At 41.3% G+C, this 106,566-nt stretch overlaps 4 protein-coding genes across 4 annotated transcripts; 3 read left to right on the top strand and 1 right to left on the bottom strand.

Annotated features, from left to right (window-relative positions):
- Window positions 1-3,059: 3,059 nt before the first annotated feature.
- Window positions 3,060-38,931, top strand: LANCL3 (LanC like 3). The gene is made up of 5 exons (XM_015639025.1): window positions 3,060-3,657; window positions 29,015-29,138; window positions 30,211-30,408; window positions 31,346-31,553; window positions 32,603-38,931. The coding sequence occupies exons 1-5, from the start codon at window positions 3,109-3,111 to the stop codon at window positions 32,760-32,762; spliced, it is 1,239 nt and encodes a 412-aa protein (XP_015494511.1). The 5' UTR covers window positions 3,060-3,108; the 3' UTR covers window positions 32,763-38,931.
- Window positions 38,932-40,860: 1,929 nt separating this feature from the next.
- On the top strand, window positions 40,861-59,209 carry XK (X-linked Kx blood group). The gene is made up of 3 exons (XM_015639016.1): window positions 40,861-41,144; window positions 48,682-48,944; window positions 54,014-59,209. Exons 1-3 carry the CDS (start codon window positions 40,900-40,902, stop codon window positions 54,838-54,840), a joined length of 1,335 nt encoding a protein of 444 aa, XP_015494502.1. The 5' UTR covers window positions 40,861-40,899; the 3' UTR covers window positions 54,841-59,209.
- A 5,315-nt stretch (window positions 59,210-64,524) lies between these two features.
- On the top strand, window positions 64,525-87,635 carry LOC107210624 (cytochrome b-245 heavy chain). Its single transcript, XM_015641618.3, has 13 exons — window positions 64,525-66,327; window positions 68,712-68,807; window positions 70,210-70,320; window positions 73,602-73,686; window positions 74,651-74,796; window positions 75,550-75,740; window positions 79,378-79,507; window positions 80,416-80,508; window positions 81,836-82,089; window positions 82,390-82,552; window positions 83,374-83,520; window positions 84,681-84,805; window positions 85,522-87,635. Exons 1-13 carry the CDS (start codon window positions 66,283-66,285, stop codon window positions 85,646-85,648), a joined length of 1,713 nt encoding a protein of 570 aa, XP_015497104.1. The 5' UTR covers window positions 64,525-66,282; the 3' UTR covers window positions 85,649-87,635.
- Window positions 87,636-97,509: 9,874 nt separating this feature from the next.
- DYNLT3 (dynein light chain Tctex-type 3) lies at window positions 97,510-104,881 on the bottom strand. The gene is made up of 5 exons (XM_015646357.2): window positions 104,758-104,881; window positions 103,757-103,798; window positions 101,800-101,923; window positions 100,796-100,873; window positions 97,510-99,718 (listed from the first exon to the last, which is right to left on the bottom strand). The coding sequence occupies exons 1-5, from the start codon at window positions 104,785-104,787 to the stop codon at window positions 99,642-99,644; spliced, it is 351 nt and encodes a 116-aa protein (XP_015501843.1). The 5' UTR covers window positions 104,788-104,881; the 3' UTR covers window positions 97,510-99,641.
- Between the last annotated feature and the right edge of the window lie 1,685 nt (window positions 104,882-106,566).

Below are 106,566 nucleotides of genomic sequence, written 5' to 3'. Positions count from 1 at the left end.
TGCAGGGATTGTTGTGGCCAAAATATGGCAGCCTGTGTATGGAGCTCAGTGGTCACCTTCAGCTCAGGAGAGATGTGGAATACTGGGTGAGAACAAAACTGCAGCCACATGGTTATCCCAAAATCCTGAAGGCATATAAAACTGGTACATCACTAAAACGTATAAAAGACAAATGACAGATCAATCCATGAGATATTTGTTCGGAGATGCCTCCAGTCCCTACACAACAACTGCAGACAGACTATTTTGTTCTCTTGGAAATACCAGGCACCTGGATTCCCTGAATCCTGAAGTAGAAGTGAACCAGCATACATGAACAAGTAGACCAACAGGAGTCACTTTGAGCATGGGTTGAACTAGATCCTGAAGTTTCCTCAGGCTAGAACCCAAGCCTAAGGGAATCCTATTTATTCTATGATTAGACATTTTATCAATATGTACAACAAACAAATCTCCAGAATATGTGTTCTAGAATGGTGGATTCTGAAGAATCTACCTGAATTCTGAACAATTCTAGAACACATATAGGCTTCAGCTCCTTCCTCCATACATCACACCAGGATCATATCCCTTCCTTGTACAATCCATACTCTTTTCCTGGTCCTTGGCTTATGGCATCAGATTTATAGTGCAAAGACGAGGCACAGCATGCCCAAAGCAAACCAACCAAGGAGTTACAGAAGTGTAGAGGAGTGAGAGGGGGAAATTCACATTTTTTGTCTAGCTGAAGAGCCACATTTGAGGCCCACTTTTACTCTGGGACTGAAGAGGAGGGCAAATTTCAAATGATCTGGTGAGAAACACATGAACTACACCTGACACTCGGCCCTGCTTCTCCTCCAGTTGTATTAGGACAGGATTTTTTCTTGTTTGAGAGAAAAAGTTACAGAGCACAACCTGAAAGCACAAACCTTTTGTACATGAACACATAAGCAGTTTAAGACTCGGTGGGTTTGCAGCTACGAGAAGCATGTGTTTTTTCAATGTATCTCTCCCTTTGGCTTTGGTGGTTTAATACTCATAAAAAAGAAGTATAGCAGAAACTGACATCCTCATTTCTTGCCTGATTGCTGTGTGTCAATTGCTAAGCTCTTTATTTCAACAGAAGACTCCCCAGAGCACAGAAGGTGTTCCTTCTTGGCATGTCATTACTGACTTCCTTTTGACACTCAGGCAGAAATGTTGCTAACTCCACTCATTTTCTTATAAAGTCTGTATTTTTCTTAAATTCTTTGCCGCTGCAACTGGCAGAGATCCAGTTCCCTTTGCTGAGGTCCTCAAAATGAGACAGCCTTTTTAATTTGAAAAGAAGACTGAATAGATGAAGCAAGCACCCCAAAAAATGTAAAACAAATTATGTCAGAATGAAAAATAAAACTACCAAATTTTAACTTAAAAAAGCATTTAGGGAATACACTTTTCTAGAACCAACATAAATTATGCTGGAAAATCTTTAGCTACACTGTCAACCCTATCAATGGGCACCAACAGAAGCTAGTTTATGACAGAAAATAACATTAATGAGATGTCCTAGCCATTTGCAGGGCATTTTCACATTTTCAATGCTCTAGACTGCCAAGGTCTGTGTGCAAGAAGCCACATATGGTACAATTGTGAATAAGTCAGCAAACAAGGCTCTAAGGAACACAGTACCAACACAGACTAGTATGTGGGTATCTGGAACGTAAAATGGCAAAATGGCACTGAAGAGAAGTGAAGAAACCAAAATCAGAGGATGGAAGCAAATATCTCTCTGAGCAGATCATAAGCCCCATAAAAAAGAAGGAAAGAGAAAGAACAGATCAGTTGAATCAAAAAGAGGGTGTAAAAATGCAAGTGAGGAACTGCACAGGGTTGAAGGTACTTGGATGAAACAAGTAGCCAGCACGAAGCTGAGAGAAGCCAACCACAACTTCAGAAAGGTCTTTCAGTGTCCAAAGAACAGTGCTCTGGTATTTGCTACTGCTGTGCCAGCTGCTGGTTACTGCCTGGAGCCTCCAGCAAGCTGTACCTTCCACCTCTCCTTGGGAAGGCCCTCAATTACTGTGTCTGCATGTCCAGAGAAAGTACCAGAGATTACCAGGCACCCATAAACCACAGATCTTTGATGAGAAATTCACTTATAGTGCAGAAGTTCACTCCATCAGGGGCAGAAGTGACAACTGTGTATTTGTATAATGAAAGAGTTACTCTTAATCTGTACTTCAAGATTTTCCTTTTTTTTTTTTTTTAGCTTTTTCTTTTAAGTGGAATCTATTCAGTGACCTAAATTTTCTGTTCCTCATAAGCTCTGCTTGGCTTATGCATGAAGGAAAGGGGCCAAAAATGGCCTTGTGCCACCGCTGGTCTGCTGGGGACTTGAGTAGCTTCCCATGTAAATTGGCTTCGGGCTGCCCTTGTTTGGATTTGGCTCCATCCTTCAGCTTTGGCTGCAGCAGCCCCCGAGGGGCCTTTCCTCAGCCAGGAATAACTCAGCAGCTCTCCGGCCACCCTTCCAGCCCCTGGATCTCTCCAGCAGACCCAGCATTCATCCCTGAGCCAAATGGCAGCATCCCTGATAGCAGCGGAGCGGGGGAGGATGGAAAACCCAATTAACCCTTTTTCCTCAGGGATGCACAGACGGGTCGGGCAAAGGCGGTGCACCGGCTTCCCTGTGTGAAGGAAAAGCTCCCACGGCAGGACGAGCCGGACACCAGAACCGGGTCGGTCCCTCGCGTGTCTTAGCTCGGCGGTCCGGAGATCCGGGTCCGCCACAGCCACCCCGGGCGGCCACCGAGGAGCGCTCGCCGAGCGCAGGTGGGGCGGCGGCGGCGGGCGAGGAGCGCTGGGCGGGCACTGAGCGCCTTGTGCTGGACCCGGACCGGCTCCGCCGGGGCTCCCGGCCGGCATCGCCCATCGCCCAGGCATCGCCCATCGCCCAGGCATCGCCCATCGCCCTCGCCCCCGCCTCGGCAGCAGCGCCTCGCCCGCCCCGTCCGGCAGCGGGAGCGCCCCTTTCCCGCCTCTCCGCTGCCTCCCCGCCCGCCTTCCCCGCGCTCCCTCCGCCCCCTCGGCCGGCAGCTCCCGCCCGCCGCTCCCCGCTGCGCAGAGCGGCCGCGCCGGCGGGGGATGGAGAGCCAGCGCTGCTTCGCCAACCGCTTCGATGACTACCCGGGCAGCCCCGCGGCGGCGCCGGACAGGGACCGGGACGCGGTGCCGCTGGTGACGGCCACCATCGAGCGCATCCTGCGGGAGCTGCCGCCCCTGGGCGGCCCCCGCGGCTGCCCGGGCGGGCTGTACGGCGGCGTGGCCGGCGTGGCCTACATGCTGTACCACGTCGCGCAGTGCCCGCTGTTCGCGCCGTCGCGGGACTCGTACCTGCGGGCCGCCCGCCGCGTCGTGGACGCCTGCCTGCGCTACCAGGAGGGATGCGGCGAGGCCGACGCCGACACCCGCGCCGCCTTCCTGCTGGGCGGCGCCGGGGTGTACGCGGTGGCCGCGCTGGTCTACCGCGCCCTGGGGCTGCCCGACTACGCGCGGCCGCTGGGCAAGTTCAGGGAGCTGAGCGAGGTGTGCGCCCCGCTCTCCTTCCTCGAGTGCGGCTCCGACGAGCTGTTCGTGGGCCGCGCCGGGTACCTGTGCGCCGCGCTGGTGCTGAAGCAGCGGCTGGGCATGGAGGTAAGGGCGGGCCGGGGGCAGCGGGGGCGGTCACTGGGGCGGCTTTCCCCCGGGCCGGGACAGTGCCCCCGGTGCTAGAGGGGCACGCAGCCGTGCCGCGGCTGTCTGCAGCTCGCACTTTCGGGGACCAGCTTCAGAGCCCCCTGGGAGCGAATTCCCTGGTAGCTGTTCCTCCTCAGCGGTCCTCCCCTCAATGAAAAGATGCGGCTTTGGCCAGAGGGAACGGGATGGGGTCCCGGCTGTGGAGCGGAGCCCTGCATCCCGGGACACACCGAAAGCATCAGTTGTTGGTTGCCGGGTGGTGAACTACTTGAGAAGCCACCCCGGGCTTTTCAAGAGTATTTCCGTAAAATGAAGTGGGTGAGAAAAGAAATAGCATGAATAAAACAGAGTGAGGAACCCTGTAATACTAAGCGGTGCTGTGCTATAATTTCTAAGCAAGGAACCAGATTTTCAGAGGCATTTGGTCTTGCTAACCCCAGCATACAGACTTTTGGAATTCTGGCCGTGTATTTTGGTGCTTTTCATGAATGAGAGCAGGGATTTCTTGCTGTAAGCATGAGATGTGGTTATGGTTCAATACAGTGTTTGATTCAGTAGTCGGGACTTTACCCCAGGACATTGTCATTGTCAGTACAGTTCAGCTGACAATTCAGAGCTTCCACTGATTATGGCATAGTAACTATTGCAACTGATTGTGTTTGCTGTGGTGATTGTTACCAAGTGGTCAGTGTGGTATCTGAGCAGGCAGTTGGTAGATTTTTTTTGCCCTGTCCTCTTGTCAAGTCCAATCTGTGTTTCCTCGGTTAATCACTGATTTGCAAGTTCATATGCTTCTGGCTTTCTTCCCTCCCAGGAGAGGAAGCAAGATGTATTTATAAGTAAATAAATGATGTAAAAACCAGTGGCTCTGCCCCATCCAATACCAGTCATTGCAATTGGAGTCTGAGGAAATTCACTTAATGGAGGTCTCAGGAGGCTTGAGGGTATCCAGAGAAGCCAGGAAGAATGTTAAGTCAGTTAAATACTGTGATTGCCTTGAGCTAGAATCTGTAACCACACTAAGCATTTCAAGTAGTGTACCAAGCCTGCTATTACTTTGTACAGGATTGTCTGACAGTCATAACCATAAACATGGTTCTGTTATTTGCAACCATAACATAACCAAACTCTTCATTTTGATGGCCTTTTCCATGGCAGGAAAGTTTTGTAGACACATCACAATCCATTGTGCAGCAGCACCTGCCTGAAGGGATGGTTTCTCATGAAGAAGCCATCCCTGTTGGTTCCATTTGCACTGGGCAAGTGTGTTCAGCACACAAGTGTGTCAGTGCTTGTGATGGTGTTGTGACATTCCAGCAGGAGGAGGTGGTATTCTGCACTCTACTGCTTTATTTAATGCTTTTTCCATTTGGCTGACATCCCTGAGAGCAATTGCTAAACAGTCGGGAGAGTGGGTGCAGTCACCTCTCACAGGCAGCATGAGCAATGGGAGAGCTCTCCTTTATTTGCTTGCTTGGTGAAAAATTGTGCTAAACACAGCTGTAAAGAGTTAAACATCCCTACAGATAAGCACAGGTATGCACTTACTGTGGAATCTATTTAGCAGATGGGTTAATTGCTATTTTGCCAAAAAAATGTATCCTGTGACCCCTTGCTGATGTTTTAATTGATTACCTAACGTCCTTCTATAGTATTATTTCTTCTGTCAAATACATCATAATTTTAAATCCATAGTGCAAGAAACAAAGCACACCATTAATCATTAATAAAATCAAATTAAACTTTTTAATTTTAATAAAGATTTTAAAGAACTTGCAACTGAAATATTTTGCTTCTTTGTGAGGAGAATTATGATTTCTAGTCTGTATGTACTCAAGCTTGAGCAAAATTTGTGTCCTTTGATAAATATTCCCAGCCTACTACAGAATTATTTTAATTAGTACATTGCCAGACCAAACGCTGCATCTTTTTACAAATGAAGAAAGGGATGCCCAGAGAGAGTTCATGTCATTTATTACTCAAGGTCAAACTGTAAGCCAGGTACATCCCAGAATAGAAGCAATATCTTGTGATTCGAACCGCTGGAAAATGCTACCTCCTGTAATTTGATTGTGCACAGCCTCACATGGCTCATTGCAGCATGTTTTCTTGTTACCCACGTTCTTTTTTTTTTTTTGTGCTTTTTTTTTTGTGCTTTTTTTTTTTTGAGGACACTGAGCGAATATTTCCAGCACAAACTGAAATCCATTCCTTACACTGAAACACAGCCGCTGCAGCCCGCATGGATTTTTCCTCTGAAGGAGTCAAATGGTGACCTATATATGAGAAATCACTTGTCCTTGAAAAAAACCTTTTGAGGGAATTCTATAATTTATGTCTTGGGTTTGTTTTTTGTTTAATCCAGGTAGGGACAGAAGGAGACAGCTTTATTTCAGCAAACTCAAGTTTAGCTCGGATGTTTTGCCTCAATACTTCAATTTCTTGCTAAAGATTCCTGGTGTCTTTAAGCTCCACATGTTCTTCGTGAAGTTAATGGACTGTCCTGATGGATCCAGTCTGTTGGATAACACCGACCTCATGTGAAAAAAGCATTTGCATCCAGCTGGTTTTCAGATTTTTAGGCTAATACAGCATTTTTCCCTGATTAATTAATTGGGACTTTTTGCATGAGTAAGGATTACTTCAGCAGTCAAGGCTTAACAGGATTTGACTTTCATGATGCACTGTGCATTAGGAAAGATGTTTATTTTCATCCCTTCTTTAATTTCCAGTATATTGCAGTCAGTGCATCCCAGACACAGAGGGATAAAATATTGTTTTGGCAGAAGAAATGTGTCATTTGTATAAGGTGAATGTACTTTAGCTGTCCTTTACTGCTGTGTTTTCACCATTCAGAGGGAAAAATTTTCTTTTATTCTCTCTTAAGTACGTCTTTTTCTAATGCTTGTAGTTGGTTCATTGTGTGTCCTTGGGGAAATCTGTCAGTCCTGCTTTTAATTACCTTCACTCACTCTCTGCTTGGGCAAACAGCAGTAAGACAGTTAAAATGGTGGTCCCATCCCTCTGTTTGGATGATATTTTATCCTCTCCTCGATTTTTCTCTGTGGTGCTTCTGTCCCATTTCGTGGTTGATGGAGCATGGTGTGCCATGGTCGTTGCACTCCCTTCTGGCAATGTAACTGTCAGATGACAGAGGAAAAGGTACGGAAGTTCAAGTGGCTCCTTGTATTACCATCTGCTAAAGATGTTGCTGCCTTTTAGCACAGCTTGGGTTATCTTTTAATAACTGACTGTATGGATGGGCTCAACTGATTTCCACTGTAGGAGACAGGGCAGCATTTTGCACAGCCTGTGCTGTGATTCCATTGGAGACCCTGGTTCCAAAAGACTTTGGGGACCCTGTGAGAGACCCTTGCTGCAGCTGCAGGGGTGACAGGGTGAAACAGCACACTGTGGCAGCAACGTGGCCAAACCTGTTTCCTCCAGGACTGAGGCACTGGGGTGTCTCAAGAGCCTGTAGAGGCTCTCATAGCACAGTGGTTAAGCTTCCTGTCTCTGTGGCAGAGGGACATCTCAGTTTCCTTTTCCAGATAGTGCTAGGTCGTGAGCTGGTGTGCGTTTCCAGGGGTGTTATCCTGTCAGAGTGTGCACAATTCTGATATTCTGATATTCTGTCATATGGCCCAGAAAGGGCCATGGTCTTTCTAGCAGGACCTCATTGAGTGTAGGGCCCTGCTGAAAACCATTCTTATCCTGGCTGCCATTTGTCACCAGAGCCTCTTTAGTCTTGGACCTCAGGAGGTTGCAAATCAAGCTCAACGAGTACACCAGTTCTGTACAAAAGCAGGAGCAGAACTGCTGTGGGATGTCTGGAATCTGGGTGCCAGAGCAAGGGAAGGGTCAGGTGTTATTTTAAAAGGCAGTGGAATGGATGGATGTTGCAGTGTGTGGAACTGGGTCCAACCAGTGTGTATTTTGTAATATTCTGGATACAAATGAATGAAAACTGTTTTCTTTCAGCTCCTCAGACAGTTCTAGATGATGTTATTGGTTCCTTAGAGCCTTCCCTTCAGATAGTCAGTGAGTGTTTAAAGACCATTATTGTAGACTGCTTTGCTCCACTTTTTCCTTTTCTTTCAATCTCTTAGGAGAAAACTGGAAACTGTGAGAGGAAGAATCTTTCTGAGTCTTGCCTAGAACATGTTCATTTGCAACTCTTTAACGTGGAATGTAGATGTATTAATGCTGAACATAGTGTTTCTGAAAGGTATACAAATTGAAGATCTTCGAAGGGAGAGCAGCAAAATACCCACAAAACTGATGCTCCTCCAAGTGCCTAGTGCAGAATCCCTGTGTCAGGCTTTTAATCTCACCTGCACCTGAAAGGGGAGGGTTGGCCTTTGAGGTGAGATTTCATTCTTTCACTGTGGCCATTAAAGTCCTTTCTCTCTGTGGAACAATTTGCCAGTTTATATGAAACGTTGTGGTGTTTGAAATGTCTGATATTGTGGTGCTAGCTGGGACTGTGCTGATTTCATTATTTCATTTCACACAGGCCACTACACAGCCAGGATGTCTTTTTTTGCCAGAGAATTAAAATGAGTTAGCAGTAAAGATAAAATCTTTTTATTCTAGCCTGCCTCTTTTAAATGTACAGTCTCCTAGCCATGGTTTCCAAAATTACACACAGGGGATAAATTTTGCATTGGTTTGCTTAAATTGATGAATTTAAACCAGCCATTGAAAACCATGTTTTTCTAAAGTAAACTGTAAAACAAAGGGAATTATTAGAATCTGGATTTTTTTTTTTAAGGAACCTGAAATAATTCAGGTGTACATTTCAGCATTTTTCTGTTTCTCTTCAGCAAGCCAGTGCGCGTCTTTTTTATTTTAACAGCCTTCAGATTGGGAGATGGGAACATCTTGATAATGGCTGGATTCAGTTCAATGCAGTGGACCCTGAATATTCAGCTGTAGACTAAAAGTAGAAAACCAGAGCTTGAAAATGTTGAATTTCAAGTGCACTGTTTACCAGCCAGCAAAAAAACCACTGTAATACGGACTGGATCCTGCTGAAATTGGAGGTTTGATTGACATAAGTTAAGTGACATAAGTTATGTATTCTGCTGCAGAAATACGGATTTCAACCACTTATAGCTGAAGAGCGGTATTAAAAAGACAGTTCTGTACAAAAGCAGTGCTGTGTCTCTGTACCTCTTTGTGCTGTTGGAGAACTTTTGCCTATGCAGCAGCATCTTTCTGCTGAAAAAGCAGCCCAGGTGGTAATACTGATGTTATAGTAAGAGACATTTTTTTTAAGAAAATGGAAATATATTTATGCAGAGGCATCTCTTGTATCTGGAATAGATCTCTACTTCCCCATCCTTCTCCTGACTCCTTTAAATTTCATATGCCAGCATTTAACTATTAAACTTTGTTAGTTCGGTCACCTTCCTCATTTTCCCCATGGAGATCTTTGAGGTCACTCTTTGGAGCTGGTCGGTGCAGAGGTGTTGAAGGCAGGGTCCCTGCCCTCTGCAGCGCTGCCTCTGGCTTGAAGGTGAGAGCTGCAGAACAAAGCAGAGGAACTGAAATGAGGGCGTGTTTGTGGAAAGGTGCTGGGCAGTTACTTGGACCTGTGGAGTGTGTCTGGTGCCTGAATCTCTGGAAGCATCTGGAGCCATCATTGTTTGAAGAAGGGCATCTCTCTGGCAGGGAGGTGCAGGGCAGGGCTGGGAGCCGCTGTTTTTCACAGCATTCGTTACTTGGGCTCACTTTGGTGGCACACTTTATTGCCTTGGGTTTTCAGATTTTTGTGTGTTGTATTTTATGCGTACACCAAAGAACTTTATTACATTACTGTGTTTCTACAGGTAGCAATATTTGACACTGATGTTTTCCCCTCATGGTTTTTTTGCCTGGTTCTTACACAGGACCAAAAGCCACAGTTAGCTGTGTTAACTCACAGGTAGCACTGGATGACACAGCAGAAAGGAAGAGTGTGCATATCAAACATGCTTATGAGGTGGAGTGTGTGGAGGCAGAGACAGGCAGACATGGGGAAAAAAGATGTTTGACAGAGGCTGAACAGAGAGGCAAAGAAAGAGATAATTTAAAAATTATTTAAAAAGCAAAAGAACTAGTTGCTGGCAAAAACAGAAAAATGGAAAGGTGCAGGGGGTAGCAGAACTCAAGGCTGAAGGGAAAAAAGCAAGAAACAATGTAGTCCCCAGAGTAGGGGTGATTTGAAACTAAAATCAAGTTCTTTGACAGACTGGTGGAAATCTGATGGCCAATGTACTCAATTTAGAAGAAGGTAAAAGTTCAACAGAACAGTAAACACAGGGAGAAGAGGACAAGCAGAGGAGTAAGCTACATTTTGTTAAGGAAAATTACTATTTTTGTCTGCTTGTTTTTTGTTTGTCACTCTTCTGTCCCCATATTCTCTTAGCATACGCTCATACATTTACAAAAATAGCTGTCATCACATTCAGTGCTTACAAATCAGAGCACAGCCTTATGTGTTATATTCCATATTTTCTTTAAGGAATGACTGAGAAAACTGCTGATGTCTGGAAGCAAATACAGGCTTTTTCACAAACACTGCTGTACTTCTGACACTGATATTTTCCTGTTACGTGCATATAATACTATAAATCAATGTGTAACCTAAACAGTAACGCTGTTAGTAAACTTTACTTTGGTACCAAGCTAAAGAAGCAGGAATATGAAGGACTGAGCTGCACGAGGGAGGAAGAAAAGAGCACCAGACTGACAACAGTTACTTTGTAATAACATTCTCAGTACTTCACAACACTGAGATAGAGGAATAAAAGTAAATCTGTAAGTTCCTCTGTGGCCATTTAATACACCTTGTTAGAACATTAGATTTTTATGTAAAGGTGTAGCACAGTGATGCACCACAACTGGCAGGGTGCAGATGTAAAAAAGATCCACTCCTTTTGTCTTGTCTTCATTAAATCAGTAGATCCCACTTTTCTCTGTTAATTCAGCTGGACAGGTTTAAAATCAGCCTACAGCCCCTTTGGCAGGCTGTGTAAAGATTGCAGAGCAGGTTCTCAGCCTTGCCTCGGAGCAGTATTGAAGCTCTGTTGAGAGGCTCAGGGAGCCAATCAAGATGGGCAAGTCCCATGGTCCTGCTGTCACCCAACTTCTCTATTCTACCCCTTTTTTAAAAAATGGAATTCAATATATGCAATTAGGTCACTATTTTTGATAAGATGATCTGTCAAAATATGTCTTTGTCTGTGTCTGTCATGGCAGGGAATTCTTTGACTATTGACAAGCATGAGATTAAGCACCGAGTGATGTTGTGTAACCTTCTGTCCAGTCCATTACAGCAGAGCTCAGGGATGATATCTTGTCAAAAACAGTTATTTCTTATCTATGTTGTAGGCTTATTTTCAATTGATAGTTAGTGAGCTGGAGTACCACGGCAAAATAATTAAAATAGCTGTTTCATTTTAGGCAAACATGATCAAAAAGTATTTTAATAGCAGTCCAAGCTGTGGTTGAGTCATTTGGTGTTTCTCAGCTCAGTATATTTTGATGTCTGAGAGAACCATAAATCTATTTTTGCAGTAGATCAGCATTCCTGAATTCTTCATTTTAATGGCTTGGTATCTCTTGTTGAAGAACAGTGGATCATGAGTGAGATGGAATGGATGTCTGATAGCATTGAATTATCTGGGAGGATAAAAAATGAGGCAGATAAATACACCTTCTGTCTGTCCAAGGCATTTAGTTATTTTGTGTGGCTAATCTTTTTTCTTCACAGGATGCTTCCAGTCCCTCATTGGCACAATGTTAACATGGTTGAGGATTATAGATTGGGAATGTGCTGGTCATATCTAGATTTCAGCATCAAGGAAATGAAAGCTGCTGTTAAAAGTGTGTAGTCTGGGTCTAGAAGAAGCACAGGACAAAGCAGCTCTGTGCTGGTGGGTCAGTGCAGAATTGGAAGATGGTAATTATTGTATATTTCATACTGGTGGCGTTCTGCAGTTTGTCTGCTCTGTCCTGACAACCAAATAATATCCCTACCACAAAGTTGACAGGGACCTTGAGAGGTAATTTAGGCTGCCATCTAGCCCACAGGAAGGTGTACCTGTGCCTGTCATTCCTGGCAGCCCCTCCCTGACCTGCTCTTCATACCCCAGGCAGTGATGAGGGATCCGCAGTCTGCCCTGGATGTCTGACACACTGCTTTGTTAGAAAGTCCAGCCTAATGACTAATCTGAATCTTGCTGTAATTTAAGCCTGGTTTTCCTTGTCCTCTCCATGGAGAAACAGCAAGAAACTGTTCCTCTCTGCAGAAGCTCTTTTTATTATAATTCAAGACTATTACAATTTTTGCCCTTATTTTTTTCCTACCCTAAACAATCCTAATCCTTCCAATTTTCCCATGTGTGTCACGTTTTCTACATCTCTGGTCATTCCCATTGCACTCTGCCAGTCTCCCTCCAGCCTTTCCTGAAGAGTGCCAGAAATTGGACACATGGTTCTGGCAAAGGTCTTTCTAGTTCAGCAAAGAGATAACTCTGTTTCTTCCAGGTCTTTTTTCCATATACAGAGCTGAGTGAGGTGTTTGTATCTCACACCAGCGTGACACTGACTCACCTCCAGCTCATGACCTGCTATTATCCAGCAGCCTTTTGAGGGCTGCAGCTCATGGACAGGTATTCTTTAGGAAAAGTGTCTGAACAAGTGAAGTAGGTAGGGGTCATGTGGAGACAGGGAATCATTGAACACTGTGCTGTGATATGCAAGATGAGAAGCTTCTTCAGCTGAAGGAGCTTTGTGTCATTAATGCCAACTAGAGAATCTCTTTTCCTTTGTTCCCTGAATAAAACTGGGAATATGTTATTCTGCATTGTAGGTTGAGGTGTGCCATTACATCTCCAGGGGACATCTGTGAAGTGATAAGAGTTCTTTTGTGGAAGTACACTTGGAACAATACATTTGAGAGGGCTGTATTAAGTAAATTATTTTGTCTGCATTAGAAATCAAGGACTAAGTGAAATCTGAAGTGTCTTGAGGTTAAATTTAGTCTGTTCTTGTGATTTACTTTAGTTGCTAATGTATAGATAAGGCTCAGTGTTGTCTTTTCTTTTTGCCATCTGTGAAATGGCTAATGCAATACTTGCTTTAGTTTTCAAAGACTAAGCCAGTGATAAAATAGTCAAAATTCCAGTTACAATAGCAATGGACTGCAAGATACACATTCCAAGTGGAGCTGTTTAAATTTGATCTAAGTTGGTCAAATATGAACTCAGGGAAAATTCTTAGCAGTAGAACAGAAAAAGAAACTTGTTCAGGCTCTTTAAATAAATATTGATTTGTCTGTTTTTGGCCTTGCAGAGCTGAATCAATCATGAACTTTCTTATGCCAAACTGCCATTTTCATCCATACATGTTTTTTATTACACCATCAAAAACGCCTGGAAATAATGCTAATTTAACTGCTACACATCCAGAAGACAAAACACAGAGTTGTAGTGTGGATGCACTTGTCCTGCTTCAATTTTGTTCTCTAAGCACTGTGGAACTGCTATCTTATTTTTATAAAGCAAATATTTTAAATAAACACAAAACACAACTCAGCTGAGTCAAACTTGGACTTGAATCTAAGGGTCTCTAAATGAATAAAATCGACACCATCTATCTGAACAGTGGATGAGCATACTCAGGTTTGGATTTGGCTCAGTTGTAGGGTTAAAACATGGCCACAGCTGGAAGGCACCTCTGGACATGTTCTGGTCCAGCCTCTTGCTCAGAGCAGGGTCCACAAGAGCAGATTGCCCACGGCTGTGACCACTTGGTTTTGAATTGCTCTGCTCAGTGCCTTTCCTTGGCAACCTGGTCATGCCCTTGGCCACCCTTACAGTAAAAGGCTTTCTTTTTATATTTAAGTAGAGTTTAGCTTAGTAGAGTATAGTTCACATTTTTGTATTTAAGTAGAATTTTCTGTCAGTGGGCACTGCTAGGAAGTGGCTCTGGCACCTCTGCTCTCCCCTGTCAGGTGTTTATACACATTGATGAAATCTCCAGAGCCTTCTCTTCTCCAGGCTGAGCAATCCCTCAGTTAGTACATGGAAAAAACACACTCATTCCTGCTCTGTTTGCCTCTTTCCCCCAAAGGCTGGCTCACAATGTCATTCCAACTCCTCTGACTTCCTCTAGTACTTTGAATGGGTGAAGGATTGCAGTTTTTTTCTCTTGTAGTTGCAAGTAGGGAAATCCAGAAGTGTCAAAAGGACCCACTCAGCACCACAGTCCTTCTTGTCAGTCTTTATCATTATCAAGGAAGGGCAGAATCTTCTCTTAGTAGCTAAATATTAAGGTTTGACAAAATCATTCCTGGTTCTGACAGGTAATTGGGAAGTTTGTGGATCTGAAAAGTTTTGGTATAAAGATTTATTTTTTCCTCTGGTTTAGTGGATGCTGCAAAACAAAGGCTTCTCAAGGGCCTCACAGCCCTGCAGCTCAGAGTGTCTGTCAGTGAAAATGCCAGGATGATTGTAGGAGCTAGACCATTTCCCACCATTGAAAGAAGACAGGAAATACCCTGGAAGTGCCTGTGCCCCTGCACTGCAGGAACATTATCTCCTGACTGTCAATCGAACACCTCAGGCTGCTGTTGGCCAGTGGAGGAGGAGAGTTCCCTGTCCCATGTGGTGTGTGGGCAGCCAAGGATGCATCTGGGGAAAAAGACAAAACCTTTTTCTGAAAGCTGAATTACAGGCCAGGGGATGATAAAACATTCTTCAAACAGTGTCTGCAGATGGCCAGAACACCCCTCAAGCACGGGGGCTGTGAGGGAGGTTCTTTTCTGTCGTTATTTTTGTGGAATCTTTCAGATTCTGCATGACAGACATCAGACAACTTCAGCGTCCTTCTGGGCCCTTGAAGTGAAGCTGTTTTATTCCAAGGGCATCAGAATATTAAGCACACAAAATAGGGTATGAAAGGCATCTGGTAAAGAGTTCTAGATACATGTATTTTGACTTAAAAAGCTTGCCTTGGAAAACACACTTTGTGATTTGTAGGTCCAGAAATAGCTGTGTGGGGCCCTCCTGTCTCACGTTGCTCAGTTCCTCCTGTGGGGCTGCAGAGAACAGTCATGTAAAATGACAAATCCTGCACTGAGTGCTCCCAGGGCAATGTGTGTCATCTGTAACATGAGGTAATAATAATTCCTGTTATTTAATTACATGCAAGCTAATGGCCAAGTGCTGTGAATATTTCTTCATTACTGTTGGCAGTGGTGTGATTTGTCTCATGGCTCTTATTCTTCCTTCTTGCTGTGTGAGGTTTGAACTCTTAGAGTAATCTGAACTGTTCCTTCTGACACAGCAGTCTCTTTTTCCCATAGTCTGCTTGGTTTACTGAGAACTGAGAAAAAGTAGCACAAAGGGAAGACTGATAAAATTTTCCTAATTCTATTATAGTAGCAAATGGCAATCTTTCAACTAGGAGAAAAGTACAGATAATAATCCCATTACTTACCAAGTAAGCTACGTTTTAAAGAGCACAGTATTCCACATTTCCTCAAATAAATTCCATGACTCTTACTCTGCCCTTGAAATGTGGCAGTGTTGAATTATAAGTGACTGTCTGTATCTGAAATACAACTTGGATTGTATTTGGAGTTATGGGCATATTTCCAGGCAATGCTAATGGCACTGTATGCCACTGGAAACTCTTTTGTTACTCTCTTTTGCTTCAGAGCCATCTTGTCAATGTGCCCTGGATTTTCTGGGAGCCACATACAGAACATCAGGTTTTTTACTACATCAGGCTGCTCCCACAGTCTAAGGATAGAGTAAAATTCAGATGACTCAGAGGACTTGATCACCTTCATCTGGTTTTCCTGCATTATGTTGTCAGCATTCTTCCTGTAGCTTTAGTTGATATTTCTATTCAGGGGCTTATTGGCATGGCACAAATTGCAGATCATCACACAAAGTAAAATTGGCATGATGCCAGCATGGAGTTCTCTAGAATTCCCCCTGCTTGAAGGCAGTGCTGGTGCTACTTCAGAGTGGCTGATTTATGCCTTAGTTAGCCTGTGAGTGATGCTGTTGTGTCATTTACCCCATTTAACTAATTTCACAGGTAGCCACATTGTTCCTCAGCAGCAAATATTTAGACACACTTCCAGGTGCCACATGCCTCACAAAGATCTACATAGTAGAACTGTGCATATAAAGTAGCATGACATAGAATAAAGAAGTCTTTTGAGACAAGCAAGATCACTTGTTGTAAACAACAGAATCATAAAATTAGTGGCTGATGAAAGTAGCCAATGTCTTGTTTACATATGAATAGGTCTTTTGATGCATTGTCAAAGATAATCTTCTTTGAAAACTTAATTCATGCTGGCTTGGACGGGGACATGGTGGATTTGGAATTGGCTGAAAGACCACAAGCAAAGCTAATCATAAGTACTAATAAAGGACTGATGTAGCAACCAGCCTTATTTATTATCTTCATTAATGATCCAGAAGAGGCTGATATCTGGATAAGAGTTGCTTTGGCATTTAAACTGAAGCAAGTGCCAGACATTATGCACAGGCAGAGGGAGATTATGAAAACAGCTCAAGAGATCAAAAAGTAAGATAAAACAAGGTTTATTTTTATTTTTTAATGTAAGCACTTGTATCTGCAAAGAAATATCTATAATACTTATCCTGTATGCTAGGAACAAACTAAGATCCAAGTAAGGTGGACATGACAGGGCCTGAGTACATAGAGTTCAACACTTTAATATAAAATTCTCCTTGTGTTCCTTTGCATTTATTCTCCATGGGAATGAACAGCTGATGTCAGTGAAAAGCCATAACCAGTTCTCGTTATCACATCGTAGCATCCACAAGGTCAATGCCATTTTGGACTCCCTGCACAGCTGTACCATCCAACAGAGATATTATGTATTGACTCTCTGTGATTCCTCAGACCTTTCCATTGCCTAAAACTCACCTGGGATGCCAAGACATCAAAAATTTTGTAGTCAGAATTTCCCGGGCTTGTGAATGAGGTTGGATACGCTTAAATGTCCAAGGCACCTGGTTTATGCCCTGGAAATCTTTCTGGGCATCTTTTGATAGGCATGCAAATCCCAAGAGTGCTGTGTTGAGGGTCACATAAGCAATGCCAAAATTCATAAGCCAACAGGTACATCACTCACCATCGCTGGAGCTCAGATTTATAGTCCTGTCTTTTCTGCATGGTATTTATGCAACTCCCTCCAGTCTTCCCACAGGTAGTGGCAGTTTGCACTCCATCTCACCGTCCATAACTCTTCTCTACATCCTCCAAATGAGGCTGTAAAGCTGTGGCTGGGGAGCACATCCCACCTAGCTCATCCCTCCCAGTTTGCTGGAAGTGCTCTTCTCACAGAGCCCCGGGGGTCTGACCTGTTGCAGAGTAAAAGCAAATTTGGCATCGCAGTCTTTTCCCACTAGCAAGGGCAGAATGTGTTCACCTCTTGTCACCCATACAGGTTTTAAAACCAAATGGGCTGAGAAAATTACAGTACAAGTGAGGGTCTTCCTTTTTATATGCAATAACCTTGAGATTTCATCAGAGATCTGGTAATTCAAATTCACCTCCCTTCTTTTTGTGACACAGTGCAGTGATTTAAGCTGATGCCTCTAAGTGGAGTGTGCTGATGGCTGGAGCATCTTATTGTGCCTCTGATTAAAATTACTCCCGTTTAATACTCGAACATTCTTCAGAGCACGGCCTGGAGGGAAGTGCCCCAAGCTCTGTCTTTATCACCTGAAGTGACAGCATGGGAAGAAACAGTTTCAGCATGGCAGAGGCACAGTAGCTGCACAGCAGGTTCAAATGACAGTTTTCAAACTGTTTCACACACAGCACAGCATGGACAGTTGGATGCTTCCACTTGATTGCAGTGAGGAGCACTACAGTGTATAAACAAATCTTTCTCCTTCAAGATTTGTTTCCAGTGCTCCATCTGGTTTAATGTCTTGTACCAGTGCTAGATGACTCAGCTACACAAATGTCTGTGGAAAGTGATTCTGAAATGTGTTTGTAACATGCCTAACCTGCTTTTTTTAAGGACTGGTTTTATGCTCTGAAACACAAGGGTTTATTTTCCTTCCAGAATGGATGGGCTCAGTTCTGGGAGTTGATTCTATGACTTGGCCTTGCAACATCTGGCAGTGTTGTGACCCATCCCTGAAGGCAAGAGTAACCCAGGTTCTTGTTAATAGATCCCTTGGGGCAGATCAGAACCAAACAACATTGAATGATTGGTGTTTGTAAATGTATATATACATAGGGCTTATTTTGGAACGGTTTGGTTGCAAAGGAGAGCAGGTATGTGGCCATAAAATAATAATTTTGGTTATTATTATCTATAGTAAATTTAGAAACAAAAAACAGAATATAAATAAAATAGAATAAATATATAATAATAAAATATAAAATAAAAATATAAAAATAGAAATAAAATAGAAATAAAAGCATAAAAATAACACTTAAGTAAATGTATGAGGGGAAAAAAAAAAAGCATAAGAGTGGAAAAATATCCCACCAATGGGTCCTTCAATGAGACTTGATTGTTGCAATTTTGATGCTCATTGGTTGAAGTGATGGTCACAGTCTTGATGCATTGGGGGTGGGGGAAGCCCCCAAAACACAAAGTTCAATGGGTTAATGTGTGCTTGGGCTTGGTGAGAATGCCCAGGTGCCTTCCCTGCTGGGGGAACTGTCAGTCCTTGGGGGGAAAGCCTCAGAAATGAACCTGGGGGTGCTTTGGGGGTCTTTGATGTTATATGACCCCTTCTTTCTTTCTTCTCAGGTCAACCTAGGTGAGCCAGTTATGTCCCCTCAGAGGGGATGAACACCCTCAGGACATTTCCTGGGTTAGCAGGTGGAGTTTTACAACTGAGGGAGAACAACTGGCAGGATAAAAAACACTATCCCACTTTGCAGGACTTGCCTCTTACCTGGCTCAAAGCCTGGCTTGTAGCCCTCAGTGGTGGGTGCTCACACCCTCTGTCTTAGGGGGACCAGAGGCTTCACCACCACACACCCAAAATTTCACTGCCTGCCCTCAGAGGCTGCAAACCCAGCCCCAGCAAAGCACAAGTGGGAAATTGTTTGAGTCATTAACCATTAACATTCCAGTCTCTCACTGTCAGGAATAAATGTTCTTACACTGTAATACTGGATGAGTTGAAAGGTGATAAATTATTTATTTACACAATGTGGGCTCTGAAGAATTCAAATTTAATTCAGTCGAGGTGGTGGAGCACTTCTGGCAGCTAAGTCAAAGATCTTTCTAAAAATTCTCAATTATAGAAGAGTTCAGTTGGTTTGTTAAAATTGCACAGTGTAAGTGGACTCAGCTAAATTTTGCAGAAATAATTTTTCTAGTTTATTGAAGTCTTGGGGGAGCAGAGACATTATGCCTTTAAACCTGCAGCTTTTCATAAACTATCATTTTGTTCGTGCATTGCGAGATAAAATAATTTTTTGTGCTCTCTAACACATTATCTCCTTTAAAACATCATCTGCTGTCCAGAAAACAGATGTTGGCTTCACTTAGAAGAATTTCTTAATTACCTCTAAAGTACTTGTTTCTGCCTGACTTCTCATTTTGTTTATTTTGATAACGGGAGAACAGACCCAGAGAATTATCCAAAGAAAGAACAATCACTGCTAAAGTGGCTGTAAAATAATCATTTCAGACTTACTCTCATGCATCCTAACACTCTCTTTGCTTTCTGCAGTGCTGCAGTACACGGAGCAGAGACAGCAGACCTGTTCACAGCACTGAACACATTGTCACACACAGTTTAGGTCCTTCTGCTCCGTGAGTGTCAGATTTGGAGGGGCTCAGGGACTCCTGAGCTGGTACCTGTATTTCACAGCCCCTGTCATTCCATGCATCCTTAGCTAGCATGTTATGATGGAAGCCCAAGCTTTTATTCATTATAAATGTGGAAGAAAACCACATTGCATTGAAGGCACTGTATTTGGGAGCCTCTGATGCTGACAGCAACTGCGTTCTCTTTCTGAACCTTAATTTGAAACAGAGAAAGGAATGAGTAGTAGTTAATTTCGGCAAGTTTAACAGTATCAAGCTATACAGTCTTATATGGATAGTTTTCCAAATGCTACTTTCTGCAGCCTCTCTTCCTCCTCCTCCTCCATCATTTTTTTTTGTTCCAACACTTCTGCCACGAGGCTTTGAGGCGATGTATCTGTTTTCTTATTTGGTTTGGTAAGCCTGTGAATGACGCACGTTCACTTGTACAGAAGGAGGAGGTCTGAACACTCACAAAACAAGCCTGCAGGCACTGGAATTAGACTGGGAATTCTTGCATGAGGAGGATAAAAGGACTGGATGATGGTGACAGATAAGGAATGCAGTATTTTTAATATAAAGAGGGGAAAAAAATATAAGGCTGCCTAATAATGTATAGAATTAAGTGCCTTTTTTCTGAGTTTAAAATGTCCCTGGCATATTTTGTGAGTTGCAGCCATGTAAACAATGCTCAACAAAACAGTGAGGAAGCCAAAAACAGAAGAAAGAAATAAGTTATGATACCCAGCAACACACTTCATATGTAAAATTAAATGGATGTACAATTGCTTACATTGTAATATTTGATTAATTGAAAAGGGGTAAAATGTTTTTGTCAGGTGTAGTCCAGGCCAAATCCTGTAGTCCTGATGGAAAAAAAAAAATTCCCCACAGAAAACTGTAAATTTCTGACAGTCTCAGCTGCATCTGTGAACCATGACTTAGGATATTAGTTTGAAAGGCAAGTGAATTCCTGTTAAACTGACTATCAAGCAAGATGAGAGATAATTTGATCCAATACAATTTTCTAGTGTGTATATAAACTGCAATCCTTTATTTTAGTTTTTCAAACTTCTTAATTTTATTTTAAAATAAATATCCTGAAACAATGTAATTGCAGTAGCAAAGATCTACAGCATGAGGGCAAAGCCCTGTCTCCACAGAAAATACAGACTATTATTTGGAATTCTGCCTTCAGGGGAGTGGTGCCTCATACCTCAACTGGAATTTTTAGTCTCTTCCATTTAGAGTCAGAAGATGTGTTGCCTGTCTCATCACAGGAGACAGTCTTCTTGAGAATATTTGTGGACAGTTCTTTAAGAGTTTAAGGGAGAACTTCTGCACTTATATGCAGGTTTTTTTGGTTTTTTTCAATAGGCATAATGCAAAAGGCAAAAGTGATTAAAAAAACACAGATATTTTTTATGTCTCTAAGTCATGCACTCCACATTGGTTTAGAGCAATGAATGACAGTGCATGTGCTGGTCAGTTCCCTCCAAACTGACTGAAATGAGAGTAGGATCAATGTTTGAAGAGCTGGATATTTGCTCAGCTGTATGTTAGTTGTCTCTACTCAGCTTCTGTAAGTGAGGTCAGCATTTTACTCTGTCAAGTAATTCATGTTCCTGAAGTCTCAGTCTTTAAGGGCTAACTTGGACAGAATTATCAGTCCCAAAAAGCCATGAGCCAGCCCTATGGTTACTAGCAAGACAAAGAAACCTAACAAACTTGTAAAATTGTCAGCATTTCTTACATGATACTTACCAACAGTCTCCCCATGGGTCAAGACCCATGCAGGTCAATGAGGACTTTGATATTAAATGCCATAGAATGATATAATAGTTGAAGTGACTTTGACAAATTGAAAAAATAAAGTGCTGCATGAGGCTGAGAAAGCTTTCCCATTACTGTGAGTGATTAAGGTATGGTGTTACTTAAGATGAATTAAATGATGAGCATCCTTAGAGATGTTCTCAAGGAACTAGCAATCAGTCTTTCTCTGTTCTCATCCTGTACTTTTAATTTGTTGTATTACATAGTTGCTTTCTCTGTTAAATAGTTGCTCTTAAGTGTAATCTCTTCCTTTTATTTGTTTTTTGGTTTTTTTTGAGATCTCACATCTCTCACCGATGAAATAAAAGAATGAAGAAATAGAAGTGTTCAGTTATTTCTGGAGACCTTTACTTCATCTTCGAATATGGCTCATCAACTTTCTTTGGTCTCTAGATACAGTTCTCATTTTCATTTGTAGAATTCTAGCCTAGGTCGGTTTCCCTTTGACTAAAGTTAGCCTTTACTGACTGACTCAAATCGAGTTCTGATTGTCTTGTGCTGACCTGCAGATGTGTACAAACACCAATGAATTCCTTTTCCCAAGAAGCAACTGCCTAAGTTACTGGTAGCAAATGGTGGTGCCCAAATGAACTGGACTTACATAGTTTTTAAATTCAGACTAAAGCTACAGATTAATGCAAGTATTTGGGGAGGGTCTCATTCCTGTTTACAAATATTTTGTCTCTTGCAAAGACTGTTTCATGATTCCCATTTCCTGCTGCTCTGGAGCTGCAAGAATGGATAGTACTTCTTATGCCTCTGCATAGATTGCATTCATGAAGCAGTCCAAGCACCAGCACAGCTCTGCTACCACAAGGAATGTCTGTGGAACAGATGAAGGCATGGAATCACTTCCAGAGAATTAGCAGACCCGCTGTTAAGGGGAAGTAAGCTGATCCAATATACACAGGCAGAGCAGATGTTCCTTGCTTGGTAGTGTTATAAATGGGATGGGATCCTGGGGCAGCACAGCTACAGCACGCTGGGCTGCTTGTTACCCCAACAAGAGTGCAAGGGGCCCAGCTTGGAAGGTGTTTGTCTTCATAATGCAGCACTGTCAGGGATACCTCTCTGGAGTGCAGAAGGATAAATCTCCCATCAGGAATTGACAACTTGTGCTGTGTTTTTGGCATGTGCTAATTACACAATTCATGCACTGATTTACTTTCTGACGGAGAATAAACAGAGTCAAAGGATTTCCGATTAAACTGATGAAGTTTATACATGAATAATCCTCTTCTTACCTGTGAGGGGAGAATGGGAAGGAAAGCAGTATCCATGAAGCAGTAATCTTCTTATTTGCAGCTCTCATAAACAGCTCCTGTGTCTGGTGAAGGAGTGGTTGATATGCAGGAGCTCCAAACAGGGATCTGGGTTGCAGAAAGGTGATCTCTGATACATCCATTTTAGCATATCCCAGGGTCTGTGTCCCTGTAATTGCTCAGCCATGTGTTATGTGGCTAGTCAATAATAACAATGAAAAAGGAAAAAATGAAAGGATTTTACATGCCTGTTGAAAAACATTGGGGTAAAATTCTGTAATGTAAGAAAAAGCCTCTCCAAGCAGTGCTGGGTTTGTTTCTCACTTAATTTGCAAATCTTTTTAATGTTTTTAAACACGCTTTTCAATTCACGCTCTTGAATTTGGGTGCAATTCTAGGGAGAGATGCTTGAAATTAAATTGTTGGCTCTCTGTGCTCTGTGGTAACTCTAACCCTCGACTAGGCAGCAGAGAACATGCAGCTGGGGTGCAGACAGCTGCTGTTCAAAAGCCTCAGCACAGGAGTGCATCCCAGGATATCTCACTACTCTGATCAGACTTGTTCTCCTGAGAAGTGGCAAAGTTGTCTTTGCTGCTGGCCAGGACCTCAGCTCTCAGTGGGCAGACTGGTGCCTCCTCAATCATGGTGATTATCTGAACTGTTCTGATCTAGAATCTGTTCCTTGGCATCCTCTCTGCTTTATTTCCCCAGCAGCAGAGAGAAGGGGGATGGTGCTTCCCTACTTTCTTCAAGTAATGATGGCGATGGAGACCTGTTTTTTCCTTCCCAAGACCTGGGAGAGCCTCTGATTATAACAGGATAGGTGTATCCAGCCACACCAGAGCAGAGTAAGAGATGCTGGGAAGCCTGAGTGTAACTCAGAGTTACTCATGTTTCTCTGTCTCTTCATTGACCCAGCCCAGGGGGAGCTTGAAGAAAAGTACAACAGCAACAAAAGATAGTCAGGTCGTCTCCTGGTTCCTCCCCTGCCACACACACCCTCTCCCTTCCCATTGTTTCTGCTGGGCATTGTGATTTGACCTAAGCTGAGAACACCTAGGGAGAAATGTCCTAAGAAAAGAATACCTTGCACAAATTGTAGTAGGAACTATGTGGTTGCTTGCATAATTACAGAATCCTAGAAACAATTAGGTTAAAAAAGAGATCTGGGATCATTTGATCCAGCCTGTTCTGAGTCTGAGCACACTGCATAGCTGTGTTAGTATGAGAAATGCAGGGAAGTACACTCTCAAGACAATGCATGGTGATATTTCAGCATCAAACAGACTGTGTTAGGTACAGTACTTCTGGAACTAATCTAATTTACTGACCAAAGTTTTCAGGAGCTTTAAAACCATATATTTTTATCTTTAAAAGAAGGGTGTACTTGACAGTGCTCACGAGGAAGAAAACTCATGAGCTTCTGTGTCTGTGTACTCAGAGCTGGGTTTCCCACTGTGCTGCAGGAGAGGTACATCAATCACACTGGAATTACACTAAGGGCAGGCAGACCCTACTGTTGTACCTGCTAAAAAGGCAAAAACCCAGCTGTGACATTGCATGGAAAGGTTCCTGAACAATGCCAGTCCCTGTCTTTATCATGAAAAGATCAAGCTTAAGGAATGAGCTTAAATACCATGTGCTGCAGTAAGTATCATGAAATTACTGAGCTGACTCCAGCATCTGCTGTCCTGCTGAACAAAATTATGTATATCTTTTTTTGCAGTATTTTGGATTATTATAACTAATTCACAAGCTCCCTCTGCTGGGCTACCAGCATAGGAGAGAAGTGCAGAGCTCCTGTTATGTTTTTTGCAGACTGACCCATTTTCTTCAGCTATTTTGACACTTTACAGCATCAGAAGAAGTGTACAATCAAATTCATGTAAATGGCTTTTTAGAAATGTAACAGAGAGAGATTTGATGTGTTAGGTGCATAATAAAATGTTTTTATGTGCATAGAAGGTTTTTTTCACAATAATGTAACTGTAGCTGTTACCTCCTGAAAGTGCTTATGCATCTATCAAAAGATAATGATACTTGGCTTCAGTATGCCTTCTGTCACAGGAAAGAGCTCTAAGGAAATAAATACAGACCTGTTAAAAGAATTAAAAGCTTACAGTCATCAAATACACTCCATACACTATGCAGTTTGATGTAGCAGTGGTTTTCAAAATGAGCCAAGGGGTTTGTACAAACATTCAGAGGAATAAAAAAGTGCTGAAAACGTTACTCTAATCAGAAGAGCTCATCCTGCTGCTTTCTGCCTAATCCTCAAGGTCAAGATTTTTGTCTGCAGTTTTCAAAATATATACATGGGGCTTAGCACTGTCATAACCAATAATTGCAAAATCTCTTTAAGTAGATTAAAAAGAGTTGTGAAATTATTGGCTTCCAACTAAACAATCTCAGGTGAGAGACTGCTAACAAAAAGCCAGAATGATGCTCTTTGATTGCTGTAGACAAAGCATTTCCTGGCTGGCTTTTAACAGGGATTTACTGAATTAAGGACCTGCCTTAAATAATTCACAAAATTGTGGAGTGCCTTTATGGGAAAAGGCATTGTCTGCAGTGGCACCAGAGAAAAATGGAGAGACTTTATGAACAATCACAGTGGCTTTTTTACTGCAAGTCAGGCTCCTAGACACAGACAGTGGTACAAATAAAAGGTATTACAGTGCTGCCTGTGTTGTTTAAAGTAACAGGTACATGGGAATGTAGCCATCACCACTGTGAGTGGAGCAGTTATTTGGCAGCACTCAGCATCACTGGACAATGATGTAGAATAGAAAACAACTGCAGCAACCAATTGATACAAAAAATGCAGGGAGAATGCAGAATGCATGCATTCCAAACTTCAGTCTCATGAGGAGACTAAAGGGATCATTTCTAACATCAACTGAGACACAATCACCTCTTTTGACTAAAGTGGGAAGGCCACCTCTACTTATCCAGGAAAAGGAACAGGTATGATGTGTGTGATAAATAGGTGAAAGCTTGAGAGGGGCTTTTTACATGGACATGCAGTGATAGGACAAGGGGGAATGGCTTTAAACTGAAAGAATGCAAGTTTGGTCTAAATATTAGGAAGAAATTCCTTGCTCTGAGGGTGGTGAGACACTGGAACATGTTGCTGTGGAGAAGCTGTTCAAAGCCAGGTTGGATGGGGCTTTGAGCAGCCTGGTCTAGTAGAAGGTGTCCCTACCCATGGTGGGAGACTTGGAATTAATTGGCCTTTAAGGTGCCCTCCAACTCAAACCATTCTTTTATTCTGTGGTAGAACAGCTTGTGGTGTCTTTAAGAATACAAGAAGGAATTAGGTGAAATTTTAAAGCACTAGCAATATATCTCTTAGTGTCATTAGTCTTCCATTCAAGTATTGACATGATAAAGAGTAATTTTACCTATGCTTATATTCTCAAAATATGTATCTTATCTCAAGCATGAAATTTTTTTCTAGGTAGCATATTCTCATATTGGTTTTATTCTGCATCAAAGCACCTGATGGCTCCAGAGGATGTGATATCAATATACAATTTATCCTTTCAAAGCCTGAGGATGGTCAGTCTGTTTCTTTTCTGCCCCTAATTAAACATTACTTCAATAATTTCCAGGGGCAAGGAGGCATTGCAGCTCCACTGAAAGGAAAATGAAGTTTGTAGGACCACAGCTGCACTGTCTGTGGTTATGATTAATGTATTTTATGATTCTTGTTTTGGTCATAAGATTCAGCTGTTTTGTTAAAGATACTGTGAGGGAGTATACAGAGACAAGCCACTGGTTTGAGGGGTTTTTTTTATAAGGTGACAGAAATCTAAGGAGTTTTTAACACAAAATTCGTTAAAGTAAAAATGTCAAACCAATGGAGATCTTAAATGTGATTGCTGATTATTCAGCCTTTGGCAGGCCACTGATAGTGATGGTGAGAGTTTCTGTTCAACCTTTTCCCAGAATAAGGAGCAATAATGCAAATCCTTCATACTTAAATGTTTTGGGAAGCAGGCAAAAACCCTACAATGACTGTGGATTGGGTGACTTGGTAAGAGGTTATTTGTAGTCAACATAAGGATCAATTTATTTAGCTGTTAGTTAGGACACACCTATCTGGTGTAAGCCCACAGATCAGTCCAAGAGGTCAGAAATAAGGTCGTTTTCAAGATACACGGGTCATTTTCTTTCCCATTTTCTTTGGTCATGTGGAAGTGGATTAGGTGGGTTGATCTCTACCATTCATTCATGCTTTTAAATACCATTTTTCATCTGTCTTTGCATATGGGCTGCTTTTGCATTCTGAAAAAGAGTGACATTCATTAGCATATTTCATTAAGCCAGCCAAAAGGATATACTATGTATAGACTGAGGTATTCATAGTGCTCAAGTGTTTTGACTTTTTACACTTACTTTATATTAAAAAACAGTGAACAGTGCATTCTTATCTAGCTGATACATCTTTATGCAGCACTGTGAAAGGCTGGATTTGGGTAGAAGTTTACATTTAAAAACACAATCAGCATTCTAAAACAGTCATTAGTTCAATTTAAAAATTAAATGTGCTGAACATAAAAATAAACTTCGCAAAACATGGTTTGTATTGAAAGCTAGTTGATAATACTTAGTGAAGGAATAATTACATAGAGAAAATGAACTGATTAAGCGTTTTCTAACACACATGCTTTTGCCTTTCAGAATTACAATTAGTAGAACTTATCCTTCACATTTATTTTTAAAGGATGACCTTATTAATGCTTTTACAAGGTATGGAATTCAGAGGAGTAGGTCCTAAATTCCAAGACAGTAAAACGACAGCTCTGGAGAAAATTCAGTCTTTCTCACCATGTCTTTGCTCTCATTTGTTTAAGATTCAATCCATCTCTCTAAATTCTGTGCAGCTAAAACAATTAATTTAAAAATGACTGGAAATGAGTGAAGTCTCCAGATGTTAATGGCTTATTTAATTCTACTGCAGTAACATTAAAGAACACTAATCAAGATGAGAACTAGGTTGTTCTCCAGGTTGTACAAATACCAGTGTCATTTGGAGCAGCTGTAATAAATCCCTTGTTATCATGAAGCAAGGTGAGACACACAAACAAAGTCTTTCAGCCATTAGTTTTCAGTCAAGTTTTAATGACATTAATTATCTGTAGCATCTTTTACAGTCCAAATGAGAAAATACAGTTTATAACAGATGTTGTCTCCATATTAAAGCTATCAGTACTTTATAAACTTGAAGAAGTAATTGTAAATCCTATGATAATAAAAATTATAGCAAACCCAAATGTGTTCAGAAACATTTCAAAGACATTATTCTGATATTCCAGTTAATTTTAGGATTTCTGTTTATCTTGTCAAGACTATTTGTACAGCCTTTTTTTTTTTATTTTTTCCTGTGTAATTTTTCCTTTTTTGCTTTCTCACTTCTCTTTTCACTAGTTGAAATATATTTCTTCAAAGTACTGCTGCCATATGGCCTTCCCCTAAAGCTGAAACCATACTTTGGTTAAATAATTTAATTGGCCTAGATATTATTCAGTAATGTCCAAGTGTTGTTGACACAAGACATTGCTGGTGATTGCAGGGAATTGCATGTAATTAGAGTTGTAGTTAAAATCTGTAAAAATGATTTCTCACTGAATGCTTTAGATCATTAACATGGAAAAGTTCATGTCTGGTGAAATACATGATTTGTCCATCTTACTTCTGACACCTGTAGGAGCCAAGTCATTTTTAGGGACTGCATTAACCTGTTTGTGATGCTAAAGTCCCACAAGCATAGCTGGCCTATATTCATAGAAGCCTGTCTTGCACTTCATTTTTCTTAGCATTTTCTTGTATTAAGAAAGGCTGGTTCTTTTACAAGAGGTTTCTGTACCCTCATACATAGTAGTGATTTTCAGTAATTTAAGAATAATTTAATAACTCTTCCTTGCTTCCTTTTTTTTAAAAGCTTGTCTATAGAAATATCTGTCTAGTGTGTCCCAATAAAGCCTGTAACATTTACTTCTTTAATATTTTCCTTTGTCTTCCTCTAATTCCTCTTCCCCCAGTCTGGAGGCTGCTGTTCTGCAGCTTGCCTGCTGCTTGTTGTCAGCTTCCATCAGACTGAAGGATCTCTGGGAAGGAAAGACTCTGAGAGGGCCTCTTTTCACCTCATCTGTGCAGATAAAGATTTGACATTCACTTCCTGAGACAGGATGAAACTCTGGTTTGGAGAAACATTATGCAAATCAACTGTGTTATGTAAGGAACTCCTAATAATGATGTACATTACAGCATATTTATAAGATTAAAGGCAGTATTGCATCCTGTGCACTGGCAAAAAAACAGAGTCCTGAAAAATGTCTTAAAAATGAAATCATTATAATAGACTTGATGTTTGTTTGATGTTTCTGTTTAGGTGCTGACTGCAGCACAAATTAAATCGATTTGCCTGGCCATACTAGAATCAGGAAAACAGTATGCAGTGAAGAAGAGGAAACCAGTCCCACTGATGTATTCCTACTATGGAACAGAGTATCTTGGTGAGTAAAACACACCAACACTCCAGAGAGTGTGCTGTGTGGAGATGCTCAGCTAGTAGGCAATTCAGAAATAAAATACATAAAATCTACAGTGTGGGATTTTTCCTGAACCCATTGGGACCATCCAACCTCCTAAAACTGTGCAGTGGGACTGAGGAGCTGGAGGGAAGGGCTGGTGCTGCCGAGCATTGGGGAATGCAAGAGGTGCCTGTGCTACAGCAGGGGAGCAGCTTCGTTCCCTCTTCTTTCTGCCCTGGTAAATAAATCTGCCTTGCCAGCAGAGGCAGGGAGGGGTGTGGTGTCCGTGCCTGTGTGGAGCAGGTTCCTCAGGGCACTGCCAGGGATGTTCTCTGGGAGCTGCTGCTGCCCTGCCAGACCTGGCAGGGTGGTTTTGGCCATAGCAGTGCGACTCAGGCACATGGTGAGCTGCTCCCCTCACAGGCAGCTTGGTTGGAGCTCACCTGAAGCTCTGGTGAAAGGCCACTGAGGAGGGCTCTCATGGATCAGTATCACTGCAGAAAGTGTGCATTGGTTTGCAGTTCCCTGGCAGGAGAGCAGAGAGAGCAGTCGCTGAGTGGTGTGTTCCACAGACCCTGGCAGGTACAGACAGTTCTTACACTGAAATGTAGGTGTTAGCTCACTGATACTGTCAGTCAGTAACTGGGGAATACCCATTTATGGCCCAGTTTCAATTTGCATTCAGCAAATGCAAATATATGGCCCAGATTCAGCAGTGTGTCAAGAAGAGTAACACCTTGAAACACTATTCAGTTCAGGTTCAGTTTAACTTCATACAGTGAGTTTCAGTCATATCAGAGTGAGAGCAGAAGGAATTCATACATATTTTTTGCAAAGACAGAGGAACTGGAAATGACAGAAGTAGTAAAATATGGTAGTAAAACATGGTGTTATGCACCTAGAAATCTTTTAATCCAAACACTATTCCAGTGTGCATGAAGAAGACGAAGGAGCCATGCTCTTGACAAGGAAATCTGTCCCAAGGGAAAGTTGCAATTAGGTGCATACAGAACCTAAATCCACACTCTAATTCAATTGTTTCTGTTCTTTGCAGGTGCAGCACATGGGCTTTCCTCAATCCTGCAGATGTTGCTCTCCTATTATGAGTACCTGCAGCCAGCAGATCAGGAGCTTGTGTGGCAGAGTGTGGATTTCCTGATGGACCAGGAGCAGAACAGCAACTGGCCCCCCGAGCTGGGGGAGACAATCGAGCGGGAGAACGAGCTGGTGCACTGGTGCCATGGAGCTCCAGGTTCTTTTCCCATTGATGCTATGCATAGCCAGATGCTGATCACATTGCTTTTTCACATTAGGTGATTCCATCTAGAAGATAATCTCAGATTAAATTCCACCAAAGTGAAAACCCTGATGGACAGAAAGAAGTTACACTTAGAGATGCGGAAATTCATTAATTGCTATTGTTCTTCCCCAGAAAAACCTGTATCCCATCACTGTTCTTGGGTAATAACACATATAGCTTACAAGAACACTTCAGCTACTCCAGTGTTTGTTAAATTCAGACCACAAGTCAGCTAAACACTTCCTTAGGCACTTGAGTTGGTTATGTGTCCTGTGCATTCTCATAAGGTTACTGTGAACTGAGCTGTGAGTTCTCTAGTGAAGATTATGATTCATTTATTTCAATTCCCTCTAAAAATATGCCAATAGTTTTTTTTTAGGAGAAGTTAATATGTTTAACTGTGTATAACTAGAATAAAGCAGTGTAGGCCTCATTGGGGAAAAAAAAAAGTGAATTTTTTTCTCATTTAGTGAAAGTTTGCATCTGTTTCCAGTGTTAGAAATTATCTTGCCCATCCTTGTGTTTCTGTCAGTAAGCAGGTGAGATCAATGGTGATTTGGAGCCAATAGAAGACAGTGCTAAGAGTTTACTCTTCAAAGGCAAAAATGTGACTGCTCTTTTAAAATGACAAAGGTCTGGGAATGTTAGAGTAAACCCTGGAATTCAGTAATGACTTGGAAAAATTGTAAGTGTCACAGGGTACACCTTACTGTGTGATTTTGGCATAGCAGATACTCCCCTGTCCACATGGAATGTTTAGAGGCTACGCTGACATGTGTAGAGCACGAGAATGCAGTTTTTTAGTGTAGAAGTCTTTATTTTCTTATGTGTTCTGTGAAACCCTTGGTGTGCTTAATACAAAAGACACTCTCACTGCTCTTTTACCTAGGCATTGCATATCTGTTTGCCAAAGCTTACCTGGTTTCCAAGAAGCCTCAATATCTGGACACTTGTATCCGCTGTGGAGAGCTCACCTGGCAGAAAGGCCTGCTGAAGAAGGGCCCTGGAATATGCCACGGGGTGGCTGGTAGTGCTTACGTGTTCCTGCTGCTGTACAGGCTCACTGGGAACTCCAAATACATATACAGGGCACAAAGGTGAGCATTCCTGTCTTCTGGATTTAGGCTAATACCAGAAAGTTTTGGGAACATTTATAAAGCAGAGTTTGTGATCACCACCCTTGGATGTAAGCTGAGTGTTTAAGCTTCAGGGTCAATTCTAGCCCTAAGTTCTGGGGTGAGTGCACTCTCTGGGAGCTCTGCAGTCTCGTTCAGGCTGCCTGGGCTCTCCCAGGCTCCCTCCCTGCCCGAGAGCCTCTGTTTCTTCAAAGGGAACTGGGATGTGGGGGAATCACGTGTGTCGAGGTTTCATCCTGATGTGATGGCAGAGCTCAGACAAACTGTGTAGCCAAGTCCAGGAGTAGAGTAAAACATGATTTGTTACGATTTTTTTTCAGAGCATTTAACATACTCCATACTATTAAAAGTGGAAAGTAAGTATAGGATGTGGTGTGCAGTTATTTTATATTTTTTAAATTTATCATTCCCACCTTTAGCTTAGGTAGTGGGGTTAATTCTGTTTTGTCTGGACACAAGCACTTGTGGTCCAGTGAAAATTCTGTCACAGTGCTGCAGTCATCTTTAACTATGTATCTCTAGTTTACTGTACCTGTTTAAAAACATACTTTGCCATGTTTGTTATTGTTAACTTTACAGCACAGAATAAAAGGTGAAGTAGTATAGTAATAAGATGACTGATTTTCAGCCCTTTGCTTATTTTTTAAATTTGTGTAGTTATTTCAGAATTAGAGAATTTGTTGCGTTGATGTGAAACATTGCTTGCATCTTAAAAGTTATCCAAAAGTATTTGTTTAATGATACATCTTACAGAAATCAGAAAATGTTTATAGCTCTTAAACAAGCATAATGCATGCACAGATTGTAAAGGTTTGTCTCTTCTGGATCTAATGAAGCTCAGTTTCTTGTGGAAACTGGATAGTGTCAAATTTGCAGAAAAGGTTAAATACTGATTGTTTTTTGTTTTTTTTTTTTTAATTGCTGAATGTTACTAAAATGATGCTTCCAAACAACAAATAGACACAGAGGGACATAAAGTAATAACAAACTCTTTTTTTTCTCTGTCTTAGGTTTGCAGAGTTCTTATTTACAGAAGAATTTAAGTCTGGTTCCCGGGCACTAGAAAGCATATATAGTCTGTATGAAGGTTTTTCAGGAACTGTGTGTTTCCTGACTGACTTGCTGCAACCCAACCAAGCCGAGTTTCCTCTCTTCAGTGTCTTTGTCTAAAGACTGGTGTTCTCCAGTGCCACATCCCAGAGGTAGTGGGAGAGGGCACCTGCAGTTCCACTTACTTTTCAAGACAGGCTATTTACAAAACGAGACGGGGTACCACTAATGCTAGCCTTAATGCAGCTGGGAGGCAGATCAAAAACAACACACACTGGGGCTTGGGGGTGGGAAAGTGTGTGGTCAAAATAAATGGGTCAGGGGGGAAAAAAATTGGGGGAGCTGATTGAATCTGGTGTTGTAGATATTTATCTAAGGATTCAAATGAGAGAGAAAGGGGCATTATCAAACTTTTAATTTGGTGAAAAAAAGGCAAGCTAGAATTGCAGGGATGTGCAAAGAAGAAACAGTGATGCACCCAGTAGGTTTTAAAAAGGGTCCTGCAAAAACCATTCATGGAGCAATGCACTAATTGGGGAGGGTGTTGTAGACATGTCACTGCACTTGCCAAAGCCAAAATCTGGGATTTTTTATTTAAACTTTGTCTGCTAGTTTTATTAACATATATTAGGAAAATTTCTATCTTTGAGCTCTTTGGTCCTCATATAATGCATATAAAGGCAGTTTCATAGATAGTTGTGTGTTCAGGCTGCAGTTTCACAGTTCCTTTCAGTGGGGTCTCACGTGGGTAAATGAGCACTGAATTGGACCCTTCCTTTTAGAGCTCAGTCTGTGGCAGGGAGCTGGTCTCCTTTCTGATCTACTGTAACTGTGTCATGTCTTGTCAGTACTTTCCCAGCCACATGGAAGCCATAGAGAAGACTTGGATTAAAAAATTCTGTAGTAAGGATACAGCAGGCAGATGCTTTCTTCATGGTACAGCATGGCTAGATAAGTATCATTCAGTGATACAAAAGCTTCCTTTAAAAATTAATTACTTTTAGCAGCATTTCTGAACAGTACCCTGAGTGTTTTAGACTATGGAAAACCTATTTTCCTTGATGAATTCTTCACTATGAACCCTGCAAAGTGATTACAATCCTGGGATGGCATATTAATCCTCAGAAAAAAACAGATAACAAAACTCAAAATTGCTTTTTTTCCTAGTTAGCAAAATAATGTATATGCCCAAATGATTTTTAGCTAGAAAATAATTTAGATATAAATAAATGGGTTGCTCAATACTAGTTGCACTAGCACATAGAGTTGCAATTATATGCTGTTTTCTATGTATTATAGATACAATGACATGGTACTTGAAAGCTAAAGAAAACACTAACATAGATTTGTACCTAAAATAGAAAATTAATATCTGTATTTAAAATCTATTTACTACTTATTTATTTTTATTTATATGGGAATAATGTCTGTAAAGACAGATTGGGAAAACCAGTATGTTAAAAACTGAAGTTAGAGAGAAAAAGCTGCTGTACATGCACTGCCAAACAATGCAGTCCCTCTTCCTGCATTCTCAGCTGGAGGAGATTACAATTTCTTTATTTTTAATGCCTAATGGATTAAAGTTCCCATTTCATTTCAGTGGGCTTTGATCAGGCTATAAGTTGGAGCTTGCAGTCCTTCCCACATTTTAATATAATAATCCCTTCCTGCTCTTGCCACTGTTATTTTAATGAGATGGCTTGCATTATTATGAGCTGCAGATAAGGATTTCTGTTACTCTGTCTTGCACTGTGCGGCTCTAATTAATTACTTAATCATAGAAATAACCATATTTCACTGATGAATAAAGCAATGCAGTTCTGTATCAGTTTGTCAAGAATTTAGGCATCTTTTAGTGAATGGAAATGTTAAAACTCTATACATTTATGTGTTTATTAAAACACATTAGTTAAAAGGTTAAATGGTCTTTTAAGAAAGCCACTAAAGTCACTTGGTTACTCTGAGCAGTGAGATGTGTGCACACAGGGGGATGAATTCCATAGGGAGGGTGTACACATGAGACTGAATCAAAAAGTCAATGGATATGGGAGTGTGCTCTGCCCAGCCCTGTGGAAATGCTCCTGTTAGACCAGAGCAAAGTCAATTGTCACTAGCAAAGATCCCAAATCCATTAGGATTTTTTATCTAGTTGGTTCCTGTAACACATTTGGCTCCTATATTTCATAGCTTCTTAACCTTCTTAAAGAAAAGTTTAAGGAAGGTAGAACTTGGCCTATCCACTTATTTTAAATGGGATTCTTCACAAATGCCAGGATATAAACATTGAGCTCAGTGTTTTTCCTGTGTGTCTGTCTCTCTTTGTAGAATTTTTTCCAATTCACATTCAGAGGAGACTCTGATCTTCTCTGTGTTGTGATCAACCGCACACGCAAAACAGATCTCCTGTCCCCACACAACCATTCTTTGTATAGTAAGCCACATGTTTTGGAGAGAGAAAGAAAACAGTTATTTGAGTAAGAGTTAGTCCATTCAACAATGAGAAAACTCATAGAACCACCCAGTTTTTGAAATCTAGATCCCAAATATCTCTTCAGGTTATGTGAGTTCAGCACTGACTCTGGCAAGGGCAGCACACAAACATCCAGTCTCCTGGGATGCATCTGGTAAAATTCTTGGAACATATTTGTTCATCTCTTTCATCAGACGTGGCAGTTTGAGCTCACTCTCAGAGATTTGGGGCTTTTCTTCCCTGACCTGGCTGGGTTAAGGTGGTTTCTAGATGTGCTGCAGTCACAGCTTCTGAACACAGCGCAAATACACCCCAGGGCTCTTTGGAAAATGGTGCTCCTTAAATGAGCAGGGTTTTTTTCATCTTTCCCCTCTATATTGTCTTACCTGATTTTCTCTCTGTACTATATATGCTATTACAAAGGTGCTGTTGCAATCTTTATTTGTTGCTTTTAAAACATTGACAGAACAGCAACCTGAGTAGAGCTGTCAGCACTTTCCAGTGTAATAAGAAGTAAGGTCCTTTGTGTACCCTTCTTCCTGCTTTGAAAAATCAATCTTGCAACCTTTGCTAGACATTCTCCATGGGATGCTCTCTCCTCCTGCTCCTGAATTGGGCCCTTATGGACTGAAAAAGGTATTCCTGAACAGATTCTGCCCTGGTGCTGTGACAAAAGACTGTTGTGGGAAACTCAAGAAGCCTCTTTCAGGGTGTAAAACAGTAACTACGTCATGTTGGCACATTAGTTTCTTGGCTGTGTTTAGTTTCTAAAGTGTAGGCAATAGGAATTTAAGTGATATAATAGTATTTCTGATTATGCTGTTAAAGCAAAGAGGATGCATTATGTGGGTATTGGTGCTTATTTGTGATGTAGCTGTGTTTGTGTGGTGCTATTTGTGAGTAAAGCTGTAGATTACACATCTGTTTAAGGAGCTATATACTGTTCATGACTTTTAGCCTGCCATCCATAGATTACCTTCAGGGAATAATTTTGAGGGAAACTAGGTCTGTAGTGAAATCTAATCTGTAGATTAATTAATTTCAGGATTCATAGAACCAGATGCAATAGGTTTTATCAACAGTATAGTCTAGCAAATATATCTTTATTTCTACCTGCTATTCACAACTTTTTTGTGCCACTGCTTTCAATATCTGCTTTGTTTGCATCATTGTTGCCTTCAGTTTCCCTGCCTTTGTTTCCCAACCAATGAATAACTTGAGGAGGCTGAAGAAGCAGCCCAGGTCTTTTGTTCTTGAAAATATGATTGACTGATTTTGCTTAAGCAGGGTGTTCCACTAACTTGCATTACATTATTTTATGCTCCCAGATGGTCTCTTCTCACTGGTTGTGCCATATCCCACCTGCTAAGGAAAAATCATTATCATGTGTAACAACTGTAACTGTTTTACTTCATTAAATAAAAGAGAGACTTTCTAGGGAGCACGGTCACTTCTGGTGTTTCAGTTCTGTTAGGACAATTGAAACCAAGTGAAATGGCTAAACATTCCAAAATACACTTTGAAATAGTTCTGGGAAATATACATAAGGGAATGCAAGTAAAGGGATCACCTTTATTGCTACTCTGTTAAATTAAGTAATGCCACTTTGATGTTCTAATACTGATTATATACGGACATGGAAAGAACATGACAAGAATACTGATCGGGTTTTTTAATACTGTGGAAAAAACTGAACCACAGGTATCTGCTGTATTCAGAAATGTAGAGGGGCAATATGTGCAAATGGAAACTTTGATAAGCAATCAAGTTTTTGTACTCACAGTTTTCTGCATACACAGTTACAGCATCTGCCAACATATTGCATGTTTTATGCCAACAGTGACCTATTTTAGTGTATGCATGCATTTTGAGAATATATCCTTGTTCTTTGGATCTCTGAGGTCTGCCAAGTAAATCTCAGGTGCAGTAATCTTCCACATACCTTGAATATTCACTGGCATGAGTGCATATTCTAATCTGTAGGAAGATTAGTATATCAGGACTAAAATTGCCCTATAGATTTTCAAAGAGTAATCTTGCTCTGAAGAACTGACAATTGCTGGCTGGCAGCACAGCCTGAACTGCTCTGAGAAGACATTTCAGTTTATATAAATATGTCTTAGACTAAGCAGTAGCAGCAGAAAGCTAAATTGAAAAGAAATACAAAAATGACCAAAAATCCCACTCTGAGGGGAACAACATACTTCAAAGCCATAAGCCAAAAATGCTCAGGGCCCCCAAAACAATACAGCAATTTAGGGGTGTGAGTAGGCATTTTCCAAGGGAATAGCACAGTGTTTCATGGCACAGGTAGTGGTAAAGCAAGCACTGTGCAGGTTTCAGCTGCCTTGAACAGCACTCCATTGCCATTATAGCAAAGTCATCAAATGTTAAAAAACATTAGCCTGTGAAGGAGTTGCCTGTAGCTGAACCTACTGCCTACTCCTATCTTTTAATGGAACAGAAGTGATGTGCACTCTCCATGATGAGGCAGTTTAAAAATTACATTCAAGAAGCCAGTAACACCAACTTTTCAATCTGCCTTTGAATTATTAAACTTGACTAACTTTTACTGTCACCGTTGGTCCTACACCCTGTATATTTGAAATTCTACATCATTCTCTGAAAAAAAATAATTTATAATTAGCAATCTGCTTGAAAATACATAAGGCCATATTTATTTTTAATGCATAGAAGGGAGTTCCTTGGCTTTGTTCATTGCATGACTCAAAGACAATATTGGAGGCATTTAGGTCAAGTACAGCAATACCAACTAGAATGGCAGAAAGTTAATTAAAAATTCATTTTGCCCAGTGGTATAATGATATTTGAATACAAGAGATTTTAGTGTACTGATATTTAGCAACAGCATTATATGACTATATAGAAGTCCTTAAGTCATTTATATCCTATAGGGAATAGAAAACAGATTCTAGTCCAACATATATTTTTACATCATATAGAAGAAAAAGGCTGTTGGACCAGAAATTTAACTCTGCTTCCATCTTCATTACCATGACCACACAAGAGAGAAGGACTTCCTTTAACAATGGTCTGGTTTTGCTACTGAATTTACCTCCTCCACTCGTTTTAAGGGCCTGATAGGCCACCTGTTGATGTCAGTGGGGAACCTCCACTTGATTCTAGGCATGTAAGTTAGCTCCTTCCACATGTGTGAAACAGGGGTAAAACTATGTCATTCCAGACCCCTACAAACTTTCCTTTACACAAGAGTCCCACGGAATTAGTAAGTCTTGTTTGCATAGTGTGAGGAAAACAAAGATGTTTGCATATGCAGGGCCCTATTTGATAACAATTTATATACATTTTATCTCAATATCTCTGCAATATACGTGAATACCAATACAAATAAAAAGTACAGGGAACTTAAATGGCATTATTTCATGTCTAGTTTGTGTTGGTGAAACTTGATTATTCAGCATATTCCAGTGTGTGATGTTCATTCCTTGAGTACGTGCCACACCCTAGATTGGTTTCTCAGTTTTACAGCCATTCACAGCCATGATGTGGTAACAGGCCTGTAGAATCAAGGTTGATTTGATTCTTTAGAGATGCACCTTATTGTTTAAAAGCAGGACCCCTGCTTTTCTAATATTTTAAACACTGTGATCTTTCAGAATGTGTTTATTGTATTAGTTTTGTATTGTAGATTATGATAGAAACTAGATTTTATAGCTTTTTAAAAGCAGTGATAATACAAAGCTTCATAGTGGCAGAACAAACTGTGTATATCCATATTATGAATATTAAAGCTGTGATTATATTTTGCCTTAAATAAAAGTCCAACCTTGAACAGTATGATTTTGCATTGGATTGTTTATTTCTGTACTTACCTTTCATAGTGCTGGCAACTCTTCCTTACAGAATAGTCATGACTCAGTGCTTCAAAAGCTTTTCAGTGGTTATCAAAAGTAAAATAAATCATTTTAGAATGAGATAAATCATCCAAGCTGTACACAATGCTTAGCTAAAACACCTCATGGTAGTTTCCCACAAGGCAAGACAGATTGCTTTTGGCCTGTAGATCAAAGTTTCCCACCCCAGGTATTTGTTGTTAGTCTGCTTAAATCTCAGTTTTCACAGCCTCTTGCCTTTCCAGAAACACCCCTCCATTCCCAGTGAAGGACATAAGCATTAAATTCATCTAGGCCTGCCCACAACAATGTTTCCATCTTTGTCATCATGATCTGAGCTCAACTTGAGCTGAGCAATGGGACTTCAGATTTGCCAGTGCAGTAGTCAAATAAATGGCCAAGTGTTTATTGGCATTTTTTGTGCAAATCTCGTGACACCCTAAATTGCATTAAAGAACAGTAGCAGTTAAGCAGAAGTAGCCAGTAGCGTTATCCCATTAGTAACATCTCAGACTCCTTATCTTATCGCCTTCTTGTACTCCTGTAGGTCCCAGGTCCATAGCTAACCCCCCCATGCAGATCAGCAATTGCCTGGGAACAGGCAAGGAGAAATGAGATCTATCACCAGAGCCAGCTGAGCATGAACCAAGCACCTGCACCAAGAGGAGGAGGGAAGTGATGAGCGGAGACTTACACCAGACAGAGGCACCATCTGCCAGCCTGGCTTGGTACCTCAGTTTTGTTTCTTGCCAGGTGCTCAGGTTTTAATGGAGGGACTACAAAGGTTTGTCTTTTCCTCAGACTGTCACCTTGTGCTGCTCATCCATGCAGGCATCGGTGATACTGCTGGGGTGACCATACATACGTCCAGAAGGACTCCAGAATTTTGGTGGCAAGGGAGAAAGGATTCTGCTGGTGAGGGGGAAAGGCCCAGGGACAGCAGGCAAATGCTGCAGGTCAACAGCTGCTGTCACAGCTTAGGGTTCTGTGGCCCTTTGAAGAAGAACCTTTGAAGGACAAGGTGTGGCAAGCAAGAAGAGAGCCACCTGGCAAAGTGCTAAAAGGGCACCTCTGACACTGCCACAGTGCCCTGATCAGAGAGACTGAGCTGAGTGCAGCAGGGGAGGCTCCTCCACACTCACAGCTCCTTTCCTGCCTTTAATTTGTTTGGTTTGGTTGTGGGGATTGTTTGTTTATTTATTAAATAATCTCTCAGCCTTTTTTGTTGCACAGGATTGTTTTCTTCCTGGTACAGACTTTGCCCTTGCCTGCTCCTTTCAGATCTCTATCACTCTCTACAAGTCCCTGACAGGAGGGTGTAGCCCCGTGGGGGTCAGTCTCTTCTCACAGGCAGTGATAAGACTAGAGGACACAATCTTAAACTGCACCTGGGGAGTTTAGGTTGGACATTAGGAGGAATTTCTTCACAAAAAGGATGATTAGACATTGGAACGGGGGCTACCCTGGGAAGTGCTGGGGTCCCTGACCCTGGAGGTGTTTCAGGAAAGCCTAGACGTGGCACTCAGTGCCACGGTGTGGTTGTCTTTTCCAGCCTGAGCGATCCCGTGCTGTGTGATCTCCCTGAGGAAGCGCCCTGAGGGGCACCCGCTCGCCCCTTCCCACCAACCCCCTCAGCTCGGTTCTGTGTCTGACGGCTGAAGGACACACGATGAGGGGCAGCTCCCCGCGCACCGCCAGGGAACCTTCCCTCGCTTCCAGCCCGGTCAGGGTCGAGCCCCGGCCAGGATCCAGAGGCGGGCAGGATCCGAGCCCGGCCAGGATCGACCTCCGGCCCGGATCCAGGCGCAGCCTGCAGAGGCCGCGGGCCGACAGCGAGCGCGGCGCTCCCTCTGGCGGGGACTGGGCCCTAGTGCGCAGCGGCTGGGCGGGCCGGGCTGGGGCGGCCGCTGCGATGAAATTCCCGGGCTCCGTCCTCATCTCCCTCGTCCTCTTCATGTCCGAGACGGTGGCCGCGCTGTGCCTGAGCGCGGGGTACCGCGACGCGGGGGACCGCATGTGGCAGACGCTGACGCTGCTCTTCGCCCTCCTGCCCTGCGGGCTGGTGCAGCTCAGCCTGGTCTTCATCCACCGCGACGTGAGCCGCGACCGCCCGCTGGTGCTGCTGCTGCACCTGCTGCAGCTGGGGCCGCTCGTCAGGTCGGTGAGTCTGTGCCGCCTTCAGCGGGACGGGGGCCGGGGCCGAGCCCGGGGGTGCCCCGAGCCCCCCGGCCTTTGTGCGGGGCGGGCGGGGCCGCTCCCGCTCTGCACCGGCCGGAGCCCGAGCGCGTCCTGCCGCAGCTGCGGGAGAACGGCGTCCTCCGGGAATCCTCGGGCACAAAACTGCAGTCACCCCTGGGAAAAGGGGCTCAGCCCTGCCGGGCCGAGGGGGGACGAGAGAGCCCCGCTCTCCGCTGGGTTTCCATCCCTGTGGCTGCTTGCAGATGGTTGTGTCTGTTCGCTGCTGCCTCATCCAGCGCTTTGCTCTCTGCTCACTTCCAAGAGAGAACGGGAGATTATTCACTCGGTTTCGAGTTTAGAACAGCGATAGTACCCATCCCATCTGTGCATCTTGGAACATCAGTGATGCTCTAGTTTGTCTCTTCTTTTCAAACGTGAGCTTCCTGACCCAAATTGTTTTGGAGATATTTTCCTATTCCAGTTCAATGAAAATACCCTTAGGAAAAATAAATCAAAATATTTAGATGAAAAGTGTGTGCAACTCCAAAACAAAATGTTTCATGGGGGCATTAATTTTAAATTTATATTCAAATCTTTTATTTAAAAAGAAAGGGAATTAAATGCAATGTGTCTGTAGTAGAGGCTAGGAGAAGTATTACCAACTTTTTGAAATTCCTGGATAGTGTGTAGAAGAAAGATTTGTTCACAGTTTGTATGTTACAAATTATCTTACACTAAACACTGACTTCTATAAACATGCATGGATTTTTTTGTTTGCTTTGTTAATATTTTAAAGATGTTTAAGTTATGGCTTAACAATTCTTAAAGAGCTCTGATTTTCTATAGCTAATAACAATATGCTTCCACATTCTTGGAATTGAAGGGAGGAACCAAAGAGAAAGAAACTATCAAAAATTAAGTACATGACTTTTGTCAATATAAATCAGTTTCTTGAGGTCAGACAAGGAGAGAATAATGTCAATCTAGAATATGTGATGAAGCAGACAAACGATTTGAGCAACAAGAAGAAATTGAAGGATTTTCTTTTTAATTATATGAAAGCAACATAGATTTATATTTTGACTTCAAGCACCAAGCATGACTTGACTTTCTGTTTCTTTCTCAAGATGAAGTTTTCTGTTTACAACGCAAATCTTATCTTGTGCAGAGTGCAGTTCCTGCTCTCTGGTGAACTCCCAGCTGTGATCAGTGCTGTAGAACTAGTGAGCATATGGAAGCCCTCTCCTCTCCTCTAGTGTGTTGCCGACTCTGCACTTCTTCCTTTCTCAAAGATTTACAAACTTAGCGTTTCCAGGAGGTTTGAAGATGTTCTGGATGTGCTGCAGCATAATTGTGTCATAGTCCCCATGGCATCATTTAGGCATGACAAAGTGATGTATATTGACCTCTCTCTAAACCCAGGATACCTGGAATTATAACTACTTGTTAAAATAGGGTCGTACATTCATGCTACCTGAAAAACTTATTTTCTGCTGAAGGCTGGAAGGACTCTACAAATTAGAAGTTTCATACAAAACAACCTCTTTTTACTTTTAGGGAAATGTGTCAGTTTGTAGGATACAGCACAAAAGTCTGGGAAGGTGGAGTGATCTGAGACAGTAAAATGTTTTGGGTTTTTTTTCCGTCCTTGTCTTCCTGGAGCTAAAGATTGCCGTATCTGTCAGAAGAGGAAACTGATTGCTTCCTGTCAGATATAGCTCTGCACTGTAAATATTGTTTTCAGCACACAAAAGACCCTCCTTTTCCCTGCTTTGCACAAAAGGCTTTCCACCCTGTGTGGACTGACATACACACAAGGCTCAGGTGATAGCTAGAAGGCAAAGTATATTTTGGTTGTATCATCACTGCACTATGGATTTCATTTTTCCTAAGCTGAAAAGGACCATTGTCCTTGGAGGCATTTTCCTCCATCCTTGTAGGCAAACTTCTGCTCCTTTGCTCCAGAGAATCCTGCTGCTCACAGTCATCTGCTTTCCTTGTGTGAAGCCTGGCTCCATCCTCCCTGCTGGGACTCTTGTGCCTCACTGGCACAGCCCAGGGCTGCTTAGGGAGGGCTGGGTCAAATTAGGTCAAATAGGACATAGACAGCAGAGCCTCCCCAGGCTCTGTCTGCTGTGGCATGGGAATGAAACGTTTAAGAACCTTGAGGCTGTGTGTGATGACATGCTGCAACAGAGGGCTGGCAGCTTTGGCTGGCTTTAAAAGAGACTTAACACCAACTTTTTAACTATTTCTGGTTTGGTATGATACAGAATAGTCAGGATTTCTCTGTTCAGATTTAAATACTTGGATATCAGTGCGCTGCTTTACCATCAGCCCATGTGTGTTGTGTGAGTTTCTCTTCATCGTCTTAAAATCTAGATTTTTTTTTTTCCCCCGCCTTCCTTTTTCCTTTTTTCCTTAAAAAAAAACAACCTTTAAATTTTGGGGAATGGTTTGGAAATATCTTGGCAGGGAAGGAGGGTATTTAGCCTTGCGAGCCAAATGATTCAGCCTATTTTGAATCATCTGAGTGATGGGAAAAAAGTACTTTCTCTCATAGAACCTTCTTGCATGCCACCACCTTCCACAAACACCCACACTCCACCTGTTCAGGAGGCACTTGCTGTCCTGCTGCTGCCACTGGAAGGACTAAAATTAGGTAGCATTCCTCTTCCTGGAGAGGACTTTTGGTGTACTGTTAATGTACCCTCTTTTAATTTCTTCTCCCACTCCCTAGAGTTTCTCTATAAATTCAGAGCAATTTGTAGAGCAAAATTCCTATCTCCTTTAGAGGCCTAGCTGTGATCCTTTGGATGCAGGCATGCCAGAGGCTCTGCAGAGACTTGGCTGGAATGAAGTGACTGCAGGTTTCTGGGCATCATGTGGGATTCCTGCAGTATTTCAGGTCAGTGCCACTCCTTATGAGTGCACTAATTTGTCTGGATGCTTAGATGTATTCAAATAGGTTTGGTTTTGGGAGGATTTTTTGTAAAAGGAGATTATTTTACCACATTAAGTAATTTATAACAGAAAAAAATACTTAAAACAGTAGCCAGTGTCAATGAGAGGTTGATTATTTTTGTCTTTTCTCTAGAGAAGGTCATGATGAGCCTTTTAGCTCAGGCTGCTTCTGTGCTTGGGCCGGTCTCTTTGTTCACTTCATTTGGATGGCACTTGTAGCACCAAAGTCATCTTGGGAATTTAAGTGCTACATAATTACTGGATGTCATTTTGCTGGTGTACTGCTCTACACTTCAGGATTTCTTCCTGAAGTGTAAATAACCCCTCAGAGAATCAGGGAATTGTTTAGGTTTGAAAACATTTCTAAGATCATTGAGTTTGAGTGATAACCCAGCACCACTGTGTTCACCACTAAACCATGTCCGTGAACGCCACATCCACAGGCCATTTGAACATTTTCAGGCATGATGATTACACCACTCCCCTGGGCATTTATTCCAATGCCTAACTGCCCTTCCAGTGAAAAAATCTGTGCCAATATCCACCTGAACCTCCCTTGGACCAACTTTAGGCTATTTCTTCTTGTCCTGTCTCTTGTTATCTTGGGAGAAGAGGCTGATCCCCACCTCACTACAACTTCCTGAAGAGCTGTAGAGAGCAATAATGTTCCCCCTGAGCCTCCTTTTATCCTTACTCTTCATGATAGGCACCAGAGAACCCCCTGTTAACTTGTTTGCCCTTTTCAATTCTTCAACTAATAAAAGGATCAAGAGCTGAAGTACAGATTTCCAACAAGCTGACTTGGCCAGTCGGGGCTTACAGTCACACGCTGGTGTTGGGACCGTGAGTCTGCTGGATGCAGGGGTTCCCTCCCACCTGATTTACTGAAGGCTGTACTGAAGTGGCATCATCAAAACCAACCAGTGTGAACCTGGCAGGGATTCCTTCTGGTACCACCTTCATGGAGAGGGAAGTTTGACTGCAGGTGTCTTTGGAGCTGTGTTCCCCAGTGCTCTGTTCGTGCAGTGTGAGCCCAACCTGTTCTGTGTGAGGAGATGCAGTCAGGGGAGGGCTGGGTCAGCAGAAGGATGAGCTCTTTCAAAAAACATCTTGAGTAAATATAACAGGCCCCCTATATAGAACACTAATGACTGTTTTCCTCATGTTAATAGAACAAGGTTATAAACAATAGATTTTTTTTTTTAATGATATCAGGCTTTGTTTCTCAAAGCATAAGGAGAAACAATTACATGTCTCTATCTACCATGTAGACAGCAGCACAGCAGATGTAGGAGGAAGCTTGCATCAAACTGCCAGAGGAGCTGCTGTTATGGACAGTTTGACCCTGTAAGCTGCAGGAAGTAAAAAAAAAACATTTAAAAAGTCAAATTTTTCTATAGTCTTTCATGTTTTGGGCATCTAATTCTGCAGTTTGAAATCTAATAAGCTCTAATGATGCAGGTACTGCTTCAGTGACATTGTACAGAAGCCTTGTCTCTCATGGGTAGTCTCTCTTTGCTAATGACCTGCTTAACAGTTCAAAATAGAACAGATCTAAAAACTTCCTCCCTTCCTTGTAGAACTTCATTGGCCGACCTCACTGTAGGACATCCTGCTAGCTCAAAACTTCACAGCTGTTGATGCACCACCCTCTTTTCCAGATAGGAGGAATTTGTCTAGATTGTCTGCAGGCAATTTTCTTTCCTTTAATCTTGAGCAGATGTGTTAGGTGTCCATGGTGAGATGAACAGAAAGTCAGTATGGGTAAAATGTAAAAGACTGAGTGAGAAACAGATCTTTGCCTGATGCAGGTAAGTAAATCTGTAGCACTGGTAAGTCTTTTTCACACTTCTCTGAAGAGAAGGATTAGTAAAATTTAAGAATTAGAGAAATCTGCTCATACATTTGCAGTGGGTATGTGTGGATAGGTCTCAAATAGCTGTTTGTTCTTGGAGTGCCGGTTAGGTGTGGAAAGTTCCCTGTTTTCATTGCTTTCTCCCTCTTCACACCACCATTATTTTGCCTGTGTTCCAATCCCACGCATCCATGATTAAAAGAGGAAATGAGGTGCTCACTCTCAGCAAGCATGTAAGTGTAGGATTATTCCTCCTACTTAATGTGCAGAAGACAAATGTGTTGCGGCTGAATCATTCTTTGTGGGCACCATCAGGATGCCTGAAAAAGTATGGCTCTTCTTTCTGCCAAGATACAGCAGCAGAGGAGAAAGTCATACCATCCTTTTCTTACCTCTTACTGTAGAAAGTAGATCTTTTTTTCCTCAAAGCAATTTTAGTTCCTTCAGAGCCTGTGCTGTGATTGTCAGTGCCTTACATGCAGAGGAGACAACTGGCTGCTTGCCTTCTGCTCTTGACACCATGTGCGGGGCTCTTGAAGGAGTCCTAAACATCATTGCAGGAGATGGATTGTGCAGAAATTGGGATCTCTCACTCCTGTCCATCTGGAACAGAGAAGCATCTGGAGCAGAGCAGCAATGAGGGCTTCTGTGGAATTCACCATGCTGCAGGAGCTTGTTAGTGTGAGGGAAAGCTGCCATGAAGCAATCCCCTTCTTGCATTGTCTCTTAGTTGTGTTTCATACTAAAAAAGAGAAAGCCAGGTAGTTCATTTAAAGACAAGATGCCCCACCCCTCACTACTTTACAGGCAAAGTCATAATCTGACACAGAAACATGATCTGCATTGATTCTTCATCACAGTTCTGGATCCTTCTCACCTGGATGGTCGTTCAAGTTCGTGTGTCCCTCCCACATTCTATTCCTTAAACTTTTAGATTGGTGCTTGTTCTTTCTGGTATATCAGCTTCCAGTCTGCTCCTGTTTGAAGCAGTTGCTTGGGCAGTGGCACCAGCTGGAATCCTGAGTGCATCTGTTATTTGTCCCAGAAGGCTTGACTTCCAGAAAGACTCTTGCATGGGACTGGAAGGGCCTGGGAGAAAATGGGCATTTTTATCAATGTAACCTGAATGCCTGCATATAGCATTTTTTATTACTCTGTTGTAGTGGTAAAAGCCCCATTTGGCTCTAAGGTTTGCTCATCAGACCATTTCACATTATGTTTGCTTTTCTGTATGGACAAAAAATCCCCATCACAAGCAATATATTGCTACTTAATACCCAGCTAGTAAATAAAAATCAAATTCTTGCTCCAAAACCCGGTGTTTGGTTGATTATAATGTTTGCTATTGTCAGTAGTCTCATAAATCTGATTTCTTTAATAGGAGCACTACTTATTTTTTAGATGGGTCCCTAGACTATATCTGCTTCTAATCACACATGGCAAGAGTTCACAGCCTGATGCTGAGATCCAGTTTTCCATGATATACTCAGACTTGCCTTCAGTTCAGGGTGAATGCATGGCTGTGAATACTAAATGAGATAAAAATGGTCTGGGATCTTTCTTTTTGGAATAAAATCAGTTTGTTAGTTTCAGAATCTATGCCGGCTTCATAAAGCCACAGTGCTTTGTTAGTTTTGCACACTTTATTTTGGCTGTATGGATTCTTTCATGTGGGACAAGATTAACAGGGAGTGGAAAGATTAACGAGGGGAAGACAGAAAGTCACCTCTGTGAATGGAGCGTCCAGAGCAGCGGGAATGTTGAAGAGCTTTAGTCATAATGATAGCTGAAGCCTAGTGAATCAGGAATAGTACTACACAATCCCAAAACTGCTCTTTATCTTGAGTGTTTTTGAGTGTTTGAAACTTGCTAGTGGTCCAGTTAGAGGAAAAAATGAAGTGAAGTTTATTAAAATAAAGAGAAGTAATTTTTTTCCTTTCTTCTCCCTTGGATTGTCTCCAATGTGTTTAAAGTATGAAGAGCTGCAGCAAAATCTTTTTTGTGAGATTATATTAATATTTCTTTAACAGTACAATAAATGTAAGTACACTTAAGAACTAAATCTCCTATTCTTGTGCCTTTTTTAAAAAAAAAAGTGATTTCAATGGTTGTGAGGCTCAAAACTGCTCCTTTTCACTGCTGTGGCATGTTACTTGTGTTTTGAACCATTGCTTGGTAAAGTTTTGAGGTATGTGCACCTCCTTGTACCCTGAGCTTCTCTATTCAGGTGTTTTAAGTCAAAGGTATGAAAAGTGGGTCTATTGCCATGTCCCATTAGCACATCACAGATGTATAGATAACAAGAAGTAAAACCCATGAAAATCTGAAGAAACACACTTCCAATTTGGTCCTGGGTCTGGCATCCTTGTAGTGGATGAGCAGTTTTAAGGACTTCAGTGGGACACCAGAGAGCAAGGACATCTCATATAAAATGACTAAACCTCCTCCCAAATCTGAGTACTACAAGCAGCCCAAAGGGCACTTCCAGGTTCCTGCCTTCTAGTAACATGTAGTTCATATTTTAAAGAATGAAATCTGTTATATTCCAAGTTTACCGGGAGGAGAAAACTTACAGGCTTTGATATATGAAAAAAATGACTTAGGATTTATTATGTAATTGCTTAAAATACCAGGAAGTGGGGAAACCTTTCATTCTTTCATTTTCCCCTGATACTCTATCTAATTGTTTGCTTGTAGGTGTGTGGAAGCCTTTTACATTTACTTCCGTGCTGACAGAGTTGAAGAGCCCTATGTCAGCATCACAAAGAAGAGGCAGATTCCCAAGGATGGGTACTCAGAAGAAATTGAGAAGGAAGTGGGACAGGCTGAAGGCAAGCTGTGCACACACAGGTCTGCATTCAGCAGGGCCTCTGTGATCCAGGCGTTCCTCGGCTCAGCGCCCCAGCTCACGCTCCAGCTCTACATCTGTGTCCTGCAGCAGGAGGTCACGGTTGCCAGAAGTAGGTAGAGCTGTTCTTATGACCTTTCTGGTGTTTGGGTAGGAGGGCAGTCGGTTTTAGCTGCCCTGCACAAGGACCAAGCATTCTGCAATGGGTTTCATCTCTGTGATAGCTTTCAAGTTTGGTGATGTTGCTTTCAAGTTTATATTGTCATGTTTTAGACTATGACACCTTCTGTAGCACGCTTGGGTTGCTATAAAAACACTGACCTGATAAAGTGAACGTTATGGTATGACAGGGAGGCAGCTGGAGGGACCAAGCTGTCTTCATGAAGAAGTTCAAAAAGTTACCTCCATTCCGTTTTGGTTTTTGAGCAAAACTTCCTGGAAAATTCCTTGGAGTATACTGTTTTTTCATGCTGCCTTAGGGATGATGTACTTTCAGGAATACAGTTTTAAATATGAATTAAGGACATTAACTATATTTACTTGTGCCAGACTCTGATTCTGGAATCAAAAGGCAGGACTCAGTAAACTGGTATGCAACTGTGGTCGTCTCATCTCTGGACCCAAGCTGTTCAGCCTTCACCAAGCAGTGCTGTACAACATCAGGACACATCACCCTTACCAGGACACGTCACTCTTACTGTGGGTTTCTGCATCTTGCTTCCATGATGTGCTGCTAATTTTCTGGCTCACCACTAAATGGAGAACCCTGCTGGTCATGGGACCAGCAGCTTTTCAGTGTAATAAAGGACTTTGGCACCTCTGTGAACTTGAAGGTGTGTTTCTACTGAAACACTAAATAGCTCTTGTTGTATCTCTAAGGCCCTGAGAGGATCTTTAGCAGCTTCATAGCTAAGGAGGCTGAGGCTGAAGTAATAAGTTAATAATTGAATTAAAGTAAAATATTAATAATAATAATAATAATAATAATAATAATAATAATAATAATAATAATAATAATAATAATAGTAGTAGTAATGAAGGGGATAAAGAGTGGTGAGAGGGATGGAGGGAGAGAGAGAAGAATAAAGCCCGAGAAGGACAAGTCAAGCCCAAACCATCCCCCAGCACCTATCAGCCCCTCCCAGACAACTTCCCCTGGTTCATACACTGAGCATGATAACAATGGTATGGAATATCCCTCTGGATAGTTTGGATCATCTGTTCTGGCTGTGCTTCTTCACAGCATCTTGTGTACTTCTTCACTGTCAGAACATGAGAAACTGAAAAATCTGTGGCTTAAAGCACTGCTGAGCAACAACTAAAACAGTGTGTTATCAACATTATTCTCATATTGAATCCAAACTCAGCACTGTATCAGCTACTAGAAAAAAAATTAACTCTACCCCAGCCAAAACCAGAACATCATAGCAGTAATTTCTTGGAAGACATTACTCCTTCCAGTTCCTGAATTCTTCATAACTAAGGTATGAATAATAACCATGGCATTTGTGATGTGGGATGGGGACAAAGTGATTGAATCCTTTGTTGAACAGTGCAACTAGCAAAATCTCCAGTCACTTTGCTGTAGATGGCATTTACTTGAGAAAGGTCACCTTTTTATTGTCTTTCTTTTATTACTGGTTTTGACCTTAGTGGTCATGATTTCCAAAGAGAAGTCCTGTGTTCCAGATGATCAGAGAATTGCTTATTTCATAATCATTTGTAATGCTGTATTGCTTCTAGCTTTTTCAGTCACTGCTGAGATAAGTTGTAATCACAAACTGATATGTGACATTCCTTGGGTGAAATGACCAGAGATAAGCTGGCTCACCAGAGAGTTTGGTAAACCCACTTGCAAATGCAGCAGTTATTTCATGCTTCCCAGGAGCATCTCCATACAGATGTAATTCTAAAATACAGAAATGCAAAGAAAAAAAAAAGTGTTAGGAGCAATGTCAATGTCTGTTAGAGCTCATTCATCATAAAAACAAGAGATCTAACCATATCCTTGTTGTGTGTATCTTAGCTGCTGATATAATTGAATGAATGAATTATATGAATGAAACTTCCTGCAATCTCTTCATCCAGCCAGCCCAGTTCTTGTTCCACATTTCAGATGTCTTCAGTTTCCCTGTTCTTTGACACTGGTCCTCCAAATTTCAGGCTCTCTTCCATTTGCATCTGGTATAATTATCACTGTCTTGTATTTTGATTTTCACATGCTTTTTCTTGTCTCCACATCAGTCTGTTATTTCTCTGGATTCTTACATACCCTGTCATTCTGTGTAAATTCTGTTCAGGGGTGATGAGGTCAGTATCACCTGAGAACCTGAAGCTGTTTACCATCATGCTGGGGGCATGGCGTGTCTCTTTCAAATGTGTTTGAAACTCCTTATTGCTTCCGGTGTTGGTTTGAGCACTTGTGAACAGAACATGCATCCTTGCCTAGCCCTTTGCCAGCCAGGGCCATGCTGCATATTCCTTGTGTGTTTTATGGCATTCATTAATTTCTCTGGATGTTTTCTTCTGGATTATTGGGGTCTTGCCAGTGTCTGGCATTCTTCAAAACTGTCATTTCACAGTCTGCCGAGAATGTAAGACCAAGACAACCAGAGAACTGCAAAAGCTGGACTAACTCTTGAGGTTAGTGATGAGCGACATAAAGCTTTGGTTACTGTCTATCATGAAAAGTGTAAAAATGTTGGATGTAATACAACATTGGAAACCCACATGTATAGCTTAATCTGAGTCCTAGCTCTATTTTGTATACATATAACTATAGTATCTATAATAGATTTCAGTGGTACCTGTGAGGAGTAGAATTCACTGTCTTAGCAGTTTCTGAAGTGGGAAGGACCAGGGCTTGGAAGGACTTCAGATGTAATAACAAAACACAGCAAAGTAAATCAGTACCTCCCTGGATGACTCTGTGGGTATCCACCTCTAATTTGTAAGAAGAAGGCAGCCTTTTGGGAGGAGGAAGGAAGAAGAGAAATGCCACCTTTATAAGGACTGTTAGAGGATTTGGAACTTGTTCCAGGGGAAGGTATTTTGCCTTTTAAACTTACATTTCTTTGCCTGCTCAGGATGAGTAAAAGCAACTGAGTTGCTTTTCAGTTTCACTCTCTAATTTCCCTTAGTGGTTCCTTCAAATGATCTTTCTCACAGAGTTAATTATGTTTGAACTGAAGGTTTAGTGACAATAGTGAGCTTTTAGGAAAGGCGTAGGACTGGACTAGTGTATACTAGTGACCAGAATCAGCATGACCTGTTTTCTATCAATGGAGAAATGCCTCTTTTGAAGGCTTGAGTTCATAAGACAGGTTTGAGATTAATATAGATTCCCTAAGGTGAAATTGGGGAATAAGATCAACGTTTCAGCTTGTCAAAGCAGAAAGCAAGCAGAGTTCCAGCACAGCAGCACTCAGTCCCCAGTGGGCACATCTTTATCTTCCTTTAACTCTGAGAATATTCTTTTGCTTCATTAGCTGCTGGAATTTATGTTCTTTCACAGCCCAAAACTACAGGAAAGATTTTGTAACAAGCCATAGGACATCAAGCAATATTCTTGACTGTACTCACCTTCTCTCCTGTTTTCAGCTGATGCTTTCCCAAGACATAACATTTAGAAATGCCCAGCTCTGTGTGCCTCTTTGCACGTAGGTTTATTGTCACATGCTTATTTTAAGTCATTATTAGAGACCTTATTCAGTGCTGTAAAAAAGATGTTTAAAAACTACTGATTACCTACTAGCAATTTCAAAATAAACATTTTCAGAGAATATATGCAGCACAAAACTGGCAGTACAAAATTACCATATAAAATTATAAATGCTTCTCACCTTACTGAGTGCCTTGGAAAATTAGATATAAAGACTTAATTATTTTCCAAAGTAATTCAGAGGTGTTTGTGGATCATAATGGAAAAGAGATTAGCTGAAATGATAGAGAAAATTCTCTTAGAAAGCTGTTAGAGATCTTAAAATACACTTATGTATTTCAAAATATTGCTTAGAAATTAGTGACTTATAATTAAGAAGAAAGCCCAAACCCTGATAATTTTGGCAATGTAGGTGTAGCAAAAGAGGAAATCCAGTTTATTTGTAGGATATTGGCACACAAACTAATTGAAAGCTGCAGAAAACACTGGTTGCTAAACATTGCAAATGTAATTGACATAATTAAGAATTCCCAGCTCCGATTATTTTATCTGATGCAATATCAGCTATTCAGCATGTTCATAAAATTTTGAATAAATATTTATATAATTGTGTATACAAATACTAAAAATTAGGCAGTTAGCACTTTGGTTATTCTCTGTGTCCAGTATTCATGTACATTTGTACCTACTTAATATGGCAAGACAGGATGCCCTCCTGCAGTGCCAAGTAACATCTGGTCTCTGCCTTCACTTTCTGCAGAATTTAAATGTGAAACCTTCCTCTCAGGCATTCTGGGTAGGTGGGAGGTACTGTAAATTGACCTGAACTTAAAGACATTTTTAATAGGAGTGGTTTTTTTAAATGCATGATACAAATGGGTGTATAAAGAAAATTGATGTATAGGAAAACACAGTGCAGACAGGTGAGTAAATATCTCTCTACACAGTCAGAGATAATGTGGACAGTGCTGTGTTTAAATTCCTTCAGCTTTCAGTTTTCAACTGTATCACGTTACTTTTTTGTGATTTGCTTCAACACAAAACTTCACAATCACCAAGTTATCTGCATGTCCAAGTTACTCCAAAGTTTTAGCTTCTGTTTTGCAGTTTTTCATCTGTATGGGAAGGGAGTAGCACCTCTGTGCCTTGTACTGTAGGAGTTTGGGAGCAAGTTGGACACTCTTACAACTGAGCTGTGGAATTACCAAGGACAGCCTGCATATGAACAGCCCTTGGCAGGGGGAGAAGGAGAGACCCTTATGACTGCTAAGATTTTCTTTTTCTTACTAGCTACTTGAATATGTGTCAAACAGAACCCAAAATAGGAGGTAGGATTAGAGTTATGTGTTGGGTGTAACTGAGGTGATTTCCTTCACACAAGTATAGGCTGGGAATGGCTCCTGTGGCATTACACCCTGCTGGGAATGCCCAGGAGTGCATGAGGATGACTGCACCTGCACTCCCCTGATGCAATGTCTGCTGCTAAACTGAAGGTCCTGATTTGGCTTTTCTCTTTGTAGGTATTTTTATGGTGCTTTCTCTCCTGTCGATTGTTTACGGCGCCTTACGCTGCAACATCCTGGCTATTAAGATAAAGTACGACGATTACGATGTCCGTGTGAAGCCTGCTGCCTACCTCTGCATATTCATGTGGAGGAGCTTTGAGATCGCCACACGGGTCACTGTGCTGGTGCTTTTCGGTTCAGTCCTTCGAATCTGGGTTTTCCTCATTGTGCTACTGAATTTCTTAGGTTACTTCTTCTACCCATGGATTGTCTTCTGGCTTAGCAAGTCGCCATTTCCTGAGAACATAGAGAAGGAATTGAGCAGGGTGGGCACTACCATCGTCCTGTGCCTTCTCACGTTCCTGTACGCTGGCATTAACATGTTCTGCTGGTCGGCAGCGCAGGTGGAGCTCAGTGACCCTGACTTGATTAGCAAATCCCAGAACTGGTACCAGATGACGGTGTACTACATCGTGCGGCTGATGGAGAACGCCTTCCTCCTGCTGATGTGGTACATTTACAGAACAGACTTCTACCTGTATGTCTGTGCCCCAATGTTGTTCCTGCAGCTCCTGATAGGTTACTGCATGGGCATCTTCTTCATGTTGGTGTTCTTCCAGTTCTGTCACCCCTGCAAAAAGCTTTTCTCCGCCAGCATTACTGAAGCTTTGCTGTCCTGTTTCAAGATCCTCTACTTTATTTGCCAGCATCACAAATCCACTCTACTGAAAGGCAAAGTGGCGATGAAATCTCCTGAAAATACCGATGAGGCACGGGGCAGTAGCAAGACAATAGATTCTCAAAACAGGAGTGTTCATCAAAGTGTTTCTTCCAATGCCTAGTACAACTGGAAGCAAGTAGGTGCCTTTGGAAGGTGGCAGATCACCTGCTGGGAACATTGTGTATCTTAGACATTGTGTCTTGTGGGTAGGATTTCTTTCTTGCAGGTGTAGCACTGCATGATGGCTGACATGCCTGTTTTTGTGGAGAACAGTGTATGAGTATTTGTGTCTGTGTGTGTTTGTGTATGGAGAGCAATCGTTGTTTGTAGATTTCTATTTCAGAGCCTTTTTGCACATAGATTTATTGTCACATGCTTATTTTAAGTCATTATTGGAGACGTCATTCAGAAACTGTCCTGATGCTCATCTTACTCAGGAAGTCTAAGGATGGAAGGCAATGAATATTATTTCAGATAGGGTGTCCCATGGCATGCCATCCTAGCATGGAAACAGAGCTTAGACCTGGACTATGTTTGGAATGTAGCTGTGGTCTGTTTTGATCAAATTGTAGACTATTTTACACTCTAATCAGTGTAATAAGATAATACTTCTCTCAGTGGTAGAAAAATTGGACTTGCACAATGCACTGTAGTCTGGGTTGCCATGAAACAGCCGATTTGCCAGCACTGACAGGGAAATGTGACTGTTACTGAGGATGTATAAAGAGGGGTTATTGGCTTTGCACTGTTTCACCCTTCATGTTTACTGCTTGTTAGTAAGGGAATTAAATTTAGCACATTAATTGTGATGTTCTGGAATAGCTCATTTTTCTTTCATTATCATTTCTTTAATACTTTATGATGTTCTGGTGTCAGGGTGGTGTTCACTTTATGTAAACATCTAGAGGCTGGGCAGACAGTGTGTTCCAGTCATGTAGGTGCTCTCCAGTGCACATCTCCAGGGAGTGATTCACCCCATCTCAAAATGTGGTGATATGAATCACTCTCTGGAGACCTGTTACTCAGTGTTAACCAGATGCCTTCACAATTAGTTCTGGCTATCCGTCTTCCTTTTAGATGGCTGAAGTTAGAGACATCAGCACTACCCTGATTGTCAGGAATTTGGTAGTGCACCGAGTAGGCAGCTCATTGACTTCTTGTACTGAGATAGAAGATGCTCATTCCTCCTTTTTGAGCTGTGATTTGTTATGATTAGTTTAATATCATTAATTCAAAACCCTTTGACTTCTTTACCTCAGAAGTATCACAACGCTGAAGTCTGAAAGAGAAAATGGAAGTCATCGACTTTTTGTTCTCAGCAATACATCACAAATAAAAGTGTTTCAGTATTTTGCAAGTTTCTGAGAAAGCTTTAGCAGATGAACACCCAAGAATTTAGTGAAAATACACAAACCCATATTTTCACAAATTAAGTGAAAGCTTTTTGCACTTTGTTTGCTTAGCACCTTCCTAACATTTCTTTTGAGTGTTACACATTACGGCTGCTCATGGAAACAAATAATTGATGACCCAAAGCATCTCCCAGTGTCTGAAGCTTAGCCTCCATTCTGTCATCATGCAGGATGTGAAGCTCTTAATAGGGATGACATCATCATAATTGTTTTAGAAGTGTCTCAAACTCAGGTCTGGGGTCTTTTATATTGAAATATGTCACCTGAAGTACTGCAAAGACATAACATGTTTTTATTTTTTTCTTTACTACTGTATAAATGAATGTCTTCATATTTCAGTTTTATTACAGAGTTATGTTTTCATTTTGCTTAATATGTGTCTGTATATGGTATGTATCTGTAGATGCCATTAAATTATTGGTGGGTGGTAATGGGATTTTTTGGCCTGATTTTGCTGTGGGAATATAACTCATATTTGGGGAAGACACAAAACACCTCCATTCTAATTTCTCTGAGGAGAATAGAATAGGGAAGTGACTCCTTGAAGACACGACTGTGTTTCTCTGTACCTTTGTATGTAAAAGTACAGCATAGTATTTCTCTGTACTTTTCTAGATGTAAAAGATTATTGCTTTTTCTTTTCCAGTAGTGAGTTAAAGGAGCAAGGGAGAGTGTAACCCTTTCTTCCAAAACTGTGGAGTTCAGTCCACAGGCTCAAGTTTTCTGATGTTCTTAGCCAAAACTGAGTATGTCTTTATAGCTGGACACTCATCATTATCAATAATCAGGGAATTACAATGGCTGCCTATCTACAGATGTACCCAGGTCTGAATTGTAGGTCTTTGGGGGAAAACTTAAAAAGTAACTTCATGTGTAGAAGTAGTTCATATTTCAAGAGAGGGCACAAAGCAGGCTTTGGACACCATCAGTGGTGGTGCAGTTCTGATTGTGCCATTTGGAAACAGTGAAAGCTTCACAAACCTCAGCCAGGTTGGTGCTACAGTGAAATGTTGAAGTGAAATATAGGAGAGTTATAGAGCCAGGAGCTCAGAATGAATACACCGAGTGAGTACCATTAAACCTCACAGACTACTGTATATGCATATTTAGAGTGTGTGCCATATTACTTCTTATTTTTATACCAGTCTCCTGAAGTGCATGCATAGGGGGCTGAATATTTAAATCACTGTAATGAGAGGGGTAAAAAATAATTTATATGGGTTCTCTTACTGTCCTATGATTTTGCCTTAGCTGTGCAGAATAACCAAATACAGTTCCAGCACTCCACCAGCACGAGGGGCTGTTGCCTGTGCAGTGCCTGGTGTCTCCACAGCCCGGGTGGTTTGTCCAGCTGTGCTGCCACTGCTGGTAGTGGAGGGGAGTCACAGACACAACGACAATGTGTTGGTCCAGGATTTTGAGGGAGCAGCTGATTTTTCTGAAGTGTGCTGTAAAGCTGGGAGAGGCCGTTTTTCTCCAGATAATTACTGTCAGGGGGTTTTGTTATCGGTACACCCAGTGGCTGCATGGAGAGGACAGTATGAGCTACAAAGTCTGTCTGTGTATGAGTGAGTGATCTCTTGCTGCGAGTTCACTGTGCTTTTACTCTCCTCTATGAATGTTAGAGGGGCCTGTGTGTTCCATGGAAGGGTTTAGGGCTACTGCTGAAAACTGTACTCTTTTGAGTAATCTTGAGTCACACAAAGGATGGCTCAGCAAGGATTATTTGTGTATTATAAGAGTATGCAAGATCTGACATATGGGTTTTCCTTTTATACTTGTAAAACAACACAAATTAAAACATTGAAACTATCCCTCAAGTTGTGCTGGTGTCAGTTCTTAGTGTGCTGCTTTCAAGAAGTTCAAAGTAAAGGTAACAGAGCACACTGTCATCTGTCACCACACAGCAGCAGAAATGTTTTCAAGAAGACCTGACAGAGGAATTAATCTGTGATTAATTATATTAGTAATTTACCCCCACATTTCCACTGCTGTTTAGCAGAACATTTTGTAAGAGGAGGGCAGTTTAAGAGACCAGTGTTGTATGGAACAATATTAGTATATGTTATTCATTGTCAGTGTGAGAATATTTACTGGTTTACATTGAGAACTGGGAGGAAATTGTTACCTTATAAAGAATATTTTGACTTCTTTTCTGCACACTTGTTTTGCATTTGTCTGGATTTACTGTATACATACTTACTGACCCTGGGATTATCCAGCAAAATCAGTGCTGAGAATTCTTGTGGAGGGATAGGAATGCACAAAAGCTTTGCAACACAAGTAAGTGTTTCTAAATTTAAATAGATAAAATAGACACATATTTTTTAAATATGGGAATAAATAGATATGTTGCAACAAGTTGTAATGTGTGTACATCGCTTACATGAGCATTGAGAAAAGATTTTGGAAGTCCTGGTGGTGATTGACAGTACTGTCAAGATCTGCACTCCCTACAACATAGAACTGGTGAATCTTTGAGACTGGTAAATTGTAATTTTAATTTTAATATTTTTTTTGTTTTCATTTCTAAGCAGTTGCTTTATTTTTTCCCCATAGTAGCTGATAATTAACCCAAAACAATGAACCACTTTTGATAACTTTTAACCTATTTGAAGGCCTTATGTAGCAAAGGAAACAGGGGTTTGAACTCAGATGTTTGCAGGCCAGACATCATAGTGCTCACAATCTTGTATTTTAAAATGAAGTTGTGGTGAGTGCAGCTCACTCAGGAATCATCACAGAAACATGAACATGCAGAAATATGGCAGACATGGTAAGTCAGATTTTACCAGAGACAGAAGACTTGAAAAGTAAAGTGTATTAAAGATTTTGTAGTTTCCTACTGACCAAGAAAAAAATGTATAATACAACTGTTAAGTCTTGGAGTCACCCCAAAACTAGACTCAGAATGAAAGGTATGAAATGACAGTATGAAATCTTACAAATCTCTGCCTTGAATGAACAACTTCATATCCTGGAAAAAAGGGAGTTTTATCCTTTTTTTCTTTTTTTTTCCTATTGCATGCAAGGAAATTACATACAAATACATACAAAGAAAGCCTCTTGCCACTGAAATACAGTTTTATGGAAATTTTGAATGTCTATATTCAGGTACGGAAATTTTGGCTTTCAGGTAGGAAATTCAGATGTGAATGCATTTGTGTATACAGGCTTCTAATCTAGCATTAATGGGAAAACACACCTAAGCAGAGGATGGATGCTAATTTGTTGGATGTTGCTTACTGAGATCTTCTGGAATAACATCACAGTTGTAACTTTTTGGCCCTGAAGGTGAGACCTGACTGATTTAATGAACTAAAAACAGCCTGTCTTAAATAGGGTATGTGCCTTCACGTTCATAATTGCTGAAATTCCTATTTTGACAGGGCACACAAAATGGCAGCAGATAAATCTTACATATTTTAACTACTGAAATGTCTCTCATCAGCTACTTGTTTCATCTGATTAATGTGCCCTGTCAGTACAGAGCTTTAATCAGCCACAGACACTTTCTGGAAAATGATTGGGAGCAGATTTAGATGGAGAGTGATGCCAGAGGTAGTCAAGGTGAAGATTAATTCACATCTACCTTCTGGAGTGGGAAGTAAATGTCAAAAACAATAGCACAGCACCTTACAGATGAGGTGACAGCATTGCATTTGTTGTGTTTATGCATGGATTTGCAGCTCTTGTAAATTGAGAAAGTCGTGTGCTGGACTCAACAGCAGACAGAAGAGAGGTGCTTGTGACTTCAGTTCTGCCATCACTGGCCCTGACAGCAGCAGCTACATTCTTCAGAATTCAGAATGTGTGTCCTGGCTACTTCTCCCTCTCTGCTGCTTCATGGGGGTCATTTTAAATAGATATCAAGAAAAAATGCACCATGAAATGCTCAGCCAGATTTTTCAGTAGGGGTGCTCTTTTGGAGCCAAAGATACCTGGCAATGAAAAGGGCTGAACTCATGGAATGCATCAATACTTCATTGCCATTTAAAATATTTTAATAATGCTGGGCAGTGCATATCTCAAAAGTATCCAGGTGTGATTTAAAAAAAATTAGAATGCAAATGGAATTTTCTAAAAGAAGTAGCTTCAACTTTGGAGCTACAACAAAAGTAAGTGTCCTACTCAAGTGCAATAATTAGGTGTTTAAACCTTTTTTCATCGTGTTTGTTGTGGTCTTCCCTGCTCTTTTTATATTTTTAAGCAACAAGAAGAAAAAACATCAAGCAGGAGAAAGAGAAATATTTTGTGAAAAAAAAAGAGATGTCACTGCAAACCTATGGAAATGTGTGTGGCGGCTAACAAACATATTGCTTTGAGGGTAAGGCTAGATTTCTCCACTGAAGCTCTTGGAGAGGCATAGTGAAATCCCCAGAAAGGAATCCAGGTACAGTGAGGCAAAAAGGTCATCCTGATCTAGGACATAGCATCATGTTAAAAAAAATAATTATCTCTCTTTTTGGTTTGATTATTTTAATACCAGCAGTCTTACTTATATGTATATTATATGTATAGTATATTATATGTATTTGTATATATATAATACATAGAAATATAGAAATATGTAATTATATGTATATTTTATGTATGATATGTATTGTAGTACACACATTAGGCTGATTCTGAATCTGAGCACAAAGAGGCAATTTCAATGCTAATGGTCAGAACAGAAATGTTACCACTGACATCTTATGTGCAGTTTCCTTACACAATTCCACTTCCCTTATACATGGGAAGAAAAACAATGGACCATGCAATATGTCAGGTAGTTTTTAAACCACATGGTATCTGGATGGATCCTGCTTTGGTCTTGTTTTTTCCATCAGCTGACAAAATGTGATGTACTGAGAAAACCTGTCCTTTACAGAAAGATAAACGATAATTGATTGGAGAAACCAGGGACACTGCCTGTGCTAAGCCTTGTTCATGGTGATTTGGCTGTGTGGATCAGAAATGAACCATGAAATGATCACCAAAATGATCAAGCTTCCTCAGATTCAGAAGAAGGGGAAAGGGAAGGGAAAAGCTTTGCAGGAGACAGGTTATCAGGAGGGAACAGGCAAGGAATGTAATAAGTGAAAAATTACTTCTGCCTAGCCATGAAATATGGGCCTCAGCAAGATGTGGGTGTTGTGTCATGAGGATTGATGGTAAGGTAAATTCAGGGAAGGCTGCAGAGTGCTGTAGCATTAACTCATCAGATAACTCAAATGCCAGTGACAGCTGACTCTTCACCATAATTTACCATTGGCCCAAAATGCAGTGGAAGCCCCCAAGGGCACCAAGCAGGAATCCATTAGCCATCAACTATCCATCACTTGCCTTGTAGTGTCCTTTAGCAGTCAAGGGCTTATGTGTTTAAGCTGCTATCTTAATAACCCATACATCACTCTTCTTCCCAGGGCACAACAGCAAGTCAGCAGTTGTTTCTCCAAGCAAGAAAAGAAAAAAAATCTCTAGGGAAAGGGAAGTTTTACTAGTGGGAGATTGAAAATTATGACAAACTGTTTATAGTCTTAAGTGTATCACTTATTCAGAAGAGGTTCTAGTGTAATATAAAACTAAATGCAATTTTAGCATGTGTAGGAGTGTATTTGTATGGGGAGAAAAAATGCTGACACAGGGCTGGGGTATGATTTGGCAGACTCTCCCTGACAGGTAGCAATAGTCCTAGTGAGGTGACATTGTGTCCCTTAATGCAAAAGATTTTGATCAAGGTGTATGCAGCTCCTCAAGCTTTGGCTGAAAATTGTGTGAGGGGATCTCTAAATCCAGCTGAGAAAGAAATGAGGTACCTCCAGCCTGTTGCTGCTCCCATGAAAGCCTGAGCCATGAAAATAGCAGAATATGATTAAACCATCAAAATTTAAGAAGTCAAAAACACAAGAAAGCAAATTAATAAATAATATTCTGGAAATATTATTTCCACATCTAATCCTAATCTAACCTACTCCTTGTAATTTTGTTTTTCATAGTGATTTCTCTGGAAGTGCTGAAAATGGGTGCCAGGAGGGAGGGGTTTGTGTGTGTGAATGAACTGCTGTAAACAGTCTTGGCACAGGAGGCTTAAATAGCTACCCATCCAGTGGTAATTTAACCTGGAAGAAATTCATCCAAATTTGAGTGTAATTTAAGACAGATAGGGGTTTGTGGGATAGTCTCAGGCAAGTGTCCAGGTTACCAGGGAAAATCCAGAAGTGAAAAAGCTTCATCAAGACAAATGAGTGAAGGGAAACATCCAGAAATTGTGTTGCTGGAGCACTGTAATCCTATAATAAGAGGCAATTTAGGTATGATTCAGCAGCATATAGGCTTCATGCTGAATCTTGGCACAGAGATGAACTCTTTTTTAGTAATCTAGCTGAAGGATAATTTTAAAGCAAATGCCTCTTCCCTAGTGCCATAATTTATTGTATCATGTTATATTGGTTTGACACATCCATTAAACATGACATAATTCCTCAGTGTTTTTTCTACTGATATTACTGAAAATGAACACAAAACCAAGGCCGTGTCTGTCAGATTTTGGGTTGTGGACAGTCATCTGCTGGCAGAGCTGGGTCACCCCCACACTTCCACACTGAGGGTTGGGAGGGAGACAAATCAGCAAAAGAAAGATCATAACACTCTTTTGCATTTCACCAGAGAAACTGCAACAAAGACCTGTAATGTTACCCTGTGTCGCAGGGTTTGGGCACTGAGGTGTTCACACCTGGGGGCTGTTCCTAAGTGTGAAGGGGGATGCTGGAATAATTCTGTGGGTGTGGAGTTATGCTGATACCATGGGCATGAGCTACCACAGCAAAGCTCTAGCAGGCTGGGAGGCACCTCCTTTGTTTCTGGGTGTGGATGGGGATGTAAACGTGTGTCAGGAGTAATACAGCTTCAGCAGATCCTGTTAGGAAGAATGGAGGTGAGCTAATGATCCCTGGAAGTCTTTTCCCAGGCTGTGATCAGGAGCTGCTGATTAGAAATGGGATTTGACAGCCCAACACTGAGAGGGAAAAGCAGGAAAGGAGACACAAGGCAGGGGCATGCAAAGGGGTGGACTGAGCAGGATTCCAGCTCCTTCTCTGTGAGCGAAGCAGGGCAGTCACGGGGCTCAACCACCGAGCCGGGCACAGGAGACCACCATTCTTCTTCTCACATCTTTCAAGATGTTTTCTTGAGCAGGAAATCATTGCTGGAGTGCCTCGCTCCAGGCAGAGAAAAGTTCCCCTGGGCTATCAGCAGCACGTGTAAACGAAATGGATCTGCAGCCCTGGGAAGAGAAGTCTCGCAAATAGATGATGGTTGTGTTCCAGAAGCACATCAGCAGATCATAAAGCTGGTACCCTGCCCAAGGGATGCCACCTGGGCTCCCTCTCCCTCAGTCTTATACAAAGGCAGGTTAATTTTACCTCTGCCTTTACACAGGGGAGGTTATGCTGTCTCAGCTTTAGTCCAGCTCTTCCTGGAAACTAATGACTGCTTAATGAAATGAAATTCTGTCCGTACTTAGAACATGTTGCTGGTTGTGTCCCTTCCTGTAACACAGCAGTGTGCAGCTGTTCTGGCCTGTTTTGTGGTGGTGCTGCTTGACTTCAAGCCAAGACTGGTGTGGCAAACAGCATCTGGATCAGACGTATTTTTTTTAATACAGCACATGGGTCTCTCATGATGACTGTAAAAGACAGCGTGAGGAAGTACTGGAGCAGGGAATTGCATTGGGAGTTATAGTGTAAAGCAGGGACCTAGAAGGATCTGCCAGTCCTTATTGAGGTCTCATTGACATGTTTTTCCCTGGCTCATGTCTATCCCCTTTTCTGCTCTCTCAGCTTGGAATCATTTATTTTGTAAACAAAACAGAAAGAGCAGAAGTTTCAGACTATGTCATTCCCTGGAGTGAAGACAAGCACACAGAGTGACAGCCTCAGGCTGCATGTGAAGAGTCTTTTCAGGAAAGCCAGCTTGACAAGTCCCTTGTTTCCTTCTTCCTTTTTGGTGTAGAATCAAGGGAAGGTTGGTAAACAGTGATTGCACAGCATTCAAAATAAAGACTTCAGGCTACAAAATAAAAAGAGCTTAATCAAGGTCTCCACCTGGCTTTCTCCCTGCTGCCTGAGAAGGAGGAGCTGGATCTCTCACTCTGTTCTTTAGAGAAGAACATCATTCTCTCTTTTGGGGTTTTTATTTGCAGAATGTTTCATTGTCCCTTTTAGGGATTTGTGTGAAGCCCCTAGGCCTATTGCAAACACCTGGCATTAAATTTGTGCAGCAGTACACAGACCATTATTGTGCAGAGCAGGAGAGGAGCTAAATTAATTCCTAAGCAATGAGGTTAAACTACTGTGAGGAAAGGAAGAACCCTGAGACATGAACACTTTTGCAATATATTTATGCTACAAAAGGATCGGTGTTCACTGAACTTTTCAGCACAAAGAAGGATGAAAAATGCTCTGTGTAGTCAAGTAGCTTGAAACAAATTTTATAAACATAGTGAGATAGCATTTAATTTTTCCTTACTTCAGTTTTATATTCCTACATTATTAATACATAGCTGACAACATCGTTTTTTCTTGTACTGAATGCATTTTCCAAATTAGTATAAAGTATAAAGCATTCAGGTTTTTGTAATAGCAAAAATGTTTCATTCATTTAGAAGGTGAAACAATCAGAATTAAATCAGGGGTGATGTGTGGGTGGTTTTGGTACCATTTCTACTCAAATTTGTCACTTGCAGCAACAGGTGAAGTTTTCCACGCCTGTCGTGTCACTTTCAGAGTTAACAGAAAACTCACAAGCATCAGGGAGCACCAGAACTCACAGCTGTGGAAGGGCCCAGCACCTCTGCCCTTTCTTTTGAGTTCAGGCATTGAGATCTGCTACTGCATTTCATAATTGCTAGGCTGAAGGCAGCTGAAATATACTGCTTCATGGTGTGTGTTCAGGCTGTCAGAAGAACCTCAGACTTTGCAACTGTTGTGGCTGATCCAAGATCAGCCCCTTCTGGGTTTGTAGCCTGCCAGAAATCTCCTGAGCCAATAAATCCGTGTTTCAGGGACTGTGGTGCCTGAGGAGCTTCCAGGCAAGGTAAAGCTGCTGAAGCTCAGAGCATCCTGGATACCTGCACTGGCTCACCCCAGGGAAGGCACAAGTAACTTACCCTGAGCTAGGCAAAGAAAACAGCAGTGAGAACGCTGCCATTCCTGATCAGGGAGAGAAGGCTTGTCTTCACTGTAAGAATGGACATCCATGAATCAGAACTGCCCCCTTCCTTTCCTTCCCTAGCCACTCCAACTGTTTAACTTCCAGAGGCTACCTCCATAAACAAAAATATGGGCACCAGACCCTCTGATGACATCCAGCATCCCTGGAAATGTTACCCCATCCCTGAAAGCATCCAAGGTCAGGTTGGTTGCAGCCCTGAGAAACCTGAGTTAGTGGGTGGCCTCCCTGCCCGTGGCAGGGGGTTGGAAGTAGATGATCTTTAAATTTCACTCCAACCATTCTATCCTTCTATAATTCTGTGATCCATTTGGGATGGCCATCAAAGGGGATTCTGCAGGACTCAAAACCATGGAAAAAAGCCTATCCAGTGTCATATGTCCTCAGATTTGGCCAGAACATTTTGGAAGGAATTTAGTGAAGTTTGAATGTACCAGACAGGGAGGAATGTTAGATTTCACTTTCAAGTTTCTGTGGGCATCGAATTACTGGAAGAGAAATAGTACTAGTGATTATTTATCAACAAAGGTCAGCAGGAACTGCATCTCAGTCCTGAGGTGATTACAAAGAGACGGGTAGGGACAGAGGTAACTCTTCTGTGTTTCTATGTTACATTTCAGCATTAAAAGCTATATAAAGTGGCAATACATTTTTAGCAGAAAACCTGACCAGCTGTATAATTGATTCTATCCTTTGTATCACAATGAAAAAGTCTATTTCAACAGTTTATATGTATTTGAGGTATGAAATGTCATATGAAAAAATGGTAGAAGCATACTTGAAACAAAACTGGGGTCATGATTAAATGGTTAACTTATTTCCCAAATGAATGAAAGGAAACGGGGTGCTGCAACCTTTTGCTCTCACTTCCTCATGAGAAGACGCAGAGGCTGTCCCAGAGAGAGCGGGGCTGTTGTGCACACACATCTCAGGCAGCCATGGGGAACTGGGTGGAGAATGAAGGACTGTCCATCTTCGTCGTTGTAAGTACAATTTCCATCATGATTTGTGTCTAGTGAAAAGTTCTACAGAAAGCTGTGCCAGGCAGTTCTCACTGTGCCAGTGAAAGATGCACCTGATTGTGCTGAAACCTGGCCAGCAAATGCAGGGAAATGCTTCAAGGGAATAGTTTTTGAGCTCTCTGGTATTTCAGTTGCTGTAGGCTTCATTGTTAACTGAGAAACGGTCATGTATCAACTTTGCTTTGTTAGAAATACTTTAGTTAAGCAAAACAAATAACTTTAAAACTCATTTAGCTATGTGCATTTCAACAGAGAAAGCAATTAAAACAATCACCCTTTATTGCAATTTTATGAACAGAAATGGATGTAACTGAAACACAGTGTCTTGATGGTATTAAATATTTAATAATGTCAGATTCAAGAATTTAGAACAGAGCTTCATTAATCCTTCATTAAGACAACTAGTATTTTAATTGAATTTGTTTAAAGTTTGGATAGAGAGGCTGTGAATGTGGGTTAAATTAATTCTGAGCAATATTTAGAAGTTTGGAAAATCCCAGTTGCGTTTACAAGTGCTAAAGAGTGAGCAAGGCAGTCCTCCTTGAAGAAAACCAAGTTCATATTCTAGTGTTTTCTTTTTTTTTACTTCACAGTGTGATACAAAGGCTAAAAGGTATATGCACCTCTATGCATATATTATATACATATATAAAGTTATATTAAAAACATATACAAAACCAAAATGTAAGAGCAGTCCAGATGTTGTGGTTACCTGTTGTTAGTAGATGTAAATATTGAGAGGAAGAAAAAGAAAGCATAGAACTTGCATATTTGTGGTGACTGAAATATAAGCATCTTTATTCCAAGAAGTATTTCTGCTGTTATGAGCAATCAGTACTTGTGCATGACCTTGTAATTTAGGAACATAATCCCATAGCCGTGGCACTTGAGTGCTTTGAAAGGGAGTGACTGTGTTTGCTGTCACCTTCAGTGACTTGAGGAAGTTGAAACTGCCAAGAGGTGAATTCTGGCTTTTTCTCTTTTTTTTTTCCCTCACCAGAACTGAAATATTAAAAAAATTAAGCAAGAGGCCTTTATTTTGCTCAAATAAGGAATTTGGTTTTGAACCTCAAAGCTATAACAAGGTCAGGGTAATAGGGAAGGAACTAACAGACATGCTGATAAAGAAACCAGCTAAAAGGACCGATTACTGGAAAACTTACCTAAGTGTTCTGCTTTGGCCTCTACATCTTTACTGCACACTGAGCAGGCACAGGGTTGTCCAGTGCTTGACAGAAACAGGACAGACACAATTCCTACTGATGGGAAAAAAAACCAGGAACATGCAGAGTGTGCCACTGTCACTTTTAATAAATATCCTAAGCACTTGCTCCTGAGATGAGCTTGTTTTAATGAGGACTTGGGGATTTCCTATATACTGCCTTACCCTGATGGAAATCCCTTAATTTCCAAGTATTTATTTACATTTTCAAGATCTGAAGTAATCCCAAGTTTTTTTACAGTATTATTTGAGCCAAAGAACTAGCAAAATATACAGGTTAGGAGGGTTGAGGAACTGTAATGTCACCTTTTATGGGGTTTCTTCCAGTTCTCAGACTTTCTCTCTGTTTTCATGGACCACTTAGTAAAACTACTTAGACTGAGTGCAGTAATACAGATTTCTTTCAATATGGGATGTGAAAGCAGCCAACCAGCTCCAGGAGGGCAAATATCCAGATTCACTATGATCTTTTTTGCCAGATGGACTTGTAGCTGCCTAAGAGTTAATAACATATCTTTCCCTAAACAACCTGCACCTCAGGATGCATAAGTGGAGAAAATTCTGCAGTACAGCTACAAAGAAGCCTGGTTTTGAGTAGTCTACACTCTACCAAAGGGCCTGTGTTGAATATTCCCTGATTTCAGACCCTCTTCTTGAATTCAGCCCTATGTGTAATTTAGCCCATCTAGATTTAGACCTCAAGCTTCTTTGGCATAGCTTCTAAGTCTTTCTCTCACATAGGTTAATGTGCCTGTGGAACTGCCATTTGGAAGAGTCCCTAACTTTCAATAGTATTTGGAGATTTAACTGGGCTCAGAATTAAACACTTGTAATTTGGCAGTCCTGATACAACCAACCCTAAACTCCTAGACAGATGAGAATGTTTCAGCTGCACATTGCTGTATTTGGTTCATTGCCACACCTGTACCCTGTGTTCACACATCAGAGCCTATTTATACCAGAAAGGCTTCTATCACCCCTGCTGAAAACTTTATACCCTGCAGTACAGCTCTCTGCTCAAAGAGGAGCACAGGGAAGTAACTGGCTCTTATCAGAACTGTGTAAATTCAGATGGATTATTTCTAACAACAAACTGTAAGCTTCCTGTTTAACTCTCTTTCAGCTTGTGTGGCTGGGTTTAAATGTCTTCCTCTTTTGGTGGTACTATCTTGTGTATGATGTCCCACCAAAATTCTTCTACACCAGAGTGCTTCTTGGCGTAAGTACAAGACATTATTATCTTGGGACACAGCAATTTAGAATAGTTTTAGTTGATCAAAACTGGGTCCAGTGGCTGGAGCAGCAGGCTCATGTAGAAGTCACATGCAAATAGAAAACTGAATGCAGGCAGATATCCAGTGCTTCTGAACAGAAAGCTGGTACACAAAATAGAGAGATCCCATTCTAAAGATGTTTTTAGTTAACTATTATGCTTCTGGTAATTAAATTAAGCATTAATTGTGGCTACTTTATTAAGCAAAAAATGAATAAAATATCACCGTTGAACTGTTGTGTAGTCATTTTTTCTTGCAATTATTTTTCAGAGCATGAATAATTTATAAAGATATTGGCTCTGGAAAGTAACCATCATTCATATATTCATCAAGTGTGTGAGTGGTAGTCAGCTAGTGAAGTGATCCTGGATCCTGGGCTATCCCATGTAATCCAACTGGTTAATGCAGCATTATGTGTCCTACTACAAACTTGCTTCCAAAGCTACCACAGGTCATGACCAATTGACAGGGAAAATTAATTTGTTCGCATATTTTAAAACTCTGATCACAGACATAAAAATCAGCCTAAGCTTCAGATTACAGAGCACAGCGTTGTGCTGAAGGTTTGCAAAGCCGTGGTTTAATTCTACAAAGCATGAAATCCCATTCTGCACAAGGCTTCTGGTCTGTGGATCAAATTCTCTCCTTTGCAATCATGGTGCATTTGCCTTTGAAATCACAGAGACTCGTGCTTGGACAAGTAGAGCTGAGTCTAACCCCAAACAGCTGTGGTCTAAAACCTAGAAGGGTCTCAATCCATGCAAGGAGAGCAAACATTATTTTTCTTCCCTTCTTTGCATTTTGATTGATGTGGTCATTATTCCTTCATTTCAAACACTTCAAAAATCTTAAATAATTCTGGGTGTAAAGACCAGCATTAAGAAAACAAATTTCTAAAAGCTGAGGCAACAAATTTCCTTAGATTCCTTTACTGACAGAGAACTTAAACCACTTCTCTTATAAACTGTCCATCTACCATAATCCCCACCAAGTGAAACCACAGACTCTTTACAGCCTTGGGACACACAGCTCCACTACTGGCTTAGATTTGCACCTGCATTTGACTGATGAATGCCAGACGTGACAGGGAGCTTTTCCTACAACCATATTAATCCAAAACTGAAATCAGGAGGAGTCTGTTTGTCTGTAGGAGTGTGTTCTGCCTGCACATGTGCTTCTGACTTGACCAGAGCATGATTCCATTGAACATTCATGGTGTAAATGTGACCTCTAGATCTCACACTCTTTACAACTTGTGATATAATACGTAAATTAAACCTACGCCTATCCACGCCCTGGATAATGTCTTAGGTAATGCATTTAATACCAGCATCTCTCTAATTTCAGCGTGCTCTGGCTCTTGCAAGAGCCCCTGCAGCCTGCCTGAATTTCAATTGCATGCTGATTCTGCTGCCAGTATGTCGAAACCTGCTCTCCTTCCTCAGAGGATCAAGTGCGGTAAGATGAAGAAAGAATTTCAAAATTTATGAAAGATAATAACCTAAACAGACTTGCAAATATACCAGGAAACTTTGTCCAAGTTCCCCAAATATACCATATTTTGAGGATGTCCTGTTACAAGAAGCAGATAAGCCTGGAGTTTTGCTATGAGCAAGACGGAGGCCTAATGCCCACAAGCTATCTAGAGCTCTGTTGAGAGTTTAGCTTTGATTTAGTCTCCTTTGAGCCCTCTTTTTTTAGCTGCCTCCTGGGCATGGTCCTGCCCTGGATGCAAAGTTCCTCTTTTGGCTGGCAGATAAGCTGAGCTCACACACATCCACTGTTTGTCACTGATGCTACACCCACTTAGAGAGGGAAATATTATCCCCTGCCTGTCTTTGCATGCTCAATCCTTAAGGTAAATGTGGTCTTTTACAGACTTTCAGAATGGGACTTGTTTTTCAACTGGCTCATATATTACATTCATTCTTGTCTGAATTGCACTTCCATCTCAGATGAAACAGTTCACAGGCCTTTTGACTTTTTCTAGCTCCCAAGTGCAGATGTTATACACAGCACTGAGGAACTGACAATAAGGAAAGGACAACTGATCCTAAGTGACATCTGGGGAGGCTTCCTATGATAGTACTGACTCTATTACACTGCCAAAATCTAGATTTCTGGCTATTACAGCAGAAATAATGCAGACAATACAGGCCATGGTCCAGTGAAAAAGCAATATTCTCCTCAAGTTTATTAATTGTCTTTCCAAATGCATAATGATTCTTCCTTTCTTTCTGGACACTTTTAACATAAACATGATCAACAAAAACAGTTCCCAGAAGTTATTTTTCATCTCTAGACCCAGTATAAATTTTTCAATGCAAATGAGACAGCCTGTGGGAGCTGAAAAGGCAGAGCAGAAGAGGAAGTGATAAAATAGATGCAGTGTTTCAAGAGTCCTTCATAAGGGAAGAAAGTGGCATATGAAGCAAGAAATAACCAAAGACAAAACAGGCTGTGCTTTCATCCATTATATACATCCTCACAATTAGTGTGGCTAAATAAATTAGATGTGCCTGCCACATTAAACTCTTAAATTATATATTTGATTTACATAAGACCCAGTGCTCTAGCCTTTCTAGAGAATAATACTTAGGAATATTAAATTGGAAACACGTCAGGCTTTCAGTCTTTTCCTATACTCCTTCAGATCCTGAGGTGCTACAGAACAGACAGCTATACCCTCCATTCATGTAAAAGGAAAAAAGGATAGTAAATAAAGCTGTAGGGTTAAAGTTATTTCCCTGCCCTAAGGCATATCAGCAAGTATCAGCCAAAATCCAGAGCTGAATCCTCTGCCTGCAGAAGTCAGTAATGAATATAAATTTAGAAAGAATTAATGTTGCTACGGGTGAATGCGACTGGAAAATAATGATGGGCTCTTGATCATATGAGGCATTTTTGAGATTGTACAGGTGAAGGCAATCTGGGCAGAGATCTTCTGAGCTCAAAGCAGTGAAAGAGCTGGGGATGCATATGGATGCTACTGGAAGGCCAAAACTTGATTCTGGGTGTTGAGAACTGTATTCCAGCTGGGACTTTGTGCTACTCATCCTCAATTGCTCCTCTCCTAGCATGCATAACTTAACTTTCTAACCAAGATCTTGGGAAAGCTGTCCCTCTTGGTATTCAGGCTACAGAGTCAGTTCTTCTGCCTTGGGCACTGTGGTACAGTCACTCAGGCTACACCCAGCACAAAAGTGAGTCCCAGGCAGGAAGATACAGTTCCATTCCTGCTGGCAGCACACTCTCCTGCCACATCTGGGAATGGGGAAACAAAGGGCTCTGGGGGTGAGCAAGGAGGGCAGGGAGGGGCATAGAATAAGACTCTTAGACAGCTGGTGTTTGTTTAGCTTCAGTTGCTTTTTTGCAGTAAAGCTACACCTCAGGAAGGATGTAATTTTAGATATTAAGCAAAACACACATGGCCCAGTGAGCCACTGGCAGTGGCAGCACTGTGGTGGCCTTAGCACAGGGGGACAGCTGCTTGTGCTTATTGTGCTGTTGTCTCTAACTGGCTATGCTCTGCAGGTAACAACTGTGAGGTCTATAAGAAAAATAATTTAAATGTCAACTTATTGGAAGAGTAGAGATACCAACAGCAGTGACATTGGGGTCAAGAAGAGGAAAGAATTGTTTAAACACAATTTTCAATGGGAATGTACTGAAAAGTCTCGCCCTCTCCATCCTGCCACTCTGAAATCACGTGACAAAGTTATTTGGTTTTAATTGAAAGGATAGCTGTGTTTTGCACTCCCATCATTGCTGTATTCACTGTTCTTAGTGAGCCTCATGACTGAAGGCAGCTGGAGCCCTCTGCCATTGCTTGGCCTTCACCTCTCAGACAGATCAAGGGGCTTTTGCAAGGGAGTCGAGCACTGCCTCACTATGCTACATTTCACTCTATTCTCTATTGTCTCTCAATATAGGTGATACAGATAGTCCAAATTTCTCCTGGTTGTTGTTATAGTCTGAAGTCATGGTGACAGCTCCAGAGTGTTTGTCTCTTGTGAGGAAATATTTGTGGTAGTTTTCATAGTGTTTTGTTCCCTTATCCGGTCAGCAAACGCAGTGTAAACATGTAACACATGACAATCATGCCTTCTGCTGTGTGGAGACAGCAAATTCCAGCCTTACAGGGATTTAAAGCTTTAGGAAAACTCCCAGTGACTGCAGCACAATTCAGATGGGACCTGTTAGGAACCCATTATCATTAGTAATGAAAATATCATTCTGTTTTTCTTGAGAATTAATTTCTTTGGTTTGTATCCACAGAGATTTTTGCTGTTTCTTTTTGGGTAACTCCAAAACCAAGTTGTGAGTGCCTGAAAAGTAAACCCAGTATTTTGGGGAAGGAATGCCTTCATATCACCCCCATAGGCAACTAAAACATTTGGGGTGGGAGCTCCCTGAGACATTACATCCAAACTTTGCATGGCAGACTGTAATCCCTCCTTCTGTTTATAATGTGCAATTTAAAACAGATAAGATACATTTGTCATACTGGATGTTGAATTTTTTTTTCCTTATCAAATACTTTGTTTCATTGGGACATGTTAAAACATAACTTGTAATTGCTTTTTCTGAAAGATGAGGGGAAACATTTTTATCTATATTTCGGAATTCTAAATTTTTTCCTAGCAATGTGTTCAGGGCTTCTGTTTTGTCCCTGCATTTAAAAAGTCTGTATAGACAACACAAATAGTCTTCAAATACCTTTTTCTTTCAACCCGAAGTGCTGCTCTACCCGCATCAGACGACAGCTGGACAGAAACCTCACCTTTCACAAAATGGTGGCCTGGATGATTGCCCTTCACACTGGTTGGTACTTTAATGTTTCTTTGTTTATTGCTTTCTTGTGTATTTTATGTGGAATCCAGGCAGCATTCAAGTTCTTAAGGGTATGGGCAGAGACCTAATTCCATTAAAGGAGTCAGTGTGTGCCAAGGCTTAAATCATTTTCCAGATATGTGCCAACTGTCAGAGAGCAAAAGATAAGAAAGAATACCTTTATTTTGAACTGTCAGTACTATTTATGATAGTTTTATAAAGGGTGTTTAGCAATGTCCTGAGAACTGGATACACTGGTTTTAATTCTTGTTTAGACTTATTTCTTATCCGGCATGTCTGAAGCAAATAATAGAAATTATTAAAATAAAGCATATTAAAAATTTGGACCTGTTTTGAAGGTAAATAGGTATCTGCTTATAGGAGGTGGTTCAAATTTTGAAAAGCATTGTACAGTTTCACCCTACATAAACATGTAGTGGAATTCATGTGAACACTTCAGCTGGTTTAGGTTTCTGGATGCATTCAGCCCAGTGAGAATATTACTAATGATTATTAGCAAAACTGCAGAACAAAGCAGCACTTACAAATGTGACCCCAATGAAATCTAGATTCACTTCTCGGCTCTTTTACAGAAGTCCTGGATGAGGATAATCCTGATGAACAGTTTAACCCATTCCATGTTTTTGTATCCTGTATGTTAGGGTACTACTACTTAAATTGTTGAAAGCCTTTGTTGAACAAAAAATATGGAAATATTAAATATGAAACTGGAAATTTCTCTTTACTTCTTTCCTTTCCCCACCCAAAAACTGTAAATTTCAGGTGGTAAAACTTAAACAGTAAAACACATCAGTGATCTGCAGTTGTGATGAGGAGGGCAAGAGCAGCAAAGCTTTTACACTGTAGTTGACAAATGTGACAAAGTTTCAAATGTTACCCAAAACCGCCAGGTACTTGTGGTCAGTGCTGATTATTCCTTTCGTGTCACTCCTAGCAATTCACACCATTGCACACTTATTCAACGTTGAGTGGAGTGTGCAAGCCCGTGTTGAGGAGAAAGGCACTCTGGCAGCTGTGCTTTCTGGCCTTGGAGACAAACCAAATGAAAGCTATGTCAACTTTTTCAGACAAACCATTGCGGTAGGTGGTATCAGACTCTGAAGGGTCATTATTACATTTGTTTAGGTGATCATATGAGACCATTTGAGTGCCTGTTTCTGGTGTCCACAGTCTGGGTTTGGGCCATCCTGCAGAAAAACCTTGTAGAATCCATTCTTCTATATTTGCTAGTAATATTGCTGCTGAATTGTGGCACTACTTTAAACTTTCTCACCTGAGGATTTCAAAGTAGTTTTAAAACATTATGTCAAAACATACCCTGTAAAGCAGTGTTCTGACTTAGACATGGCACTCAGAAAGGGACACAGAAATCAAGGCAAAAGTTTTGAAGCTGGGTGGGTTAAGCTCTGGTCAGTGGGGAAAAAGAAAAGAAGGAACTTCCCTACTCCTCTGCACTGAGCATCCAAACTCTGCCTGAGTTATAAGTCCCACAGCTGTGCAGCACCAGAGGACAATTTTCATTTAGCTCTCAAAATATGGATGTAGGACTCCAGCTCTTAACACCAGAGCTGTGTGAACATCTTCCCCAACCCAGTCCTGCTGAGCCATGGCAGAGTAAGAAACAATGTTTGGTGTGTTAATTCAAAGAAAGCCCTTTCTTTCCACTTCCAATTACTTTAGTAAAGGTAAATCTGCAACAAAAATGAAATAGAAATTTGGTATCAGATGACTTAAGGACTTATAACAAGGAAAAGGATTTGGTGAGTGGTGCTTCAACTGGCTCTGCCTTGGTGCAGCCCCTTCCTTAGACCAATGTGTGCAATTATTTCACAGAATCCCATTGGGGGCCTCTATGTTGCCTTCACATACTTGGCTGGCATCACTGGGGTTGTCATCACACTGGCCCTCATCCTCATCATCACCTCATCCACCAAAACCATCCGGAGATCATACTTTGAACTATTTTGGTACACCCACCATCTCTTTGTCATCTTCTTTATTGGCCTTGTCATCCATGGTGCTGGGTGAGTATTTGCACTTATCACAAAATATCTGATAACTACTGAGTCTTCATTTAAAGTCCCCTTCACACATGAGTATAGGGACTTCTGTCACTGTCAACTGTTTTTGATGGTAGTGATGGGCCAATAGAGGCTCTGAGAGTCAAGAGGCTCTCACTGATAATGTTCACACAAGCTGTCCACACACAGGAGGTTTCATGTGGCTTTGGCATACATAAGCTCACTGGCATTCAGCTTCTTCTGATATCTTAATTGCAAAGCTCTTTTCCAAGGTTTCTGCTTCTAATTGTTAATTTACCTTTCTCTCCTAAAAGGAATTGCATCACACACATGCTTGTAAGGAGATACCAGTATAAAAATTACATGAAGTCTAGAATTTTATTGGATAATAGAAACTATAGTGATATATATTTATGTTTCACGCTTGGATGAGTGTGTAATATCAGCAGTATTTAAGAATAGATTTTTAGCTGTTTTAACTTAGAAATAGGCATTTGTAAAGTTTTCTAATTTTCAAATGCCAAACATCTTTTTCTGCTGTTGCCTCATTCCATATATTCTTCTGAAAGAGCTGACAGCCTAATGAAACAGTTTTAGAACTACACAAACACAATTTTAGCACTTAGAAAAATGAACTTTAGATCCATTTTATAAAACCAAAGAACTGGTAAATAAAGAAAAAATACTCAAATATCGAAGCTACATTTCAATAGCTCATAATTACATTACATTGCCCATTTTAAAGGAAATCTTATATGCAACAGAAAGTGTACTTTAAAAATACCCAGCAAAAATGACTATTCAAAACCACTTCCTTACAGTCCATTAGTGCCATAAAAAAGACAGAAATTAAGTAAAACAGGATGAACAAAAATAGAAGGCAGATGGGAATCACCCCCAGCATATTTGTCCATTCCAACTTTCATAACAAGGAAAAGGTTTGAGAAAAACTTGTGGAAGGAAAAGGAGACGTGGTTCATGTTTTCTGCAGCAAACACTGGCTAGTTGCTGACACGGTGTCCAAACTTGCCAGTAGTTACTACACAATGCTATCAGAAAGCAAGCATTACCCTTTCTAGAGGTCAGTGGAGAGCATATCTTTAATAAAAGTTGAATTTTTATTTACTTCTGTGTTCACTGTACTCTCACCATCTTTATTGTACTTAAATGAAAGGCAAGAGCTTGGGCAGCGCTGGTTGCCAGTGAAGTTCAGCTATCCCTTGGAAGCAGGTGTATATATTCAGCAGAGACACAATATTCTTTTATTCTCATCTGTAGAGGGAAGGATGATTTTCCAGCTGTGAACTCAGTGGCCTAATTTGGCCTTAAAGGTAATAATGACATTTTGAATCCAGAGAAAATACACTAAGAAAGACAGGCTTGTTACACTCATGGAAGGCATCTCAAGTGTGCAAAGATGGATGTCATGGGATGAGGATGAACTGACAGTCTCAAAGGAAGATGTTATATGTTATACAAGTGCCAGTTTATCTCAGAGGAGAGAAGGCTGTCACACATATCTATACAAACACACCATCCTTGTGTATGCAGAAAGCTGAGTCAAAGGTTATTGATAGCATCTAAGGGATGGATTCAAGAAAGATGGAGAGTGACTATTTACAAGAACACAGAGTGACAGGACAAGGGGGAATGGCTTCAAACTGAGAGTAGGTTTAGATCACATATTAAGAAGAAATTCTTTACTGTGAGGGTGTTGAGGCACTGGAACAGGTTGTCCAGAGAAGTGGTGGCTGCCCCATCCCTAGAATTGTTCAAGGCAAGTCTGGACTCTGAGCAACCTGGTCCAGTGAAAGTTGTCCTTGCCCATGGCAGGGGGGTTGGAACTGGATGATCTTTAAGGTCCTTCCCAACCCAAGCAATTGTGTGATTTAATTCTTTGATTCTGTGATAATTTTTGTCTGTTACAAGCTGTGACAGCACTTTTGAAGCACTGATCCTTTTGTGCATGAGCTGTGTGTCAAAGACAAACGTCCCAAATTTCCCAACACAGTAAATGTAAAGAGGAGAGATTACAGAGGTACAGTTCACTCTTTTGAAGTTAAAGGAAAACTTTCAACCAAAAAAAAAAAAATTATAAGGCTATACTGGTGAAAAGCTAATTACAGTACTAGAAGGAGCATCTACGCTGACTGCTAAGAGGAAATAACCTTTTCTTTGTCTTGTACAGAGTACTGACATTGTCAAACTTTGAACAGAGCATAGGGCAAGGCAAAAACCCCCAGGTCCCCTTTCCCTTAAGCAATGGGGTGGGCAGTGGAGGAAGTGGGCTCCTCCTGTTCCTGTAACTCATCCCAGGGGCGGCTCAGCTGAACCTGCTGTCATTACTGGGGAAGTGAACTCTAACTGCTGATGTCCCTGCAAATTGAAACTCGTGATGCTGCTGGGACAGTGTCACTGCTTCCCTTTATTTTTCAGACAGGATATTAATCAAACATTTAATGAAGAAGAGGTTCATTAGTAATTTATGAGCAATATCTTATCTCTCAACACTGTGCAGATGTTTTCTAACAATCCTCTGAAAAGTCTGTGACACAAAACTAGGCATGCATATGGTTTAGATACAATTGGGCTTTTTTGAAATATCAGAAATGTAGTCTAGTCCACAGAAACTGAGCTAGAAAAGCAGAAAGAGAAGTCATGGGGAGAAGATATCAAAGAATCACATTGACATAAAACTGAACAGCCTGATCAGAAGCAGACTGTTTCTAGGAAAAATTCAGCAGATCTTAATCTGAATTCTTCTACTAAGATCCTGAGGTTGGCAGGACTCCAGAGAGAAGCAGAAAATAGTGAAAAAGAATAGACTTTTCCCTCTTAAAACTCAAATTACCTCTCTTGCACCAGTTCTGCCACTGGAAATACAGCTGTACTGGATCAGTCAGGATTCTTTATACTAAAACAAACAAACAATAACAACAAACAAATAAACAAATATAAAAGCAACCAAGCAATAATATTGAGTCCAGATAACTGGCTGATACAAGCTGTTATAGCTACAATAGCTGCTTGTGTCAAAAGCATCTGTATTTATTCATAGCACCTGAATAGCTGCTCCACAGCATTAGGGGGAAAGGAAGGGCCAAAGAAAGAATGTATGTTGGAAAGGGATCTCCAAATTTCTAAAATAAACAGCAGAAATAATTTCTTTAGTGGTCAGTAGCAAATTGATTACTTGTCCATTCCAGGTTCTGGGTTTTGGTTGCTTTTTATTTTGGTCAGGTTTGGTTTTTTTGCCTGGGTTTTTTTGTTTGTTTGGTTGGGGTTTTTTTGTTTTGTTTTGTTTTTTAATTGTAGTGGTTTAGATAAAAAAGTAGGGTAACTCAGATAAGAATGAAGCTTTCTAATTGTAACCACATCCTAGAAGTGGTAGTGGACATAACTCTCAGTTCCTCACCTAATCTTGAAATCAGGATTTTATCCCACAAACTTCCCTCCCCCTTTTTATTTCTTTCATGGTAACTTTGTGGGTAGGTTAGAGCAGCAAAGCTGTATCAAAACTGTAGCAGTGGAGAAGTCAACAGCTCCATATAAATAGAGCAGTGTATAAATAGAGTAACAGTAAGGAACAGATACTTTCATTTTCATGTCGTTGCCTTAATGATCTTTACTTTTTTCCCAGTCGTATCGTACGGGGACAGACCGCTGAAAGTCTGGCTGAACATAACCCGGAGATTTGCTACAAGAACTTCAGTCACTGGGGCAAGAACAAGGCTTGCCCAATCCCCCAGTTTTCAGGGAATCCTCCTATGGTAAGAACAGCTGGTTTGTGTGTAAATCCAATTGAAAATGTTCACAGTTTGCTATTTTTTTCTTAAATTGCATAGAAAAACAACCATATAACCCTCAGTACTTCTCAGTGACAGCTTTCTTTGCATGAAGCAAGAGATTTTCACCCAATGGATTGTAAGAAGAAATGGACTCCAGACAGGCAGCACACATTCACTCTGCTGTAAAATAAGCACCACTGATAGAAAAAAACTGATGAAAAAACAAAAAAGCAATTGGTACTTTTTATCCAAAAAGAAAACTGCAAAGTAATGGCTCCTGGGGATATCAAGAAAGTGCTATCATTCTTATAATAAATAGTTTAACATTATTAATGGACTAATGATCATTAACAGAAAACAGGAAATGTGAATTTGAAACTTCAGCTTTTATTGATTAACCAGGCTGTTTTTTCTTTCACGTTTCAGACTGATCTGTTAACAGAAACCACATCTTTTCCTACAGTAATAACAGACCTGAGTCAATAATACCTTAAGAGTTTTACTCAACATTTCACTTTGTTAAATTTTTTTTAGACAGAGACAAAATTACTCACAGGAAAATACCTTGCTGTAGCTGTAGTAGAAACTAAAAAGCCAGCTGCAACACTCAACAGAGAAAGAAATTCCCTCTCTGACCAGAATTTTGAAGCTGTCATATATCCTAAGGATTCCCTGATCTAGTTAATAAAGAACACAGATTACTTGAACTTCACCTCTGCTTATAGAATTTCCAGGATTTGATTTGATCTAAATTGCCATCTCATCTAGTGGAAGTGGTCCCTGTCCACAGCAGGGGGTTGGAACTAGATGATCCTTAAGATCCCTTCCAACCCAAACCTTTCTATGATTCTACAATTTTCATCATCTGACTTGTTTTCTTCTGCTTACAGACATGGAAGTGGGTGGTAGGTCCCATGTTTCTGTACCTGTGTGAGCGGCTGGTGCGGTTTTGGAGGTCACAGCAGAAGGTTGTTATCACAAAGGTAAGTGCTGATGCTGCACTCAGTACCATCACTTTCTTTTCCAAATGGTGCAGCAGAGGCTCCTACATACCAAAGGCATCAGTGGAAGGAATGTTCTGACTGCTGTCATGATGCTGTTATCTAACATCCAAATGTAGCCTCTAAAAGTGAGCAAGAGGAGGAAGCTAGCTAAGGCACAGGACTGAATCTTAGGAAAGAAATGAATTTTCTTTGTATTGGGTGAAAAATTCCTCAGTGCAGAAATTCCATAGACTTGAGACTAATTTGAGACACAGAACAAATAATCCCTGAAAACAAGTTAGAGTGTATTTATTTTATGCATCCAAATCCAATGCTGAGCTTCCATTCCCATGATGTGTTTCAGAGCCATTAACACTGATCCTGAAGTTCTGACAGCTGAATTAGCACAGCACTAAGCTCAAACATATGAAAACTATCTTGCCTTTCTCAGTGTAACTTCCTCACATGGCACTGTGCTGCTGAGGACACAGCCTGTTCAAATCATAGCAGGGGTTGAGAGATGACATTACATGTTTCTCCTGTGCTCTGTAATGATGCTGGCACTTTGGAAGGCTCCTAAACACTAATGGGCTTTTGGTAATTTTACCAAAATATCCTGTGAGCCACTTCTACATTATATTTCTATGGTGTCTGTTTTGTGGCCTGTTGGCAGAAAATTTCCTTCGCAATCCTAAACACCACTGTTTATACCTGAATTAACAGACAGGGAGACTTGATTCTCACTCTTGCAAATCTCTTTTGAAAAATGAAAATAATTTTGGCAGATAACTTTAGGATTAAAAATTATAGTGACAGAGTTACTGGTTTTGCTTCTAGAATATTGTTTCTAGAGAATAGCCAAGGTCCCACCCAACTAAAACAAGAAATCTTTCATTTCCAGTGGTACTACCTATCCAATATCTATAGAATACCCCTATGTTTTTGTCCCTATATTTGCAGTCAGGTCCATTAGCTCTGTGCCACTGGGTAAGATCCATCTGGAATTAACAATGTGCACACACAGACCTGGTGATGTGTTACAAGATGTGCCAGTCTGGCCTGTCCCCTTTGGAGTGACTGCAAGCATGGTGTGAAAAAATACTTCAACCAAAACATCATCATCCTCTGCAGGTTTTCATCTGCCTGTCATGTGTTGTTCCTCACTCTCAGATCTGCTGGGAAGAAAGTTTCACCTGCTTTCCTTGCTCTCATAGCAGAGGATGATGTTAGTGATGGCAGATATAAATATATCAGTGAGATACATCAGTGGTCAGTGAAGAAAGACATTTTCTTTTCCTTATTTTTCATGTTGCCCTTCTCACTGTAGGTGGTCATTCATCCCTTCAAGACAATTGAGCTCCAGATGATGAAAAAAGGCTTCAAGATGGAGGTTGGACAATACATTTTTGTCAAATGTCCAGCAGTGTCTAAACTGGAATGGCATCCATTTACACTGACTTCTGCTCCAGAGGAGGATTACTTCAGCATTCACGTCCGTATCGTAGGAGACTGGACAGAGGGCTTGTTCAATGCCTGTGGGTGTGATAAACAAGAATTCCAGGAGGCATGGAAGTTGCCCAAGTATGTACAAAGAGTCTCCATGGTAAAGTCAGTAAAGACCTGTGACAGTTTAAATTTTGCTCAGCAAATTTGATGGAACCAGTGATACAAACCTTAAATGGTGACACAGATGTGGGTCTTAGATGCTTCTTTTCTAGTTTTACTAGTAGACAGTTTTTTCCTATCAACTCCACCTCTCCTTTTGCTGACTAGTATTCAGTCCAAATTTGCATTGTAGCAGACAAATAACTTTTAACTGTTATTTTAAATGGTGTTACTAAATATTCACTACTGATTTAATAAGCATACTTTCAATTCCAGGATAGCTGTGGACGGCCCCTTTGGAACAGCGAGTGAGGATGTGTTCAGTTATGAAACTGTGATGCTGGTTGGAGCTGGAATAGGGGTCACCCCCTTTGCATCTGTCCTCAAGTCTGTCTGGTACAAATACTGCCATGACGCCACCAACCTAAAGCTCAAGAAGGTATTGTGTCCTCTTTCCCAGACCCCTGTGACTCTTCAAGGTCCAAGGGCCCAAATCAAAACAGGCACAGTAAATGTGGTCTGGCTCCAGGCATGCATGAGTCCTAAAAGAAGGAAGAGTCCAGTTGCCTCTCAAGGTTAGCAGGAAGAAAGCAGGAGGGTCTACAGCAAGAGTATAATGAAAGGAGAAATAGCCTACAAACTAAATCACACATGGTAATCCTGACTGTAGCCCTGGGGATTTCCAGTTGCAGTGGAAATGGTGTTCATCTACTTGAGAAACAGAAAGTTCAAGGCACTAATACAGCCTGGGCAAACATAGCATTCCTTTCCCCTGCACAAAGAGAAACACTTTTCATGAGTGGAAGAGCAATGAGAGCATTCTCCTCTCCCCTCTGATCCCTGGAAACTCCTGTGCAGAGGTGTGGGGTCACACTTTGCGGTTATGGTCATATTCAGAGAACAGAACTGGCTTTGTTACCTACTTTATCTTGCCTGGCAGCAGACAGAAAGAGAGTTCACTTCTAAATCATTTATTTATGTCCTAACAAACAGTTTTACAAGGAGATAAGTGGGGAAACATTGCAAACTAAAAATGTGGAAGAGAAATAGGAAGATATTTCCTCGTTCTTGCAGTCAGTCATTGAGCTTTTTAACCCTCCCAGCAGCAAAATTCCTGAGTAGCTTCAATACCATCCTACCCATCTACTGAAGTGTTTGGGACATTTTTTACAAGAACTCTATAATCCTCACTCTGTCAGCAGTCATAAACCCAGGAAAATATGCCTGTGTCCCCTGACAGCTCATTCTTGTCTCTTCCAGATTTATTTTTACTGGCTTTGCAGGGACACTCATGCCTTTGAATGGTTTGCTGACCTCTTGCAATCTCTGGAGGCTCAAATGCAGGAGAGGAATAACGCAGAGTTTCTGAGCTATAACATCTACCTTACAGGCTGGGATGAAACTCAGGTAACCAGTGGAGGATATCACTGCCATGAAATTGGGGTTAATGTTAGAAAATTTGTATTCATAACTACTCAAATGGTCTTTTATCCTGGGCATCCATCTGGCTCTCAGAGGTTTTGAATGCAGGCAGGTGTTATCCATCAGAAGTTACATGGGATCAGCTGTTAATGTTCACTGGCTTCTGGTTTCCTCTGGCTGTGGTCTGTTGGAAGCAGGCTTTGTTCACAGGAGGAACCTGAGCTCACTCATGTATGAGTCTCTAAAACAGCTGATGCTACCTAAAACATATAATTAAGAGCTTTAGGAACCAGGGAAACCAATGCACAAAGTTTGAACAACAGCAGTATATTTGTTCTCTGGTCCTGTGCTGGTAGGTTGCTGTGGGGATGCAAAGGAGAAGGCACTTGAGAATGTGGGATTGAGAGTGGAAAGGCTCTCAATTACTTTTAGTGATGTTTTCTATTACATTTATCTCACCATTGCAAAATTCACCATGTGCTTGAAGTGCTGTAGCTCAGCTAGACAGACAGGGAGGGGGAGCAGCAAGGAAGTTATTACATGTGCAATGTCAAAGAAACAGAAAGAAGAGAAGAAAAGTTCCATATTATTTGGGGATAAGGTTACCTGGAACTTGTTTTGTCTCATATAGAAGGGCTACAGAATTCTGCAAGGCCTGAACTTATGCCTTTAACCACATCTTTTCTCTCTTGCTTAACTTAGCTGAAATCTAAGTTAAAAAAGAAAATCTAGCTGAATTTACATAGGCAAGACCTCCTCATATGAATCAAACTTTCCAGAGAACAAGCTGGAAGGGTTTCATTATGGTCAAGGGAGTCATGTTATTGTATTTGAAGGGAAAGGATTTTATAATTTGCAGTCATATGTTGGAGTTCTTAGACTAAACCTGTCTATTGAAAAAACCCAACAATTAATTGCTATGTTCAGTGTTTTACAGCTTTCACTCTTGAGATCACCCAGTCTGGGGAGAAGGCAGGGGTAGACGCTGATAGTCAGGATTTTATCAGTCTTAGTTTTCCTTGCAAAACATCGTAAATTCCATAATCTCATTAGGGAAATAATTCAATCAGTACTGACATTATTATTTTTTAACTGGAACACAATGCTGCCAGATTTAATTGTCCTTTCTCTTTCATTTCTCACAGGCCACTCACTTTGTAGTGCACCATGAAGAAGAGAAAGATGTGATTACAGGACTGAAACAGAAAACCTTGTATGGAAGACCTAACTGGGAAAATGAATTCAAAACGATTGCGGGGAAGCATCCTGGGTAAATCTGTGCAAATTTATAGTGTCTGTGGACTTCCTCTATTTAATGGCCACACACACCATACAGCACAATCTTGTTCCTTTGGCTGATAAAGTTTGAGGAGCATTTTTTTCCCCCCTACCTAACTTCAGATATCCTCTATTCTTTTTCCAGTCATGGACATGATCTATGATCTTGACCAAATTATTTTGACCTACATTTTCTAAAAAATCATTCCTTTATCACAAGATGCTTCTTGGAGTTTCTAATTACTAGCAGAAGACTTAGAAAAAACCTAAATCTATCCTTCTATCTGAAGTAGATAGGAATAGCAGGTGGTGTCTAAATACCTCCAAAATCACTTTTTACTTCTAGAAACCAAACCTGAATATGGATGACCTTAAGCTAACCACCCAAAATTTTCTGTAAAAAAACAGAAAAGGTCCTCTCAGGAATTTGTGCCATAAGCTCTTTGAATCTCTATTTCTTTGATTCAGTGAGGTCAATAAACCTGTCTTCACTGACTAAGGCTGAGCTGAGATTTAACCCAGCATTTGTTTTAGAAGCAGCAATAAGTTTTAAGGGGTTATAAGGTTTAGGGGATTGATGTCCTGTTCTACTTCAGTTCCTGTAATTGGGAAAAAAACTTGCATCTATAGAACATAAAAATGATTTACATGAAGAATATCCAGCTGCTCCATACCTAGTTTCTGACCATATTTTCATTTTCTTAACAGCTCCAGAATAGGTGTTTTTCTCTGTGGCCCCGAGGGCTTGGCTGACACACTCAACAAGCAGAGCATCAGTAACTCAGAAGCTGATCCACGAGGAGTACACTTCATTTTTAACAAAGAAAATTTCTAATTCCCAAGCATGTGGGAGTCATTAAATGCAAAGTCTAAAGACCAAGTCTGTTTCTCTGTTTGGAGTCTGGGAAAGACAGCCCAGCTTCTAAATTTCAGCTACACTAATGCAGTTCCCTTTGCTTCTTGGGAATTATTTGGGCTCTGTGGTAGAGTAAAAGAGTTAAGTTTTACCTTAGGGAAGTTTTCACTGCCCTCCATGTGCTGGTTATTTAGCAGAAATCTGTTTTCTTTGTCTGTGTGAGGGGATTTCCCCCTCAATTAACTGCCTTTATCCTCCTATTATTTTGACTGCTGAAGAGTGGAGGCTGCTATTTGTTTTGGGAGCCAATTTGCACTCATAAAGCTTAGTGCTATTAAACTATAAAGCATTCTAGCATAATGCTTGTATTAGGAAGCAGCTTATCCTGACTGCAGCCAGTCCCTGGAACAAGGGGAGCTGGAAAAGTTAGTTCCTTAGGAGAGGAAAACTCCTTTGCTCACCAACACCTTCCAGGCTTCCAAGATAAGCCTTAAACATCCTCTCCAAGAGACATCACATGCAGCTGAAAAGAAGCTGCTTCTCCTCAGGGAAGTGAAGAAGTGAAAAGGAACCACCTGGGCTTCTGAGAGCCACCCCAGCTGCCAAGGGATGACAAGGACTGGTCCAATCCAAGTCCCACCCCTGACGCGTGAGTCACTGCTCGGCTGCTTTGAGCACCCCTGCTTTCACATCTTCAGCCTCACAGGGCATGGATCCACACCAGAAGAGGTTTTATGTTTTCAAGACTGCCATTTCTGGTTCAGAAGGCTGAGAAAAGTTGTTGCTGAATGATTTAATGGGTACTTTCTGAAGCACTCTTAGATGCAAACAGTGCCTTTGGCCCTATTGCTCAGCTGTTCCTCTGTGATGGTGGAACAGGCTTTGAGAAAGCAATGGTCACTTTATTCACAGTTATGGAATAGCTGTGAGTAAAGTTTCTGATGTGCACAAGACTACCATAGCACAGTGCCTCTGTGTGGACACTACAGGTAGCAGGCTCTTAAAAAACACACAAAACTTTTAATGCTGGCAAGAGAGGAAAAAAAGTGAAGCCAACACCATAGGAAAAATAATTTAAAAAACAAGTGTAAAAACCCTTGAAAAGCCACAGTTTAGTATACCACATCTTTTTATCATCCTGGTTGCCTGCTTAGTGACTTTTAAACTCCACAGCTGTCTCCTGCACAGCACAGGACCTTCCTGACAGGTTCTTGCAGCTAGAGAAGAAAGCTGTGATCTCCTTCTGCAATTTCAGACAACTTTGTGCAGCCATCTGGTTGCATGTAGCATATTTTACACTTTATCTTGCCAGACAGGATATGTGTTCTCCCTTTACAACATTTTAAAATGTTATCCAGGCTCTGAATGCTATTTTAGAAAGACAGCCTACCAGCTCCTATTTATTAATATCAGTTATCAAGGAGTGTTGGCAAAGATCAACTCTTGGTGGGGAATTTTACAGTTCTTTCCCTCAGAAGGGCCATATTCAAATCCACATAATTCTGTGTGAAACACACCAATTAAATCATAATAGAACATTAATAATGCCAAAGGAACTTCTTTTGTGGAGTAAATATTGCTACTGTAACCAATGAGACCCAATGAGGGTCTCATCCTGTGCAAAGAGCACTGAAATATTTGCCCTTGATTTTAATGGAAATGTGATCAGGCTTTTATAATCTTATAAAGTGGGCAAAGAGGAATTGCAAGGGGTGGAGATATGGAGACAGCATATTTTTCATGAGAAGAGTCATGGTGGGGTGTATTCTAATTCACCATTAATATTCTATATATTGCCATGTTTTTCTTAAAACATCATGGATCTTTCCTTACTCAGTCAGTTGCAGTGGCATTCTCTGACCAGATGCACACTTGTATCAGGGCTTATTTGTCACCTTGAAATCAGAAATAGTAATTCTGTGTTTATTAATAAATCATTGTCTTCCTAAAACATACAAAAGAAAAAGTGAGAGTTTCTCAGTTTATTTCAGAAAATATCCTGATAAAATAACAAACCATGCTCAATCAGTCATGGTCTGAATATGAATATTTTCTTAAATCTAGGATACAAGAATGAAATACAAATATAAGAAACAAACTAGTTTGAGTCCTAAGGGCAGTGAGCTACAGGGGAGCTTCGAGGATGCTCCTTTTTTGTAACCAGATGCCACTGCTTGCAATCTGACTATTGCTATGGGCTGGGCCTTTGGCTGAAAAATTCTTTCTTCTGTGTATTACAAAGTGTACTGAAGTCTGATCTCTTCTTCAGTGCCAAAAAATAACCTACTCAAATAACAAATGTTCTGCTGAGGGCAAGAAAAGACAGTTGTTGTATTATTAAAGTAACTGTTTCAGCTAATGGAAGCAATTAGGAGTTCAGTTCAAAGTTCACTTATGGCATCAGCATAGGATATTTTCCTTCCCTTCTTATATAATATTTTCTCTGTCTTCCCATATGTAGTGATCTGAAGTAAGCAGTTAGTTAATTCATTAATCTCCTCACTCTCCAATCCACTGTAGTCAGCCTTACACTCAAAGACTGTGACCCTCTGGGGTGCTGGGCAGCCCTGGCTCCCACTGGCCAAACCTTTTCTTTGGGGACTGGAAGGGGGCTTTGGGGAGGACATGGAACTGGGCCATACTCAGAAGCTGTATTCAAGCAAGAATTCAATATGACTGGGTCTCATCTAGCCCCACTTACCTCTCTGCTCTCTACTTGCCAAATTTAAACATGGGAAAATTAAATTCAAGTTTTCCTAAATTTCAGTCTACAAAAAAAGTGCTACTGTGCCTGTTCACCATCATGGTGGGAAACCACCCCAGTTGCAAAATAGGTCTTCCTCTTCCAAGTCTTGTAAGACTTTCCCTGCTGGGTGGGGATTTTCTGCATTTCAGTTCTCAGATGGTGGGTTAAACTAAATTAGAAATAAAATTAAAAAAAAACCAAAACCAATAAAAACTAACAAAAAGCTGCCTGTGAAATACAAGATATTTTTGAACAAAAAAAATCATGTTTGGGTCTCATTATGGCATTTTCTCTGAGGATTCTGCTCCATTCTGGAGTGCTCTTAGCAATTAAGGTTGACTGTTTATATTTTTTCATGTTTCAGTGAGTCCCTGGTAGAATTCAGATCAATGTGTCTGAACATATAATTATATATGCTCAAAGGAATTTAGGAGCATGTATTAAGATGTTGTAAATGTTGGCAGGGCCAAGATCCTCATGCCTGACTGTGTAAAACAGCATCAGTTGCACAGACACAAGCCAGAGCAGTTACTTGTCATGATCCAGACATTCAGTTTTGCACTTGGTACAAACATTAACAACCTACTGCTCTCATTTACATTCACCACACACAAACCAGCCCAGACTAACAGCAAAATTAATCACAGTGGAGTGGAAAATTGTTGAAAGACTTGCTGAAAGATTACAAATGCTTTCCAGTCCCATTCTGCACCTCTGCTGGCCCCAATCCCTCCCTTTCCTCTGGTGCTCTTCTGCTTGGCAGACTGGTGACTGCTCAGAGAGCTACCACTGATTTCTCTCTACTTTCATCTACTGATTGCTGCTGCCCCAGCTTCACTTGCCCTTTCACTTCCTTCCTTCTCCCAATTTCTGCAATTTTCCTCTAAATCTCCAACTCCTATGATGTTTTTGCCAATGTTTTCAGTGCTTGTGCCCAGTGCAAGTTCAGGGAGAGGCATGAGGGCTTCACCCTGAGCTCCAGCCACTGGAGTGCACATCTCACAAAACATGGCTCTGCTGCAACCTCCCCTGTCACTACAAACAGACCAGGGCAGTAGCCACCTCTGTTTTGGACCTCTCCAATAATATTTTCTCCATCTGCTTAACGGTTTAAATCTTAAATTCTAAAATGAAAGAAATTTATGAGCTTCTCTGTTATAGATTTTTGGCATGTGTGAGTCAATTTCTGTACATTTATCATGTAAAAGAAGCCCTATATTTGACCTATATTTCATTTTGATTGTACATAAATGAGGGACATGGCAAAAAAAACCACCTCACTGCCCCCAAAATACTAAGCCACATTGCAAATCATCATCATAGAGGGAGGAAGGAATGGAGGAAAGAAAGGCCAGTGAGAATCAGATCATCTGTGTTGCTTGGAAGTGGTGTTTTCTTATTCTGGAAGCAATCTACAAAGCAAAGTGTCCTGCAAGTAACTCTTTACTTGAATTTGTTTTATACTTATAGATCAACTGGGTTTAAGACCAGAAAATATGCAAATACCATTCACCCTAAGATTTTTGACCTTTGGAATGAATGAATTGCAGAAACATGTTTGGCCAAGTAATTTCTGAAGTAAAGTGTGGATTCTTCCTATGTTGGTTTTGTCTTTAAACTCACTCCTGTGAGTTAGACTGGGCCACACAGAGGTCTGGGATCTGCACTGTGGCTCTGTAAGATTCTCTTTGAATGATTAAGAGTACTGAAAAAATTCAGGCGGAGTTTTCCTGGGTGCAGAAAGGAAGAGCTGGAACAAGGCAATTGCTGTAATTTCCTTGCAGTTAGGCCAAAATGTAACTGTCAGTACCAGTGTAAATAGCAGGGCATTTTAGCACAGAAATTGTCCAGTTTCATAACACAGTCTCTGCCTCTATAGACCAAAGAGTTTCCTACTCTGCAATGCCAGAACCAGGGCACAAGTGAATATCCATCCCTGCAGGACAACCTAAGGCTGTACTAGTTCCCATGAACAGTTAATGAAGGCAATTGCTGCTGAGGTTTTCTCACCCTCTCTGCTTTTTTTCTCATGCTTCCTTTTCATCTGAGGCAACCAGTGCTAGCTCAAGCCTCTTTTCAAGTGGTGAATTCACTCAAGTCCTCTGAAACCTTACCCTTGCTCAGACAGCAGAGGGGAAATAATCAGCAAAGACTGCAAACCAATTGTGAGAAAGTTTCTAAAGCAAATTCCCTCGAGGAGACAGAAAAAGCACCCTGTAGATTGTGAACAGACATCTTCTGACTCAAAATTATAAAAGTTCCTCTCAACATCTGTTACAAATTCATGCAGTTACTCTCACTGTAATAGGGCTGCAAATGTTTAAGTTAATATGTGGATCACTGTCCTTCACTCTTGTTCATCTCACATGCACATATTAAGGACTTGATAGCAAAGACCTACAAATCAAAGGAAATTATGACAAAAACAGTGTGTAAAGGTCAGCAACACAAGTTGGAGTGAAATTCTGCTTGCAGAGGACTTACTGATGCTCAGTGTCCCAGTATTAGCTCGTATTCACTTTACAGGAAACCTCTGAGGGTTATATGGGGAGGGAGCCATTTCCCTGCCATTTCACACCCTCTGAGGCAGGCAGCTGAGTCTGTGTTGCAAACATAGCCAGGGAATCTTCATCAGTTAGTGGTTGTTGTTAATTTAATGGATGTCTCATTGCCTGTATTTGCATTAATCTGTCAGATGATTAGCTGGTACCACTGTAAAAGCCATCACATGGAATGAACTGACTATCTGGGGACTGCAGGGCTGCTGTGCAGTCTCACACCACTGCCTGAGGCATTCCAGCAGCTTTTCCCCAAGAAAACACTCTGAAACCCCCAAACTCTCCTCCTGGATAACCACAGTGATGTGTTGGCCTGAGCATTGCAGTACATAACCAATATATCAATGTGTATTTACAGCATTTCCCACTGTTCCTTGTTTGTAGCCTTCAAATAGACAATATCCTATTAAAGCCCTTTATGCACTGCTACCATCTGTGAGTGCTTTATGCTGTAAAACCTCCCATGGTGGTGGGGTGGCTAACTGAGTGAGCAGGGTACAGGCAGCAGTGACAGATTAGAGATCTTTGGAGTAACATTTGGGGAGACATCTTGAAGTGAGATGATCACAAAATGGTTTGGGTTGGAAGGAGATCTTGAAGATCATCTCATTCCAACATCCTGTCATGGTCAGGGACAACTTTCACTATCCCAGGTTGCTCAAAGTCTACTCCAGCCTTGCCTTGAACACTTCCAGGGATGGGGCAGCCACAACTTCTCTGACAACTTGTCCCAGTGTTTTACCACCCTCACAGCAAACAGTTTCTCCTTTATATCTAATCTAAACCTTCCCTCTGTCAATTTGAACCCATTCCCCTTGTCCTGTCACTCCAGGCTCTTGTTAAGAGTCTTGCTACATCTTTCTTGTCAGCTCCCTACAGGTCCTGGAAAGCCACAGTTAGGTCACCCCAAAGCCTTCTCCTCTCCAGGCTGCACAATCCCAGTTCTCTCAGCCTTTCCTCATAGCAGAGGTGCTCCATCACCCTGGATCACCTTGGTGGCCTCCTCTGGGCTCTCTCCAAGGTCGATGTCCTTCCTGTGCTGGAACCCCATGTGCTGGACTCAGCACAGCAGGTGGAGCCTCAGCAGTGCAGAGCAGAGGGGCTGAATCCCCTCCCTGCCCTGCTGCCCACGGTGCTGCTGATGCAGCCCAGGATATTGCTGACATGATGACAGACACTGCTTGAGTCTTAGCTGGCTAGAAAAAAACAGCATCCCCCAACTGTTCGCGTTGCATAAAAGATCTGCAGTTCTCAGACTTAGTCAGAGGGAGATAGATACAGGCAACTGACTACTAGGAAAATTCACCAGACACACTTGCATTTATGTAAGCAACAAAAACCAGCCCCAAACCCAGGAGAATTATGAAAGTCCTCATGTCACTTTCAAGTCATTTGCAAAAACTAAGCTGTAACCCATTAAGATGCTACTTCCCCTTTAGAAGTAACAGATGTTCCCTCCTTATTTAGGTAATTTCACAGCCCTTTAATTTCTTTCAGGCTGCTGGGTCTTCCCCTACCACAGGATGAAAATACTGTTCATTGCCAGCTAATGGGGACAGCTTTTGCATTTGGTAACTGGGTAAGGAATGGTATCAGCAGGGAAAATACTGACAGGGAAAGCTGGCAAAGAGCTGCCTTGCATGCCAAGCAGGTGTTTGCTCCTGCTGAGGAAAGTGTCTATGGGAAAGGTATGCAAAGGCCCAGGACTTTGCATACCTTGTAAATGTCAAACATGCTACAAAGGGAACATCTCACCTTGTTCTCTTGCTCTCCACCCAATTCAAGAACATTCTCCTCTTTTAAAAATCTAATAGAAAAAAATTCCTTGCTAATACAACTTCCAAACTTTCTCCTCTTCCCTGCATACCTGAAAAATTATTTTACAATGTTGTTGATCCTCCCATTTTCATCTTAAATTTTCTTCTGGCTGACTTCTAGCTCGGTGTGACTCTCAATGCTGTGAGTAAAGTTTCTAGGTAGGAAAGTCCCCACCCCTCAGTTGTTTTACTCCCAACAGTCAGCAATGAACCAACATGTTCAGCAATGACCTTCCTCAGAGACGTCATCTCTGTCCTCACCTTGAGACAGCTGCTGCCCTCAAATTCCTTTCTAGGACTGCTGGGTTTGGAGTGCCTGATACTACTTTTGTGTTCCCAGGACTTCTTGGGTCCATCCATTTCAGTTTTCTCTCCACAGTCAAACTGAATGGTCTTGAGACTGTAGCTGGGATTTTCTTTTATGTTTGAATAACATCCAGCATAGCTGGGCATTGTTCCAAACTTAGTGCTTCTAGATGATACAGTAATAATACTGTGAGAATAACAATACTACTGCTACTACTGCTCTGGAGAACCAGAAACACACATTCCAGTGGCTACAGTTTCAGCAATGCTTAAGATCAGTTTCCAAGTTAGGTTTATTTGTTTCATCTGTTTTCCTAAAGAAATGAGACAGGAGCTGAGGGAGCAAACAGATTCCTGAAAAAGGGAGGAACAGAGAACAAGATTTGTAAATTAAGATGCATGTCAGAGTTGGCTCTATGAGTTGGAGTGTGGAAAATACGAAGTAAATTAGAAGCCAAATTTTTTCTTCAGTTTCTGTTTCAGCTGTTGGTGTTTCCTTTGCCCCTTCACACTGCCTCTCTGCTTCACTTTTCTGAGTTTCAAGTTTGGCTTATAAAAGAGAAAGCATTTAGGAGATTGTACAGCCCTTTGCCCAGCTGCAGTGGGTGAATGGAGATTGGCAGTAGGTAACACAAACTTTTTATTTATATCACTGATATCTCTTCAGTATCAATAGATATCATAACTCTTGTGATCTAACACATGAATGCCAGTCCTGTGTCTCTTCTCAAGGGAAGGCATTTTAAATAGTAGCAATGCTGATATAGAAAAGTATGTTACATCTGTAGTTAAGCATGAGTACAAAAACTTACTTTTACTGGGCCCAACAGATAACACCAAACCAGCCCAAGTCAGAGGATGGGTGGATGACTGTCACACCCAGCTCACAGCTGCAGCTGTGGCCCTGACTCCGGAATTCCCAGTGGGGAAAGAAGAAGAACATCTGTGAGGTATCTGCCAGCCAGCAAAGACAGGCACTTGGCAGCCTTGTGTTTGCTGGAGGCTGTGACAACTTCACAGAAAACATGGGCTTCAAGAGGAATGGCACAACCATAAGTGCCCCTGGCTGTTGTGTAACAAATTTCTCTTACTTCCCATAACTATGGCCTCTAAGCCTGAAGCCAGGGCATTTCCTCCTTGGCTGGCCCCACACCAGCCACCCCAGCGCACTGCTCTCCTGCTGTAGCTGTCCCTGGGACCAGCAGCAGCAGAACTGCCTGTTCAGAGAGGTTTGGGTTTGCTTCATGTGGAGCAACCCATGGAGACCAAACTGGAAAACATGCATTTTCCAGCTGTTACTCAAACAAAGCATAAACTTTGCACAGACAAACACACACCACTAAGGCAACTGCATAAGTTGCTTATGATGTCAAAGCAATGCTACAAAGATATAAGCTTGGAAGTTCCCAGTTCTGATCCCTAAGCCTCAGCTGATCCAGATATAAACTTTGAATTAAAGCTTCTCAATTCTTTCCTTTCTAAAGCCAGCTTTTGCAAAGTTTTTCCCCTACAAAAAAAAAAAAATCATTTCAACTACTACTTTCAACTCAGAGGACCTGTAATGAATGCCGTGAAACAGGCAACTATAATTTGCTCACATCACCAGACCACCCAGCTACAACTGTGCCTACTGTTTAAGATTAATTTCCTAAAACATTTAACTCATATGAACACTATACAGCTATTACAGCATTCATCTGTGAGGTTCTTACATAGTCATGAATATATTTCAGACTAACAAATGACCTCACTTGAAACCCTGTAGTAGATTCTTGTGAGATTTCACCAGACCACTTTCAACAGCTGCTGTAGAAGCTCCCACAGGAAAAGAATAAACCCCCAGTTATTGACAGAGGTTGGATAAAATCATGACTGCTTGGAGCAGTGCTGTGAGACCAGTAAAGGCAGCCACAACCTTGCTGTTACCTCACCCTCTCACTTCTGCTGGCTAATATCTAAATGCTAATTTTATTATCTCTGTTTGGATATTTGATTGTTTGAACACTGTTGGAGTCCTTGTCTTGATACCTAGACATTGGTGAAGTGGAAGTAAGAAACAAGAGATGAAATTTTAAATGAAAATTATTGTCTCTGTCTGACTCAAAATCATTAGGAATATGGATAAATAAAAAGGGACAAACACATTTATATATATGTGTGTGTGTGTGTGTGTGTGTATGAAAGATCCATAGAAAGATCATACTACTTTTTGTCAAATAAGAGCTTAATTTCACTCATCCCCTTTCTCCCAACCTCTAATTTTACCCAGCCAGACGTGAATAAACACTGAATAATGGATGCCTCAAAAATTTCAGTTAATGCTACAAAATCATAGAGCAGAGAACATTTGATTTCTTCTAAGGTGGTTACACATGTGTGGATGTTTTGCAGTTAGGATGATAATGTTTCATACTCTAGGAGGTGTGGTTCAGAAATTATTTTAATTACATCCAATATAAGCCTATGAGGAAGAGAACCTGCTGACTGGAAAGAAGTTTGGATGTGTTGCAGCTGAGCCAGGTAAGTCCATCTCACCACCTTCCCCTCTGGATGGGGGATTTTGGTGGCTTTGAAACTGACCTCTGTCGTCCCTTTGCTGCGCAGCCTCATAAGCATTGATTAAAAACTCTGTTATTAATTTACCAATATGGTAAAACTGTAAAATTTTAAAATGTTAGTGTCACTACAAAACTTGCCCTTCCACCTATTTTGCTTCAAGTACTTGTGCAAAAGTACTTGAAGTGCCTGACACAAACCATGATGACCAGGGAGGTGTTTCTATGACTCTTATTCCCCTTTTCAAGTTGTTTTAGATCAGATGTTGGATGGGAGTTTCAGGGGTGTTTGCAGCTGTCACTCTAGCAAGACCCTGTTTCTTTTTAGAAAACTTTTATGTAACAAATACAGCTGCTGCCACATATGTTTCCTGTGTCTGAAAACAGATGCTTGGTGGAACATGGGAGATAAAACCTCCAGTTACTCAATAATGATTTAGATTCATCGAAATTGAAAATCTCCCTGGGTGGGCATGTGGTGTTTGGCTGCAGCTTTCTTTGAGGAGGGGGAGAGAGAAACCTTTCCATACATGACCAATGTCCACAGAGCCTTTACCTGGCACAAACCCAGCAGGCAGAGCAGCTCACAGGCAGCACAATATAAATGTGACTGCACAGCTTTGGAGCCACGGTACAATTGGGTTTATTGCTGCATTTACAGGATAAATCTGAGCTGATACTCCCTGAGAGACAAACTGGTGCTGGCTTTGAGCAGGGAAGGTCCTGCAGCACACAGGATATTCTGATGGGGGTGTAGACTGGCTCTGTGCTTTTATCAACACCATGACTCTGCTAAAAAATCCCTCTCCAAATTAAATGGGAACAAAATGATCTGGTCAGACTGCACAGGAGGCAGCAAGGTACATCTCAAATAATCAGGTAAGAATTGCTAATTACAGGAACTGCTCTCTGTATTAGAACAAACCTTGGCTGTCTCTATATGGCAGCCACTGAACTGATGCACACAGGCTTCCAGGAGCTAATAGTTCCTTTTATGGTGTGTTTAAAATATCCGTGTGCTGGCATTCACATCCAACTCCACAGGGCCTGGGATTTCAGTGGCTTCTGTGAGTGCTTTAGAGTGCATGAATCTGAACTGAACACACCAGACTCGGTGCTGGTGGCACAGATCGAGCGTAACGGGATCACAGCCGTCAGAAAGGTAACGAGTCACTGGCAGACACCCAGCAGGCAGTAAGAAGGAAAGTAACAAATCTGCTCCCTTACTTTCACACTTCTCTGTTTACATTAACAAAACCTGCGTGGGAAGAACAGCAGGTGTCTTTCATCATGAAAGCATAGAGGGGAACACACAGCTCCCTAGACATGGGCTGGACCTTAATACAAACACTTCTGTCCCAACTCAAACCCCTGATTGCCACAACACAATACATATTTTCTGATAGAAAATACCAGTGAAATGTGGGCTTTCATAATCTGCAATTTATAGAATGATCCTTGGAATGAACTACTTGGAAAAGCAGATAATAATGTTCAGCATTTGTTAGGAGAGCTAAAAGTAGCCCTGTGTACCCACAGAGGATGGGGAAAAGAAAGATGGAAAACAAGTTAAATTTACTAGGACATGATGCTGAATGAAAATACTTTTCCCAGAGTTTCATGATAATCTTTCTGTAGTAAAAAAGCTTTAACTTGCACCATCAAGATTCACAATAGGGGAAAAGTGTGAGAAATAGAGGTGTAAGAAATTAGGCCAAGCTTGGAACAGGACTTCTACAAGATCTTGTCCCTAAAATGCATCCTCAATGTATCTCCCAAGTTCTCACTATTGTAGACAAGTGAAGAGGAATATCTTTCTCAGTTACTTTTTATATTGATCAAGAACACAAAGCAAAAATACAACTAAGGCAAAACTTTATTTTTTTTGGTAGAAAGAAAAGTGAAACAGTCATACAATTAACCTGTATTTTCTAAGGTTTTTCTGCAGGAGGACCTTTACCAAGCCTCATTAAACTGATAGTCTTACTCAGTGCATCTGGTTTTCAAGTAAAGCAAAAATACCAAATGAGATTACTAGCTATGTGAATATTTATTCTGATCATTGTACCTCAATACCTATGACAGGGGCACAACAGCCACCACTTTTTCTACTCTCCCACTTCTTTAACCATACTGATCACACTGAACCTTTTTCCAGCTGCTGCCCCACATATCTTTTCACATTGCACAATCCCAAATATGAGTTAACTAACGTATTTTTGTCAGTTCCACAATTTGGCTCCTAGATGCTGGAACCTAATTCTGAAATTTCTACCCTTACCCAAATAATGCTGAATTATTAATCTACATTTGAAGGTCAGTACAACATACATACACATCTTCACACAACACTTGCCTTTGGCAAATGCAGTATTAATTTTACTTGCACTTCGGTAAAAGCAGGATTTTATTTGTCTGCAAAGCAAGATATTTTGAACAGTACTGTAAACTACACATACACAGGGCTCCTTCTGTAGTGTCACACTAGCTATACATATACACAATTTAAGCAGTAAAATATTCTTTAGCTTGCTCTTTGCACAGGACACTTGTTTCAATAGTATAACTAATATTTATCTGAAAAACAACCCAAACCTAACAAAACTGCATAATAGCGCTTTAATATTCATTTCTTAAAGTTCAAAACAGCCCTACAGCACTGTTAGGCTGTTACCAGTCTCTTACAAAGACATACAGTATAAACAAAAAATCCTATCCTTAAGCAGCATCTGAAAAAACAACTTAATGCAGCTGCCACTTAGTGGCAGCAATCATTTAGGCATTTTTGGTATTGATACATCTCTTAATCATATAATTTGTGCATTTATCAAGAAAAATGTAGGCCCCAATCCAGCAAATACTTGCAGGTGTGCAAATGCTTTTCTTCCATGTGGAATATTTCAAGTTAAGACTCATCAGATGAGCAAAGTTAAGAATTTGCATAAGTCCTTAAAGGAGGGGAATTCTTAGTGCTGAAAACTTAACTGTTTTATATTTCACAGGACTAAGATCCAATTCTAGACTTAGAGAACATAAGAGAAACTCTTATAAAGAACAGATATGTTACTTTGATAAATGCTTTCAAAGCTAACAAGAGCCTCTGGAAATGTGTGTGCCTTCACTGATCACTTTAATCCTACTTGGAGGATGGGTGCAGTCATATTGTCCTAGCTCCTGGCTACTGCATGAGGAATCAATAAAGTGCTTGCCACAAATTCTGTAATCATGGAATAAAATCAAATTTAAGTACCTTCAGAATGTTTTCAGATTTATAAATGATGAATTAAGGGCTGGTGTCAGATCCCCAGCATGTTTCCCTGAATTGCTAACAAATATTATGCTCTTAATTTGAAGACAAATTAGAATTCTGCTAGCACTGGGTTTATTTCACCTCTGTCCCAGCAAGGTCCTCCTCTGCCTCCAGGGGAAAAGCTTACCTGGATTTAGTGTCCATGTAAACATTCATGCTTGACCAAAAAGTGATGCTCATGCAATTTCACAAGCACCAGCATTCAAAGGGAGAGTTTGCTCTGTTTAATCAAGCATGGAGAACCAGCATTGTTTACAGTATATCCACTCTGAATTGTGTTCATAATTTGTTCCCAAAGGCACCATAATCCTGAGAGGTCTTGCTTGCCCTTTGACATTTCTTTGATGTGTTTTGTTCCTCTGGAATAAAGTATCTTTGATATTAGCTTTGACATAAATTCTACTATCTTTGTGTCAACTTCTTATTAACGTACTTCTAAATATTTAAATTACAAAAATTTTCTCTTCAGATAGATACAGACATTTAATATATATTAAATTTCTTTTGCTAGCTTTCAGGTAACTAATCTATGAGAACTGGCTTAGACTGTATGCTCTCTGTAGAGAACTTCTATATGCTCCTCATACAGAAACAAATCATAGTTTGAAATATCTAGCCATATGTTAGGATGATTTACTATTTTAAAGGCTTCGGTGTTGCTTCTTTTCTCTTCCAGTCAGCTACAGGATAATAGCAACAGCAAACACATTGACAATGCAGTTCATGGTTCGGTTTTCCCATCTCACTGTGCAGGTTCCTAAAAGAGATTATTACAAAATTTAAATAGAATTCTATTGTCTTTACTATAGTCATTTTATTGAAGTGACAGATTAATATGAATATTTAAGTTCTAATTTAAGGGAAATAGTAGTATATCAGCTTAATTATAAAAAAAAAACTAAAATCCTCAAAACATTTTCATTAACTTATACACTGTTTGCTACTTAATGTGAGCCTTGAAAGCTTAAGAGTTAACAGGAAAGCACCACTCCAGTATCTTTCTTTAAAAGCTGGATTTGCAAAAATCCTTGAAATTCCCATACTGAAACTGGCATGACAGACAAGAAATCAGAAAAGGGACTGGATCAAATATATTCTAGTGTATTTACTTTCTCTTGTTCTTCCTCTTCTGTTCTATCAATGCTTTGATTCATCAGCTTTGATTTGCTTTTTTTGTTTCAAAAGAAACATAAAGCTGTTTACCTAACTTTATGTTACGATTTCTTTTTAAGCTTGGTTGACTTTTTGAGGCTCTCTCAGTTTAAAACTTAAACCTTGTCACCCTCTTCTAGAAAGACTTTTTTGAATCTGTGACAGACAGCAAATTATTTAAATATTGTTTCCCTGTGATATTCTCGACCTGTGAAAAAAATCTATTTGGAACTAATTTTGAAGCAATACAATGCATCCAAAGCCTGGCTGATAGTTACACAGCTGAAACACATACTCTAAGACAAACTATTTCTATTTTTCACTAAGTTCTTTTCTCCTCCAAACTAGCTGTCCCCTCACAGCAGGCAGATATGTTTGGGCTACCCACATGTATTTACTGTGAGCAATGTTTTCTGCCTCTTCAGCTGAGAGGATTAAATGTTTTGACTCTTGTTTCACAATGAAAGGCTTTTTTATTCCTGTTTCTCATAATTTACAAAGCAACTGCTCTTAATGCTGGCACTGTCTGATAATGTTTTTGCTGGGGTTGTACACAAGCACCTCATCCTCAAAATTACTGCTTCCACAGACACTCCCAAAAATGTTCAACCCAACTACTACAACTGAGCAAGAAGTAACATTTCTCTTATTACAAATTTTCTGTTTGGATGGGGAAACTTACCATCAGTTGTGGTATCCCAGAAGCATGAGCTTGCTGTGTGGAGACCAGCTCCACTCCTCTGCATCACTGCACAGGTAACTGCAAGGTACAGTCAAAACCAGGGAATTCAAGCAGAAGAGGTGAATCATTCAGCATTTACAAACTACAATACAGCCTGTATTATATTTTCAAAGGGCTGGCACATGGCATTCAGCTAAGACAAAACCTTTTTTGACAACCCCTTTGGCCCCAGTATTTTTCTCAAGAACTTGTTACTCACTTCATGATTATTTTTACTCACATGAGGACAACAGCTTCAACAAAACACTGGCTAATAGGATTATTTAAACCACCTAGATATGGGCTTGTGCCCCTCAGAATGGGATTGCAGGTGCTGTCCTCACAGGTACAGCAGAAGTCACACTTGTTAAGAGTTGTTTCCCAAAAATACTTGTTGACCCCTCTCTGAAGCCACACTCCAGTAATGTGCGACTTTTCTAGACTGACCTGCAATGGTCATGAAACCACCGACAACTTGAGTCAAGACTTTCAAAACAACAGAGTGCAAACACTTGCTATTACATCAACACTCCATAAAAGGACTAAAATGGGTTAAACTTTCTTATTTACCCTTTTCCTTCTACACGTATACACATAAATATAATGGGACATGACTCTGCATCCAGGACTAAGGTCTTCCAAAGATTTCTATTTAGAGGCTTAATTTGATTGAAGATTTTATTAAAGATAGTGATTTTTCCCTGAACTGATGCTAAAAGGTTGATATAATTGTCTTGGGGTTGCTTAACAATCAGGAGACATTTAACATGTAATCTTCTGAGTTAAGTGTTGTCAGCATGCTCAGCCCAGGTAAAACTGTCACGGTTTACCAAAGGTATTATTAAAAATGTGTGTAACAGAAGAGTTCAGGTACCTGCTCTGTTTTGTTTATAACATTCCCCATAATCTTTCAGCAATGTTTTATTGTGACTGCCTGTGCTACAAGTACAGCTGCTTGTACTTACCAATGTACTTGTAGGTTTTCCCAAGTTTCACCAGATGGGTCAGCGACTGTTCTACTATAGCAGCAGTCCATTGGTTGACTTTGTTGTGATTATAATCTGCCTTGCCTAAAACACTTTCTATGCACTAGAACAAAGGGGAAAAATAGCTACAGTAAACACACTTCAAAATGTAGAATAATAAAATGTTTTGCATAATTTGAGGGATTTTTTTCTGGTAGTTAGGTCACTTTAAATCAGCTCATTAGGTGTCAGCTGCTGAATAGGAAGTTAATGACCCTTCTTGGAAATTCAATTTTAATACATATTTACCACAACATTACAGGTATAAAAATGAGGCTCTGACTAAACATCTCTTGCAGGAAAGGCCTTTGCCATATACTTTGGATACCAAGTGAATGGATTTATTTACCAGTGAACATCCTAACACATCCCACTGTTCCTAATGACTGCCAGCTCCAGTTTGGCTTTCAGAAGCTGCTGTAATGGGGATGGCACTACTCAAATCAATAATATCAGTCTGGGCTGGCCAACCTTTCAGACCATATAAGCAAAATTCCAAAACCTTCAGCAATAGAGTGACAATAGCGAAATGCACACACCTGCTTAAAAGATGGGGAAGATACTCAAGGTCATATCTTGTAGCATAAGAAACATCTGAACTGCCTGAAAACTGGACATTCTCCACAGCTACAGATTGGCCAACACATACTTAAACTTAAAATGACTGAACAAAAATCCTTCTCTCAAACTGTAACTCTTAAATTGCATTCTCTGCTTCTGAGAAATTCAGAATTATGTGCTGATAGGTACTTCTTAAAGTTGAGGAATTCACTTAAGAAAAACACACCTGGAAAAGGTAAGGGAAATAAAATTGTGTTCTCCTGATTCAGTAAGATGTATCCTGTGCACTAATCCCCCACTAACAGGCTAGGTAAGAGACCTGTGCCCCAGATTTTGAAAAGCCCAGTTAATTCTGACCACACTGTTCAAAGCTGGCCAAAGGAGTCAGTGGAAACAAACAATCACAAAACACAATAGAAGACAGAACAGGGACAAGACACCTCAGGGATTTTGGTCCTTCCAGAAATGTACCCAGAGCTGGAGTCCTTGGCCCTGCTTAAGCTTCCAATCAGAGGCAGAGGCTTGGCTTTACTCCCAGTGTCTGGAGATGGGGTCACACCCTATTGGCTTTACAAGGCAGGGACAGTTACATAAAGGGCTGAACTGCTGTTTATCTAACATCCAAGAGCTTGCTGTTGTGTACTGGAGCAGCTTCAAAAAGTGCAGGTGGGAAAGGACCTGCAGGGGCTCTTTAGAAACCCCTGTCTCAAAACACTATTTCTCTGCAAAACCTGAGAGCATCTGTGAGCAACAGGCTTCTCATTAATCACTTTCTAGTTATTAGGTATTTAATTTAAACTATCAGGCTACTCACTTTCATCCTGTTCTTTCTCTGCAAGAAATGTATTTTAAAAGCTAGAACAAGGAGCTCACAGAGTGCAACCTCCCATACATGCCAAGGCTAACTTCCAAGTCTGATAACAGTGCTCAAGGCCTTGTCCAGTCAAGTTTTAAAAATCTCTAAGGATGGAGACTCTGCAAGCCGTTCCTGAAACCTCTCCAGTGATTAGCATCTCTCTAGCTGGATAAAGGGAAAAAATAAATTGGAGTGAATTTCCCTTGAAGCTTGTGACTGTCACCCTGACTCTTTCCACTGCAAATCTGGCTCCCCTCTCATCTTCAACTACCTCTTTAGGTAGTTGAAGACAGCAACTAGATGAAGCTTAAAGCAGGTCCAAGTTAAACTCTGTCTTTATATAAATACTAATTCTATTTTATATTTAAATATAAATAATTTTATATTTATCTGGGATGGTCAAGGAAAATAATTGCTTTCACTACTGTGCAAGGTATGGTAAAGAACTTTTTTGAAATACAGTTGTTAGCTAAAACCTACCTCCTTAACAATGTTGTGGGCCTCATCAGCATTGAAGATCATCTGCAATAGAAGTGAATTATTATTATTTCTTTCAGAAAAGTAAACAAATTATAGTTTAAGGAACAGGTAATGATCAGGCCTCGTGTCTAGTTATTTGTATTGTAGTTTGCTAGTATAATTTTAAAATCTTACTTCTTTACCTCAGCTCCATAATGTTATTTAGCATTCTTTTCTAGTGATGTTTGAGTGGGGCCAAAAAGCTCAGATCTCAGTGAACTTTGAAACAGGTTCACTTTACATTTCCTGTAAAGATTAAATTCCACTATGTCCAAGTTTGGAATATTCTCCAGGAAAAATTAAACGACAAACTTTTTCACCTGGGTCTTAAGCTGTGTTTTTACTGGAGTCACAAACTTGCTAACCCACAGGTTACACCTTGCTTCCCAAGGGCAACACAGGGTTTTGCAAGCCTAATATCTGAAAGACTGGTTTGCACAGTCATTACCTTACCCAAATACCTTTCTCGAGCGCAGGAAAAGCTTGTAGGTTTTAATTCCTCTTATTTTCCACTCCTTCCAGCTCGTGGGCACTTGGCTTGGCTCACAAAGGAGTCACAGCACGTTCCCTTGTGCCACCCGCCTCTTCACAGCCCTGAGCTCCAAACACTCAGGCAAGGGCAGAAAAGCTCAAGGGTATTAATGATCAAGTTGCTTGGAGTTTTGGTTTATTTTTAAATGGAAACTGGTGCCCAGAGCCCTGAGGCGGCGCCCGGGGAGGGATCGGCTCCTGGGCTCGAGCAGGCAGGACCAGCCCGCGGCACTGACCGGGCCTGGCACTTCTGGGGATTTTCCCACCGAAACGGGGTTTTTCCCAGCAAAAATGGCCGCGGTCTGACAGCCCCACGGCAGCGCCCGCACCGCGGCTCCTTCCCGGAGGGAACATCCAGCCCGCGGCCCCGGCCCGCCCCGGCCAGCGCCGCTCGGGCCCGGGCACAGCGCCGGGTGAGGCGGCGGCCCTACCTCATCGTTGTGGGGGTGAAACTCCTCCATGGCCCCGGCGCGGGCGGCGGCGGATCCGGCAGCGGCGGCTGCGAAAGTCCTGCGCGGCTCCGCCTCCGCCGGGAGGGAAGGCCCGGGTGGGGCTGGACCGGGCGGGCAGAGCCGGGCGGGGCGGGCAGGCCCGGGCAGGGATGGACGGGGCCGGGTAGGGGCGGGCCGGGCAGGGACGGGCAGGGCGTAGGGGCAGGGCGTAGGGGCAGGGCGTAGGGGCAGGGCGTAGGGGCAGGGCGTAGGGGCAGGGCGTAGGGGCAGGGCGTAGGGGCAGGGGCAGGGGCAGGCCCCGGTAGGGCCGGGCGGGGCTCCCCCGGGGGCCGGGAGCGGCCCTGCCCAGCCGGGAAGGGAAGGGGTGGAGAGGTCCCCAGCACAGCAAGGACTAGAATATATTGGAGCGGGCCCGGAGGCGGCCCCAAGTTGATCAGAGGGATGGAGGAAAGCATGAGAGAATTGGGATAGTTCAGCCTGGAGAGGAGAAGACTTTGGGGAGACCTTCCAGTCCCTGAAATGATCCTAAAGGACAGAAGGGGCAAGATTATTTACAGAGCATGTAGTGACAGGACAAGGAGAAATGGCTTCAAACTGAGAGTGTAGGTTTAGATTAGAGAGTAGGAAAAAATTCTTTACTGTCCAGCTGGTGAAGCACCGGCACAGGTTGCCCAGAGAAGCTGTGGATGCCCCATCCCTGGCAGTGTTCAAGGCCAGGCTGGATGGGGCTCTGAGCAACCTGGGATGGTGGAAGGTGACCATGGCAGGGTGCTTGGAACAAGACGGTATTTAATGTCCCTTCCAAACCAAACCAATTTATTATTCTGTGACTCTCTGAGCAAGTGCTCCCCCCGGTTCCTGCCGGGCACAGTCCCTCCCGAGAGTGGAGGATTTTCCTCTCTTATGTTGTTGCTGTTGAGAAGTTCTTTGCTGGACATGGAAAGCTCCCCCAGGAGGGGCTGCTCCAGTGGAGCTGTCACAGCCCTCGCCTTCCTGGGTTCCCCCTTTCCCCTCTGCTTGGAATGAATTTGTGTCAATTATCCGACACAAAGTTACCATTAGTTACCTGTAATGTTGCCACCAAAGTTACAAAAAAGGCTAATTTAATTTCTGTTCCTTAAATTCTATTATAGAGAATTGATCCTGAGTTTTAGTTCATTCAATACACACACACACACACACACACACACACACACATATATATAAATGCATTGTATCTTTGCTGTCTCTCAGAAGTTGCCTGGGAAACAGGAAAGGCACCTCATACAGAACTGCTGAGTTTTCAAAGGGTGGGGTTTTTGTTGTTGTTTCAGTGTGGGATTATGAAATGAATACTATTTATCTTTATTAGAGGGGATCTGGGAATCTTGCATAGGTTTCTCCTGCATTTTCTCGTGATTTCTCCTGTACTTCCAAACCACATTAAACATGACAGAGAAGACCAAGGCTTCCAGTTTCAGTATCAGTGGAATATGTTTGGACACACAGACACCCACTTTACAAAAGGGTTTCTTGTTCAGTCTTAACTGTACATTCATTGGAAAGCTTGTGTTTGAAAAACATGAAAGTACAGAGGGAAGTAAAGCAAAGCATTTTTTTATTGCCCTGCTCTCGACATAGCTTTGATGTTTAGTATTTGCTAATGGCCATGGAAGGAGAAAACTGAAGGTGAAATCTCTTCAAGAGCAGATCTTTATGAGCAAGTGCAGAGGGATGTGGTCATAGGAAAACACATGAAAGAAAATCTCCTGCAGTATAAAGGTTTCTTTTTTTTTTTCTTTTCTTTTT

This window comes from Parus major, chromosome 1 (assembly GCF_001522545.3).
Source record: "Parus major isolate Abel chromosome 1, Parus_major1.1, whole genome shotgun sequence".
In the NCBI taxonomy this organism is placed as follows: domain Eukaryota; kingdom Metazoa; phylum Chordata; class Aves; order Passeriformes; family Paridae; genus Parus; species Parus major.
The sequence above is the reverse complement of the archived record's forward strand: the minus strand, read 5'-3'. Positions and strand labels throughout refer to the sequence as shown.

What these genes read in the sequence shown, in the direction of transcription:
- LOC107210624 (XM_015641618.3), top strand. Translation starts at nt 66,283, where the DNA reads ATGGGGAACTGGGTGGAGAATGAAGGACTGTCCATCTTCGTCGTT. An exon ending in CCAACCTAAAGCTCAAGAAG is followed by an intron (nt 82,553 to 83,373) that starts GTATTGTGTCCT and finishes TGTCTCTTCCAG; the next exon opens with ATTTATTTTTACTGGCTTTG. An exon ending in CAGGCTGGGATGAAACTCAG is followed by an intron (nt 83,521 to 84,680) that starts GTAACCAGTGGA and finishes CATTTCTCACAG; the next exon opens with GCCACTCACTTTGTAGTGCA.
- LANCL3 (XM_015639025.1), top strand. Translation starts at nt 3,109, where the DNA reads ATGGAGAGCCAGCGCTGCTTCGCCAACCGCTTCGATGACTACCCGGGC. An exon ending in CTATGGAACAGAGTATCTTG is followed by an intron (nt 29,139 to 30,210) that starts GTGAGTAAAACA and finishes TGTTCTTTGCAG; the next exon opens with GTGCAGCACATGGGCTTTCC. An exon ending in CTGGTGCCATGGAGCTCCAG is followed by an intron (nt 30,409 to 31,345) that starts GTTCTTTTCCCA and finishes TCTTTTACCTAG; the next exon opens with GCATTGCATATCTGTTTGCC.
- XK (XM_015639016.1), top strand. Translation starts at nt 40,900, where the DNA reads ATGAAATTCCCGGGCTCCGTCCTCATCTCCCTCGTCCTCTTCATGTCC. An exon ending in CAGCTGGGGCCGCTCGTCAG is followed by an intron (nt 41,145 to 48,681) that starts GTCGGTGAGTCT and finishes GTTTGCTTGTAG; the next exon opens with GTGTGTGGAAGCCTTTTACA. An exon ending in GGAGGTCACGGTTGCCAGAA is followed by an intron (nt 48,945 to 54,013) that starts GTAGGTAGAGCT and finishes TTCTCTTTGTAG; the next exon opens with GTATTTTTATGGTGCTTTCT.
- DYNLT3 (XM_015646357.2), bottom strand. Translation starts at nt 104,787, where the DNA reads ATGGAGGAGTTTCACCCCCACAACGATGAG. An exon ending in CCCACAACATTGTTAAGGAG is followed by an intron (nt 101,924 to 103,756) that starts GTAGGTTTTAGC and finishes CCTTTGTTCTAG; the next exon opens with TGCATAGAAAGTGTTTTAGG. An exon ending in CTGGGATACCACAACTGATG is followed by an intron (nt 99,719 to 100,795) that starts GTAAGTTTCCCC and finishes AATCTCTTTTAG; the next exon opens with GAACCTGCACAGTGAGATGG.